General features: G+C 45.7%; 2 protein-coding genes and 1 non-coding gene across 18 annotated transcripts; 1 reads left to right on the top strand and 2 right to left on the bottom strand.

Moving 5' to 3' along the window:
• Positions 1 to 35714: 35714 nt before the first annotated feature.
• On the bottom strand, positions 35715 to 60717 carry LOC142557148 (uncharacterized). 15 transcript variants are annotated; one of them, XM_075668813.1, is made up of 5 exons: positions 60601 to 60717; positions 56707 to 56815; positions 52667 to 52776; positions 50691 to 50837; positions 35717 to 38557 (listed from the first exon to the last, which is right to left on the bottom strand). In XM_075668813.1, the coding sequence occupies exons 1-5, from the start codon at positions 60628 to 60630 to the stop codon at positions 38555 to 38557; spliced, it is 399 nt and encodes a 132-aa protein (XP_075524928.1). In that variant the 5' UTR covers positions 60631 to 60717; the 3' UTR covers positions 35717 to 38554. The 15 variants fall into 15 exon arrangements, 2 of the variants coding, with proteins under 2 accessions (XP_075524928.1, XP_075524919.1); XR_012822734.1 differs by lacking the exons at positions 35717 to 38557; positions 60601 to 60717 and adding exons at positions 44440 to 45675; positions 59863 to 60184 and having other exon boundaries at positions 51122 to 52776; XR_012822740.1 differs by lacking the exons at positions 35717 to 38557; positions 60601 to 60717 and adding exons at positions 44443 to 45675; positions 59863 to 60184 and having other exon boundaries at positions 50691 to 51261.
• Positions 60718 to 64413: 3696 nt separating this feature from the next.
• On the top strand, positions 64414 to 140407 carry LOC142557136 (uncharacterized). 2 transcript variants are annotated; one of them, XM_075668784.1, is made up of 3 exons: positions 64414 to 66962; positions 113224 to 113322; positions 139135 to 140407. In XM_075668784.1, the coding sequence occupies exons 1-3, from the start codon at positions 66474 to 66476 to the stop codon at positions 139966 to 139968; spliced, it is 1422 nt and encodes a 473-aa protein (XP_075524899.1). In that variant the 5' UTR covers positions 64414 to 66473; the 3' UTR covers positions 139969 to 140407. The 2 variants fall into 2 exon arrangements, with proteins under 2 accessions (XP_075524899.1, XP_075524908.1); XM_075668793.1 differs by lacking the exon at positions 113224 to 113322 and having other exon boundaries at positions 64416 to 66962.
• TRNAT-CGU (transfer RNA threonine (anticodon CGU)) lies at positions 114413 to 114484 on the bottom strand. The gene has a single exon. It is a non-coding gene; the product is annotated as a tRNA-Thr (tRNA).
• Positions 140408 to 144179: the final 3772 nt, after the last annotated feature.

Raw genomic sequence — 144179 nt, 5'->3', positions numbered from 1 at the left:
TTTCCCGGAATGTAAAGGTCCATGGGACGGCTCAGTTGCCAGATACTCTTATTATAGTATTGCGAGAGAAGTTATATGCACACTTCAGGCGGATTCCTGCAGTCACCGTCGCCCTCCTGTTCCGTATAAAGTCCAAGGGCGATAACATCGTGACAGCGCGCCGCATGCAGTGTGTGCGAGTGAAAGCGTAAGGGCGGGGGGGGGGGGGGCGTGGTATGGGTGAGCCGACGATGGTAGCTCAGTCTTGTGTGCGCAAGGGAGAAAAGCAAGGAGGAAGCGCGCCGCCTCCTGTCGCGCGCGATACGTCTGGGAGAGGGGAGGGAGGGGTGTTAGGATCTGTGAATGTGTGGTTGCACAACATGTTTATTTGCTTTGTTTGTTGCATTATATATGGTGACTTTTTCTTAGACTCGTATATTTATTGGAGACTTATACGTATATTTAAATATCTTGTTGCGAGCTTTTGTGTATATGTGCAGTGAAGTTTCTTTCCAGTGACACTTCTTTTTTATTTATTTTATTTACATCATACTGCAGGCCATGTGGCTCAAGCAGGAGGGGCGAGGTAATACATAAAAAATACGCTTACAAAAGGCAGAATTGCGAGGTATAAAACTTAGGAAATGAAACTATATAGCAAGAACCAGCAATGTTGCTTAGGAAATACTAATGAGTCTGAATTGATTCAGGGCAGTTCAGATGATCGAAAGGGATGAGGTTCCGTTCTTCTATAGTTCGAGAAAAGAATAAAATGTAAAGAGGTTTGTCCTGGGAACGTCCTCTTTATCACTTTATCAAGCTGTATCTTCACGTTTGTACATTCCATTGTATCTTCGCATTATAATGTCCGAGGGCGAGTCAAATGAAAGTCAGCCAACCCACCTCGCGCAATAATGGTTCGGTTCATTATGTGCGAGGCATGCGCGTAGCACACGGGCATCTCTCATTTACAAAAGTGACACACAGGTTTGAGGATAAAGGCTGGTTAATGCTCTCATACACTGTGTTTAACACGGTTGCGTGACATAATGGACACTCCAAAAGTTGAACAGCGTGGTGTCGTGTAGTTTTTGACAGCTGAAGTTGTTTCCCAAAAAGAAATTAGTTGTCGTATGGCTGCCATTTACGTTGTACATTGCATTTCATTGGCCACTGTGGAACGTTGGAGCAAACGATTCAAAGAAGGACGTGAAAGTTGCAAAGACGATCCAAGATCGAGCCAAAGCCACCGTGCAATCACTCCCAACGCAATCGAAAAGGTTGTTGAGCTGATTAAACAAGAACCGATAATAAACATCGGTGAATTGGCAGGGCGTGTGAACACCAGTGACAGTCCGGTCCGGGCCACACCATAATTTATGAACATCTTGGTTATCGGCTCTTGTGTGCGCAATGGATGCCCAAGATATTCAACCACTTCCAGAATATGGGGAGGTTAGGCGCTGCCTTGACTCGTCTAATCCTGTATCACAATGAGGGTGACGACTTCTCGTCTGCAATTGTGACCGAGCACGAATCACGCTGCTAATACTACGAGTCGGAAACACGACGGCTATGCTTACAGCTGAAACATTCTAATTCACCACCCTCAAAGAAAGCAGAGGCCGTCATTTCTGCCGCAAAGGTGTCGTTGACCTTTTTTCGATTGTCAGGGGCGATTACTGGTCAAATTTGCTAAACCTGGAGAGAGGAGAGACTATCAATCGTTTCCGATATTGTGAAACGCCGTATAGGCTGCGTGTCACAATCAAGAAGAAACAACGTGGAAAATTGAGTAATGGAGTCATCTTGCTCCACGACAATTCCCGTGCCCATCTCGCTGATCTGGTTACTACAAGACTGGCAAAGTTCAAGTGGGAAACGCTGCAACATCCGCCATGCAGCTCAGATCTGTTGCCTTGCGACTTCCACATTTTGGGGCAACGGAAAATACAGCTCGAGGGAACCAGATTCATGTGGGAAGATGACGTGAAAGAGTCAGTTGTAGACTTTTTGAAGCAGCAACCCAAGGAGTTTTATGAGACGGGAATCACGCGACTGGTTAGTCAATGGGACAAACGTCTAAATGCTCATGGAGACTACTTTTAAATAAAGTACCCCATTTCTCATATATTCGCATTGGCTCAGTTTCATTTGACTTGGCCTCGTATATTTTGCAGAACTCCTGCTTTTTATACGTGCTCTCTGTTGCGACTATTATTTCGGTGCAATTACTCACGATACACGACCGGTGACAGCTGCTCCTGCGTAACACATTGGAACAAATGACAGCGTCATGGAGATTTTTCGTTAGCCATTGCATATGTTCAAGAATGTAAACACGGTTCTTGTATGACAAAGTTTCATTAACATATTTGTCCTCAACTTGTTCATTTTAGGGCCTTTACATTTTCCATATCAACGGCATGCACTGATTTGCTGGTTTCGAACTGATATAGTTGTAAAGTTCGTGTGATGTTTTCTTTATTTATTAAATAGGCAAAAAACATGGAAGAATTAATATCAGTTATTTCGGACAAATTTTTTGGCACATGCGAGTATATTCTGTTTTGAAAAAATACATATTTTACTTGTTTGGACAGTGCGTAGCGCTCAAGAATTCGTTTGCAGCATCTTTGGCAATGGCAATTCAATTATTATTCATGTATTTGATCCCTCGACAAATTGTTTAAGAGGAAGCTTTAGCTCTGGCCCAACTCTAACGCGGCCTATTCAAATACATGTAAAACGCAGAAACGCTTCTCTGGGATAACCCCTGGATCAGGGGCGTAGCCGGGGGGGGGGGCTTCTGGGGCTTCAGCCCCCCGCCCCCCCCCCCCCCGAAATTTCTCCATGGTTTCATTCACCGCCGTCCAAAACAACCCGCGGCGCCGAAAATCATGCGGGATTTTGTTCAGAATGTCGTTTTCACGCTTAAAAAGACATTTCAGCGCGAACATAGCGAAATCGGGCTGGATTTCGCGGCAACGCACATGCACCGGGAGTCACATAACGCACGGAGCCCCATCCGAGCAAAACTTCAAGGAGGTTTGGATGGCGAGCCGGCTCGTCGCGGCACCTCGCGGAGGCCGGTAATCTCAGGAGCGCATTAATTTCAATTCCAAATCTTCAGGGGTATAAAGTTCTCATAAACTTTTGATGCGAAGGTGCATTGACGTTTACAAAGTCGTGCTTTATTTAGATTTTAAATTCCGGAACATTGGGGATTTCATGTTATAACATCTGACGCCAAAGGTGGATTGACTTTTTTAAAGTCGTACATCGGACCATACAAACTAGACAAGCCATACGAACACAGTATCAGACAAGTTGGCAAAGCACGCACCGATGTCCGATGAGACGAAGCATTGTGGTGGTTAATTTTTGCCGTCATGTCGCAGAAAAGAATATCAATTTTTTTTCTCACCTGCGCCAAGGCTTCTATGTCACGACACTAAAGCCAGGAAAGGTAACTACGTTCTTATTCATTTTTCTACTTTGGCTTTTATTCGCGAGGACCACATTGAGCCTCTTCAATTTTTTTGTTCTCGCTACCCGCGGGCTGCCAGAGCTAGCCAGAGCGCATGCGTTTTTCTGGTGTTCACCGACCACCGCGCGGCGCACCGTGCACGTTAGTTGTTCTCTGGCCTGGCAGTGTTTTGGACGCTTTCTGTCTAGCAGACGAGTAAAAGAAACAATGTTCCCTCGCCACCATCGCAGTGGGGACTCGACGGATTGCAACGCGTTCGCTTCAGCGCAACCTCTCCATAAAATTTTGTCTCGCCGGTGTAGGATACCCAGCAGTATGCGTATGAATCTCTGTGCACCAAGCGTCTCACGTTTTCTTCTATATTCCTTCGGTAGCCACATTAGGTGCCCAAAGAAGGCATTCTATTGTGACCAACATGCTTTCTTTCGCGCTTATTTCCGTGCCCCCGCCCCCGCAAAAGAAAAAAAAAACATTGTTGTGGTGCCGCAAATTGTCGCATGATGAAAGTTCGATTTTGTTACTTCGTCTTTTGCGGAAAGTAATGGGCCACGAGACGCTTGAGTTGCCGGATACTCTTACTATATTATTGCGGGTAGCAATTATATGGACACTCCAGGCGCATTCCTGCCATCGCCGTCGCCCTCATGCTCCGTATAAAGTCCAAGGGCGATAACATCGTGACCGCGCGCCGCATGCTGTATGTGCGAATGAAAGCTACGGGAGGGGGGTGGCCTGGAGTGAGCTGACGATGGTCGCTCAGTCTTGTGTGCGCAAGGCAAAAAAGCGGGGAGGAAGCGCGCCGCCTCCTGTCGCATGCGATACATCAAGGGGAGTGGAGGGAGGGGTTGCTGTGATCTTTGTATCTCTGATTTCGCAACATGTCTACTTGCCCTGTTTGACGCATTATATACAGTGACTTTTTCTTAGAAACATAGATTAATTGGAGACTTATACGTATATATAAATATCTTGTTGCGAGGATTTCTGTATACGTGAACTCTGTTTCCAGTGACACTCTTTTGCCCTTTATCAAGCTGTATCTTCACATTTGTATATTCCATTGTATCTTCTCATTTCTAATGTACGAGGACGAGTCAGATGAAAATGAGCTAACCCACCCCACGTAATAATGGTTTGGTTCTTTATGTGCGAGGCATGCGCGAATCGCAGGGGCATCTCTCGTTTACAAAAGTGACACGCAGGAGCGACTATAAAAGTTTTGAGTGCTCTCATTCACTGGGTTGAACATGGTTGCGTGACATTCCAAAAGTTGAACACCGTGGTGTCGTGAGGCTTTTGACAACTGAAGTTGCTTCCCAAAAAGAAATTAGTCGCCTTATGGTTGCCGTGTACGTTGAACATTGCATTTCATTGGCCACTGTGAAGCGTTGGAGCAAACGGTTCAAAGAAGGGCCTGAAAGTTGCAAAGACGATCGAAGACTGGGCCAAAGCCACCGTGCAATCGCCCCCAACACAGTTGGCAAGGTTGATGAGCTGATTAGACAATAGCGGACGATAAGCATAGATGAACCGGCAGAGCGTGTGAATATCAGTCACGGTTCGGTTCACACCATAATTCATTAACACCTTGGTTATTGGCTCTTGTGCACGCAATGGATGCTTAGCATTTTGAACCATCGCCAGAAGACGGAGAAGTTCGGCGCTGCTTTGACTCATCTAATCCGGTGTCACAATGAGGGTGACGACTTCTTGTCTGCCATCGTGACCGGGAACGAATTATGATGCCACTACTACGAACCTGAAACACGACCGCAAAGCTTACAGTGGAAACATTCCAATTCACCGCCCCCAAAGAAAGCAAATTTGCTTTCTTCAGAAATGACGGCCTTAAGACCGTCATTACCGCCGGAAAAGTGCTGACTTTTTTTTTCGATCGTCCGCGGCCATTACTGCTCGAATTTTCTAAACCTGGAGAGACTATCAATAGTTTCCGATATTTTGAAACGCCGGATGGGCTGCGGGTCGCAATCAAGAACAAACTATACGTGGAAAATTCAGGAATGGGGTCATCTTGCTCCACGACAATGCCCGTCGCCATGTCGCTGATGTGGTCAACATAAACTGGCAAAGTTCAAGAGTGAAACCCTGCAACATCCGCTATACAGCCCAGACCTGTCTCCTTGGGACTTCCACATATTGGGGCTTTTGAAAAAACACCTCAAGGGAACCAGATTCGTGTCGGACGATGACATGAAAGAGACAGTTACAGAATTTCTAAAGCAGCAACCCACGGAGTTTTATGACACGGGAAGCACGTGACTCGTTAGTCAGTGGGACAAAAGTCTAAATGCGCATGGAGACTACTCTTTAATATAGCACTGGCCGTTTGTCATATATTCGCACTGGCTCGCTTTGATTTGACTCGCCCTCGTATATCTTGCAGAACTCCTGCTGTGCTCTCTGTTGCGACCATAATTGCGGTACAATTACTTACAATACACGACCGGTGACAGCTGCTCCTGCGCAATACATTGGAACAAAGGACAGCGCCATTGAGATTTTTCCCTGGCCGTGTCATATGTACAAAAATGTAAACGTTCTTGAAGGACAAAGTTTCATTAGAATATTTATCCTCAACTTGTTCATTTCATAGCCTTTACATTTTTCATATCAGCGGCAGGCATTGCTTTGCTGGTTTCAAACTGATATAGTTCTAAAGTCCGTGTGATATTATCTTTACTTATTAAATAGACAGAAAATATGGAAGCATTGATATCAGTTATTTCGGGCACAATTTTTGAGACATACGAGTATATTATTTTGTGAAAAAATACGTATTTTACTTGTTTTGACAGTGCACAGCGTTCAAGAATTCGTTTGCAGCATCTTTGGCAATGGCAATGCAGTTATTACTCACGTATTTAATCCCTCGACAAATTCTATAAAGAGGAGGCCGACCTGCAACGTCAGCCCCCCCCCCCCCCGAACAAAATTTCTGGCTACGCCAGTGCCTTGGATCGCTTTTAATGAAATTCGTTGCATTTGAGACGGAAAGTAAAATTCTAGTCAGTTGGAAGCGGAATAACGATTTAGGACCTGAATTTTGTTTAAAATATTTCGAAAAATTCCAAAGCTTGAAAAAAATAGAAGCCCGACATTTACAACTATCTAATAGCTCTGTATCAAGAACAGATATCGCGATTCTGTAACCGGCATCTATTATAACAGTCAAAGCGGACAAATTTGGTATGTCAATTTGTACCTTACGTGAACTGGTTACGTTGTGTACAAGGGTTCAGCAGAAGCCGTATTTCCATAATACTATATTTTTTTTAGATTCATGTGTAACACACCAGTTTTGTACGTTATAGATGTACTATTAGATGCAACTCACAGAATTATGATATCATTTTACATTGTTGAGTTACAGAGTTCTAAACTTGATAGTTTCATTTTCTGAAAGCTTGCGATTTTGGCCAATTTTTTATAAAAATTGAAAGCGTAAATGAACAATTCAAAGCCAGCAGTGATTATAATGTAAGTTTTTCTTTTAAATGCAACAAATATCGTCAAATTTGCTGCAGCGGTTGCCGAGAAAAACGAATTCTCCTGCTACATGTATTTAGATGTGAGCCCCCCCCCCCCCCCGCCCCCCGAACGAAATTTCTGGCTACGCCACTGCTATACACGTCTACACTGATCAAGAAATAAAAGTTATTTCTTGGTAAAGAACACAGACGGCGAGCTTACACACTTCTCGGGGCCAAGTTTATAGATGCGATAGGCTTCAATCAACTCTTTCCTGCTGAGTCTTAGCCTTCCCGAAGATTGAAACGTCACTGAAGAGGGGATTACAACCGCACTCCTTACAATGTAGCCGAAGATTACCTCCTGTGCCTGTGGGTACTAGATTCGCATGCACACGCATCCGATCATTCACACAGCGACCGGTTTGTCCTATGTAATCTCTACCACATTTCAAAAGAATACTGCACACTACACATGTGTCGCACGTGCGGTACTTCGCGACATGCTTGGTATTGCACGTACTGTTTCACGTACATTGCTGCGAGACCCTCATGCAAAGTTTTTCAAGCTTACAACGCTATGGTGATGTGCTTTCCGCATTTTTTCACTGTGAAAGCACAAAAGCCTGACTTCCCTATGAGAACCATAGTGACAGAAGAAGGCTCGTGGCAGAAGCCTGTTGGAAGGTTCTTGCAACGTTGCTTGAATGCTCCTGCTACTGAGGACCCTTTCGGCATTGACAGTTCAAACGTAGCGATCGACGCCTTGAGATCTGGAGTGCTAACGGCGAACAGGGCCTTTTCTGTGGACATTGAATAACTGTATTATTCTATTCCACATGAAGAACTTTTTGTGGCAGTGCGGGAACCTATTGAATGCCAAGGGGAGACTTCTTTTCAAGGTAGTTGCGGCCTCTCGACTGAGAGTTTTATGGAACTTTTATGTTTTTACCTATCGGCAACTTATGTTAAATTCGATTCCAAGGTGTTTTTACAGAAGAACGGTATATATGTATAAGGTCAAGTGTTGCGCCGGTACTGTGCGGTATTTTCGTAGCGAAATTTGACAAGTCTCTTTCTGACGCCATTACCGATTGCCGTGTTGCCCGTGTTTATAGGTATGTCGATAATTTCCTTGTTCTCCTAAATATCGGACGAAGTGATTGTCTCACTGAAATCATTTGCAGTATCTTAACAGTTTTTCAGCATTGGGGGGCTCTCGACATCTTAGTTTCACCCACGAAGCACCACAACAAAATTACATTAGGTTTTTAGATTTGACTTTAACCTTTCATACTCACGGTCACATTTGCTGGGCTTATAATCCAAGAACTAAAAAGACGTTGCTACCGTGCCAATCCGCTCACTCGAAACTGGTCAAGCGTGGCATAGCTTTTTGCGTGCGTGCGTGCGTGCGTGCGTGCGTGCGTGCGTGTGCGTGCGTGCGTGCGTGCGTGCGTGTGTGTGTGTGTGTGTGTGTGTGTGCGCGTGCGTGCGTGCGTGCGTGCGTGCGTGCGTGCGTGCGTGCGTGCGTGCGCGCGCGTGTGCGCTGGTCGAATGCGGTGGAAAAGAGCTGTACGCATCTAATGCAAGACAGTGCCGCCCAGAAAGAAAGGAGACTGTTAGCGACAGGCTATCCAATGACTTTGATCACTGCAGTGGCTGAATCTGTGTACAAGCGATTGAAAATGAAAAACAGAGGGGATCGCGCAGTGCGAGGCAAAATAAAAAAAGAATTTGGTGGTTACGCCGTATGTACATGGCATTTCCCAGAGATTTAAAAAGGTTGCGGAAAGAAATGACATCAGAATGGTTTGTTCTGCACCTTGTAAGCTTGAAAAACTTTGCATGAGGGTCGCGCAGCAATGTACGCGAAAGAGTACGTGCAATACCAAGCATGTCGCGAAGTACCGCACGTGCGACACATGTGTAGTGTACAGTGTTTGAATCCCACCGATGGCAACGGTTGTTGTGGTCGCACCGATGGTACGACCTGTTGGGAACTCGGCGCTGACGCCCGTTGTTGCACCTGGGTCGCAAGCCCCAAGGGTAGCGTTGGCCTGGCGGCCTGGGGTACAACTGGAAGCATCCGAAGGTCCCGGCAAAGCATGAGTCGACTGGTAACAACAAAACAACTTGTTTATTTTAACATCGCAAAGAGTTGGCGGTCAGGTTGACCGAAGTAGAGAGACGGGAGAGCACTTTACTCAACAGAAGAAATCGGAGCCCTCTTTTTGGCGTCCGGGGGCAGCTGTTTTTATACTCTCGCAGTTGAGGGCAATAAGGAACCCCTCAATAGACGAGCACGTGATTGTACAATGGGATAAGGTGACGCATACTGTCGTAGCGCCGCTGGTCGGGCACAAAGACTGGGAGGAGAAGGTAACTCCTACTCTCGTAGCGCCTTCGGTCGGGCACAATGGCTGGGAGGAGAAGGAGACTTCTACTCTCGTAGCGCCTTCGGTCGGGCACAATGGCTGGGAGGAGAAGGTGACTTCTACTCTCGTAGCGCCTTCGGTCGGGCACAATGGCACATACACTCACACACGCACATGAAGACACGTGGCATCGGAACATGCCTGGACGCGCTTGGCGGGGAGCGTAGCGGCGACGCCGAACGGGCCAAAAATGTCTGCCGCTTTGTTGCAGTCGCGCCGGCTAAACCGCGCGTCGTAGGCGAAACGTAACAACAGTATTCCTTTGAAATGTGGTAGAGATTACATAGGACAAACCGGTCGCTGTGAATGATCGGATGCGTGTGCATGCGAATCTAATACCCACAGGCACAGGAGGTAATCTTCCGCTACCATTGTAAGGAGTGCGGTTGTAATCCCATCTTCAGTGGCGTTTCAATCTTGGGGAAGGCTAAGACTCAGCAGGAAAGAGAGTTGATTGAAGCCTATTGCATCTATAAACATGGCCCCGAAAAGTGTGTAAGCAAGCCATCTGTGTTGCTTACCAAGAAAGAGCTTCTATTTCTTTACTAGTGTAGACGTGTATATGTAAGGTATTGACCGTGTTTTGTTATGTTGTGCCATGCGCATGTTCAGTACGGACTTGGGGGACGTCGTTTTCATGAAGTTCAGTTGTTAGTCCAGCCACCTTCCTGTCGCTTTGGCTATGTCTGCTCCTCGATTTTTTCTACTTTCAAGTTTGCTGGCATTCTCCTGGAATAAAATCAGGATGGAATAGTTTTAGGTAATACGGCCCCTTGGCCTAGACACAACAGACTCTGTTTTTCTTCCGTTTGGGGTGTCGACTCTGGGATTCAGCCACAAAGTTTGCTTCACCGCCCAAGTATTATTTATTGAGTCCAGCCGACTACGCCGTTAAATTTGCATATTTCCTCTTTTATTTTTCTCTTACTTTTCAAATAATTATATTCGATTTTTACTGTTGTTCTTATTCTCGTTTGAACATGTTTTGCGTCTTTCCGAGTCCTTTATACTCAATCATTCCTGAAAATTTATGTCCAATTACTGGGGCGTAGCCAGGGGCGGGGGGGGGCTTATGGGGCTTCAGTCCCCCCCCCTCCGAATTTTTTCCTGCTGTCATGTACCGCCGACCAAAACAACTCATGCGCCGGAAATCATTCTGTTTTTCGACTAGAATGTCTTTGTTGTGCTCGAAAAGACATTTCGGCGCGAACATTGCGAACTCGGGCTGGATTTCGCGGCAACTGCCATGCACCTGGAGTCACATAACGCAAGGAGCCCTAATCGAGCCCAAACTTTCAAATGCGTTTTGATGGCGAGCGGGCTCATCGCGGCATCTCGCGGAGGCCGCGGAATCTACGGAGCTCATGGATTTTACTTCCGGCACCTTATGGGCGTACAGCTCTCATAAACTTTTGATACGAAAGATGCACTGACATTTCCAAAGTCGGGATTTCGATTTTCAATTCCGGAACTTTGAGGATTTAATGTTCTTTTACACATTTGATAACAAAGGTGCATTGACTTCTTTAAAGTCATACATCGCACCATACAACGAGGCAAGCCAAATCAACACACTATCATACAAGTTGGCAAAGCGCGCAGCGAGGTCCTATGAGACAAAGCGTTGTGGTGGTTCATTTGCGCCGGCATGTCGCAGAAAAGAATATTAACATATTTTTCACCTGCGCCAAAGCAACGATGTATAAACAGTAAAGCCAGCAAAGATAACTACGTTCTTATTTATTTTTTCTGCTTTGACTTATATTCGCGAGGACACACATTCAGCCTCTTCAGTTTTCTTGTTCACGCTACTCGCGGGCTGCCAGAGCCAGCCAGAGCACATGCGTTTTTCTCGTGTTGCCCCGACCACCGCGCGGCGCACTTTGGTGCGCGTTCGCTTTTCACTGGCCGAGTGGATTTTGGCCTGCGATAGCTTTGGACGCTTCCTGGCTAGCAGACTAGAAAAAGAAACAATGGTCGCTTGCCGCCCTCACTGAGGGGACTCGATGGACTGCAACGCCTCTGCTTGAGGTCATCACTTTGATGTTATTGAAACCCGTCCGGAAAGTCTTGTCTCGCCGGTGTAGGATACCGAGCAGTATGCGTATGGTTCTCGGTGGACCAAGCGTCTCACGTTTTCTTCGATATTCCTTCGTTATCCCCATTAGGTGCCCAAAGTAGGCGCACGATTTAGGCCCACACGCTTTCCTTGGCGTTTTTTTTTCACTTCGGTGCCCCGCCCCACAAAGAAAGAAAGACGTTGCGGCGCAGCGAATTGTCGCATGGTGAAAGTTCGATTTTGTTAGTTCTTTTTATTTTTTGCGGAAAGTGATGCGCCACGGGACTCTGATACTCTTATTGCACTACTGCGATAGCCAATTATATGGAAACTTCAGGCGCATTCCTGCCGTCGCCGTCATGTTCCGTGTAAACTCCAAGAGCTGAAATCGAAAGTTTGACGGCAGCACGCCTGGCCCGAGAAATACATGCTGAATAAACGCGAAAAGACGGCGTGATTTCAAGGGCTGAACGACTACTACTACAAGCAAGAATATCGGAGCGCAAGGTTAAGGTCCGTATGCTGGGATATGATACCTTCTATGCCCGTCACCGACTAGAGTTCCTGTGCCCTGCCGAATTCGCTTCAATACAGCTACACGCTAACTTTCAAGCAAGCGTCAGAACACGAAATAACGACGTCATGCACCATACCAAGCTGCAAAGGCTGCGACCATCCTGAAACGGTACGTCTCGAAGTTTACGAAGATAGACTGTATGCAATCTCTCTTCCTATAAGCCTGACAAAGCGGAACTCTCGGCCCCGAGCCTCGTTCCAAACTTTAGCGCAGGGCCCACATGAGATACGAAGTAGCTTATTTGTGCTGTTGAAAAGGCTGTAAGCCAAGTCGACGCCACTAGACGTGGCGAAGCTCGCACACGCGTTATTAATGTGCTTTCTAAGTTCCAAAACCCTTCTTCAAACTCCGCGCTGTAGCTGGAGGAGCATGAGGTTATCGACCGGCTTCGACGCAATCCAGACATTGTCCTTCTTCCGGCTGACAAAGGAAACGCAACTGTTTTGCTTGATAGTGGTGACTACACCAAAAAGACGCTGGCACCGGTTAGTGACGCGAATACCTATACTCGCGTGACGCGTGATCCCACAGGAAAACTGCAGAGACTTCCAAAAGCTTCTAGCTGACGACTTCCATTTGGTCCCGCCCCAGCACAAGTCGCTCCATTACCGACTACTTTGTCACAACGAATCAGCTCCTGCTCTTTATGGCCTACCAAAGATACACGCAAGCTGTTCCTACGCGGCCCATTGTCGACTACACTGCCTCACGTACCTCTGTACAAGCTTTCCGGTTTCTTACGGCGGATCATTTCGCCGCTTGTTGGAAAAAAGCGGTGCTCATTTACGCAATTCAGGCAACTTTATTGAAGAGATACGACACGTCATAGTTTCATTTGATGTTAAGTCACAATTCACAAGCGTTCCAGTAAAACTGGCTGTAGAGGTTTGCACCGCTGCCCTCGAAGCTGACGGGTCGCGGCCCGATAGGTCTCCGATTGACGTTTCAGACCTGTGCCATTTCCTTAGGTTCTACTTGTCGAATACATACTTCGTCTTCCAACAGAATTTTTACCTGCAAACGCATGCTACGGCTATGAGTGCATCTATATCAGTTTCTGCTGCGAATCTGGTCATAGAGGCCGTCGAACGTCGGACGTTTGCATCTTTTACCCCTTTTCCAAAGGTTTTCCTGGGATATTTAAATGATTGCTTCTGCATAATTCACAAGGATGATCTCGCTGCCTTCACTGCTCGTCTCAACACCGTGGAACAGGCGATTCAGCTTACTGTAGAGCAAGAAGCATACGCTTGTCTACCGTTTCTTGATGTTACTGCCAAGCGCGATGACTCTGGCCTTTCTTTGAACGTATACAGGAAGCCCACACATACAGGCCGGGATCTGCATTTCAAGTCAGTACATCCGCTTTCGCACAAAATGTATGTTCTCGCAACACTGTTCCAGCGAGCAAAAAACCGTTGGCGCAAGACAGGAGGACTGAACGCGTCATATTAGGAGCATCTGTGAAGATTTAAGAACATGTGGCTACCTTCCGTCCTTTTTGTCCTCAGTAAGGAAAGAAGTCTCACTCTCAGAAAGACAGCGTTCTATGCCGTCTCTGAAAAAAGTGAGCTGCCTTTAGGATTCTGTGGTCTGTGAATCTGTGATTTCGCAACATGTTTGTTTGCCTTGTTTGATGCATTATAGACAGTGACTTTTGTTTATATACGTAGATTTATTGGAGACTTATACGTATATTTAAATATATTGTTGCGAGTTTCTGTGTATACATGCAGTGAACATTGTTTCCAGTAACACTTTCTTGCCCTTTTTCAGGCTCTATCTTCGCATTTGTATATTCCATTTTATCTTCGCATTTCTAATGTATATTTTGCAGAACTGCTTTTTATAAGTTCTCTCTGTTGCGACGATAATTTGGTGCAATTACTCACAATACACGACCGTTGACAGCTGCTCCTGCGCAATACGTTGGAACGAATGACAGCGTCATTGAGATTTTTCCCTCGCCGGTGCATATGTACAAAAATGTAAAGGAGGTTCTTGAATTACAAAGTTTCATTAAAGTATTTGTCCTCAACTTGTTCATTTCATGGCCTTCGCGTTTTTCATATCAGCGGCATGCACTCCTTGCTGGACTTGAACTGATATAGTTCTAAAGCTCGTGTGATATTTTCTTTTAAATCTACAAAAAAGGTGGGAGCACAGATATCAGTTATTTCCGGCACAATTTTTTTGGACATACGAATATATTCTTTTATGGAAAAATACATATTTTACATGTCTTGACAGTGCGCAGCGCTCAAGAATTCGTTTGCAGCATCTTTGGCAATGGCAATGCAGTTATCATTGCTGTATTTGATCCCTCCACAAATTCTATAAGGAGCAGGCCCAGCTAGAACGTGAGCCCCCCCCCCCCCTCCCCCCGAACGAAATTTCTGGCTACGCCCCTGTGCGATTATCAGTTGCATTAATCCATCCAATTCTACGATTCCAAAGTGGGCATGAGAAATATTGTTACTCAATAACACTTTACCCTGCACGCGTCACCGTTGTGAAATTCCACCATCCCGTGCTTCCTAATTGGCACCGCGGGAGGTCGCGTCAATTCAGATTAGCTCAGAGGTTAAAACAGCATAATTCGACAGCGGAGAAATGTTTGACAAAGAAACGAAGCCTAGCGACGAGCAAGCCCGCGCACAGCAACCACCAGGCCGTACGTTCTCATACCCTGCACTCAGATGGCACTTAACAGCTTACACTCGGCCTATTTATTTTGTGTTTATTTACTTCTACTATGAGCAGAGCTTTTTATGGCGGCACTTTCATGCCTTGTCAGCGAAGGGAATGAAGAATAATTAGCCGCGCTTTCTACACATGATAACGGCGCTGTGCCATTAAAGGCGCAGCATCGATGGATCCGGATCGAGTTTGTGTCGACAGTTATTACGCTTGGCTAGCCTGCCTACGCCCGCACCGCCTCTTCGGCGTCCCAGCAGAGTCAGGTGTCTATAGCACTTTCGATTCGCGTTCATGCTGACGTCGAAAGCGTTGCCGTCGAATACAATGCGACAGAAAGCAAGTCACAAAAAAATCCACGCCTGCGGACTGTGGAACGTTGAGCGCCCGCCAACATGGGGCTAACCGTTTTTCGCCTGTACTTCAGCGTAATTAAGCAGGAGCTCCAACGCACAGCATCTGTGCATTAGCGGTTACTCTGGAAAAGAAGCAAGCGCGCTTCATTCCCGCAGGCACTAAATGGCTGCAATCAATTTAACCGGCGCACGTCAGCCATTTCGGAACGAAAATGCCGGCGCAATTAACCGAACGGTCACTTCTCCGGATAAAATTCCGTCCATCAACGTATACTGCTCCGCGCAGGGCACCAGATGGCAGCTCACAGATCCGCTGCGTCGTGCTTCGCTTAAAACTGTTGTGCGCAGCGAGAGCTTCCGGAGAGGTAATCGTGTTACCACCGACAGCAGACATCGCGGGCGGCCGGGCGAGCTCTCACCCTTCGTATACCTCCGAGCCAGGAACGCGCCAAATTAAGTGACGGCCTTCCAGGGCCCATATTGCGCCGAGCTGCTGGGCGCCGCTGCAGCGCGCACGGCAGCGGAACCTCGCTCGAGGCAGGCCACGTCAGCACACACCAAACTGCATCCCCCGTGGAGCATCTTTGGAGCTGGTGAATGCAGGGTTTGCTGCAAGATGATCCCTAAAGCAAGTATCTAAAAGTTCGCAAGTGAATCTACCTAACGAGTCAAGCAGTGATCATTACGCAGTCTCCGATGCTCGAAGGCAGGAATAACGTGTATCGACAAACCATTTGATTTCTATTTCAGTCTTTAAGAATAGTTCTACGTCCTTCGATGCAGCACTCGGTATATACCACTATATATATTCGTTGAACTTAAAGGAGCCCTGCAACATCTTTTAGGGTGTAGAATGTACCTCGTATTAAAGGGCATCTCCTCACAAGAATCTTGTGCAACATTTTTTTTTTATGTCTTACATGCGCAGAGTCATCGACATTCAGACGCTTCCGTTGCCGCGTCCTAGCTAGCGGCTTTCCTCTCCTTTCCGTCATTGCTACCGCACTCAGAGCTGTGCCAATGCGGAATATGACCACCACGCTACACCTATCATCAAGGCTGAGCTTAGACATAGGCGTGGCCTTCAAGGCCCGTCCGCAACGACTAATCATGAAACAGTCACAGCAAAGCGGCATTAATTGCTTTTATTGTTTCATAATTGCTATCCGCTATGTACGGATGACATCACCACCTCACTTTGAGAATTCTCTCATTTTTTGCCCTTGCTTAGTAGCGTTGCTTAGTCATGCCGTCTATTGAAATCTGGTGAATAGCAATTGTGGATTTCTTGCTTACGAAGAAACAAGACAAATGGCCAAGACATTTGAAAGTGTAAGGAAAGATTAGGGTGGTCCTTCGAGTGAAATTGTAAACTTCCACCTATGTGTACAGGAACAATATTTGGCTCAGATATTCACGACATCACTTTCTAGCAGCTAAGCAGGTTTATTTGGCACGTTCAGAAATTATTGCAGAGTCCATTTAAGTGAAGCACTACACGTGGCCTTCCTCACACGTTTCAAGATAGACAACTAATACTGGTAATGGTTCCCCGATACCAACAAGGTACCAAGACACAAGTTGACACTACCCTCCTTTGCTCTCTTCTGGCAGGACACCACCTGCCTCGACAGCACTTTGAGTACAACCACTGCCATATTGATTGTCTCGATTTAGACAATTGGGAAAGCCTGCCAGTGAAATTTCGTAATCAGTCTGTTGGTAAACATAAGATTGAAATGTTTGCTCAAAGCCGTATGTATTCGAATATAGGTCGACCTTTCTTGTTTTGTTTTCGAAAATGTTACGCAAGATGACCTGTCGACCTACATTCGTGACCGAAGAACCTCGATCTATGCTAGTGAAGAAAGCTAGCAAAAGTACCGAGCTAACTGAGTTCCTCCGTCGCGCACCCGCCGTAGATCCAGCCTGCAGATTAAACAGACTGGATTTCAGAAATGCTGCGCATCCAAAGCACCCGACGGCACCGAGGACGACATCGTTTATGTTGCCGAGGACGCCTGCGAAGTATCCGACGTGTACGACTACTCTGGCTGTTGCGACGTACATATATATTTTCTGGCATCGCCTAGCGAGGTTTAGTAGCCGGGCTTACGGCGTGTGTCATCTGTCACGTTCAAATTTGTTTATCATTTTTCTAAAAAGATACAAGTCGGCCAACTTCCGGATTTCATTATTTTTATTCGTCGGCGAGTTCAATATACACCTAGGCTATAGCATAAATGATTCGTTCGTCTTTAAAAGGCTATATTTTCGAAAGTATTACACGTACACACATGAAAGATATGTGAAAAGAACCACGAACTCACCAAGTTTGTACACCCTCTACAAATGTTCAATGTGTGCCCCTTTCGTGACACGACACACGTCCAGACGATAATCGAGCTCGTTCCATACATTTTCCATACACAGCATAACCCTGTCAATTGTCTGCACTGTAGCACTGATGCGTTCTTTGAGCTCGACTAAGGATTGCGGTAGTGGGGGTACGCAAAGAAGGTCCTTAACGTATACCCCCACTACCGCAATCCTTAGTCGAGCTCAAAGGAAGCACCAGTGCTGCAGTGCAGACAACTGACACGACTATGCTACAAAATGTGTGGAATGAGCTCGGTTATCGTCGGGACGTGTGCCGTGTCACGAAAGGGGCACACATTGAACATTTGTAGAGGGCGTACAAACTTGGTGAGTTCGTGGTTCTTTTCACATATCTTTCATGTGTACGTGTAATGCTTTTGAAAATATAGCCTTTTCAAAACGAAAAAAAATCATTTATGCTAGCCCTGTATAGGGGTCCAATATACCTGCATATTTTTCGAATAAGTAAGGTAGGCGTTGTAATATAGAAGAACACACTGCCGCACTGAATAGCAACTCAATGTAACTACAACTTGCTTCCATTATTTGTATCTATGAGCGCTTGTACATTATGTGTTATGAGTCATATCTCAGTGCGTGCATTATTTCATCAGTGTGCATTCCTCATCCGTTTAAATACGCATCGCAGATTGAAACGCGCGTGCGTGCGTGTGAGTGCGTGTGAGTGCGTGCGTGCGTGCGTGCGTGCGTGTGTGTGTGTGTGTGTGTGTGTGTGTGTGTGTGTGTGTGTGTGTGTGTGTGTGTGTGTGTGTGTGTGTGTGTGTGTGTGTGTGTGTGTGTGTGTGTGTGTGTGTGTGCGCGCGTGTGTGTGTGTGTGCGTGTGTGTGTGAGTGTGTGTGTGAGTGTGTGTGTGTGTGTGTGTGTGTTTATGTGCGTGTGTGTATGTGTGTGTGTGTGCGTGTGTGTGTTTCGGGATATCTTTATGCTCGTGTGGGATTGTGTGCTATGGATTTTGGACGTAGTTTCGTTTCTTACTACACACATATTTCTTTTTTATATTGTTGTTGCTGCTACGCGAAAAATAGTCGTCACCATCATATGGTGACTACATCTCTTTCTTTTATTATCACTTTAATAAAAAAGAAAGAAGAGCACAATTATGTGCGATATCAGTGTTTCTTTTTCAAGCGGGGTATACCAAAATAAAAAGTTACAAAATGTGACGCATGCAAGTCAAAACACCTTTTTGTCTTTACTGTGCAACTACAAAGTCACTTTGAACATGTTGTAAACAGAATAATAGGATCACACTGCACAGAGAATCAAATACATGCATGCAAACACGTATGTGGTGATGCGACAGCCACTGCATGCAAACTATGTTTACTGTAGAAAAGCTCTTATCTACAGGCTCAATATTAAATGTTTTCAGCCCACACTTTAAGTTTCCGAATGCATGCGAACCTCGACATAACCAACAAAGATATAACGAATTATCGGGTCTAACAAAGTAAATATAAAATTTGGGTGACCATGCTTTATTTCAAGGAGTATTCTCATGCTATAAAAGAAATCGAACATGCAGAGTCCGACACGGTGCAGTTATAGCGTAGCATTTTTTTGCAAGTACCTAAAGATATATCATCTGCATGTTAGCAATAATATCAAATACAGTCGCTGACCGATTTTTCAGACGCCTTACTTTGCGGACCTGCGTGATTATTCGGACGTCCTGTGGCACCGCCACCAGAGGCGTTTCGTCCTGTAGGTGAAACAGGCGGCCGCGTTTAGGGCGGCACTTCGGGAACGGCGCACCGTGCCTCATTGCGCTTCACCCCAGTTCGCCAACACATTTCACCAGGAGGCTGACAAGTGCGGCATGCTCGGCTGGTTGTTAAGAGGAAGCTTTAACTAGGGCCCAACGCCGATGCGGCCTATTCAAATACATTTAAAACGCAAAAACGCTTTTCTGAAACAACCCCTGGACCGATTCTAATGAAATTTGTTGCATTTGAGAGCGAAAGTTAAATTCTAGTGACTGTTGGAAGCGGAATCTTGATTTGGGGCCTGAATTTCGTTAAAATAATTTTAAAGAATTTGCATGTTCGAAAAAATAAAAGCACAAAGTTTATAAATTAATAGCTCTGCATTACCAACAGATATCGCGGTTCTGTAAACGGCATCCATTAGATCATTCAAGCCGGACCAATTAGACGTGTCAATTTATATCTTACGTCAATTTGTTACGTTGTGTACAAGCGTTTTTCAAAAGCCGTATTTCCATATTACTGAATTTGTTTTATATTCATGTGTAACATATCAATTTTTTCCGTTTTATATGTACTATCAGAAGCGATTCACATAATTGTTATATAATTTTTCCTTGCTGAGTTAGAGTTGTAAACTTGATAGTTCCGTTTCCCGAAAAATTGCCATTTATGCCAATTTTTCTTAAAACATTGGCGATATAAATAAGGAATTCGAAACAACAGTCACTAGATTTTAAGTTTTCTTTTAAATGCAACAAACCTAGTAAAATTTGGTACAGTGGTTGCCGAGAAAAACGAATTATCCTTTTACATATATTTAGATAGGAGCACCCGAGCTAAAGCTTCCTCTTAAAGTAGCGTAGTGACGGATAAACAGCGCAATAAAGACGCGGACTAAGCAAGAAGCCACAGACAGCAACGCATACGTTGCCTGAATATGTTAACATTACACCGCCGCTCCAGACATCGCAGGAAGCTCATTTTGCATGGCAAGCTGACATGTCTCAGTGGTCGCCTGGCTTATTGCCCTGCTCAGGGGAGCGAAAAATCATCTCGCTTATAGTCAACCAGAGAGTACCCAGCCTGGAACTCGAAGTTCTACATTCACAAGTTAGGCAAATATACCTTTAATGAGGCAGCATTGTACGGAACATTGGTCCGCTTCAGTGTTATTAAGATGTTGAGCGATTCCGTAGCGAAGAGGCTGCGCCTATAGAAAAAAGAAGGAGCAGAGACAGTGGATACGATCTGGTCGGCGCATATTGGTTTAGAAAGCCGTATTCGGCTAGCAGAGCAGTCAGCGGCGATTTCAGCACTAGTAACTCTAGACATTTAAGAAACACTTAAATGCTGGAGTTTTACGCGCCAAAACACCCCCTCCCCAATTATTGGACACGTTGTAGCGTAGGACTCCGGAACAATTATGATCACCTCGGGTTCCTTATAGTTGCCCTAAACCGCAGTGCACGAGCGTTTGCTGCATTTCGCTCCCCATCGAAATGCGGACGCCGCGGCCGTGATCGAAACCGCGACCTCGAGCTCAGCAGCACAACGCCACAGTCACTGAGCTGTCGCAGCGGCTGAACACGAACTTGTGATTTGTAGACTATAGTAAATAGGAGTGGGCGAATACTCAAAGTTTCGAAAACGAACCGAATACTACGCAATAACTGTCCACATTCGTATTCGAAAACTATTCGGTATTTTAGCATATTCGGAAGTAACCAAATATTTCGGAACAACCGAACGGTCAAGTGCGGGTACTGCTATCCGTCTGCTAAAACAAAGTATCGCAAATTATGAGCAGCGAGACCAATCTTTTCGTAGCAATGCAGAAGCACAATGAGTATTGCAAAGTATTGTTTTCGCGGCGATTCGCCGGCGTACAGCACACCGCCGATGGCGGTGCTGAGCTCGAGGTCTCGGGTTCGATGCCGGCGGCGGCGGCCGCATTCAGCTGGCGGTAGAATGCAAAAAGGCACGTGCACGTGCACGCTCCTGGTTAACGCACAATGGGTGCACCTTAAACAACTCCAGGTGACCAAAATTAATCCGTGGCTCCGCACTACGGCGAGTCTCATAACCAGATCGTGGTTTTGGCATCTAAGAGTCCACAATGTATTGTGTTTCGCGGTGGAAGCCTACCTGGCAACCGGTGACTTTTGCTTCTAGTCTGTCATTTAGTATATTCGCGGTCATGTAGCAGTTCCATCTTTTCTACGCCACAAGCTGTGATGTTTTCCTCGCAACGGGCCCTTCTACATGTGTCGACGTGCAAGACCGTTAGGAGCTTACTTTCTTTTTTTTCACTACAACTGATCTTTTTTTTTCGGCAACATTTATTTAGTGTTTTGAAAGCTATTCTACCGCACCCTTTCTTTCTTCGAAAGCTTGCTTGCAACGAAACTCTGACATGTTCCAAAGCCTATTCATGAGGCTTTGTCAACTGCAGTTAGTCAACTTGAGTTTAAAACTGATCATTTGTGCTTGATAGTTAGCTATCTTTATTGCACTAGTCAGTACAAGCCTTGTACTTCATTAAAAGAAATGAATATTGCTGCTGTGAATATATGCACCTGCGTTCGCCTATTCCATTCGATATTCGATACTTACTATTCGTATTCGATTCGTATTCGAAAATTTTTATATTCGTCCATCTCTACTGGTAACCTATGCTGTTCTGGACTGTAGAGTGTCCTGCACTTATTTCGCTTTATTCAATTTTAACGCGATAGCGCTAAGGGCTCCGTATCAAAAAAAATCCGTTGTCGGCGCCCTGCGTCCGGCGTTAGACGTCGTTTGAACAAGAATAATTTCACACCACGCATTCCCAGACCCTCCATGTGGCGCAAGGAAGTTATTGAACTAATTGAATTTTTCAAGCTAAAATACACAGAAAAATCGTAAAGTACGACTTACACACAACCTGCAGACATGAAAGCGTCGGATTGCAGTTTAAATATGCGAGAAAACATAATGCTGTTATGCGAAAACTCAAACCCCGTTTCCAGCGTTTTAACCATCCATAGACCGGTCACGGCGTCCATTTGCGCGCGCCGGCGCGCGCAAATCTTGGAGGCCACGAAGCGGCAGGCCCGGTTCCTTGCAACACCTAAAGATGGCACTCGCCTCCGCCGCATCGCGGCCCACGCAAGAGGCCGCACTTCTACCAGAAAGCTCGCCTTCGTGCATAGCCTTCGCCGCCAGCGTTTCCCGGTAAACGTCATCATCATCGTCGTCGTCGTCGTCGTCATCATCATCATTTATTGACCCTTAAAGGCCCCTGTTGGGGTATTACATAAGGGGGGAGCATCCATAAGAAAAAGAAACGTACAAACAGTCATGACTGAAGTAAGAAACAATAATAATAAACATTCAGAAGGGCAAAGAAGGTGCAATCAAATGAATGTCAAACACAAAAAGTAATGAACAGTGTACTCAAAAAAGTGTGATGTAGTAAAAAGTAAAATCCATTAAGCATGAATACTCAGAAAGTTCGTTAGTATTTTTCGAAACTTGGTAGAGTTACGATCGATTACTACGCGGTCCGGTAAACTATTCCATTCTGCAATAGCTACCGGCAAGAAAGAGCTGTTGAAGGATTTAGTAGAGCCGTGAAGACGTTGAATACTGAGGTTGTTTGAGAGACGGCGTGAAGTACGGTTGGGTGGCAAGAGAAGTGTCTCGCGTAAATGCGGGAAATTATAATAGAGCTTTTGAAAGAGGCATAAGCGTGAGATTTTTCGGCGATGTGCTAATGATTGGATGTGGAGGGATGATTTGATGTTTCTAACACTTAGCCGATAGTCGTATTGGGATGTAATAAACCGGGCTGCGCGATTTTGGACGGCTTCCAGTAGCTCAACAAGGTACGCTTGATGGTGATTCCATATTGCCGACGCGAATTCCAGTTTAGTACGGATAAATGTTTCATACGCTAGTTGACGGATCACAGGGGGTAATGATGATAGTGACCGCCTTATGAATCCCAGGGATCGATTAGTGGCAGTAACCAGATTTTGGATATGTTCTGACCATGTAAGCTTGCTAGTGAAGGTGATACCAAGGTACCTGTATGATTGAACCAGCTCAATAGGAAGGGAATGCAAAGAGTAAGAGTATGACATGAGAGAGTGTTTCCGCGATAGGCGCATGAACTTACATTTTTTGGCGTTTAGCTGCATGAGCCACTCTGTGCACCATTTTTCAATTGTAGTGAGGTCACGCTGTCAAAGCAACTGATCATTGTATGAGTTTATACGGCGGTACAGCACGCAGTCATCGGCAAAGAGCTGGTTACATACGCTGCAGTTGCCGCGATGCGTGAGAAGCAGTCGGGGACCTTTGAATGCTATCGCGTTCCACTCTTAAAGACGAAGCTTAAGCGTCCTCCAAATTTTTTAGTTATAATTCTGCGTCCATCTTTTTCTAGGTAGCGTTTTTCTCTTCGTCCCATTCCCTGCACAGCCACATGCAGGCGAATATACGCACGCGAAGCATTCTTCTTTTCAACGGAATGCTTTCCCTCTCTCTCTTCTGCCACTGGACAAGAACAATCGTCGCCTCTCGTCTCGCCGACGCGTGATTAGACGGCTACCGCAGGGATCAGATCCCGCCAGAATTCGTCAATGGGCAAGATGCATCATTCGGACACATTAGTCCATCAAATCATTTAATCGTGGAATGAACGCATCCCTGCTCTCCACACTGTCCAGCGAAGAAGCAAGAAGAAAAGGTAAGCTAAAGTTTAGTACGAGGTAACCTCCTAATATGCCTATGAACTGACTAGAGCCGTTCCACAGGGTTTAGTTCTTTATATACCATTGTTGAATATCTTACAGCAACGCTGCTAGCCTCTCAGTGTTCGCCATTTTTCGTGTCCGCCCGTGAGCAGAAATTATCATTATCAGCAATGGCCCATACCCCCCAAGCAAAAATGCAATCGCTCATCCCCCTCGTTATGCAGAGGCTACAAGCACTCAGCAAAGTGAAGCAAACAGCGCGTACATTCATTGGAATCACGCACACAACATCCTACGTTTCAATAAAGAACAAACTTAAAACAAGCATCTATCATCATCAGCTTTCTTTATGGAGGACTACGGTGGCTGTGGAGCCGCTATAGATACCATTCAGTATTTTTACATACGGCTCGTCTACACTCCGATTCCGTAATGCCTCCATGACTGCTGAGGTTTCGACTGAATCAAACGCTGTCTCGTAATCAGTGAAAGCTATATATAAGGGTTGGTTATTTTCCGCATATTTCTCTATCATCTGATTGATAGTGTGAATATGGTCTACTGTTTGTTGAGTAGCCTTTACGAAACCCTGCCTGGTCCTTTGGTTGACAGAAGTCTAAGGTGTTCCTGATTCTATTTGCCACTACCTTAGTAAATACTTTGTAAGCAACGGACAGTGAGCTGATCGGTCTATAATTTTCCAAGTCTTTGGCGTCTCCTTTCTTATGCATTAAGATTACGTTGGCGTTCTTCCAAGATTCCGGTACGCTCGAGGTCATGATGCATTGCGTATACAGGGTGGCCAGTTTTTCTAGAACAATCTGCCCACCATCCTTCAACAAATCTGCTGCTACCTGGTCCTCCCTAGCTGCCTTCCCCCTTTGCATAGCTCCCAAGGCTTTCTTTACTTCTTCCGGCGTTACTTGTGGGATTTCAAATTCCTCTAGACTATTCTCACTCACATTATCGTCGTGGGCGCTACTGGTACTGTATAAATCTCTACAGAACTCCTCAGCCACTTGAACTATCTCATCCATATTAGTAATGATATTGCCGGCTTTGTCTCTTAACGCACACATCTGATTCTTGCCTATTCCTAGTTTCTTCTTCACTGCTTTTAGGCTTCCTCCGTTCCTGAGAGCATGTTCAATTCTATCCATATTATAGTTCCTTATGTCAGCTGTCTTACGCTTGTTGATTAACTTCGAACGTTCTGCCAGTTCTATTCTAGCTGTAAGGTTGGAGGCTTTCATATATTGGCGTTTCTTGATCAGATCTTTCGTCTCCTGCGATAGCTTACTGGTATCCTGTCTAACGGAGCTACCACCGACTTCTATTGCACACTCCTTAATGATGCCCATAAGATTGTCGTTCATTGCTTCAACACTAAGGCCCTCTTCCTGAGTTAAAGCCGAATACCTGTTCTGGTATTGGGCGCGAATGCCTTAATTAAGGTCGTGTGTACGAGTGCCTTAATTACCTATATCCTAACAGTGCTTTAAATAAGTTTACCTTAACTACACAGGTCGTGAGAGTTCTACTGGTTCAAGTGTCGTAATTAACTTCGCCTTAACACCAAAGGTCGAGGGTTCGACTGCCACCAGAGGTCGCGGGTTCGACTCTCGACCTTCCCAATGTCAACAGGAATCCAACTAGGAGATATGGCCGGTTCGCCCATATCCCCAAGTGGATTCGACTCCCTCCAAAAGTCATGGGTTCGACTCGACGTTTGCGACGGCAATTGGAACCCAACTTGGAGATATGACCGGTTCGTCTTTATCTCCACGTACGTTCGACTCCCAGCAAAGGCGGTGGGTTCCAGTGCCTTAACTCTTATCTTTATCAACTGTGCCTTAACACAACAGGTCGTGCTGACGCTTCTTCACCTCGGCTTCACGCTTTCTTTTAGCTAAATTGCTGGCCTAATTCGCCCAAATTAAGAGCAAAAGCCGTGTGTTCGACTCCCAATAAAGGTCGTGGGTCTTAATTCGCCTTAATTAACACCTCGGTTAGTGGGTTCCACTCCCACCAAAAGTCGGTGGTCGGACTCCCAATTAATTTTGGTGCCATAACGCCGGACATGGGATTTTTCGTCCCATGAGCCGTCTAAGGCTTTCGCCTTAATAGAAAACAAGCTTAAAACAAGCATCCGAACCATCAGTAAAGCATGCGTACTCCCTTCAGCAGTTGTAGTGGTGGTTTTGCAACTGCTTCGCTGGACATCCACTTTCACAGGGCCGGAATGGCGTCAACATTTTATTTCGATAGCAATAATATAGACACTCCAGGCGCATTTCTGCCGTCGCCGTGAAGTTCCGTATGAGTGAAAGCGTGTGAGGGCGAGCCGGAGAAGGTGGTTCAATCTCGCGTACACTAAAGCCAAGCTCGCGTGCACTAGGCTTTAGCGTGCACGAGCGACGAACGCGGCCCGGATGCGCACCCTCTCCTGTGGCGCGCGAGGCAGGGGGGTGAGGCGAGGGAGGAGGGGGCGTTCTTCTCCGGCGGCTGCTACGGTACCTCGATGTCCTCCTCGCCCGCCGCTACATACGGAGCGGACACAACCGCGGCGTCTACTACGGCGTTGGCCACGCGAATCGCGGACGCCGTAGGCACACTGTCGGCGCTCGTGTGTCTTGAAAGCGGTCTGCGACGTGGCTAAAGTGCGCGCCCTCGCGGGCCTCATCTTCAAAGCGATCGGCGATGTTTGCAGAGTGCGCGTAGTGCCGGTAGCTACGTATGCACTGTGCTTTTGAGGTTTCGTACGCGTTGAAGTGACAGATACACAGAGGTCACTTGACTCGCGGCTGCTCCCGCGATTCCTAACTCCAGCGTTTTCATAGACAGTTTCCTCTGTCATCGAGCGATGTGTGTTTATGTTTACCTGTGCCCACGTGCCACCATGCTGGTTAACTCGGTTAAAACACGCTGGCGGGCTAGTTGGTTTGAATCCATGATAGACTGTGTAAGCGCGACTGAACAAGGACGTTGAAATAGCAGACACACAAAGACAGCGCTGTCTCCGTGTGTCTGTTTCTTTCTACGTCCTCGTTGAGTCACGCTTATATATTCTATCATTGCTAATTTAATTAGTAAGCGAATATTTAGAAGTTTATAAGGCCGATAAAGCTACGATCCTTACTTCGCACAGTTATCTACTAATTTGCTATCGCAATCGGTGCTTCGCCTTTCCCGCAGAACTGCGAACTCGTGAAGATGTTTAACTGAATTTTTATGGCGATAAACATTACTTGTTCACCTAATCACGGGTCATGAGACTGTACCAAACTTATTAATTATATTTCTGTCTCTATATTTGTCTCTCTAAATTCGAAGTCCTGATCTGACGGATTATATTTCTCCCTTAGCATTATCAAATGCTCGCTACTTGTTTTCCCATTGCCTGTTATTTCTCATTATTGGCATGAACTGATGCCTCAATTCAATATCGCTGAAATACCCGCCGCGGTAGCTCGGTGGTCATGATGCGCTCCTGAACTCAACGTCGTGGATTCGATCCCGGCAGGGACGCAGAAACGCTCTTGTACCGTGCATTGTATGCACGTTAAATAACCCTGCGCGGTCAAAATCATTCCGGAGTCCCCCACTATAGCACGCCTCATAATCAGACCGTGGTTTTGGCTCGTAAAACACCAGAATTTATTCAATTTTTAACGTCACTGGTTATACTGAAAACTTTATGATCATCCCATAAGGCCGAATTCAGCTGCGCTTTCTTCAATGTGTGCAGCCTACAAGCTACGCTCTCTAACAGGGCTGCAAAGGCAGTCAACTGCGCCTGTGCTTGGTCTGCCGAGCTTCATGGTTAATATGCTTCATCTGGAGACTCCAGTTATTTTGCTAGATTCACGAGTTAAACAGCTCACTGTAAAGACTTTTATTACGATATCAATTATACACTCCAGGCGTATTTTTGCTGTCGCCATGTTGTTCTGTATAAATCCAAGGTCAATAAGACAGTCACCGCGTGCCGTATGCGCGAGTGAAAGCGCGCGAGGGTGAGCCGATGATGGCGGCCCCATCTCGCGCGCGCAAGGGAGGAAAGCGGGGAGAAAGCGCGCAGTCTTCCGTCACGCGCAAGACACCGGGTGGAAGGGATGGATGGAGAGGGGGCGTTCTACTCCGGCGGCAGCTGCGCATAGCGCGGCCGCGCAGGCCATATCTTGAAAGCGATCTGCGATGGGGAGAGTCTAGGTGCGACGAGGGATGATAGCTTCGTGTGCGCTGCGTTCTCGCCGCTTCGCGTTAAAGCGAGAAGCAGCACGGAGGTCAAATTGCTCGCTGCTGCTGCCACGCTGCCTCACTACAGCGTTTTGACAGCAGTTCCCGCGGTCATCGTGTGCGATGTGTTGATTTGCTTGTGCAAGCGTGACACCATTCTTGTTAATCTAGTTAGCAAGCGAATGTTTACAAGTTGATACGGCCGATAAATCTACTATCCTTAATTCATATAGCTTTCGACTAATTTGCTATCATAATCGATGCTTCGCCTTTCAGCCGAGACTGATAACTTTTTTCTGAAGCTTATACGATTCATCTTCCGTTCCCAAACCGTTTCCATGACTTCTGCGGGTTCTTTTTTTACATCACAGTGACGTCTAATCGATGGTCTGAGAATATTTTATTGCGATAGCAATTACACGGACACTCCAGGTGAACTTCACCCGTCGTCAGCGTCGCTGTGAGGTTCCGTAAAAGTCCAAGTGCGATAACAGCGCGGCCGCGCACCGTATGCTGTAGGTGTGAAAAAAGCTTGCGAGTGAGTCGAGAAGGATGGCGGCTTGATGCAGCGGAGTCTTCTCGCGCGCGCAAGGCGGGGCGGGTACGCAGTCTTCTCACACGCGAAAGGGGGCGCGGCGCGGGGATGTGTAATAGGACGTGGGGGGGGGCGGGGGGCAGGTTACCGCGCATGCGCATCTCCTTATCTACTCCGGCTGCAGTGCCTCCCGTGCCCTATCTTGGAGGCAACTGTTATCGGTTTGAAGGCTACGCGGCCCAAGATAATCGATGGCTTTGTGTGCGCTCTGTTCGCATTGAAGCGAGAGGCAGCACGAAGGGCAATTCGCTCGCCGCTGCTGCCGCTTATCACGCCAGCGTTCTGTCAGCGAGTGTTCGCGGTTATCCTTGAGATGCGTTCATGTTTGCTTGTGCGCGTTAATTTACTCTAGTTAGTAAGCAAATGTTTACAGCAGTTTATGCATCTGATAAAACCACTAACCTCACTTCGTACAACTAATAATTTGCTATCGCAATCAATGCTTCGCCTTTCGGGCGAAACTCTTTTCTTTCCAGTTGCCGATTTCAAAAGATCGAGTTAGCGTGCCGTGTTTAATTTCTGAAAGCTGAAAGACGATTCAGATTTACTTAATTATTTTGTGGCATGTTTTCTGCCACACAATATGTCTGCGCGCGTTCTTACAAACCACGTGCCTCAATTCTCTTGTCAATGTTATTCCCACGAACGCAGCTCAAAGTTTAGTGAAGACCCGAGTTGGTATCTTCTCTAGACAACGGGTGTTTTGCTCTCCGTCTGCCCGATTACACCTCGATCGTTCTCGTAAAATTCCTAGCAATCATGTTTGCCATTAAACGTTTGGGTCCTCAGCAATTTGAACTGAAAGTTATCGCAGATGCTCTATCGGCCCTTAATCAATGAACGTCGACTAAGCGGCCGCTTCTGTTGCGCTATTTCGGCACTTCCGCCGAACAATGTAAAATATTCATAAGCCCTTCCACTTTGTGAAGGACGAGCAGTGAAGTTGTAGCGTGTTTTACCTCAGTCGACGCATATACGTATATATAGGTATTATTATATATTAATTATTATTATTATAGGACACAGACAACTAATATATTTTTGACGGATTTATTGTTATTCTTCTATGAAGTAGTGAGGTGTGCAAGTAGCGCCGCAAGGCAGACGGGAATTCCACAATTATAACAACTTCACAGTGAACCACGTAATTAGGAAAAGTAGACGAAACTCGGCGTAATGTTAGAGTCGTCTTAGCGGCTAATTGTCATATAATTTATTCCGGTGTAGTTTCGCTAAAACAAGCGATTCAGCCGTTTTCTGTACCCGTACTCCCTCTGTAGACGGCCATGCATCGACAGCAGACGGGAATTCTGTAACGTTTACAACTTCACTGTGAACTAATTATGACAATTAAAAGTCTGCGTAATAATAAAGCAGTCTTAGCGGCCAATTTCAGTAAGATTTTTCCAAGATACCTACATTAGATTTAGAGCTACAGACATTCGCGAGAAACTGGAGACAAATTTTTTACGTGTCGACGCGATGCGTAGACGGACGGACATCGACCACGGCCGGAGAGCAGCTATAGACAGCTTCGCTGTGAAAACCCGCCTAATTTTCTTTTGGTGTCGGTCTACGCGAACACACTTATGAGAACCACTGTTTCTATCGCATTGCCGTTACGCAATGGTCGGGTTCCAATAGTCTTACTAATGTCCTTCTAAAACAGGCAAGCGCTTTTTATTTCTCAGGTGCAGTCAACTGTCATCCCCGATTTCCGCCGATGATTTCAGACTCATACAGTTCTTGTGAAACACGATTAGATGCCTTTCACGTTGATTAGACCAAGCATCTGCTAAAGATTTTTATCTTCACAGTTCAGGTCTTTCTAGTACTAATGTCTGCAATTTGTTCAGTAAAGCCTAAAACCACTGACCTTTCTTTTTCCGTTCTGGCCAGCACTCTTCCTCCGCAGAACGTTCCTCGCATTTCCTACCAGTGGCGGAGCCAGGTATTCTTTTCGGTGGAGTGGAGAGGGCGCGATAATTTGGCTCTCCTTGGGGCGGCAAAATAATTTGCAACGCCTCTGGCTGTCACCTACTACAACCAATGTACAACGACAATCACCAAAATGTATGTTGCCGCACGGTGTTTTGGACATAAACCGCGCGCGCGATGCCAAAAATACGGCGACCATGAGAAAAGTTACCGGAGTGCATGTCGATGGCACGAGACAGCAACTTCGGTTGCCGACTCCCGACGAAGCGGCTCTGGTGAGGTCTAACTGTCTAGCAGTGCGTACCGGCGGAGTGGCTGTCGCTGCCAATATGCTCGCGCGCACTCGTAGACCTCTTCTGCGATCGAGGGTATCATATCGAGAGTCACGGGCGCTAGACTGATGGCCATAGTAGCACAGTTAGATCCACGTGTGGTCCCCTCCATGTTCAGAAAGTCTGTCGGCGGCGTGGACGTTCTGGCCAGCGGCTTGGCTCGGTTGGGCAGCAGTCGGGCAGCCAACGTGCCGACCCGCGCAGCAACACAGATCGCACGGTTCCGTATTCGCGGCAGTCCAGAGCACGTGTATGTAATTTGCTGCTGTTCTCGTGCCTCGTATCGCACGGCAACTTGTCAGACATTCATCAGAATTTGCAGCAGACCCTTCACTGATCCATCGGAGGCACTCCGCTTGCGTTTCGTTCGCATAGACCTGATGGCGATTTTTTTTTTTTTTTTTTACAGCGAAAGGTGTACATGACGAACCTTCCGTAGTTTTTTCGGCGTCCGGCAACACAAACGTACTTCGGGATTTATAAAAAAAACCGATGCACAATGGATTTCATCGTTTGTTTTGTGTGTGACCACGTACGGGTGCAGTGCGGTGGCACAGATCCCAAAATGCGGAGCAGATTAGGACGCTCCCCGTGAAAAATAGCGTGACGTCAAGCTTACCGCAGTAAATAAGCAGGAGAGGTGTCGGCGCTAAAAACAGCTGCGTTATCGATGGGGCAGACACGTATAGTTAGTGCCCCCGAAGAACAACATGCGTACGAGGAGAGCCGGAGGGAACAGCAACGAGAATGTAAACGGCGCCGTCGCGAAACGACCACCGACGAAGAACGTTCCCGCGATGCTGAACGAACAAATGACAACCATTCCACTCTGTGAAAATGGAATGGGAGCAAAAGCATTCTGCTTTTCGTTTGAGAGCTTTGACTATCGTCAGCTTTCGCTGCCATTCCATCTTCACAGAGTGGAATGGTTGTCATTTTTTCGCTAATATCTATATGTATGCATGCTTATAACAAATATCAGATATAACGAAGATATTCGAGGTTCGACTTATTTACGGGCACCATCCAGATTTCACAAACTGTAAGGACAGCATGTGTTGCTACAATATATTTTTATTGCAGACCATATGGAAAATTTTGATAAGTAAATTAAAGGTAATTTGCGTTTAACGAATCTTAATTACATGAGATGTGAATAAATGTGAAAAGAAAATATTGTGTACAGAAGCACCACTGAACTCTCAGAACGAGGCTAACGCTTTGTTATTTAAACACAAGCTTAGATTACTGATTCCAGGACTTCAAAAACATTACATTGTATTCATACTCCCTTCAAGTTAACAGATGCCGGCAAAACAATATTGATTCGGCAAATCAGTTCTGCGGAAGCCCGCAAGGTGGAGAAAAGTACATGAAAGCGAAAACCTGGCATCCACCCGAATTGTAGCACGAAGCTACAAAGGAAACCCATACAGGTTTCTCAGAAAGAAAACCTCGCAGTTGAAGAAAAATTCGTCCTGGTCCGGGTGTTAAAACTCGGGACCAACGCCTTTCCGGGGCAGTCGCTCTACCATTTCAGATAACCAGGAGGCTAGCCGATTGAAAAGCGTGGGCAAATCAATCGACAACTCGAGACACTGGGTCACTCAAATGGCAAATCAATGTTGCAGAAGCCTGCAAGTTGGAGGAAAGTACATAAAAGGGGAAAAATTTTTTTTTCACTTTCCCAATATTGTTTCTTGAACATCTCATTGCAATGTAGCACTTATTTTTAACCGCTTCACAGCCACAAATAATTTTACATACTTAATACAAGTGCATGTTTTTTTTACCTGCATTTATTTTGCCATATGTACATATAGGAATGCCTATAGCCATTCTTTCTACTGCTATTATTTAAAAAATAGCAGAGGTCATTGTGTATTATTTATTTATGTGTCAAAATTACAAGGTAGTGCAACTTTTGTCATGACGAGTTAACTCGTCCTCGGGAGTTTACACGTACATATCTTTAATTAATTTACGTACATTATTAGCTACATAAGGGTTAAAAGAGTACAGAAATTTCATCAGAAGTTCCAGCCAGTTCTTTATGAGCTAGGGTTAGCTATATATTTACATGCTTCACCGGTTGAGGACAACATGACTATAAGACTACAAAAACAACTTATGTTTCAGTGTTTTGTTTGCAGTGTAAACAGCAGTCATCACTAACAGCCAGCAGTAACCATAACTGCAGCCTTCAGTCAATGTCTCTCTTAAACCAAGATATCTCAGACTACTCTGTACAACTACCATTTTATATTCACTAAACTGTTGCACAGAGACGCTACATGAAGTACTACCTAGAAATGCAACAGCACTGCTTAAACTAGCACCAGTAATGACAAGCATCAAACTTCCGAAAGTTCTAAGACAGAATCTAGATCTCAAGTTTCTTAAGAACTTTGAGGAATTTTCAGAACCATAATATAAATAATAATGCCATAAACAAGGCAGAAAATGCAGTGGTGCTGAAAAATCCACACAATCAAATGAAATATTAGAGAGAGAACAATGCCTAATAGAAGTGAGCAGATCATAGTATTGCAGTTGTTAAATTTCTTAATAAAGGGGAGCTACTTGATTTCCTGAGAATATCAAGTACCGCTGAGAAAACGAAAAGTTTATTCCAGTGAGATATCATACTTCTTGCACTCATGAAACAAAGCACTATTAAAAAAGTTTATCACTTAGACATGTAAAAATGTAAAATTTCCAACACAAGTAATATACAAGTAGCTAAAAAACATGGGTTTTCAACATTGAAAGAAATACCAAATTGTTTTCTTTATTCATTTCTGAAATGTATCAAAATAAAGGTGGCAAAGAAGAAAAAAAATACTATTCACAAGTACATTTAACTGGGCAGCTTATAATTCGGCAAACATTAATGGTCTCTCCAACACATTTCCCCATGACAATGGCAACAACAGAAAAAAAGATGGATCATGCGATTAGATTCACGATGAACATCATATTTATTAGATCTACAATTAGGTCTAATAATACATCTAATACAGATCTATTACATCTAAGTAAGTGATTATCATTTAGAAGAAATACCAGGTGTTTCAGTGAATACCTGGCATCTTAAAGAGAAAGCAGTGGGATGCATATAGATTTTCTTTACCTTACTTCGAAATGTCAAAAATGTGATTATCACTTATTCACTCTTTAGCTCCACATAGCCCAACATATCATTTCTTATGCACTCACTTTGACACCTCCGAACTCCAATTTAAGCGTGGGAAAGTTAATGCAAATCTTATAGCAGCATTTTTTTATATAGTAAATGCTGGAGCAAGTTTTCAGATGCAGGTAGTTCAAGAAACAAATCATTATTTGTTACTACACTAATTCATCTTTGCTATAACGTCACTTCCTTTTGTATGAATGCACTCTCCATGGCCAGAAATTAAGGCGAACAAGTTCATCCATGTTTCTTTGTGTGGAATGGGGTTCAGGCTTTATGATATGGGTTAACTTATTTCACTAATTAACCGTTACATAAATATTGAAGAGAACATGCTGCAATTGCTGAAATGAACCAATATTCATGGCACTGAAGCATGCCAGCATAGTATGTAACCAAAGACTAGCACCATTTTCAATGTATGTCCACAAACTTGCAAAGAAATAGCATTGGCATTACGTTTGTCTTTTCCCAAATGCCTTCGCAATTTCTCTGAAGAATAAAGTATGAGGAACTCGAACCAATGTTGTGTGTGGTAGCTTTCCAAAGATGAATACCTCAAAATTGTGCTATTCTCAAGATTCCTATTAAGCATAGATGTCTGTAAATTGTAAAGAGAGTATATAAATGTTCCCTGAGCATGTTACTAAAACAACTTGCCAACCAGCACATTGCCACATACAGGGCGTTTCACGTAACTTGAACTAAGGATTTATAAAAAAGTGGTAAGCCGCAGCTGAACGACACCAACGGCATATTGTTTGTCGTCATGTGGCACTCCTTAGAGTATTCTTTATATTCCGCTTAATTCGTTCAATAACTAATATGATCTATGCACAATTTTTAATATTCACTTTAGGGCCAAGTGCATTACATTGCGTTGTAGAGGGGATTCACAAACAACCGATCCAATTTTTGTGGCAACGTACATGCTGCATGTCAATTTCTTTTGTCGTTTAAAGAAAGCCTGCGAAATATGAAATAAAACCACACGACTGCGCTCGTGCGCTATCGTATTGCAGTGTTCTCAACTGTGCGTCGAGCCTATCGCTTATCAGGGACGATGGTGCTTCCTTTCCATGTGCCACCGCCAAAGACGCTGACGCACTGTTAAGCTGATGCCAATAGCCGCAGCCACTCACTCCGTCACAGTCCACGTACACGGTACTTTCGTACAAAGCGTGGCTGAGAGCACTGCAATACGACAGCATGTGAGCGCAGTCACGTGGTTTTATTTTATATTTCGCAGGCTTTCTTTAAACGCCGAAAAAAATCACCACGCAGCATGTACGTTGGCACAAGAAATTGGATTGTTCGTTTTTGAATACCCTCTACAACGCAACATGATGCACTTGGCCCTAAAGTGAATATTAAAAATTTTGCATAATTCATCTTAGTTATTGAATTAATTAAGCAGAATATAAAAAATACTCTAAGTAGCGCCACACGATGGTAAACCATATGCCGTTGGTTTCATTCAGCTGTGGCTAACCATTTTCTTTAAATCCATGGTTCAAGTTACGTGAAACACCCTGTGTATCGGGTATCACTTACCTAGATAATGTCTTCCAAACAAGCCACAGGTTTATTTTCATGCTCTATTTTACACCATTGTCAGCCAAGTGCCATGATTAATCTGTGTAGTCAAGAATGTTTCTAGTAATAGAAAAAACAATCCAAATGCTAGCACTATCCTCAATCTTAATGTTCACTGTTCAGTTTCCGGACATTTGGAACTCAACATTAGGAAGTGCAGCTGCAACCCTGTTTTAAGTGGACATGCTTTAAAAACCAACTGGCTTCTATTCTGCAATAATCTGTCACTGAAAAATAAGCTCTTTATCTATACAGCACTGTTTTTGAGAATTACTGAAGCATTTACTGAAACCCCTAGTAAGTCAACTCCCCGTACAACGGATACACATACAACATAATTTCCGATACAACAGAGCATTCTTTTCACTTAGTTTGGTCTAACTATATTATTCCTGCCCCAAATCCCAACTGAAACAGAGGAATCTTTGAGCAATTTTTGTCTAAATAATGCATATGCAGCGTACTTGGATGCGGCAATGTGTGCATGAAGCAATGCGCTACAAGCAACTTTTTCTGGCAACTTGCGGAAAACACAGCTTTTAAGAAACGAGCACACTGATGGCAAGCTTCATTTTGCCTTCTAATCACATCAATTCGCACAAAACAGAACAGAGACTGCTATTTGTGGCGCCCAGACTGCAAAGCACGTGCAGCCAGATGGCAGCTCCGAATTGAACATGCCTCGCATAGCAACTTTCATTCGTGCTAGAGCTTTGACAATGGCTGTTGCTTGTGACAAAATACACAATTAGTAAATCAATTTGTTCAAACACCATTATTTTGCGTGATAACAAAGCGCAGCCTATGTTTTTGTCATCAGCCTAAATGAGGCACTTGGGCTGGTCATCACGGCAGTAAGCTGGCCGCAAAGGCAGAAATATTTCTTGAACCCATTCTTTCGCCCACAGGATAACCACTTGCCATTGTGCAAGGAAACCATGGAAAAGTGGCATTTGTTGGCAGCCAGCTTCTGGAAAAGGGCAGACAGCAAGTTACTGTGTAGCTATTGTGTTCACACCGTTACTGTAGGCTCTTCTCCCTTTCCATTTTCTTATCTTTTTATTTTCGATCTTTGTGATCGCCTACCTCCAGGTTCCAATATTCAAACACCAGACAGTGATATATGTGGAGTTCTGTAATTTTACAATATACCACAGCTTAGACGAGAATTGAGATGTAACCTTTCTTGTTGTATTATTACAGTTCATTATAACGAGCATTAACTGCCACACATCAGGTTATAGTAACACAAGCATGGTGATGTCCACGAACAGGTAAAAACTTCGCATGAGTGAAGACAATAAACCTGGAGGTTACTGAAAATTGCAGCATCATCCCTGCAAGTTATCATGCAATAAAAAGAAAAAAATAAATAACTAACAGAGATTGCTTCATAATCTCACTCTGCCTACAGGTACTACTGCTGTGTAGTAGCAATACCAGCTGCAGTGATAATCTGCCACTGGAGTAGGTTGGCTCACCAGCAGTCACTCGAGTATTGAACTGATATGCACAGGCAGTCAAGTCTTTCACAATCTTAGTTATCCAAAAATTGTTTCCCTGGCTATAAAGGTTTACTCTTGTTTGTTTGCTACCTGATGTAAGAACCCTTTGCAAAAGCCTTACAAGTAATGTCCCTACAGATCAAAAACTCCGGATGCATAGTGCAGGACGACATCTTGTAACATGTGGTCAGGTCAACCGCTACCCATCCACCAAGCATTAGAAAAAATTGTTGCCCTCAGCATGAAAATTGAGGTGAGGTGTTTCCAGCAGCCAAACACTCTATCTAGTCCTGCATGCACTTTCTGCTTCCAAGACAATCTGTGCAGTAACGAAGAAGCATTTTTGCTCTGCAGGCGAGTTGACTCAGACATTTTGCAGAGGATTATCTTTAAAAATGTGCGATGAGTAATAATCAGTAACGTTTGCAGTAACTTGATTTTATTCAATACTTTACATGACAAAACAAAAAATGAAGCTTACACTACAAATGATCTGAAACAATTCATCAGCAGGGAAGCTACATACTCTGCAAAACTTTTGCTTCATGGCAGATATTGGCAAACAAGCCTAAGACATTTGCAATGTTCTGAAAAATCCCTAGTTGTGAAGTTTTTCCCTTCCAGAGCTACCATGTCCCCCAATCACACATGGTGCATTTTCTTGAGTTATGACTTGCAGCATGTGTGCCGATATATTTTTAATAAGTAACCATCTTGCAGTAGCCAATCGCTATGCAATATACATCAGTGGATATTTTCATTGCTTATAAAAGACAGAGGCCATGAGAACAGGACACAAGTGACATTAGTGTATCGCGTAGTCGTTTTTGTCGAGATGGCACATACCTACTCAAAGAGATTCGTCAAGAATTGCGCAGAAAAATACAAATGATTAGAGCTCATTTAAATCAAAAAGAAGTGTAGCACAAGTTTAATAACATCTGGCTAGCAGCAACACAGATGGAACTGAAGATTACAGGTTGATGGAAAAAAGAAAAAAAAGAAGAAAAGAGTACTGATGTTGGCAAGGAAATCCGATGTCCTGAACAGCTGAAAAAAACATTGCCATCACTGTGTCCAAGGACTGAGGCACCCAAGGACAGCATAACATGAACAGTTAAATCAAGTCCTAAATGATGATGCAGTATGTTCGAGGTTCTTTTTAAAATATTTGGAAATTTTCAGCAGGAATGAAATATGTGATGAATGGCTTCATCGTCACTGCAAAAACAACAGAGAAGAAAGGGCATGATATCAACTAAGTGTAAGCAAAAATTAAAGAACCTGCAGTAGCAACATACCCTAGCCACAGCGACTTAGTCCCTGTGTTTAGCAGAGTTTACTACTCCAGGGACACATTAAGTGCTGAAAATTCTGGGAATATGTTAGCGATGAGTCAAAGAGTTCATGCATCATCATTTGCATCTGAAATGTAGCTGCCATGAAAAATGCTGACAGAGAAAGAAACGGAATAACTGGACCAATCAGCGATGTCTTCACCAATGAATCTGGCACTTCGTTAAGCAATAAGCCCTTAAAGCCTGGCACCCACACTAACGACAGAACTAATTGGACAAAATTTAACTTGGAAGGCACTAATAACCAGAACTTTCACAAATCCAGTTAGTCGCTAAAGCAGTGGAAGCAGCAATACAGAAAATCAGGACAACCACTGCGGAATATGCTAATGTCATTAGTTTTCATAGGGCTAGAATTACTGCCACAATTTTCTACAAGGAAGGTGGATGCAAGTTGGGAGGAAAATTACCAGTCAAGAAGAGGGAATGATATACCTATGCAAATACTTGGGAACAGCGCGCATATGTACCAATGTACCAACATGTATATGTAGATATGTACAGTCTTGGTCAAAAAACTTAAGGCCACTATGAACAGCCGGGGAGCGGCTGCGCTCCGCTATCGTGGCACTGCCATTGTTGGCATGTGCCGCTGCTCACTTGCACCAAGGATAAAGAGGGCCAGGGAAGCACGTCTCTTACTCTCGAGCATCCTTTGATAACAGCGCTCGTGAAAAACTAGTGCAACGTTCGTTCTGCCAGCTGCGAGCTCGTCTTGTGGCCGCCATGGTACGGCACTTCGTGCGAGTAAATGCGCTGCCTGGAAGAAACTGCCCGGCTTCCATGCAGCGCATTATAGTATAAAAATTGTCCTAATCATTGAAATTTCCTATTACAATTTTATCACACACATTCAAAGGCAAGAGCCTTCGCATTATGCTTTTAGATATACATTTTGAATGTCTGAGTGCAATAAAGGTTTGAAGGTTTGAAGGTTTGAAGGTTTATTTCCGCAACTGGTGTTGCGAGGACAGCCAGGGAAAAAGCTGTATAGACAGCTTGAGAGGTCCTGGCTTCCTCTTACAGTGCAGCATTGACGGCGGCGGAGTACAACAACAAACAAAACGTGAGGAGAAAAACAAAAAAAACAAAAAAAAACAAAAACACGTACGTTCGGTACAGAGAATGAGACATGCACGTTCAGTACGCAGTACATTGTACTTGTACAGTACAAAACTACACGAACATTTGGGGCAATTCTTTCAGAGAAATATTAGATAAATCAATATTCTCGTAGCAGTACAAATGGTTCAGAAGTGTCGGTAAGGTATGCTGCAACATTTGTTTGCCATAGTTTGTGCGGCATTTCTTAACATTCCAAGGTTCTGCTGTGCGGGTATCATACAAAGTTCTGCTCTGCTCTAACCCAGCAAGTCTAAGCAAGGAGTCATCATTTTTCATCATGGCGAGTTTATATTTATAGCACAGTCTGTAGTTATACATGGACTTCATCTGTATAATGTTGTGTTGATGGAAAAGGCCTGCAGTGTGGAAGAAATACGGCACTTTACATGCAATGCGTATAATACGTTTTTGTAAGACAGTGAGTTTGTTAATGTTTCCAGCTGTTGTTGTTGCCCACACCATACATCCGTAGTTGGCTATGGAAGAGAACAAAGAGTGGTAAAGTAACAAGTTAACTGATGTAGGAAAATTAAAGCAATTGCGGCGCATGATACCAACTGTTCTGGAAAGTTTCTGAACTACGTAATTAATATGATCATTCCACGACATATCTGCTGCAAAGTAAACGCCCAGAGTTTTCACAGACTGCACAAATTCTATTCTGGTATTGTTTAATTCAATTAGAGGAGGTTCAAAGTGTTTGTGACGTGGGTGAAACATGACTGCTGCAGTTTTGCTAACGTTAATTCTTAAGTGATTATCAACCGCCCAAGTATTTATTTCTTTTAAGGTTTTATTAGCTCGATTTGCGAGATCAGCAGTTGAAGTACCCGAAAAAAACAAGCTGGTGTCATCTGCGTAAATTATGTACTTAGCAGTGCTGTCGATGTGGACAATATCATTGACATAAAGAACAAAAAGAAACGGACCCAAAATGCTCCCTTGCGGAACGCCGGAAGCTACCGCTTTCAACTGGGAGCATTCACCGGCAATACTAACAAACTGAGACCTATGTCGCAAGTATGAGGCAATCAGCATATGGGCTATGCCTCTAATACCGTAATGATCCAATTTTTTAAGCAGCACAGAGTGATTAACAAGGTCGAACGCCTTTGAAAAATCTAGAAATAATCCTAGTACCATGTTTTTTTATTCAAAATTTTTTAGTATGAATTCTTTTTGAGCAAGGAGAGCTAACTTAGTAGATCTGTTTTTACGAAAGCCATATTGAGCTGTAGTGCTAATGTTATATCTTTCACTAAAACAAGATAGCCGTTTAAGAACAACTTTTTCGAGGCCTTTTGAAAACACAGGTAAGATGGATATCGGGCGATAGTTTCCCACTACATTTTTGTTCCCTTTTTTATATATTACTATAACTTTTGCCCTTTGCATAAGACGCGGGAAAACGCCGGAAACTAAAGATAAGTTGAAGATATGGGCAAGGCAAGGTGCAAGAATGTCGATAGTAAATTTTATGGGCTGTATCTGGAAACCTGACGCATCTGTAGCTTTACTATTATTGAGTGATAAAAATTCTGTAATTACTTCATTTACTGTAACCGGCATTAGAAATATTGTTTCGCTATTTCGGGCATTCATATTAGACAGATTTACATCGCTGTTTGATGTGTCCGCAAAAGAAAGAAAGTAGTCATTAAAGGCATCTGCTAGGTCAGCACCTTTTAATTCAATCCCTTCATGAATAATTTTTGTGGTCGGTTCGGAAGAATTACCAAAGATAGATTTTAAAACCTTCCAAACTTTTTCGGACTGTCCACCAGTTGAATTGAATCGGTTATAAATATATTGCTTTTTAGCGATGCGAAGTTGCTTTGTAACGAAGTTCCTAAATTTTTTGAACGTTTTCAGCGCTTCAAGACACCTACTTTTTAAAAACAGTCTGTAAAGTTTATCTCGTTTTCTTATCAATTGCAACATATCTTTGTCGACCCATGGTTTTCTACTTTTCTTTGATTGGGAGAATTTCTTCAGTCGAAAGGAAGCATTATAAATGTCAGTAAATATCTCTAAAAATTTTTCGTATGCTTCATCAGGGTCGGTTTCCTCAAAAACATGTTCCCAGTTAAGAATAGATAAGCATTCCTTGAACTCGCATAACGTCTGATCATTTATAACTCGATAAAATGACGTTTGGTCCGGTTGTCGTTGGGAATTCGGAGTGAGATTGAGAGATATGAAAATTGGCATGTGATCAAGAAAAGATAAAATATAAACCTGAAATCTCTCAGTGCTATATAGCATTGTACCAGGTTGCATAGTAAGATACGGGCAATTCACTCATCATTCGTTTAAAAAGGACCAAAAGTAGTAATATCGACTACAATGGCTCTCTTTGGAAAGGGCCCATAACCATCGTTACGATATTTCAAATACGTAGACCACACTTCTCCACTAAGGAACGACCACACGATTGTGTTCGACGTTGAAGTTCTTTAAATAAACCCACAGTGAGATTATGAAAATTTTTCGGAACTAGAAGACGTTTGCCCTGCCCGAGTAGGCGATTGAGTTAGACCCGTTCCCTCGGCATTTTGGAACGTGCCCCTTACCTGGCCTTTTTTGATGTCTTTGTGCATACTGCCTCATTGTCATTAAGGCCCACTTTTAAGCACAAATGAGGCCAGTGTAGGTTCATCCTGTTTCCATTGGGCACCATGCGTTTGAATCGCATGGTCTACCACAGTCACGACATTGTAACATTCTCGCACAGTGAAGGCGTCACGCCGGCAGTGCTGTCACTGTCACGGGTTCACTAGAACAGGTATTTCAGGTATACTGTACTGAGGCGTCCTTCGTCTCTATGAGAAAGGGCTTCACAGGTAATTTTTTAAAAATGGGTTATACATAGAGTCTTTTCAACCAAAGTAGAGAGAGACCTTGGCTACTTTACAGTCAAACACAAGGGCAAGCTGCAATTGTTCCAGGCGACCACAAACCAAACCACACTTAATCCCTTGAAGGCATGCTCTTCTCTGTGATTTCGTCAAGAGATGCAGGTGACACATTTGCTACTTGCCACATTCATGATGACAAATACGAGCTGCCATTGTGGCCCATTATTTCATATAGCGTTCAGCTGCTGAAGTTAGACCTTAGCTGTGATCCTCGCAAAGTGTTCATGTTCGAGCATGGGCAGGACTATTCATAGCGTTCTCCCTTTAATTTGGTCCCGAAAAAAGTTAGCTGATGATTACAATACTCGTAATTGCGAAATTTGAGCGTATCGCATTTGACAGCGGCCGCCAGAAACCTCCGCCCGCTCATCCAGCATACACAACAGTCAGGCCTCGCTACCTGGCTGTTCCGTGGGACCTAACAGTGCCAGTGTCTCGAGGAAGTCATTGCACAAACAAACTGTCTGTTTTTTTTTCTTTTTACTTAGTCGCTCTGTTATAGTTCTTTTTTACTCCATACTAACCTCTCCCCCTACTCTTTTACCCCCGCCCTTGCTGCTGACCGCTGTTCAGGTGTCAGCAGACTGCGCTATATATAGCTACTGCAGTCAGTAACAATTTCCTTCCCTTCTTTTATCTATCTGTTTATAGGCACAAAGCTATGCTTATCATTTCCAGCCTAAAACTTTTGTTTAGCGGGCTTGTACTCTGGAGAATACTGAAAAAAATGTAGACGCTAGGAAGAAAAAGGAACAAAAATAATTGGTGATCAACATCACTCAAGGTTCCGTCCATTTCAGTCTCAATTTCTCTGTACTATTACAGCTAGTGTAGTGTTCCGCCGGGGCAGTGAGCACTGCGTCAGCAGGCCATCTACCAATACGGTTTTCGAAGCAGTGGCCCGCACTCACAGGACAGCCATGTCAAAAAGTGGCAGTGACGAACCATTTACCACACCTATAGCCACCATCAATCAGCAGCACCGACCATTTTACATATAGAAAGCTTCAACCGAGCCACTGTTGAAAGCATCAGCAGTGAGAAGGCCACCATGGGCAGCAACAAAATGACAATGCTGCCTGTCACAACTCGTCCTGAAAAGAAGGGAGGCGAGGGGCATTTTTCTCAACTACAGCAAATCACCTGTTGCAGTGTCGCAACAGGGACAAACTGGAGTATGCTGCGACGGCTAAGAGCATATTTTTTTCCCTTTTCCGAAACCTGACTGAGTGCCATCGCCTGGTGGGAGAATCTGAACTACACGCAAGATGGCGGCAGTGATACCTACACTATAGTGTACTAAAAGGCTTTGGCGCCCAGAGGAGGGCGCGCCCTGGTGTGTTCTATCTTGCCGCCGAGAGGGGATGTAGAAAGAGGTCCCTCCTGAAGCTTCAGTGTAGCAGCTCTGGGACACGGCAGCTGCCTAGCGGGCAGAGTTACTTTTACCATTTAACTTCGAAGTAGACTGCCAGGTTCTGCGCTGCCGATTATTTGTAGAGTACCCCGACACTTTGGCAGGAATAAAAAGGTGTGATTCTCTGGACCACTGCAGACGGCTCAGGGCAGATCGCACGTCGTTCCCGCGATGATGTTGAATGTCTGCCCAGTTTGTTCTTACAATCATTATACTTCCATGGGAAGTTTAATTTGCCTATGTCACTGCCACTGCCTAATCATACGCAAAGGGTTGACGTGTTACTTTCGTCATGCTGTTTGCTCTAACCGCATCGAGTTTGATTGTTAAACTGCCATGGTACATTACACGGCTGCAGGAAAGTAAACTTGCCATGTGCTCACATAGGCTCGGAGACCAATTTTTTCAGTAATTATGGATATGCAATCTGAAATGGTTTGTCTATGGCACTTGTGCATGCTCGCCTTTACAAGACCATTTCCTTACATTACAAAGCATGAGTAAATTCGCCGAAACAAAGAAGCATTTTTCAGAACATGTATAAATACTTTATTTAAAGTAATAAATACAACAGATTTGTCGCGCACATCTTGCACAAACATTGCTTAACAGCTTGCAGAAGCCAAACAGCATCCCAAATGCCCATTGCCCCCCCCCCCCTCCCATGTTGCAAATTTAGCTTAGGCGCACCTACTCATCTTTCGGAGTTTCACTGTCTCCTTGTTGCCTCGCTTCTCTGCATTCTCCTTTCACAAAGAAGTGCAGCCGAGTAGTCAGGTAGAAAATGACCACCTTCGTTGTTAGTTCAGCCGCGCGTTCGCTGAAACTAATTGTGTTCGTGCAGTTGGCCTTTGCCAAGCTCAGTACATCCAAGATGCTTTCAGAGTGTAGCTTGTGTTTGATAAAGCATTCCGTGAACAAGTGCTCAAGTGTTTTAACAAAGCAGAACAGTGCCCCACATGGACACAATAGCACTCCCTTATCCCTGAGCCGCGTGAAGTCTGTGACTTCTGAGCCCTCCTCACTGGCTCGCATTGTCAAAGTTTGCTTGCAAGCTTCACACTTAGTCTTTAACACACATTTTCGTGCGACATAACCAGCAACGTAATATGTTAACCGCGAGTCGCTCTTCTTTATGTGCTGGTTGTGGTCATGGGAAGAGGTCAGGCAGGTTTGGGAGAATCGTGGGGATGGCATCTTCCGATAGCAGGGGCCTTCCACGAAGAATACGTGTTTCCTTGCCATCAATTACATGCACATAGTCTCTGATTATGTATCGGGACTTGAAATGTAGCTCGCAGACCTTACATGTGGTCTCACCCAATACTTTATCTGATTGGTGCACATTCCGTTCTCACCGTTCTTCGTCTCGTGGAACATTGAGCAAGGACGGCTTCGGTGTGCCTTTACGCGGCTGTACCCTGTACAGCAGCCAGGCACGAAACAATAGTTGCAGCGACGGTTAGGCATTTTTGTCTACCTGGGACACACGTCTGTAACATGGCCGACACGCAGAGACAGGCGCTGCATAAAAAAGAAGCCAGCAGCAAGCAACAAAGTCACAGACATTTGACCGCCACTCCAGCATACCACAAAGAACCACACTCACACGAGACAGAAACTGCCGGGCGGTCTGTTCGTCTAAGGACTGCTCGTGTAAGGCACCGTTACCTATCGCTGCTGCGAGAGTCTCAGAGCCAGGAGACTAACTCTCGCGCCTGGAGAAAACAGTCGACCTCCTTACAGTGCACTGGAGAAGCTGATGACAGGTGGCAACACTGGCAACCAACTTCGGCACAGCTATTCGCCTTCACAGTCTCGCAGCGCACCTAGAGACTCGCTGCAGCAATTGTGCTGGTACCACTGTCGCTTTCGCAAACAACCAAGTCGCTGCACCTAGCCCTGTTCGTGGGCGGGAAACGCACCGGCCAGTCGCTAACAGTGCCATGCGACATCAGCCTTCGTGCAAGCTGCTTATTCTTCGTAGCCAACTGCATCACCGGCACCCATCTTTTCGTCGATACCAATGCCAAGTTGTCTATCATTCCCGCCATGGCCACTGATCACCAATGCGGCAAGTCCACGCCCACGCTCCACGCAGTGAACAACACTACCGCAACGTTGTATGGGCTCCGGTCAATAACGCTAGACATTAGACTCCGACACTTGCACAGATGAGTGTTTGTAATCGCCGACATCCACTTTGCCATACTGGGAGTGGACTTCCTCAGCCATTTCAACCTACCATATTTACTCGCATAATGATCGCACTTCTCTGTAAAAAAAATTGATGCAAATTCAAGGGCACGATCATTACGCGGTTTAAATTTCCCGCAAGAAGAAAAAAATGTTTTTTTCATCCCGTGTTTGCTGTGGAATGACAGGTCAACAAACAGGTGGCTGCCGCTGTAATAGTGCGGGACACCTAAACAAATATGGCAGCCGGCAGAGCAAGCCGAATCCGCCAAACACAATTTTTCTCTTCGTGAGTACATTACATGCATTGAAACAGTTTCTTCCGTATCAGTAATGAATAATATGGTTAATATCAGCAAGTTTGTAGCGATAATGTAGCCATGTCTACTTTTAGGGGACAGAAACAGAGATGGGCATGCCTAGCTGCCAGTGACATAGAAATACATGGCAGGCGTGCTGCAGAAACTGCGGTATTTGTCTTCACTACTATCCTAATATGGCACGTTTCCACTAAGGGTGGGTAAATAGCTTAGCTTTGTCGCAAGCGTCGGCGTACAAATAGGGTACACTTCTAACATATCAGTGTAAACATGGCTACTATTGTTGCCGTTCACGATTTGTTGCATGCCCAGGAGTGCAGACGAGAAGAATCGAAACACACCTTTTTTGTTGTTGTTTTTGACCACGAGCATTATAAGGCCTACAAATAATAAAGCCAAGGCAAGTTTGGTTGCAGCTTTTCTTTTTCATAGAAGTGCAGAAAGTGATGAAAGAAATGAAATAGGGCATCTGCTTAAGAATGTTTGGTGCATGCAGACCGCTTTGTATGTCTTGAAGAGTCGTTTGCGTAGCATTCAACAGCCTTCGACAGAGGGTAAGCGCAATTATCATTAGCTAGACTTGGCACATGACATATCGCTGCGGCAAGTTCAGGGTGCGATCACTACACGGAAAAGAAAAGAAAATGAATTTGGATGACAAAATTTAGGGGTGCAATCATTACGTGAGTGCAATCATTATGCAAGTAAATATTGTTGATATGAGTGTTCGCGATTGGAGCCTAAAGGATAACATCATATCCCTCGATGTACTTGGCCTGCAGTCCAACCTCACCTCATTTGGCATCCATACGCTTTGGCCCATCTCAACGTACGACAAGATAGATGCCGAGTGCCCGCAACTCACGAAGCCCTGAAACGATGCGCTGCCCGTGAAATACAAGGTGATGCATCATATCACCACCACGGTCCCCCTGTTGCTGCCCAGCCACGGAGGCTAGCTGGACAGAGGTTGGAATCGCCCGCCGTGAGTTCGAAGGCATGCTTCAGCTTGGCATTATTCATTATTCGTCCTTCCTCCAGCAATTGGTCTTCGCCTCTCCGTCTGGTTCCAACGCAGGACAGTGCAGATTGGCAGCCTTGTGATGATTACCGAGCTTTGAATGCAATCACTACTCCGGATCAATAACCCCTTCCCCACATACATGGCTTCGGTGCTCGTCTCGCAGGAACCAAAATATACAGCAATATCAATTTGATGAGCGCGTACAACCAAATTCTTGCCGAACCCAGCGACACTCCAAAGATGGCAATCACTACTCCATTTGGCCTATTTTAGTTTGTCTGTGTGCTTTACAGTTTAAAGAATGCGGCGCAAACTTTTTAAAGGTTCATGGACAAGGTTATGCGCGGGCTCCCATTCATTTTCGTCTACCTTAACGACATTCTCGTTGCAAGTCGCACAGACGAAGAGCACAATGAGCACCTTCACCTTCTGTTTGAGCAAATCGATGAACACGGCCTGGTCCTAAAGACCCAGAAATGCATTTTCAGAGTTGAAGCACTGGATTTTCTCGGCCACTGCATTTCATCCCAAGGCATCAAACTACTGGAATCACGGGTGCGGGCAATTGAGGCCTTTCCCTCTGCAACCTCCTTCAGAAAGATGCACGCGAGTTTCTGGGGGCTTATAAAGTTTCACAGGAACTTCATACCATCCTGTGCGCAAGTTCTTCAGTCGCTTACCGGCTTGCTGCATCACGACTCCAAAAACACTCCTTCCAGGAAGCCGAACCCCGGTTGGCGACTGCAGTGTTGCTGATTCATCCATTGCTCGACACGTCAACTCGCCTTATTGCAGACACGTCGACCACGGCAGTAGGTGCAGTACTGCAGCAGCACAATGGCACAGACTGGAGGCCGCTAGGCTTCCTCTCAGAGTCGCTCAAAACTACAGAAGCCCGCTACAGCCCCTTCAGGAGGGAGATGCTGGCTATCTACTGTGCTGTCAAGCATTTCTGCTCTTTATTTTTTTAAGGCTGTAGCTTTTACATTTTGACCGACCACAAGCCGTCGACCTTGGTTTTCAAGAACAATAGTTCCTTGTACTCAGAACGTGAGCTTCAGCAACTTTCCTTTATCTCCAAATTTTCTGCAGACATCTGCCATATCTCTGAGACCGAAAATCAGGCAGCTGATGCACTGTAGCGGATCGGGGCAGTGCCTGCTGGCCCTGTGGATCTACAAGGTGTATCCTCTGCCCAGCAAAACGACCCCGAGCTGCACCAATTAGAGGGGAAAAGGCATCTCCGCTTCAGCTTGTGGAGGTGCCGCTTCCCTACACAACATTGGTCACATGTGACACATCACGGGCAGCTCCTCACCCATTCATGTCCTATCAGTTTCGGTCGCCAATATTTGATTCACTGCACACGGTAAGCTATGCCGGCATCAGAGCGACATAGAGGCTTATCACCGCTTCGTCTGGCCAGGGATCAACAAAGATATTCGAAGCTGGGCAAGAAGTTGCCAAGCCTGTCAAGCCGTGAAAGGGACCCACCACACGCGTTTAGCGGTGCAGTCGTTTCGACCACCAGAGAGCCATTCGATCACGTGTATTTAAACTTGGTGGGGCCTCTTCCGCCTTGCCAAGGTTTCAGGTACCTCCTCACATGTCTCGACCGGTACTCACGGTGGCCTGAAGCAATGCCTCTACAAGACATCACGGCCAAAACAGTGGCAGAAGCATTTGTTGCCACGTGGGTGTCATGGTACGGTTGCCGTTTGCGCATAACTACTGACCAAGGCCGACAATTTCAAAGCTCGCATTTTTCTGCCCTGGCGAGACAGCTTGGCATGCACCTTCATAGCACCATGGCTTACCACCCACAGAGCAACGACATGGTCGAGCATCTCCACTGACAACTGAAGGCGTCATTGACCACCATGCTCGACAGACAACACTGGGTGGAAAGGCTACCCCAAGTACTACTGGAGCTGCGAACAACAATCAAGGATGACCTCGGAGTCAGCGCAGCAGAGATGCTCTATGGGTCAGCAATCCACATTCCAGGGCAGTTTTTCGGCACCCAGCAGGGCACTCCACCAGCGGCTATGCAGCACTTAGACAGGCTACATTCCTGGCTCGACCAGCTTTGACCTACAACCCCACGTATTGCCTGCAGGCAGCCTGTGTTTAGTTTCCCGACAATGGACACAACCACGCACGTCCTTCTGCGGTGCAACTCTATCAAGCCACCAATGACTCCTTCCTATGAAGGCCCCTTTCATGTGGTTTTGTGTTCAGAAAAAACCTTGAAGATTGACGCTTACGGCAAAGAAGAGACAGGGTCATGCGACTGTGAAACCAGCTTATCTTGAACATGAACTTTTCATTCCTTCCACCATTCACACCTAAACCTCCGGCATTCTATGGGGGGGGGAGGGGGGGAGGATGCCCTTGTAGCAACCGTCTGTCAATTCCTTGTCCGCGCCGTGGGGGTCATTGTGCCTTGCTCCGGAAATCAAGTATGCCTCTCTGTGGAGGTCATTGTTCCCTGCTCTATCCTGGAACCAATGAGCGGCTGCCCGACTAGGGCGTCGCCACTGCCACTTGAAAACTTGCTTTTACTTTTGAGTAAAGCCACCTGACTCTTCATTCTCAAGCTGTCAAAACATGTATTCCTTGCCTTCGCCAAATCTAGCTCCCAACAATTTGTTCGATTATGATGCCTACCCTACTTGTACCTTCAGTCCGCAGTGTGTACTAAATACAAAATTCACTGGCAATTATGATAATCCTTAACGTAAGATTTGAGCTCAGCTCTATACATGTTTTCATTGCTTTATATATTGGCTGGTGCAGACAATCTGTCTCGTGAAGCACGTTGCATATGGAGCGAAGTGTGGCATGACTGTCTCGCTAATCGAGATCACGAGAGCCAGCGCATGGGTGACACATGGGCGCAATGCACAGCAGCCACTGTCGACAGAGCTCCCAGACAATGCACGCTACTCTGGCGCCATCTCATAGCCATCGTCACCGCATTATGCTTTTGTTCTCACCCTTTCGCCATATCCTCCTCCTCTGCTTTTCTCCTTGTCTTTCATCCCGCGCTGCACTCCGCATTTGCTTTTCCATGTTTCGCTGTGCTCGTTTGCCTGGTTATGCTGCCGACACCAACGCTCACTGCAGGAACAGGCGCCTATGAGCTGCACTCCAAAATAAAATAAAAAGACATATTGTATACAAAGTGGCATGATTATAACCTTTGGCAAACATGGCAGTGCTATGCACTGCATGGAAGCCACAAATTCAAAAAATAATCTCGTGCTCCTCTCAGGGATATTCCAGATCCTTTGCATGTCATGATGCCAGCAGGGCCATGCACATTGCATCACTAGGGTAAAAGCTGTCGGTTGGTCCATCAACAAAGGACGAGAGCACGAATGCTACAAGAACTGGCTGTGTGTTTCGAGAAGAGAAGGGGGCTTGCCCATTGTGCACCACTGATCCTTTCATACAGCTTCCATTCAGTCAGCGTCCTGCAGAGGTCTAGCAGAGGCAAACAATGGAGGACCCCTCTTTCTGGTTTCTCTCTTCTGCTTGCTCACACAATCCACAGCTTTTGCTGCACTGCACAGAGTTTCTGAGATGGAGTATAGAGAGGCATGCAGCAAAGAGAAGAGACACACGTGGAGAAGGCAGCGAAGGTGAGCGAGAAACTACGGCAACTTTGTAGTTGTGCAGGAAATGCTTGTAACACTGCTAGTACGCCATCATTTCGAGAAAATTCCTGTGGCTGTAGGTTCATTGTAAATGCATTCATTCATTAATTTTATTTCTGCACTCTGTACAAGCAAGATGCAGGGAAAATGAACAAGAAGCCTGTCGTATGACAACTGGTGCACAGCTGTCATAGTAACAGCCGATACACAGCTGCCACTAAGTAACAACTTTTCCAGCTCAAAGTGGTTTACAGGCCCTTTAACAGAGAGGTACATATGTAGGTATATTGGCACAGAGTGTGAATGTCACTTGCCAATGAGAAAAATGCTGTGTCGTCTATATAATCTTAAGTGTGCACGTCCTGATTACGCAGAATGGAGCTGAGCAAGACATTACAATACTGGAGAAAGGTCTGCCCCTTGAGGAATGCCTCTTGATTGTATCTAACAATGAAATGCAATATTGAGGCAATAAAATTCTCTAGAACTCAAGAATACTGCAATCCATGCTAGAGTAGCTGGGGAAATCAACGTTTCGCAGCCAATTGACTAATATTACGTGTTCAGCACTATCATAATCTTTTAGTGCGTGAAGAGTCACTGACACACCATACACCCTTCGGTGCCGTGTGGGTTGTATACAATTTTCAAGGTCAATATGAGCCTGCTATATTGAATACCTAAGCATGAAACCAATTTGACTAGACTCAGGAGTACTATCTCATAAGTAAAATTTATGGCACAGACATGTAGAAAACCCTTTGTATTAACTTTTCCAAATTCGACGTTAAGACAATCGGCCTGATATCGTCTAAGACACACCTGTGTCCCCCAGTTTCTTTAAGCAATGGTATGATCTCAGCAATTCCCATTCCAACAGAAGCTCTGAACTTCTAACGGAACAGTCGATGATGGCTAGTAGATCATTTTGGACTATGTAAAAACTTTTAAAATGGTTGAAGTGGATGTGTTCAGCACCTAGGGCTGCCGTTGAAAGCCTTAGGCCAATTTTTAACAGCTAAAAAGCACTAGGACACTGATTGTGGCTACACAGCGTGGTAAAAATATAATGGTTATAGTTTGCTTGAAGGACAAAAATATTGTGGAGGGGCATTTGAGGAGAGCAGGTCGGACAACGTGGTCTCAGAAAATAACTGATGTTCCAGCCTTCTAGTATTAACTTTCAATGGCTCTATCACTTCTTGGGCTTCAAAATTTACAAGCAGCAGAATTATTCTCTTGGAGTGAAGAAAAGCAAACAGCATGCATTTATTTCTTATGAAACAAAATAGAAATGCTTACATGATACTCACCCTTTTCTTTAAACAGAGTGCATCAAAACGCAGCAGCAATGACTTTATAGTTAATCCAGTTTGTCGAGGTTTCATTATACAGCAATTTTTCCAAAGCAGCTTTTCTCTGTCTGTAGTCATGCAAGCAGATGTTATACAAAGAAGAGGAGGAATCACTTATAAATTGTTGTACGAAGCATTTAGCTTTCTTTACAGGCATCATTAAAGATTGAACAAATGCTCATTGCTTAGAGTTTCCATCATACAGGGAAGCCAATGACGAACGCAAATAGCATATTTACTCAATCTTAATGCACACCTATATTTTAAAAAAAATTATCCAAACAATTGTCTGCGCATCAGGACTAGATAAAAAAACCAAAATAATGTTTGCAGTGTTGGCAACAGCCTCCCATCACAGCCAATGTCATTGCCACTGTCATGGCAAGTTAACAGAACACCTTTCAATGTTTCCCTGTATATAAGTAAACAACAGTGATGCACTACTTCATTATCAAAGCTCATAAAGGAAAAGTTATTGCACACATTGAAACAAAACTGCATCAGATGTTTTTGGAGTTCCAGGCACACATGCATTGCTGGATGAACTGGCACAGTAGTCATTTGAGGCATGGGTCAGAATCATGCTCATTATGGTCGTGAAATGGATAGCACAGAGAACATTAATGAATAATTGTAGTGTTTTACATGCCAAAACTACAACCTAATTATGAGGCACGCATAGTGCCGGAAATCAGGGTTACCTGGGGTTCTTTAATGTGCACCTAAATCTAAGTAGATGGGTGTTTTTCGCATTTCTCCCCCATTGAAATGCAGCCGCCATTCACAGAGAACATGTTGTGTTTCACTGACAGTGGCAAAAAGCTGGCTGACAGTAATGACGATGCATGTACATTGAGTGAACATATAATGGTTTCCTGCAAGTACGGACGCTAGCACAAGTAGAAACAGACAGGACAATGCTGGACATTGGACAATCTGGACAATCTGTACATTGAGTATGAATACATTTTTGCTCTCTTAAAATATAATTCTGCGCATTCATTCTTTTCTGATTGCAAGAATCAGGGAGACACTATTTTTTTTTTTCTGATTAAAAGAATGGGGTGTATGTTAGATTTGGGTACACTTAACATCTTTGTCTCAAAATCCTAATACGTTAGATTTTAGACACATGCAAACTGCGTATATAAGGTAATTTAGAACTCCACTGTGGCATACACAAGTGCCCACTTGATTACCCAATGAAGCTACTAAGCATAATAACCTAGAAACACTCAAACATTGTCTGTGCTGGTGGCATAGTCAAAAAGGACATGCAGAGTGTGGGCCTGCAAACACCAGATCCAAACCAAAAGCAGCCTGACCTCTAACAATCGTAGGAAGCTATGAATCTAGACAATTCTTAAGCACCATGCCCAGCGATAGGAAATTAATATCTCCAGCAAGTAACACACAATTTTTGCAAGTAAAAATAACACTGTCCAGGAGACGTGAATCCTGAATACATTAAAGAAAACAGGCATTTATGATTAAGAATGGATAACAAGCTGTCACAGATGTCACAGAGCTATCACAAGAATCTCGGACTGCACTAACATAAGCTCCAACTTTATCTTTGCCTAATGGCAAACTTCAGTTGCTAAAAGTGCAAGTACACCACGTCTGAAAACCATATAAACGAAAAAAGCAAACGTTCTTGAAACAAAAATTTCTTTTAGGAGCAAGCTAAGTTACATCTAAATGATTATATCATGAATCAGCTGAACAGAAAGACAAGATAAATCTGTAGAAACTTGAAAATAAGGAATGACAGTTGCAGTGCACCACTTTTCAAGACTGTAAAGCAAAGAGAGAATTGCAGTAGAAACTACCTTTTCCATAATACAATCCTTGAATATTTTACTCGACTGAAACATTTTAGACTTCAAATGAGATGACAAAGACAATGCACTGTTCAAGGGAGACTGACCACATTTTCGTCTTGAGTTCATGCATCGTGTTCTACACTTCTCGAGTCCTGCATGTCTTATGTGTGGAGATGGTCTGGACCTGATAAAAAATTAGCTATCATATCTGTCATCAGATGAAGGCACATTGACTTTACTGTCATTGCTTATTTTCACATTATCCAGGATCTTTGAAATTTATGTTCTCAAGTTGCCTGCAGCAGGAGAGCCATTGGTAAGCAGACTGGGATATAGACATACAGAGACGCTGACGATTCAGTGCTGTATAGCTTTTGCCATTGCCTTTTGAACAGTGGGTGCAGGTGAAATGGTCGCACCTGCGAAAAGCTTTGCACAGAGACCAGCCTATCCATGATACCTCTTTTCAGCAGTCACAACAGCGCCTCTCCTGAGGCACCATTGCTTATTTCTAACACCTGGATTTGCTGCACATGAACTGGATACTCTGCGTGAACAGCTGGGTGCAATCCTTGACAGAGACAACACTTCTCATTTTGAGCAATACAACCACTAGTAGAGTGTCCTTCACCACAGGTACAACAGATCAAACTGGATTTGCAACCAGCAGCACTGTGACAAAACTGCCAGCTATTCAACACAGTAGGGGGCACAAAGCAAGTGACTGAACCCTGAAAACAAAGTGCCATGCTTTAACTTTAGATGGACAAGATTAAAGGTAAGCAAATGTTCGAAGCTTCAAATACAAAGTGAATATTACACACTAACTATGAATTTGTATTTTAAGAGGAACTATTCAGTATTTTCGCATATTCGAAACTAACCAAATATTTTGCAACAACCGAATGTTAAAGTTTGGTTACTGTTCTCCATCTGCTAAACAAAGTACTGCAAATTATCAAAAACGAGACAACGACAATGTTTTCAAAGTAATGCCAAAACAAAACGGGTAAGCCAAGCTTTGTTTTCAGTTTTGCAGTGGAAGTTTATGTGACAACCCGTGGTTTTCACTTGTAGTCTGTCATTTAGTCTTTTTGACGGTCTAGTCATGTAGCAGTTATATGTTTCACGCTACCTGTGATGTTTTCCTTGGAACAAGTCCTTTTATAAGTGTCTTCGGTACACAAGTCTTTCAGCAGTTCCTTTTTTTTTTTTGGAAAACTGGTCATACAGCAGCCATTTTAGCTTGGAAAGATTGTTTGCAACCAGGCTCTAAAGCTGGGGAGAGTCTATTTGTGCCATTTTTTATGTGACAATTAGTGATTGTGTGTTTAAATCTGACCTGTTGTCCCGGATAGCAATGTTTTCTTTTTTCTTTTCTTCTTTATGCTAGCCAGTAGGCACATAGTATCTAATTATACCTAAATAAGTATTCCTGTTGTGAATACATGCGTCAGCTTTTGACTATTCGATTACATATTCTATACTTACTACTCGTATTTGCATTCAAAGAAGTCAATATTTGCCCACCTCTAGACAAGATGCATCCGAAAATGTCAAAATAACCGATTCTGTAGGGGCCTGCACCTCACAATGTCTGCAATTCGACTACAGCGGCATGATGCTGCTGTCACAGAGAGCTCCTCCAGTGTCTGAGATGGGCTTAACTAGGGGTCAACATCGAGAACAAGGCCTTTGGTGCATGAAAGGTGTGGTGAAATATAAGTACTCATTGGGACTGAAGGCAAGGAATGAACACTCTACAAGGTCCATGGCACAAGTGTGGTCTGGCGACCTGAATGAACATTATACTACATCTCAACCAAACTGCCAGACATTAGCAATACCCTGCAAGCGAGGTGTCATGGCATGGAGTTGCTCGTAAAAGGCCTGGAGCTTATTCATTTGGATGAAGCCATCAGCTGAGGGCACCAGCATACTGGGAAAGCTAATTGTGTCACAGCAGAGAAAAAATTTCAGAGGTAAGCAATCGTGCAAGGTAGAAGGTTTCCAAGAGGCATGCCCTGTTTCGGTATTCTTCTGAAGGTCAGAACAGCCTCACTAATCTGAACAAAATATCTAAAATAAGAAAATGAGAAGTAGACGACTCAACTCCAAAGGGAAAAAATAAGCAAAAGGAATCAATAAAATGTGACCAAATACTTAACCAACCCAATGCATAGCACAAGTCAGCAGAAGCACACACTTCAGCCAGCTTTGTCGAGTGTCTTTTCCTTCTTCCTGGCCTCCTGTCCTGTTTCATTCTTCTTTCTGATATGAGCTGGAAAGATTCAATAACATCAAGTTTCCAATTAACCCAACTTTCTCACACTAACTACTGCTGTTTGTGCTGTCAGGAGCTGCTGAAAGTTATTGGAGCATAAAGTTGCAGATAATGCAGAAGAGATTTTGTCAAACAGAATATGTTGTCACCACATCAGCATATATTGAGAGACGTTTACAATTTGTGTCTATCACTTTTAAGCATTTATGGTTGTTAGAGATACCCAGCCAAGTGGATGCGTTACAGTTAGATTTTTCCAAGGTTTTTGACCAGGTGCGTAACAGAAATGATTAGTGGAACCAGAAAGCATCACACTACCATAAGGAAAATGATTAGCATTTACCTCAAACATAGAATTAAGCGTGTTGAAGTAAGGGGTTGTACATCCCGTGTACTCGTACTTACTTCTGCAGTTCTCCAAATGACTGTTACAGTCCCTTCTTTTTATTATTTAAGTTTACTAGCTAATTGACAGGGCACTGCTGGGGCACTGTCATGGAGCTATGCACATGAGTACATAGCTTCTTGACAGGCACCAAAAGATTTCCTGACAAGAATATTTGCCCATAATTATGTTGTTTCCAATGAACATAACTTATAAAGCGACCCATGCTTTAGTATTATAAAAATAAAAGACTGATTAACAATTGATGAATGGTGTGAAAACCATAGCACAAGCTCAATAAAGAGAAAACTATTTCTCCATATAAAGAGGGAAGTTATGGCTAGTATCTATTTTCTACACAGTAACTCAGTTCAATAAGTTAAAACATATTTATAAGTATCTTTTTGAGTCGCTCATATAAGTGTCCTAAAGTCGCAATCATAAATACTTTCACATGGCCAACAAACATTTCTAGCATCTAATATGCAAATTAGTTGTGCATATTAAAATTAAACAGCAATGTTATACCAGTGTCATGCTGCCACTTTCAATCGCAATTGGCTCTCTCCCTCAGCTTGCGCAAAGGAGTTAATCGCAACCAAGAAATTAAATCCTGATCATGCATAATCACAACCAATAGTGCGCTGTGTGACACCCGCAAGTGGGGAATGATACGAAGGTCGTGGGATCGTTCCCCACTGGCAGCAAGTTGTTTTTTCATCCACTTTCAGTCCCATTAACTTATTGTTTGCTTATTTCGTTTATTAAGCACAAGTAATTTCCCCTATGTTGCCCTTGGTGTCAATGTTGGTTGGCTTCTTATGATATGACTAATAAAGATTGGACCCCTCGGTTAACCCCCTTTCTTATAGTTCATAGGTCTAGACAGTTACACAAGATGTGCACAAATTGAAAAGGGAGAAGGGAATACCCACATCATCTTCAAGGCACACAAATTTAACCAGTATACGTTTTACAACTATACCACACCTCTGCTCCTAAGTTATTACAGGGAATAACCAATACACTGTACAGAGAGTCAAAGCAACTGCAGAATATGATGTTGAAATACCAGGAATCAATTTCACAGCTGAGCCCTACAAGAAGAACTGCTGGCTGTGGTCCAGGATCTGCCTCAACAACATGAACTGTGAGCCAAAAAGCACTTTGTCCATCATAGTCACTGTCACGCGTGGGGATTCTAATGTGAATACGAAAATTTTTTAAAGCATTCCCAATATGCCAAGCCAGCAGCCAGAAATAATCAAAACATACTGCACTGAAGTGTAGTAATAAATATGAATGTCACCACAGTACAGCAGTTATGTTAATTTACATTTCTGTACATTTTCATAGTTTGCTCTTTTCTCCTCCTGTCACATACGTTCTGTTAAATAACATCACAATTAATTGCTCATGCTGCAACAACCACGCATCTCCTGTGGCCTGTATGCACAAACACACACACATGCACACACACAATTCTAAAGAGTCAAAATTCTGATAAACCGAACACTTGGGCATTGGAATACAGTTCACTTGCCTCTCACGCATGTGACCAAGGTTGCAGTCACTTTCGTTCCCATACCATTCCATCAATTCAGTCCATTCCTTTCAATTCTATAGAGTTGAAAGCCTGAGACAACTCGATAATTTTAGCAATGGCCACACATTGTCATTACATTCCTTTGATTCCTGTCAAGTGCCACAAGGTGACAATATGTTTTCCTATTCTAGACAGCATGGCAGAACTGCCTGTAAACACAACTGCGTGAATGTGATGCTGCCAGGGGAAAAGTAGAGGAACTTCTATGGAAACAAGGTCACTTCACATCCCAATTATTATAAACTCAATTCCGCTCCTACTGAAACGGTCACTATTCCAATCTGGGCTTCTAAAAACAGGAATGATTTCGGAATCGATATAATTCCGGTATGACAACTACGCAATCCTACCCGTGACTATGGGAAACCTTGGTCCCCGTATTGTTGCCCTGCTTTCCCTTCACCCAAATTTCAATGCCACTATTCAGAATATTTAAAGCGTATGTGTACATATTTACTTCAACTACTACATTAATATCCTACTACTGGCTCTAAGAAATGAAACAGAGCACTGACAGAGACAAGCATATGAAGCAAACAGTACATCGATCTTATCACGCGAGATCGGCAAAACTTCCTTGGTGATGCATCTTTAGTTGAGAAACAACTCAGTTATGATATATGTTGGAATGTTCATTTCGTGTTGCGGCTATATAAGCACACAGACATACTTAACATTCAGGTACGTCAGTGGATATCGAGGAACAAATTCAGGCACCGAGTGCAGCCCCAACGAATATGCTGCACTTGTAATGTAAGAATAAGAAAAAGGCGTCGCGAAATATCGCCCACGCGTTTAGCGTGACATGAACATTTAGCAGATCCTGTCAGAGTACGTATTCGCATCCCTTGAGAGCTCCCTGCAGATGGCCGTGTACATGTTGACACTAAACGGGCGCTCGCACTTGGCATTTTTACCGCTGAAGCAAAAACTTTCGTCTAAAATTAAAAAAAAGAAGACAATCTGGAGGACGGCCCCCCCATGCATGCATATATAGGGTCTTCCGTATTTGGCCGGTGGACCTTAAAAAATTCCTGTCCCCAAACTACTCGCCTCATCGAGAGCAAACATCGCTCACAGGGTAGCATATTGTAGTTCAAGTTGTTTGAGATGAATTTAAACATCGGTACTTGCCAGCATTTCGTAGAATGCAGCAGAAATTGCTTTCGGCTACGAGCACAGATTTTGCAGACGAGAGCCAAGCGGCTGATCTGACAGGTTGCGCCATCTGGCGGACGGTGAGGTAAGCAACTTCGCGGCTCGGGGGAATAGGAGAGAAGCGCGCTTGCTTCGAAGATTCAGTTCGTGTGCTCGTCAAAATGAGAGCAGATGGCGCAAGCTGTCGGATCAGCAGCTTGGCTCCCGTCTGCAAAATCTGTGCTTGTAGCCGAAAGCAGCTTCTCCTTCATTCTACAAAATGCAGCCAAGTACCGATGTTTAAATACATCTCAAACAACTTAGACTACAATATGCTACCCTGTGAGCGATGTTTGCTCTCGATTAGACGACTAGTTTGTGGACAGGAATTTTTTAAAGTCCATTGGCCAAATACGGAAGACCCTGTATATCCACGAACATTATTGTTACATTCGCTATGCCTGGTCCGTTTCCAATACATTCATGCACTAGATGTATAATCTGTTCAGCCTGCGTGTTTCGAATGCCGAAATTCATTAGGAATGTACGGTATGTACTTAGCACAGTATGTACTTGGTAGAATTTCTTGTCTTCTTTTAGGGCATAATAATGATGCTAGAATATATTTTTCAGGCGTCCTTTCGTGCTGCTCACCGGCCTTGTCATCCGGAAAACAATGAACATTTAACAGGAATAAAATAAAGCGGCATAAGCGGATACGCCAGCGTATACTTATCGTGATCTCTCTAGTCCTACCGCTGTTTAGACATGGCGTTGAGGCTGATTTAACCACCTTCAGTACACTGCTGCATGCTCCTGACATAAAAAAAAAGAAGGAAAGAAAGAAAAAAACGCTCGAAAAATGTATGCAACTCTGAAAAAAAATGCACAATTGTCACTGTTCGCGGCTTTCCTCCAATGTAATTACAATTTGCCAATTTCACTAACTTAATTCGTCTTCGGACGGTTGAGAAAGACTAGTTAGAGCGTGCACACCTGTCACATGGCTCCGTTCTTCTCCTCCTCGCGCACGCACCGTTCGAGCTCGAAGGCGCGCCAGAACGACGCTCTTCGTCGCTTGCGCTTGCTGTTCCAGTGGACAAGGCGCGTTCGAGCGGAAGGCTAGAAGGGCGTGTCGCAGCAACCCGAGAGTCGGCGTAGGGAGGACTACGCGCGTTGGGGCGGCTTCTTGGGTGATCGCGTAATCGTGGAACGCGAACGGTGCGGCTGCGTAGTTGACACAGGTGAGCAGAGCCGGCTCCGTTCCGCAGTGTTCTCAGATTTTCTATACCTCTATGGTATAGGCATGCCAGCAGTCTCGCAGAATTGCAGGAAACCTGTCTGGTACACGGGAGCGCGTTCAAGGCGTCATGCGCTGGAGACCGCCCACCTTTCATGCTTTTCGGCCGAGAGAGAAGTGCCTGCCAAAAGTTAAGTGTATAAGTTTCGAATACTTTTCGTTCAGATCAAGGAGTCAGTCGGACGGCGCAGATTATTTCCAGTCAACCGGAGATCTGTCGGTACAGTACTAAGTCTGCCCGAGATAAATGTCTACTTGTAGCCATTAACGGAGACTCATTAGACACAACAATCGGCCGATCGCCCGGGAGCTGCCGCCTGCGGAACAGCTGCGGAATGCCGCGTCCACCGATTGCCAGCAGTTGAACAGTGTTCCTCACAACTGGCATGCATGGCCAGTGTGACGTCCCTTCAGTGAGGTTGTGCGCTCTGCGTGGCACGCCAGAACGCATGGGTTCGTATGGCCCACAGCATGGCAGCCATAACTTTTGTTGGCCCTCGCTTGCGGTTGTGCAGTGTGCGTGGTGTTAGAGCGTGCCACTGAAATTATGCGCAGTTTACATACCATGTGTGTGTCTTTATTCCCAATTGCAATATTTGTCGAGGTTTTCAATTTTTAATTCGAGTTTCAGGAGACTGTCGATAACTTACAAACATGCCGCTTCCTTACTTAGATTGAGTGATTGTTGGTGGTTCTTTAGTTCGCAATACGCGTCATTGACGACGTAGCACCGCGTTCAAGTGTAACTACGCCTTGTAAACAGCAGTAGCAAAGTCACCCCTAAAAGAAATATTACTTTCAGCTGGAATCTTTATTTAAATATTTTTATTATTCATTTACTGATTGATTTGAAATACCTGCAGCGCCCGAAGGCATTAGCATTATTGCAGGGTTATTGTTATAAGCAGCGCCTTAATAAAACCCGATACGATAACTATAATTACCGCAAGCATTAGAAAGAATGTAGCATTAACCGTGGCACTTCGCCAATTTCTCAGCGAAATATGCAGGCGCTAGCATCCATGGTCGACTGAGCAGTGATGAAGCGGGACGCGATGCAAGGATTAAGAAAGAAGGAAGTAAAAAAAATACACGATCATGCATTCTGCGCGCACTTTTTTCTTCGTGGACTTCGGGTTGTGCTCAATTAAAGATTGCCGCCAGTGCCTGTCATTGGCGTGGCCTCCTGTGTTCTAAATATTGTACGCACAACAGCACATGTGAACCAGCCCTGGTTTCACTGTAGCGCTGAGCCAGAACTTACTGATTATTTGGGCTAGAATTCTCGTAGTATCCGAACGCTGCCCGTCCCTCGGGTTTTCCCGAGACCGAACTGAACGGAGACAAACCCGGCGCAGCGCGCGCGAAACCCTTTCATGCCCTTTCCTTCCCTGGCGGAAGCGAAACGGCTCCGATTGGTTGCGCGCGTGGCGTGAGCGCGCGCCTATGCAGCTGTAATCCTTGCTTATGACTCACGCTCCGACGCTGGCGCAGCTGTCAACTCATCAAACCGTCCTTTCCCACAGCTGCTCTGCTCTGGGAGCAACTAGATTTTTTATGTGACCACGACAGCGCCACTTGTGAGTCAAAACAAGCTTCGCTTGAAAAAGAAAACATTAAGTTTACTGGCCTACTGTAAAGGAATCGAAGTATGTTCGTTAAACCCGGAAATCCAAGTTCGAGATGTAGCTTTAGTGCTTAGCTCGCCTCGGGACTAAAGCAGCTCTCCGACTGATTTTGTTAAAAATCAGCTGTCTGTTTTCGTATCTTCAGGGGCGGTATTCTCGGACGGTCACTTTCGGAGATACTTTCACTTTCGCGTGATTTCGCGTGACCAGCGCTGGACGCGTCGGCGTCTATCAGCGACAACGTACCATGGCACTGTGCCAACAATGCTGCCGCTCGTGGACGCCAATGTGTCCGGCGCTAGTCACTAGAAATGACCCGAAAGTGAAAGTATTTCCGAAAGCGACCATCCAAGAATACAGCCCCAGCTTCATCACTGCGTGCCACGAACCACGGTGTCTGATAAAGCTGACTGTATGTTATGCAAACTAAAAAAGGAAAGATTACTTTTGAATGAAGCTATGCGTAACGCAAACAGACAGTTATGAGAAATTGATTCACTAAAACAAATTTTTCCATTACATCAAGAAAAAAAATTCAATGTCTTACTGTCGAGGAGTCCGAATTTATTCGCTAAATCGATAAATTCTCAAAACGGAGTTCTGGTGGCAGCTGCGAGACCTTAGCAGCGCTGGTAGCCCAGGGGCAGTGGTTGGTTCAGTGTGCATTCACGAAATGACCCAGTGCCCCAGGGTAAAAAAAAAATTATCAGGTTGTACCATCAGGTGCTCTCGTTTCTGCGTTTCACTGAACGGCACGTTACGCAACGTCGTCTTATGACGGTTACCAGTCACAAAAATTGGCTACATAAATCATATAGACGCCTACTTTTACACTGTACATACGAGTGGAATTCGTTATACGGTTGAAACCAGACATTGCTAAGTCTACGGACGGTCTAAATTACTTCGTTGAATGAAGAGTTTTGGTACTTCGGGAAAAATGAGTTTTTACTGACCGACCGTGGCGGAGAAATAAGCTAGCTAAATTAGGAAATTAGTTAGACTGGGTATCACTTGCTGCTGCAGCAGTTTAGCTTTGTGCTAAACCATTGCTATCGTTTATGCGGGACTCAGTGGTCACAAGAAAATGGACACCTGAAAGAACAGCGCCATCAGCGCCAAGGGGCTTGCCTTCATCATAGTCACGTTGGCTCCGGGCTGAGGCTTGTGTTGCTCGTTCATTGTTAATTTGTGTCCATTTCCTTGTGACCGCTTTGTCGTGCATGAATCTTAGGAGTGACTAACAGTGGTCGAACAACGAATGTCGGTGCAGCCAACGTTTCGACAAATCTTCGTCAGAGATGCTGACTCCAGCGGCATTCCTTGATCGACCACGGTTGTTCACTTCAAGCCTCCATGTTCCTGTCGACATCTGTCTTGTATGAACCTTACAGTGACGTAGCCAGAAGTGTTTTTCGGTGAGGGGCGCACGCACCTGACCGTGGACGGCGAGGGGCGGGGCAGGGGGTCTGGGCTGGCCCCATATTAACACAGAAATTTTGGGGGAGGGTGCGTGGCCCGGTGGGGGCTACCCCCTGGCTACGAAACTGGAACCTTAGGAGTGTTATAGCCCAAAGCAATAGCGGAAGCTGTTACCAAAGCGGTACCTAAGCTATAAGCAACGTTTTCGCCATAGTTGCTTCGTCCGAGTCAAGTTGCCTTCGGGCTGATACTTCTGTTGTTTGCCTACATTTCATCACTCCTAATATACCCGCAGTCTTGCCTCGGTGGCTATGAACTTTTGGGCTCATTTTATTTTTCAGACCTGACAAACGGGATACACTTTTCGCTTACCTTACCACAGATAACCCGCCACGGCGGCTCAGTGGCTATGGCGTTGTTCTGTTGAGCACGAGGTCATGGGTTCGATTCCCGGTCGCGGCGGCGGCATATCTATGGAGGCGAAATGCAAAGACGCTCGTCTTCTTGGGCTTAGGTGGCCAAAATTAATCCGCAGCCCTCCAACACAGTGTCTGTCATAGCCCCATGGTTGCTTTGGAACGTTAACGCCTATGAATGAATAAATGAACGAATGAATGAGTCAGTAAGTCGCTATCTTGAGAAGTAGTTTCCTAGGCGCTTGTCTAGGAAAGTAACTGGGCCCTGATACCACTACGCGGCTATGCAGCAGAAGCAGTGCGCGTCCTAAACCCATAGAAGGGGCAGCGGGATGTTAGTCGTCATATTTTCCCGGACATTCGCTCTCGGGACTAGAATAACTATGCGGGAGTGATTAATGAAACAGCCGTAAAATGTATGTCGATGCTAATGTGCGTCGATCTTGGCACTTCAGAGGAATATTTAGCTCGGGAGCGCCTATATCTGACTATATGAGAACGGAGAAATCGTTTATCTGGGCGACCACTGCACCGATTTTAATCAGGTTACTTGCACTTAAAATAAAAGGTTAAAATCTAGTGTCTTAAGAAGTAGCTTTTGATATCTGGACCATCAGTGTTTAGAATATTTTTAAATCTCACAAGTTTAAGATATTCAATAATCAAGTTTACAATTCTATAACTCAGCACTGAAAAGCGATATCAGTATTGTAAACTGCACTTAATAATTCATCTTAAAGCGGACAAAATTCATGTATTATACACCACTCCGAAATATGCCAGTAGTTTGTTAGTATGACCTTTGCGAAAACCTCGAAAACATTGTAATAATTTCACGTAAGTTGTAAATTCATACATCAAGTTTGTCCGCTTTAGGTGCTCTAACGGATCTAGTTTTATAGAACTGCGATATCTGTTTTTGGTGTAGTCACAGATTTGTGAACTTCGTGTTTCATTTTATTTTTAACTTGCCACTTTCCGCGAACTTTGGTAAAAAATTCCAGGTCCTAAATCAAAATTATGCTTCCTAGAGTCAGTATAGTTCGGATTTTCTCTCAAATGCAACACACTTTATTCAAATCGGTCCAGCGGTTGTCTCACAGTAGCATTTCTGCGTTTTACCTGTACTTTAATAGGGAAATCGGAGTTGGCCAAGCACTTCAGCGTCTTTCCGTTAGAAAGCACCGGCACATATAACAGGCCGTTAACCTAGCCTGCTTACAGACACGGCTTTGTCACCAAATAATTCCTGCTTGCACGGCAGGATCGGAAAGGCCTTGGAAGCGTGTTCACGTCAAGTGGGACAATGAACACCGCACTGATGTTCCCTCCACGCCGACGACAACCAGCCTCAGACATCCACGGTGCCACCAGTGCCAGAGCGAACTGAACATGAAATATGCGGAATAAAGTGGAAACACAGCGTAGAGCGCCCAACAGAAGATATCAAACCAAGTGCGGTACCGGCGAAGATGCTTTAGGGTCCTTGGCTGTGTCTGGGTCTCTCTCTTTCTTTTTTATAGAAACAATGAAACGCAGACATGCTTGTTATGGTTGCCCACCTGTTTCTCCGATTCCTCTAAATGAAGCTCGGACACACAGGTAATTAATGCACCCGCATGGGGCGCTGCAAAGCTCGCGGATTCCAGCGCTCGCGCCTATAGCTGTCCATAGGGGAGAGCTCGCGCCGAGCCACGTCCGTAGCCTATATTAGGCAGGCAATTCCACCGAGACGCGTTCGTGTTGCTCTACTCTTAAGCCATGCATTCTACGGAGGTTCCGAAGAAGGCGCAGCCCTCTTCTGCCTCAAAGGAGCAGCCGCTGCTCACGCTACGATTTCCCAAGAAATTGTGGAAGATCGTCAACGAATGTAAGTCGGGCGCCATTGGCTGGTCCACGGACGGCACCGCCATAGTGATCGACTACTCAAAGTTCCAGTCGGACTATCTTGACAATCGCCTCGACATCTTCAAGACTAACAACATCACCAGTTTCATAAGGCAGCTCAATTTGTACGGATTCCGGAAGGTCAGCCCTCACTACAGAGTCTCTGCGAGCAGCACTGAAGGCCCGGACGTGCACGTCTTTCGCAACGGCTCCTTTGTTCGAGATCGACCAGACCTGCTGCAGGAGGTGACGCGCAAGACTGGAGCCTTGCGGTCCAGTGCACTCCACAAGCACAGCGGCTGTTCGCACAAGGCGCACTTTCAGCACGTCCACGAGAGCGGTCACATAGAGATGCACTGCCAGGTGAGTGCTGCCGTGTTGGCTTCGTCTCCTCATCGGCAGCTCGCGTCGGGAGCGTGGACATGTTACACGTGTATCGCATGTGATACACGTGTATCACATGTGACATGTCCACGCCGCTGCTGTGTCGCAAGCAATCGCGATGCGCCGCCAACTAAGCTTTGCGAGAGGGAGATACTTTTTTTTTTTTACATTTTTCTTCGCGCGAGTAAGTGGTATTGGAAACTTAATGCGAAGTGCCCGTCGTGAGCACGTTGGAGGCACCGGCCAATACTCGTTCATCATGGACGTAAGTAAAGCTCGGCGCTATAACTTGGGGCTCAGATTGCTGGACCAATGCTGCACTTTTGAGGTGGAAAATAGTGAGGCGAAAAAAACAAAGCCATTCCACTCTGTGAAGATGGTTGACCAGCGAAGCTGTTTAGCATACGACACGGTGATGACACATAATTTTGAACAAAGGTACGAACTCATTTTCTTGATGGGTGGTCATCGTGACGAAAGGTATGCACTCATTTGTCTTGCACGGTGGTCATTATTTCACTCGCAACTGCAATCGCGCTCTTTGATAATGTCAAATCGATGCACGTGTGCCACTGGGTGGTCGGTTGGGCCGGATCGGTGTGGCATCGCAAGGGATGTGTCTGCAACACGGGACGCGTAAACCGCTCCCTTTTCGGTACCGAGACATCCACATCGAAATCGCCGACAACACGGGTAGCCATGTACCTTACTGGACTACGAGTCATTGCATTTGTTGCTTGCTTACGGGGGTATAAGCCACTGCCCACGAGGGTATGAGCCATTGCTCACGAGGGTATGAGCCATTGATGATGAGTTTTCTGTATGTTGTATGCGTGATTAGAGATAATTTAAACACTGTTCGCCTCTGCCTTACGGGGCTATGAGCCATTGTATTTTTTGCTTGCTTACGGGAGTATGAATGCCTACGGGGATATGAGCCATTTATGGTGATAGTTTTTCTTCACAGAAAACAAAAATGCACGGAATCCTAGCCATATACAGCTTCGCTGTAAAAAAAAAAAAAGGAAAGAGTGCAAAGGAAGAAAGGCTATATATGATAGTTTGTGTTCGCTACCTCTATGCTTGTCCTCCAGCCTATAGTTTCCTACGAAACTTTGATCCAGACCTCTATTCCTTGTGATTATTTAGGGTTAAGAAGAACGGACAGTCGTGCGAGTTAGTACGAGTTCATTCTGGAAGAAGAAAAATAAAGGGGGAGGGCGTCACAGGTGATCGTGTATTATCGCGTTTTCTTCTTTCGCGCCTTTTACAGCGAAGCTGTTAGCCTTTAGTTGGTCAGGATTTTCGTGGCGTGCTCACCCAAAAACCGGCAGCTGGAAAAGGGGTTTGTGTGAGTTTCCGCGTAACAGAAGTATGTTTTCTCGAATATTCGAATTACAATCCGATGCTATCGTGTCAGCAGGTTGTGTGTAAGTCTTACTTTACGAATTTTCTGACATATTTTGAGAAATTTGCTTAGTGGATATGTTTTCTCGAATATGCGAATTACAATCCGATGCTATCATGTCAGCAGGTTCTGTGTGAGTCGTACTTTACGAATTCTCCGACACATTTTAATTTGAGAAAATGCTTGGATGATATAGCTACTAAGCAAATTTCTCAAATTAAAATGTCAGAAAATTCGTAAAGTACAACTTACACACAACCTGCCGGCATGATAGCATCGGATTGTTATTCGAATGTACAAAACATAACTATGTTACCCGGAAACGGAAAGACAAACCCCTTTTCCAGCTGACGTTTTTTTAGTAAGCACGCCACGAAAAATCTCGACCAACTAGATGCTAACAGCTTAGCTATATGGTGTTGGGCTGCTAAACACGAGGTCGCGGGATCGAATCCCCGCCACGGTAAAGTACAACTTAAAATTCGTAAAGTACAACTTACGCACAACCTGCCGGCATGATAGCATCGGATTGTTATTCGAATGTACAAAACATAACTATGTTACCCGGAAACGGAAAGACAAACCCCTTTTCCAGCTGCCGTTTTTTTAGTAAGCACGCCACGAAAAATCTCGACCAACTAGAGGCTAACAGCTTAGCTATATGGTGTTGGGCTGCTAAACACGAGGTCGCGGGATCGAATCCCCGCCACGGTGGCCGTATTTGGATGGTGGTGAAATGCGAAAACACCCATGATGCTTAAATTTGGATGCACGTTAACGAGAACCCCAGGGGGTCCAAATTATTCCGAAGTCCCCCATTACTGCGTGCCTCATAATCATATCGTGGTTTTGGCGCGTAAAACCCCGTAATTTAATTAACTTCGATTAGTTTCGATAACGCATTTGCGCTATGCGGAGGGCCTACTAGTATGAGGCTGTATTCTGTACCAGGGCCGCTAAATAAAAGTTTTTTTTTCTTTAATCCAGCGGCTGTGTCACAGCATACATCCTCATTCTAGTAGGCCCTCCGCATAGCGCAAATGCGTTACTAAACTAATCGAAGTTAATTACATTAGGGGGCTTTACGTGCCAAAACCATGATATGATTTTTTTTTTAATCTAGCGGCCGTGGCTGTGCTAACGGTACCGCCACCTAGCAGCCGCGGCCACTCGGACAGACTTTAAACGGCAGCTGGAAATGGGCTTTGGCTTTCCGTTTCGGGGTAACATATATATGTTTTGTATATTCGAATATGTCAGAAGCTATCATGCCTGCAGCTTGTGTGTAAGTCGTACTTTACGGATTTTCTGACGCAATTTACTTCTAAACAATAATTTAATTCAATAAGGCACTTGGGCTTGGCGGACGGCTTGGAAGAATAAGCAAGTGTGCTGCACTTCTGCATGCGCGCGTGACGCATGTCGCTTGTGGTAGTGGTTTTGTAACGTCGTCTAACGTCTGCACCAGCTTCGCTTTACTGTGTTGCTTAGTGTGTTTCGCCAGTTGGTCATCTTAGGCACTATACGTGTTCCTGGTTGTTCGTTTACTGCTTCGTTGTATTGTTAATTTGTTTTATTGTTTTTGACTCTGGTTTTGTTGCGTTTATCTGACATTGGTATTGCTGACATATTCATCATTTGGTTTATGTGAGATGCCTTGGAAGATAGGAGCATGCGGCCTTTGGAATTATTTTTTCCTTGACGGTTGGTTGTGATAATGCCGATTGTGCGTTGGTCATGTGACAGAGTGCCCTTTATATATTAGAGCCCCGTTCTGTCGAATAAACAGTTGGTAGTACAACCTCTCTCCTATCTTGTATGTTACCTGTGTGGGTCATTCTTTTTTTTTTTTTTTTTGCTGGATTTTTTTAACGCTATACTCCACTTGCACAGCGTGGAATGGGGGCAGATCTTTTTCGATGATTTATTTCGGGTTTCGCTTCGCAAATTAATAATTCCACGAACTCCGTTTCTTTTTTCATTTCTTCATTATTTTTTTAACTTTTTTTCGGCCTTGTGGCGGACGTTGGTGCACATATGGTGCGACATTGTAGAGCAAATGCCGTGGGACGCGAGGGAGCGTGTGTTTCACTGCCGGTAAGGGCACCATGAAGAGGCTGCGGATTTGGCCTTCGCATAAAATGCTTTCGATACGATCACCGTGGGCGAGATCTTCGACTTCGTGCCTCTCGCTATCGAGGAGGGTGACGTGGGTGAGACGCTGCGATGTTTCCTGTTTGCGTCTCGCTGTTGGTAGGGAACGCTCTGCGGTTCGCGATCGTGTTTCATTATGGAAAACGATACCGCGGACTCGAAAGCCCTCACAAGTCTCGTTGTCGCGGAAAGTGCTGTATACGCTATACGCATGACGCGGCAGGCGCACTGCGCCTTCGCGTCTCGCTGTCAAGAACGGTGACGTGGAGGTTGCGGGCTTCGCCATCGTTGGGAACATCGTCGAGGAGATGTGCCCTGTGCGAGACGCTGCGGGCGTTCGACGATTTTGCGGCTCGCTCGGGGTCGCCAGGTTTGGCGACTTCTCGTCAAATTGGCTACTTTTAGAGACTCCTGGCAATCTAAAAGCATGGTTTGGCTACTTTCTGGCTACTTTTGACGGTGGAAATTTGTATGTAACTAATGTCTAAATCTCACTCCGATGAGTCCGTCGAAGCAACAGCTGGAAACGCCAGATCTTGAAGGCCATGCTTTTGTGTCTTGCGAGCTCCGAAAGCAAATCCAGGAGCTGAAAACATATAATAGCCGCCATATGGCCAGTGGGCCTCTTCTACTTGTGCTCCCGGGCTGTTCAGGATTGCTCGAGATGCTTCATTCGCAAAGCTGATTGGCTGAGATCAACACCTCGGGCCGTCTGGAAGTGTCGTGGACGGATAATTGAACAGGCCCATTGCAGTTTCTCCATAGGCGGCGTACAATAGCTCTCTCTGAGTGACAGGAATTAACCAATCTTAAAGGCTATGCTTTTGCGCCCTTTGTTAGACGGAAGCAATAGGTGGCTTGTCCTAATATTAACCCCAGCAACGGTTACCTTTATAGCGAATCTCGAAGACCATGCTTCTTTGCGCCAGAAGGGTCTGCAACAAGGGGAAACGCGTCACGGCAGCCATGACATTACAGGTACCAGTGTCTATGTGCGTTTCTTAAAGGAAGTGACGACTGACTAGGATGTGTTGTGAGAGGTTGATGTAAAGAAATGACCATGATTTATAGTGATAAAATTCAGCACGTCGTTTGCGATTTAAGTAGGAATTATCATTTTTAACTGGCAAAGAAAGTCTCGAAAACCAGTAAGTAGCGAGACCTGGCGGTGAAATCTTGGTATTTCGGATGAATTCTATGAGATTACTGTACGTAAGTCAACTGCTATTAAGTACAGCATAATTATTGCTTAAAATTGCCGCTGGTATATTATTAGATATTCGCGCATTATTCTATGCATCGGAAATAAAAACGCATGTGTGGCTGCGGCCGTTGGCTATGGCAAAACGCTGAACTTCGTATATATCACGTGTAAATGTGTCGTTTTGTTTTTGATCCGATTGGTTTCGTTTTGACTGGTTAAGTAACAAAGCAATTGTGCAGAAAACTACAAAAACACGTAGTTATCATCGCAGAAATAATTTAACGATTCTGAAAACATGAATCGCAGGAACATCGATGTCATAAACAAAATCATACTTCAGTTGTTACAGCTACGGTCACACTTGTCTGCCTCCCAATAATGCCGGCGTACAATCGCTATCGAGCTCACCTATCGCCGTTTTTAGCATGCTACCAGTGAATGACTACACCTTCACTGCAGATCAAAAAAATTATGATAAAAAAATGTTCCACCGCGTTTTTCGCGTTAGCACTTCATGATTAGACACCCTGACCGCTAAGTTTTCCATTGCACTAAAAAAAGTAGGTTCCACGAAAATTGGTTGTCAGTCCTTTTGAAGGCGCTTGCGACTGCATAGCACGGATAGTAAAGCGTGTGACGTCATACAGTTCGCACAGGAACGTTTTAACAGAAGTCACAGTGGTGCAAGGATGTTTTTTGTTTTATGTTGGGGATTGATTTTAAGAGTACTAGAGGTACAAACGTGTGCGAACGGAGCTTTTTTTTTTTTCTTTGTTGACGGGTTACGGAGCTCAGGCATGGGTAAGCTTATGCACGGGTGCTATTCTCGGTGCTCGTTCAGATTTGTTTTCCTGATCGCGTCAACGTCAACAGATGTATGAAGCTATGGAGTGCGTATGCTGTGTTCTGTTGTATATCGTGCTAGAAACGTAACACGTGTTATTGCTGTAGTACTGAGAGTGCGCGGCTTTGTCAGTCCATGCTTTTGTTATGCGCTGAAAATATATTTTACGAGTACAAGCTGTTCACTACCAGTGCAAATGATTTTTTGTAAGTAGGCTTCTTCCGCTTCGCCGTTTCGGCAGGATAAATTGGTGCACGAGTTTTTTGGCTCATATTGACTTAATTGGAACTGCGCTAATGGGGAAAGTGCTCATTGATGGCAACCATTCCTATGTGTAACTTTCGTCCTTGCATACCCTTTGTTCACAAATCAAACACAGGTTCCACTCTGATGTTTGCGCTTGAGAGCCAACGGCACCAGTTTGTCATAAAAGCGTAGGACCGGTTTCACTGCATAACGAGATGCCAGCGTCATGACGAAACAACGAGAATAGCTGAGATACTCCGCGTCGATCGCGCACGTTTCTACATGACGCTCGCGTTATTCAGGCGAATATGTCACCCGCCGTGCGTTCGGTCGTCACGGTACTAAGATGATTAAATTATGAAGTTGCACAAGCTGGACACACGGCGGTCGATTGGGTACACGCAAGTACACACGTACGCACTTCGAGCACCTCAAACGCATCCGAGTTGTTGAACCGGCAGCTACATAATGCTGGGGACAAACGCAAGCACATCGCCTTTGGCGTGTACCGGCGGAACCTTAATCGCAGCCCTTTCACGCCGGGCAAGTGTCTTTAGAAATCCACATAAAGAATTTGATCAATGCAGTAGAAATAACTCGCGAAGCGGGTTGGTCTGTGCAAGCCGCGACAGTGTTTTTGCCTACGAGTACAATGCATGGCTGTGGACGACATAACGCTCAAACAACGCTCTGGCATGTATATAAACATCGTGTACATTACGTATACATTATTGGCGAGATAAAGGATTCTGACTTTTGTGCTAATACTCGACACTAAAAGAACTTTGTTCACCAAATTAGCCTCAAAAGCCTTCTTCTAACTGGAAGCAGGCAGCCAACACGAAGCCGCAAAACACGCGCGCAGTTACGCGCCGAAAATGCGCAAAAAATATCTCCTTCAGCCAGTTTCATAGCGTTCCATCACCGCTACTAGCATAGCACAGCATAATCAAGCCTTAAATACGGCAAAAATTCATGCGCAAGCACCCAACAACAATTTTTAATGTCTCACCTCGTGTAACTAACTCTTTGGGCGGCTTCCGAGCGAACGACCAAACTGCGAGGGGTGAGCTAGAGAGAAGGAGCGAGCTGCGAGAAGGCCGGGAGAAGGAGAAGCCGGGCGAGGAGGAATGTCGCTACCTTTTAGTTTTATTTCGGGACCTTAATGGAACTAACCGCGCACTTTGAGGTGTGATCACGTGTTGAGCTACCAGGTTTGGTTTCAATCACGTTGCGGTAAGTCCCTTGATAATTTGAAAGTACCGCCACTCTGCCGCCGCCAGCGCAACCTCCTCGCCTCCTCGTCGCCTCTTGCGCGTAACCCCCCCCCCCCCCATCCTCCTCTGCGGGAAGCCGTCTTGCGCCCGTTTTTCTGCACGAAGATTGGTCTCCCTGCTGTTGCCCTTGGAAACGTGCGGATCTTGCGTTTTGCTTCTGTTTTTCTATTTCGTTTGCACCATCTTTCTCCTCAGTTCGGCTGGCTCGGCGCTTTAGCTCGTCGTAGCGAACGTCGTGCGCTCTGTTTCCTCCTCTCTGTGCTAGCGCAATGCCATGCTGTCGCGCATATAACTGCAGCAAGAAGCCTGAAGATGGTTATGTACTATTTATGATGCCACAAGGAAAGCGTGACGGCTTGCGCAGGAAGCAATGGCTGCATAACATTGGTCGAAAGAACTTAGTTCCGACAAAGAGCAGTGTTGTTTGCGAGGTGAGGCGTCTTTGTTATTGCTTGTATTCAAAGCATCTCCTAATGCTGCATTTTTTTTTCATTCTTCCGACCTGCTCACCAGCGCTTTTGCTGCGACAATTTGTACGTTGCATAAATATACTATATAATAACTATAATATAATATAATAAAAATCTATGGGCACTTTTCTGAGCTAAACTGCGATAGGCGAAAGCCTATCTTTGACTGCCTCTGTTGCTGTTGTGTGAACTGTTCTGCGAATGTACGCCTCCGTGGCCGCGAGCATTGGATGCAATCACAGCCATATGTCTGCAAGGTTTGTCGCTGATGTGCGCGCACCCCCACGCGCCCACTCGCACAGCGCTACTGGCATGGCGCCTCCTCTCCTTGCTCCCCTCGCCGGTGATCACCGCTTTCCTGCGTCCACCACGGACTGCGCCCGGACACTCATGAGCCACTAAAGGCTTACGCCTTAATATTATATATAGCTACATAAATAGTATGCTTAATATTCTGCTAGGACTCCATCACCTCGCACGTCGCCAACTGTTGTTATTCAGTCGGAAATGAAGCACTAGAGGTTGTTTTCCACTGCGAACAATTATGCGCGATGATACAGCCTCTCGATCGCACTTTTCGTTATCGTTAGGATCGTTGCCCGTTTTTCTGAAAATCGAAATAGCGGCTTGTAGAGGAGCTATTATTTTCAACTTACGTCGATGTGTGCGTCAGTCTTACAATGAATGAAGGCCCTGAAAAAATTAGTAGCAAGTATACCCGTGGTATTTCAAGTTATGAGCGGTAGCTAGTCCACATTGTGTTTTATTTTTTAAGTTTTAAGGTGAAAGCCTCCAGATCTGTTTCAAGGTCGCGTTATGAACAGAAAATATCACGTGACCCAGGAAGGCCAGAAGCCACCCAAAGCATGTCCAGCCGTGTATAAAAGATTAATGATTCGCCAAGTTAATGATTCATTAGTGATCGGATTAAGGTGGATTAGGGAGGATTGAGGTTGATTAGGATGTATTACCGTGTATTAGGGTGTATTAGGGATGATTAAGATGCATGAACAAGGATTAAGGTGGATGAAGGAAAATTAGCGTGGATTAAGGTGAATTATGGTTCATGAGGGAGTATTAAGACCGACTAGGGTGGTTAAAGAGCATTAGGTTGGATTAAGGGAATTAGTGTGGATTAAGGTGTATAAAGGAGGATTAGGGTGCATGAACAAGTATTAAGGAGGATTAGGGTTGATTAAGGTGGATGAAGGAGGATTAAGATCGGTTAGGGTGGATTGAATTAGGGTTGATGAAATAGGATTAAGAACGATCAGGGTTGATTAATCAGGATTAGGATGGATTAAGGTTGATGGCGGTGAATTAAGGTTGATTACAGTAGGCTTTACAAGGCTTTCGCATTCGCGTCTCTTAAGTGATAACCAAGAAAACCTTGGATTTTTGAAATTTGCTTTGAACTGCACTACGACGCAGGCATGAGTGGGCGACGATTATTATTTGGTTTACTAACGGATACAGGCAATGTGCAGGGGGTGTTCCCATGATCGCGCACGCTTGCTGTTGATATCGACATCTAGGCGGTAGCCTGAAATGATCTCTTTAATAGCAAATGTTTTAAAGCCACCTTCCTGCGGTTTTGTTCTGTGGGGAACTTTTTCTATTGGTTTAACACGAGCCGAAATCATTGCATCAATGCGCCTTGATTACGACGGTTGAGCAATAAATGACGATTGTGCTCATGATTTAGTAATGCAGAGAATATTCTGCAGGCAATAATGTTTAGCACTGCAACGTATTTCATCCTAATCCACCTTCATCCTCCTTCATTTACCTTAATTCTCCTTAATACACCATAATCCTCTTTAATGCACCTTAATCCATCTTGATCCACCCTAATCGACCTTCATAGACCTTAATCCACCTTAATTTTCCTTAATACACCTGAATCCTCTTTAATACACCTTAATCCATATTAAAAGTCACAAATCAACCATTAATTAACTTTGCTAATCAGTAATCATCTCTCATACACGGCTGGACACGCTTTGGTTTGCTTCCGTCCTTCCTGGGGACACGTGATATTTCCTATACCTCACAACGCGACGTTGAAACAGAGATCTAAGGCTTTCGCTTAATAAACTATACGCAGAGGCATGTGCGACAAGCAATACTAGATATGTAGTATTTATATTAGATATAGTAGATATCTAGTATATCAGACGCACAAAGTAAAGAATTTCATTATGTGGCAGAAAAATTGTCTGGAGTATAGAACTCGCCTCAAGCTCCTTTTACATCAGTGTAACCCGTTCATATGGCTTTAAGAAAAAAAAACCAACCTCCCCATAAACGTTGCCTTCAGAATTATCGATGCTGTTATCAGCATTTCTGAAAATTTTCAACACCACTGCCACAACACCACGCGCGCAACTGGCCCAAAATAACGCGCCTCCATAGAATGCTGCGGCACGTCCGCGGGAGCCCAGGAGAAAAAGCGCTGTGATCGACCTGCCAAATGTGAGGAACATTCAGGCGTACGTTCCCATGACAAGATTATTTGCCTTGTCCCAGAAGAGGCTGTTACGATAAGCCTGGACACCGACCTGTCAAGTTTAAGAAAGGAGGTCGTCGACGGCAGAGCCTGACGAAAGCACTAATACTTCCACAGGCTCCCCAAGAAGACATCGACGACCACAATACCGGAAGGGGTAATTAAGGCCGTCTTGGCCCTCGTATGATCGACCTGTCAAGTGTGAGAAACGTTCAAGCGGGCGTCCCCATGTCGACATAATTATCCTCTTCTCCGAAACAGCGTCACCCCTTCTATTCCCCGAGCTGACACAAAGGGAAGGACGAAAAGAAGAAAATCCGAAGGGCAGGAGGGCGTCGACGGCAGAACGTGGCGAAAGCACTATTTCTTCCACAGGCTCCCCAAGAAGACAGCGACGACCGCTCGAGACTCGGATAAGAGGCACAACCATGTACCAATGAAGTGAATACAATCTTTTCAACTATTTTTCATCATTACGATGCCCGGCTTCGTCGTCGTTTCCTGATTCTTGCGGTGAAGGCCCACCTCACCCGGTCGAGATCATATTAACTGGTTCGCAGCAATGGGATAATCTACCCTTCGTCCTTGCTTCAGCAGAATGGTGAGCGCTTGATTTTGAGAATTTGCCAAGTTATAGCTCGTGTGTTTCTAAAACTGCAAATTAGTTTCTGTACGTGCAGGCTCCCGTTGAAAGCTTCTTCACGTCACAGCAAAGTAAGAAAGTCCTCGTTCGGGATTGACCATGGATTTAAGCAAACGAAAAAAAAAACAGAATTGTTATTACTATGTGAAGAGCTGGGTATAGAGGTCAGGAAAAGTCAGAGAAGGCCGCAGCTTGTTGAGGCGATTCAGAAGTGCGGGGCTCTTGAGGACGAAATTTCAGAAGCATGAAAACAGATACAAAAACGAGCTGAGAAAGCTGAACAAAACGCCGCAGAAGAAAGGCAAAGAGCTGCAGAGGAAAGGCAAAAAGCTGATCAAAGGGTCAGCAAAAAGTGATGGAGTACATGAAAGTACATGAAGTACAAAAGTACATGAAGTGATCAGCAAAAAGCTAAAAGCTGATCACTTCATGTACCAATGAAGTGAATACAACATTTTATACTTTAATTTCATCATCACGATGCCCGGCTTCGTCGTCGTCTCCTGGTTCTTGCGGTGAAGACCTACCTCACCCGGTCGAGATTGTATCAGCGTGCCGTGCGCAGCGCTCGCAGCCGGCGGGCGAGGAAAATCGAGGAGGAGAGTGTCGCTACTTTCAAATTATCAAGGGTCTTTATATGCGGTATGCTGCATAGGTTTTCTGTGATACCGCCTCCTATCTTTTTCCTTCCTCCAATGTTGAGGCCTTCGCCATATTGTGTCGCGTTGGGAACGACGTCGCGGAGATGTGCGCGAGATGCTGCAGGTGCTCGACGATTTTGCGTATCGCTGTCGAGAACGGCGACATGTGCTAACGTTGCGGGCTTCACCGTCGTGTATCGCTGTTGGGTCTACTGTTAGGATAGACTACGCGGAGATGTGACGTGAGCGAGATGCTGCGGGGGCTTCACGCCTTCGTGTCTCGTTGTTGAAAACGCCGACGTGGAAAAATTTAATGCGGTCTTCGCGGTCGTGTATCTCATTTGGGAACGACGTCGTGCACGCGATGTGGATTCCGCCTTCACTACTGCGTGCCCCAGAAAGGGCCGCGTTCAAGACATTGGGCGCTGCGTCACAGAGCACCTTCGCGTTTTGCTCGGTATCGCGCTGTCGCGAAAAGCATTGTTGGTGCCTGGGCAATAGGCTGCGGTGTTCGGGTATAGCCAGGTCCACATGGTGCGATTTTACTCGTGAGTTTTTGGCAGCCACGATTTCCGCAAATGCGAAATTCCTATTGCCGTATCACATGCGCCCAGCGCGGTAGCTGCAGTTTTTGGTATTTTCGAGCACCTAGCGGAGGACTAAATTATTCTTGGCGTCAGTTTGCTTCGGTAAGAACAAAGTAAACCAACTTAGAGACTGTTTTAGTGAAAGTTCTTTGTGTTTGAGTGCGTTACTTTAGCAAAGCAAAAATTAGGTAGTAAGGCCACAGTGACGTGTCTACCATCCACGTTGTGATTGGTTCCCCGTCCTTGCCACATGTGCGTTTTCGCAGAGAAGTTTAGCACTGCGAACATCGAAAAATCGCATGCACGAAGGGTCCGATGGCCCATTTGCCGCATCTGCGAATTCACAAGTGCGAAAACGCAGTCAAATTTGCACCATGTGAAACAGGCTTATGCCGTTCCAACGCGAGTCAGGAACGTTGTAGTGGACATGACTCAGCGCGCTTCGCCTTCATCACACCAAGAAGGGTGCCGTGACTAGACGTTGCGGACCTTCCATGCACCTCCCGCACTCGCTATGAGTTTATGTCGTTGTGGTTGAAACGCTGCGTAGTTTTTACTTTTGCGTTCAGCAGTCACCGTAAGTCAAGTAGGGTTCTTAGCTCGGCGAGTTGGTGTATAGTAAAGGTATGATGGTTCCAGCAAGGTGAAAAGTTGCGAGCACAAGTAGGAGAGATAGAGATTCTTGTTTGGGGAAGGAAAAATTGGGGTAAAGTGCAGTGCAGTAACTGTCTCTCAGCAGAGGAGGGAGAAATGAGGGAGGGGGAAATGAAAGAGGGGTGAGAGAGATATGCTTCGGCGGCGGCCAGAGCGGCGTGCGTGGGCAAGTTGGTAGCCTTGGCGTATGTGGCGCGATGTCGCGCCTATTCGTGATGGAGCAGTGCTTCCTGCGCGGCGAGAGCCGCGTCACACATCTGGCGTACGTTGCCGTCGATGGTTGGGCATTGGACCAGCAGGGCACGGAGTGCAGCAGCGAGAGCGGCTATCAGCGCATCTTTGGGGTCGCTGCTTGGAGCGGTTGAAGGGCCGAGTGACGGCTCAGCTGCGGCTGCCTGGGTGCTGCGGCCGCGCGGGGCGTCACTGTAAGATCGGTCCTGCGGGGTGCGAACAGACGTAGACGGAGCGGCTGTATGCGGCTCGGTCGATGCAGCGCCGGCCAGCTCAAGCACTTTTTTGCGCGAAAGGGGCCGCTCAGACGACGACAACAACACGGCCGCCTTTCTCTCGCGCTGCCACTCGGGACAGCTCGCCTCAGTTGACGGGTGACGGCCACCGCAATTAACGCAACGTGGCTTCTCTGCGGGGCAGTCTCCTGTGGCATGCGACTCACCACAGCGGAGGCAGCGGGCGTCGCGGAAGCAGGTGGCGCCGGCGTGGCCGAAGACGCCGCAGCGGTCGCATTGAAGTGGTCGGGGCAGACGAGCACGTACGGTGCGCAGCTGTTTGAAGAACCGCACGTTTGTAGGCACGACGCTCCCGACGAAGGTGACGGTGACGCTTGCGCCACTCCGTGAGCATGAAAGCACCGCGACGGGGGCTTCAAGGTTTTTTCGAACTGTGCGGGCGTCGAAAGAAGGGTGGACGCCATGGATGACGCCCACACAAGAGTTGCTGTGTAGCGCCTTGAGGCGCACCGCCACGACACCGATGTCGCACACTTCGAGAAGGGGCGCCAAGTCGGCACCGCGCGTCACATCAGCAGCCACCACATTTCGACGGAAGTTCACGCGAACGCGTCTCACGCCTGACACAGAGGAGAGCTGGGCAGCGATACCGTCCCACGAGAGTGCGAGGAAAGTGGCTTTGCGCCCGATGGGACGGTATAGAACCGTGACGGTGGGATCATGAACGACACCGCCGTCAACGGGTGGGGTTTGCGGCTCGAAGTCAACAAGCCATCGGAAACGGCGTCTCCTTCTTGCGGCATTTTTTGGCTGTACCGCTGCAGGCAGGCAGGCTTGGGCGTCCTCGGCGGCCGCGAGCGGCAGCGGAGAGTTGCTCAGGATGTGGTGCCCTGTTCCCCCAGCAACTGGGGCAGGGCTAGGCGCTCTCGGCCGGTTGTCGTTGGACGAGGAGCCGTCGGCTGGATCGTCGTCATCGGCGGGAGCAGCCGGCGCCGCCGAGCGCGAGCCCTCCTCCGCCGCAGGTGCGGTGGGCTCGGCGTTGTTGTACGGGGGCGACGATGAGGCCGCCGGCGACGAGAGCGATGGAGAATCCGGCCGGACAAGGCTTGTCGCGGGCGAGTTGGTCCCGTCCATGCCGGAGAGTGTGGTGTCGGCATCGATCATGCTCGCGGTTGTCAAGAAGAAAGTGCCGGCACTCTCGTTGGTGTCAGCGATCGACGGCGAGCTGGCACAGTCGTCAGTAGAGGCAGCCGAAGTGGGGGGCCTCCTCAGTGGTGTCCGTTGAAGCGGACGGTGCGGCGTGGTGGCTGCTGGCAGTCGTTTTCGGCGCATCGAAAGGAAATGCGCGGAATGGGGTGTCCAGGACAGGTGGGGAGCGTGCGGATGGCGTCGCACTCAGTTGCGTGGGCGGGCATGACGGAGCGGCGCTCGACGAGTCAGCCGACAGAGCACGTAGCGAGCGTGCTTGCAGTACGCGCTTCCATCGCAAGGCAGGAGGCGATCTGCGGGTGCGTGGTTGCCGTCCACGTGGGTGGTGCTGAAGGGCTCGTCTGGACTGCGGGTCGTCGGTGAAGACAGGAACTGGCTTCTTCGGCCTCTTCCTCTGCTGCCTCTTCGGAGGGTCTCCTATGAGAGATGGGGCCTCCGTGTGGTAGCGTGGCTCAGTAGGTCTTGCCAGCTGCCGTGCGAGCCCTGAAAAGGGCTGCGCTCATGAGCGCGGTCGAAGGCGGAGACGTGCGCGCGCGAGAAGTGGCGGGCGAGCCGTAGTCGTCGGAGCGAGGGGCGACGCGACCACTCGCTACGAGTGTCCGGGAACGTCTCACAAGTAGGAGGAGGAGCGTTCGTTGTGTGGTCTGTGAAGTGCTACAACCACCGTTCGTCGTGTGTCTTACTTGCGCTCGCGTCTTTTCACCCTGCTGGAACCATCATATACCTTCAAGAACGCCACCGTGGGGATACGCTAATGGTTTCACAGTCAAGTTTGCACAACTAAATTTCTCTTTTTTTTCATAGCTATATTGGTATGTAGTTTGTATTTGAATAACTTAGGAGTAATAACAGAATATTTGGGCTGGTATTCTTGTAGGATAACTTTTGCAGATTCACTTTCGCAAAATTTCGTGTGACTGGCGCCGGACGCGTCGTCGTCTACGGGCGACAGCGTTCCTTCCTGCCACTGGCGAGACTGTTGTGCCAGGAACGCTGTCGTCCATTGACGCCGGTGCGTTATGCGCTAGTCATGTGAAATCTCGCGAAAGTGAAAGTTTCTCTGAAATTGATCGCCCAAACATGGCACCTGTGGTTTCGTATTTGTACCGCAGATGCGATTTCTCTCACGGGCTCCCGCATACTTCCGAATGCAACTGAAATTACGTCATCGCCTGACATGGCGGCACCAGCTTCATCCAGGCCTATATCGACAGGAATGTACGCTCTGCGGCGCGTCTAGAGCCGACTTCCATCACATAATGTTCATGTGCCCTGAGCGCCAGTCACAATCTGAGTGGCAACTCACTGAAGTCGATGGATTGGAGACCGCGGTGTCTGTTCCAATACAGCCGACCAAACGCGTCTGGTGGACTGGGCTTTGAGTGTCGCCGAGGGCCACAAACTCTTGTCCCACCCTACGCGCTCCTGAGCCCCCTCACAAGTGGTATTGTAATATAAGGCTCAATCACAATAAATGTTTACCGCAACCACCACCTGGCCTGCCTAGGCCTTCCTGCTTCAGGCCGAACGGGTAGGCGTTCCTAACCAGTTTGCTGCCTCCCCAGGAAATGAATGGTGCCGTAGTCTGTCGCTGCACTTTATCTCAACTCGGATGTCGCAAAGAAAGTTCAGGCGTTATCTCGGCGCACTATTCTTGAGATTGGTTTTTGATATCCAAGGATGAAGTGACATAGCCAACTATCGATGTCACTGCAGTGGAATGATGGTGCCATCTGTCACTGCTACGGCGAAACACGGTGAAACAAGTCGCGCGATTAAAGATGGCGCCAACGTTCCGTTTCAGAAAAATTGAACTCTTTTGAGCCGTGTTGTCTGACGACAAACGCTTGTCATTGCCTTGGATAGGCGTTGTTTCAGGCAGCACATGCAAAGATACCTGACCCGGTCGTGCATCAAGTCTCAGCAGCGTCAAATCGGTTTTATAAATAATTCATGACTTGTTAGCACATCCTACATGAGTAAGCTTGTCGTGGCTAATCTTTCTATGCTTCAGTGACGTATGCGGCAACCCTGCATACCTTCATCGGGAGCGACGGCTGCGTCGATGGCATAGTTCAAGGAAGTGCTCTATAGGCGGCACGGCCAGAGAAAGCGTATGGACAATCCAGTAGTAACTCCCCAACAAACAAGGAATGTTGGAATACGGTGGCTAGAACTTGACAGTGGCTAGAGCCACCGTATTTGGGACAGGACTAGTGACTCAAGCTAGACACGTCGGTGACCACGTGGTAATGCATATTTCAATGCTTTCTACTTGCACACTTGTTTTAAACTAGTGTCAGTGTTCCTATACATGTACTCAGCAGCCGCAGCTTTTACGGTAACCTAATTTGGTTCAGAAATCAAATTGTCCTATATTATTGTTTTCTGACTCGGGATGATCGAAATTGGTCTTGCGTAGCGCAAAGCACCATGGCAATTTCTGAATACGCTCTATATTATTATTATTATTATTATTATTATTATTATTATTATTATTATTATTATTATTATTATTATTATTATTATTATTATTATTAGCGGCTTCAGTTTTCCAAACACCGGAGGCGCAGTGGACCTTTCCAGTGAAATCGATTACACCGCAGCACGTATTCTCAGTGCTCTCTGGAACAGCGGTGCGTCCCATGCGCGTCACTGCATGCCTAATCATTTCGCCTGTAGACATTTCCGGCCTAATAGTACCAGTGCCACACCTGCCGCGGTTGCTTAGTGGCTATGGTGTTGGGCTGCTAAGCACGAGGTCACAGGATCGAATCCCGGCCGCGGCGGCCGCATTTCGTTGGGGGCGAAAATACCCGTGTATTTAGGTGCACGTTAAAGAAGACCCCAGGTGGTCCGAATTTCCGGAGTCTCCTATATACTACGGCGTGCCTCATAATCAGGTCGTGGTTTTGGCACGTAAAACCCCATAATTAAATTTTTACTAGCACTACCCAGGCAAAGGAAGGCATTGTTTTTCACAGCAGTGATGCTGAGGCGGAAATTTTCATCGCAAGAACGTGGTGATGAAAACGTGACCAGGATGAGCGTCGATGCTCGCTTGCCGGTGCCGCTTTGATCGCACGCGTCAGTTCTTGGCCTGAAAGTCAGTGGTGCCTGCTCTACGACATAAGTTCACGTGCGTTGTGAATATAATCGTTAAAGGGGATCTGAAGCTCAGTGTGACGTAATAGGCCTAAAACGAGAATAGCATACACCAGCAACGTCTGGCCTACAATCTTGTGGTTAGTCCAGGGTTCGATGGAACGCTGCCTGGCGAGGTGTATACATTGTATTCCTGACAGCAAACACTCGCCAAACTTTTTTTATTCAACCTTGTTTTTTATTCAATCTTGTAGTTAGGCGCACACAACGTGGTCATAGTTTCGCTGCTTGCGTATAGGCAGCTAGAAGGGCCCTGAAACACTATGCTCAGTAGCTGCTCTTTATCTGGGATGCTTCCTCTCCCCCACTGTCAGTCACTGCAAGCGCACTGACTTGTGCAGGGTCCGGTTCAATTATTGGTTTAATATACATGCAGCTTCCGCGATGTTTTGCCAGGCATGCATAACCATGGTGGAAGGAAAGAAACTAGGAGAGAGCACCACTTTGTAAAGCTTGAGGCAATAAAAGTTCGCCCAGCACATCATCATCCCGGTAGCTTTCGCCGCAACGCTCTGCGCGCGCACTTCAAGAACAGGCTTGGCAGCAACGTTCGACCCGACAGCCGTGCTTGCACGCTGCAACAAAGTAGATAAACGTATAAGGAACAGCCGAACTAGCGTGTATATATATATATATATATATATATATATATATATATATATATATATATAGGGGTTTTCTTCAAAGTTCAGCACGCAGGACCCGACGTAAAATACGCAGGAAAGAGACGACGAACTTTTTGGGAGACTTCTTTTTCTTACTTAACGTTTTCGGCTGGTGGACCAGCCTTCGTCAGAGTACAGTATACAGTCAGAGTACTCTGTACAGTACAGTCAGAGTACTCTGACGAAGGCTGGTCCACCAGCCGAAAACGTTAAGTAAGAAAAAGAAGTCTCCCAAAAAGTTCGTCGTCTCTTTCCTGCGTATATATATATATATATATATATATATATATATATATAATATGCATACCGGGAGAAAATGTCAACAGAACGGTTGGCAAAGCACCCAGACAAGTGCGGATTAAAATATACCGAGAACCAAACATTCTTAACCGTACGCCGAGTCTTAAGGGTCACGTGATGGGCCCCCTATATAGGCAACCTTCAATGGTCAGGCGGCGCAGCGATGGATGGATGGATGGATGTTATGAGCGTCCCCTTTGGCACGGGGCAGTGGGTTGCGCCACCAAGCTCTTGTTACTTTATTGCCAAATGTCCTGTACATACGTTAAAGAAGAAAAAAAGAAAAGAAAACAATTATGCGCATCCCACGCATTGTGGGAATCGATGTAAGCGAAGCATTCCATGCTGGATGCTTTGATTAACGTGTTCCTAGAGGTGGGTAGCGCAACCCGGACGAAAGACAAAAGGAAGTACACGATACGAGCGCAGACTAATATCTGGTTTATTTTTTTCAAACAAGTGATTAAATATACAGAGAATGTAACCACGTGTGAAATGACGCTTACAATTGCTGAAAGGGTGTCCGCTTATCTTGCCATTCAAAAACTCAGTTTCTTTATCATGCAGAGCGATAGAAGTCCGGCTGACGCATGCGCCTCAGTTGACATGCCTGAAGTAGGCTTCCACAATTCTACAATCTCGCGGTTGATTTGATTTACATCTTTATACAATATTTCGGTTTGTTCAAACACAGGTTTGCATAAGTAATTTCTACAACGCGCAGCCAGATTCGAGCCTGTTGCACTCCTGATCGCACCTTGGTGCTCCCTAAGGCGGATGTTAATGCAGCGTCCCGTCTGCCCAAACTACTTTTTGCCGCACGAAAAGTAAAAAACAGTACGGCTCTGCGGTTCTGGACGCGCTGCAGAGCGTACATTCCTGTCTATATAGGCCTGCATGAACCAAGGCGAGAAAAGCTGGAGAGAGGAAGGTTTGTGCCCGAAGATGGTGCCAGGTAGTTTGCTGGAATTTCGTTAAGGATTCGTGTGGGGGAGGAAATCTCAACCGCATTTCGCGGTTGTGGACGGTGATATGCTACCAATCGGTCTCTAGCGAAGGAAGAGGGAAAAGAAAGCTTCGCTTTAAAAACCCACGATTAATTCCGATAACCAAAGTTTCTGAATCTCTATTGTGAACTTACATATACAGCTACGTCTACCGTACAAGGAAAGTTTCGTGTCGTCGTTGCCGTGGTAAGCAAAGAACTCCCCATACGTGGGCCGATCCCGGAGATAGTGCAACACCGGGCCGAGCCGCGGTGGAGGTGAAGCAGGCGCTAAGCACTCCCCATGCGTGGGCCGATCCCGAAGATAGTGCAATGCCGGGCCGACCCGCGACGGAGCTGAAGCAGGCGTTAAGCCCTTACCATACGTGGGCCGCAGGGGTGTAGTCAGGGGGGGGGGGGGGGCTTATGAGGCTTCAGCCCCCGCCCTCCCAGCAATTTTTTCGGGCTGTTCATGCAACGCTGACCAAAACAACCCCCGGCGCCGGAAATCATTCTGCATTTTGTCTAGAATGTCTTTTTCACGCTCGAAAAGACATCTCAGCGCGTACATTGCGAACTTGGGCTGGATTTTGCGGCAACGCCCATGCACCGGGAGTCACATAACGCAAGGAGCCCCACCCGAGCACAGAGTTTCAAGGAGGTTTTGATGGCGAGCGGGCTCGTCACGGCATCTCACGGAGGCCACGGAATCTACGTAGCGCACGGATTTCAGTTCCGAAACATTATGGGTATAAAGTTCTCAGAAACTTTTGATGTTCAAGTTTATTCATCACCGATGTCAGTTTTACAAAGAATTGTATGCAAAATTAGCACTACACAGGGAGTCCCAAAGTTAGAAATTGTAAGGGGGACTCCCATACATGAACAAAGTGAAAAAAAAAAAAACGAGATACAGTTCAAGCATTGGTTACGGTGGCTTTACGGACAATTTGGTAAAATAAGGAACAGCGCGAAAACACAACAAAATATAAAGCTGTTTAGTAAGACAGAAATTGCGAACATAACTTCTGTAGTGAACAAGCAATGCAAACTTACAATACAATAAAAAGAGGAGTAATATAACATGTAGTATAATAGCTAAGTCAATTATGATTACATTCACAAAAGTCAGTTGTTAGGATGAAGAGAGTTGCTGCATAAAGTATTTCTTAACTTTATTCTTGAATATATGCTCTGTGGGGGATGATTTAATGGCATGTGGAATAGAATTCCATAGTTTTATTCCCGCAAATGTGGTAGTGGAACTTACCATAGTTTGTGCGCACTTCAGGTAAAAGACGATTATCGAGTTCAGAGGACCTAGTAGTGTTAGTATTTACAAAATTTTCAATAACAAAGCCATCTATGTGTGCAATATTACTAAATAACTTATAGATCATGATTGTTAACTTTAACTGAAAGAGCTGATGAAGAGGATGAATGTTTAAACTGGCAATAAAGTGGCGTTGCATTCGATAGGAAATGGCTGAAAATCATGAGGCGAATCGCCTGATTCTGCAGTCGTTGACGTTGGCTGAGGTGAGCGAGGTATTTGTTTCCCCCGGCTGATATGCAGTAAGATAAATGGCTGTGAATGTGTGTATGATAAAGGGAATGGATAATGTGTGGCTGAAAATATGAGCGAGTTTTGTTGATGGCGCGTATTCCAAACGATATCTTACGGACAAGTGACTGCGCATGAAGATTGAATTTCAGATGCCTGTCTAAAACTACGCCGAGAAACTTTGTGCTATCAGATATTGGTATTAATGGTATTAATATTAATACCAATGGTATTGGTATTAAGATATTGGTATTAATTAAGGTGAAAGGTGCGTTGACATTTCTATTAGATTTTCAATTCCGGAACTTTGTGGCTTTAATGTTATAAGCATTTGACGCCAAAGGTGCATTGACTTTTCTAAAGTCGTACATCGGAACATACGAGACAGGCAAAATCAACACACTATCAGACAAGTTGACAAAGCACGCAGCGAGGTCCGATGAGATGAAGCGTTGTGGTGGTTCATTTCTGCCGTCATGTTACAGAAAAAAATATCAACATTCTTTTCACCTGCGCCAAAGCATCCATGTCAACACACTAAAGCGAGCAAAAGTAACAACGTTCTTTTTTTTCTACTTTGATTTTTATCGCGAGGACACATTGAGCCTCTTATTTTCTTGTTCTCGCTACCCGCGGGCTGCGAGAGCCACCCAGAGCGCATGCGTTTTTCTCGTGTTGCCCCGACCACCACTCGACGCACTTCAGTGCGCGTTCGTTTTTCTCTGGATGCGTGGATATTCGCCTGGCAGAGTTTTGGACACCTTCTGGCTAGCAGACGAGAGAAAAAAACAATGGTCGCTCGCCACCATTACCGGGGGGGCTAGACGTATTGCAAGGCGTTCGCTTGAGCGCAACCTCTCCGGAGTCTTGTCTCGCCGGTGTTAGATACCGAGCAGTATGTGTATGGTTCTTTGTGGGCCAAACATCTCGCGTTTTCTTCGATATGTGCCCAAAGTAGGCATTCGATTGTGGCCAACATGCTTTCCTTCGCGCTTTTTTTTTTTTTTGTTCATTTCGGTGCCTCCTCCCCCTCACACACACAAACACAAAAGACATTGTTGCGCCGCAGCGAATTGTCGCATGGTGAAAGTTCGATTTTTTTACTTTTGCGGAAAGTAATGAGCCGCGGGTCGCTTCACTTGCCGGATATTCTTATTACATTATTGCGATAGCAATTATATGGACACTCCAGGCGTATTTCTGCCGTCGCCCTCATGTTCCCTATAAAGTCCAACGGCGATAACATCGTCGCCGCGCGTCGCATGCTGTATGTGCGAGTGAAAATCCCTTGATAATTTGAAAGTAGCGACACACTTTGAACTGTGCCGCCGCCGCGCGACCTCCTCGCCTCCTCCTCGCCCCTTGTGCGTTCCCCCGGCGGCAACCAGTTTTGACCCCGTTTTTCTGCACGACGATTGGTCTCCTTGCCGTTGCCCTTGCAAACGTGCGGATCTTGTGTTTTTCTTTTTCGTTCGCGCCATTTTCCTCCTGAGCACGGCTGGCTCGGCGCTTTAGCTCGGCGCAGCGAACGTCGTACGCTGTGTTTCCTGCTCTATGTGCTAGCGCTATGCCGAGCTGAACTGCAGCAGGTGCAGTGCAGCAGGTGCAACTATTGCAGGTGACGAGCCTGAAGATGGTTATGCCGTTTTTATGATACCACAAGGAAAGCGTGACGGCTTGCGCAGGAAGCAGTGGCTGCATGACATCGGCCGAAAGAACTTTGTTCCGACAAAGAACAGCGTTGTTCGCGAGCTGAGGCGTCTTTCTTATAGCTCGTAGCAAAGCATCCCGTAATGCAGCATTTTTTTTTTCATTCTTCTGGCCTGCTCACCAGCGTTTTGTTGCGGTTGTCCTCAGTATGCTTAATATTCTGGGGCGGCTCCATCACCTCGCACGTCGCTATCTGTAATTCAGTCGGAAGTGCAGCATTATAGATTCTGCTTTGCGCCCTGAAAAAATTAGTGGCAAGTATACCCGTGGTATTGCAGGTGATGAGCGTTAGCTAGTCAACATTGAGTTCTTTTTTAAGGTTTTAAGGCGAAAGCCTTTAGATCTGTTTCAAGGTCGCGTTGTAGAATGGAAGTATCACGTGACCCAAGGAAGGCCAGAGGTGACCCAAAGCATGTCCACCCCTGTATAAGATAATGATTACCCAAGTTAATGAATCATTAGTGATTGACATAAGGTGGATTATGGAGGATTAAGGTTGACTAGAGTGTATTAAAGAAGATTAAGGTGGATTAGAGTGTAATAAGAAGGATTAAGATGCATGAATAAAGATTAAGGTGGGTGGAGGTGTATTAAGGCGGATTATGGTGGATTAAGGTGAAGGGTTGATGAAAGGGTATTAAGACCGATAGGGTGGATTAGGGTGCATGAACAAGGATTAGGGAGGATTAAGGTGGATAAAGGAAGATTAAGGTCGATTGATGTGGAGTACGGTGAATTAGGGTTGATAAAGGATGATTAAGACCGATTAGGGTGGATTAGGGACCATGGAGCTGGATTAGCTTTGATAGAGGTGGATTAGGGTGTACTAAGCTAGATTGAGACTATTAAGCAGGATTAAGTTGGATTAAGGCGCATGAATAAGGATTAATGCGGATTATGATGCTTAGGTTTAAGACCGTATAGGGTAGGCTAAGGTGCATTAGGGGCGATGTAGGTTGATTAGGTTGTAATAAGGTAGATTGGGAGTATTAAGCTTGATTAAGGTGGATGAAGGAGCATTAAGGTGGATTAGGGTTCATTGAGTATTAAAACAGATTCGTCTATCATAATCCTCCTAATGCACATTAACCCACCGATTCCACATTCATCGACCTTAATCCTCCTTCATTCACTTTATTCCGCCATAATCCACGAAAGTCCTCCTTAATGCACCTTAATCCACCTTCATCGACCTTAATCTACTCTAACCCTCTTTAATGCACTTTAATCCTCCTTAATCAACCCTAACACTTCCTCATTCACTTTAACCCACTCTAATTCACCATAATTCACCACCAACTTCCCTGCCATCAATTGGCTCAATATAGCTGAAACAACGTCAAAAAACAATGTCGAAAATGATTTTCTTAATACGTGCCTTACGTTTGGCTTAACACAAATTGTCAGTAACCCCACGCGGCACAATGATAAGTCTTCTAACATATTAGACCTCATCCTTACTTCTCACTCCGATAATGTTTCACCACTGACGCACTTACCTGGCCTTAGCGATCATTCAGTGCTACATACCTCGTTCCAAAGTGACATCCCTGCCTTCACTAAAACTAGAAAGACTATTACGCTTTACGACAAAGGCAACTATACTGATATGAATATTAAACTAGCGGAATTTGCCAGCTCGTTCTTTACCGGTTTCTTAGAACGTTCTGTTGAAATTAACTGGCTTCTTTTCAAAAATAAAATGCATGAGCTGATAAAAACTTACATACCTACTATCACTGTAACTGAAAAGCACTCATCACCCTGGTTTAATACGACACTAAAGCGTCTCAACAATAAAAAGAAAAGGCTTTACCGCGCTGCTAGGCATTCCAACTCTGAGTGCGCATGGCAGAAATACTACACCGCTGAAAAAACGTACCTATCCCTTGCTAGTCAAGCAAAACGCTCCTTTTCTTCGACTATCCTACCAAACATCCTGCGAAATAACTCCAAAAAATTCTGGAATATTATAAATCCAAAGCGTTCGCAACCACTTGCTCTGTGCGACGAGAAAAATAAGCCTATTCCTGATCAGGAAATCGCCGAAGCGCTTAATCATGCATTCTCTTCCGTGTTTACGAATGAGCCTAAAGGTGAACTTCCTGAATTCCCACTTTTCAGTTACCATACCATGCCCGCAATCACCTTCAGTTCTGATGGAATCAGGAAATGCATTGATTCCTTAAAGCTGTCGTCTTCACCTGGCATCGATGGTATTAATTCTAAAGTCTTAAAAAATACTAAATATGTAACAAGCGAGATATTATGTCACATTTTTCAGCAATGCTTATCATCAGGAGTGGTGCCGGATGACTGGAAAGTGGGTAAGGTTATTCCAGTCCCAAAGAAAGGTCCTTCATCATCATGTAGTAGCTACCGCCCAATTTCTCTAACTAGCGTCTGTTCGAAATTGATGGAACATGTGCTTTACTCCCACATTGCTTCATTCCTAACATCTGTCAGTTTCTTCCACCCTAACCAGTATGGCTTCCGTAAAGGTTTATCTTGTGATAGCCAATTAGCACTCTTTATAAATGACATAAGCTCTAACCTTGATCAAAACATTCCAGTTGATGCCCTCTTTTTAGATTTCGAAAAGGCGTTTGACAAAGTTCCGCATCAACGACTACTCCTAAAACTTTCTCGCTTGCACCTTAATCCCCTTGTTTTGAACTGGATACGAAATTTCTTAACAGACAACAGTTTGTGTATGCTAACAACCACTCCTCCTCTAAAAGCCCTGTTCTCTCCGGTGTACCCCAAGGCACAGTTCTCGGGCCCCTCCTATTCCTTATATATATTAATGATTTACCGGCTAATCTCACATCTAACATTCGCCTTTTTGCTGACGATTGTGTCATTTATCGCCCAATCCTAGCTGATACCGACCACCACGCATTGCAAGATGATCTAGACAAAGTTACCTTGTGGTGCAGCATGTGGCTAATGTCACTGAACACTACAAAGACTTTACTAATACCTTTTCATCGACGGAAGATTCACCATACTCCTAAGTACGTTCTCTGCAACTCGGAAATATCATCAGTGGAGTCATGCAAGTACCTAGGCCTTACACTCTCAAATAACCTTTCTTGGTCCCCTCATATTACGAACATCACTAACGAAGCCAATCGCACGCTTGGTTACTTCCGCCGCAACTTGCGCTTCGTACCACCATCCCTAAAGATACTAACTTATCTAACTTTTGTCAGACCTAAGCTAGAATACGCATGCTCTGTTTGGGACCCACACCAAACCACCCTTTCTAACACTCTAGAAGCAGTTCAGAATCGTGCAGCTCGCTATATTTATTCTGATTATTCTTACCACACTAGTGTCTCTCAGTTAAAATTAAAAGCAGGAATTTCCAATCTAGATATAAGGCGTCATGTTTTCAGACTGTGCCTTTATCACAAATTTTATCATTCTGCTCCTAGTACTCCAGCCATCATTCCAGCACACCGCCAGTCTTGCCGATTATGTCATGAAAAATCTGTGTATCCTCCGCCTGCCCGGACCACTGCGCACCTACATTCTTTCTTTGTGAAGACTGCCCGGGACTGGAATGACCTTCCCGCCGACGCCGTGCACCACTCCAATCCACATCATTTCAAGGCTGCCATTGAGTCCATATTCCACTGAAGTGGTCACCCATCCCTCATGTAATACCCCACACTGGGGCCTTTGAGGTAATAATAAATAAATAATAAATAATAAATAAATTGTCCTTAATTCACCTTAATCCACCCGAATCCACATTCATCTACCTTAGTCTACCATAATCCTCCTAATGCCCATTAATCCACCGATTCCACATTCATCGACCTTAATCCTCCTTCATTCACTTTATTCCGCCATAATGCACGAAAGTCCTCCCTAATGCACCCTAATCCACCTTCATCGACCTTAATCTACTCTAACCCTCTTTAATGCACTTTAATCCTCCTTAATCAACCCTAATGCTTCCTCATTCACTTTAATCCACCATAATTGTCCTTAATTCACCTTAATCCACCCGAATCCACATTCATCTACCTTAGTCCGCCGTAATCCTCCTTAATCCACCCTAATTCTCGTTCGTTCACTTTAATTACCCTAACCCACCATAATCCTTCTTAATGACCTTAATCCTTCTTAATCCACCCTTATCCTTCTTCATGCACATTAATCCACCCTAATCCACTATAATCGTCCTTAATTCACCTCAACGCACCTTCATCGACTTTAATCCACCTTAACCCTCCTTATTACACCCGAATTCATCTTAATCCAATCACTAATCAATCATTACTTTGCTAATCATTAATCATCTCTTATACGCGGCTGCACATGCTTTGGTTCGCTTCCCACCTTCCTTCGGTTACGTGCAATTTTCTGTAGCTCCCAACGGGACCTTGAAACAGAGGTCTAAGGCTTTCGCTTAATAAGCCACACACAAAGGGATATGTCACAAGCAAGACTAGATCAGACGCACGAAGTAAAGCATCTGATCATGTGGCAGAAAAATTGTCTGGAGTATAGAACTCGCCTCAAAGCTCCCTTTACATCGGTATACCCCATTCTTACTGCTTTAAGAAAAAAGCAACCTCCTCATAAACGTTGTGGGAACTTTGTGGGTCTAATGCTGTTATAAACATTTGATGCCAGAGGTGCATTGACTTTTCTAAAGTCTTGCATTGGAAAATACAACGGGACAAGCCAAATCAACACACTATTAGACAAGTTGACAAAGCACGCAGCGAGGTCCGCTGAGACGAAGCGTTGTGGTGGTTCATTTGTGCCGTCATGTGACATAAAAAAATATCAAAATTTCTTTCCACCTACGCCAAAGCAACCATGTTATTACACTAAAGCCAGCCAAGGCCAGCTTCTTATTGATTTTTCCTACTTTGACTTTTATTCGCGTGGACATTTTGAGCGTCTTCAATATTTTTTGGTCTTGCTACCCTACCCGCGGGCTGCCAGAGCCAACCAGAGCGCATACGTTTTTCTCGGGTTGCCCTGACCACCGCGAGGCGCACTTCGGTGCGCGTTCGGTTTGCTCTGGCCGAGTGGATTTTCGCCTAGCAGTGTTTTAGATGCTTTCTCGCTAGCAGACGAGAAAAAGAAACAATGGTCGCTCGCCGCCATCACTGTGGGGACTGTTAGGGTTGGCGTCTGGCACCACGTGCAGAAAGGAATTTCATCCGACCATCTTCGTCGAAATGAGGCGTGACTTCTCCGATGGTTGGCGTCCCGCACTACGTGCAGAGAGGACTTTTCTCTCACGCGACCTCGTTCGTCGAAATGAGGCGTGACTTCTCCTGCGATGGTTGGCGTCCCGCACCACGTGCAGAAAGAACTTTCTCTCACCCGACCTTCTTCCACCAGGCCTCGTCGAAATGAAGCGTGACTTCCTAATTCGGCATGACCATTTGGAGTGTCTGCCGGTCTGGCGGGAGCCCCACAGTGTACAGGCCTCTTGTGTGTGTGTGTGTGTGTGTGTGTGTGTGTGTGTGTGTGTGTGTGTGTGTGTGTGTGTGTGTGTGTGTGTGTGTGTGTGTGTGTGCCCTTTACATGTAAAACGCAAAAACGCAAACGTTTTTGCGTTTTACATGTAATTGAATAGGCCGCGTCGGAGTTGGGCCCGAGCCAAAGCTTCCTTTTAAGTGAACTCCTCTCCGCCAGCCGCCTGGCAGTCGACCCCAAGCAAGACCTATCGATGCCAGCGTGCGTTGCGAGCATATCTGTCGCAGCGCCGAGCGTGCCCGGTATTCCGGTAACCAAAGGCCAGATGGGCGCTTTTTGGTTGGGTGGAGGCATAAACTCAAGCTGATGAAGGAGCTTTAGCGTAGACGTACGTGTGCGGCCTGATGGGTCTGCATGGTTCAGCCACCTGGTGGCGCAAAGCTTAACCAGCCAAACAGAGAGCTAATATTGCTCTAACCAAGTGTAAAACATTTTAAATATTTACAAAAACAACGTGTTAATGATTACGCTCCTGCACTCTAAGAACAGTTTACACCAGCAGCAAAGTAGAATAGACTTCATTGCAGCTGCTGTGCTTGGTTGAGCTCTTGCCACCAGATGGCTACACCTTGCAGGCAATTCTGGCCATTCACGTTTGCGCCTCTGCTCATCTCGTGAACAGTGTTGCCAGGCTTGGCCATATTGGGGGCGAGCTCCACCACTGGAAAAGCTGGCGCCACCGTCGGCGTGACGTGGCATGAGGGATCACGTGGACACAGCGGCCGCGTCGGCTGCTTCGGAAGCGGCGAAGCGAGCTGAAAACGAAAGTTTAAAGTCCCACCTGCGCCGCGGTTCCGATTAAGTGGTGAGGCTTTACCGCCTTGGGTGTCTGCTTGACAACATTTGAAAGTACTATAATGGGTAGTGGCTGCTTTTGGAGGCGTGCAGCATGGGAAGCTACTGCTCGGTGCCGCAGTGCCGCACGTACGCAACGGAGCCCTTTGTCAGCCCTATTCACACGTAGCCGCAGGGCAAGGAGCTGCGTGAAGCTTGGCTGGCGAAACTTAGAACCGGCGGACAGCCATCGGCTACAACTCGGGTATGCAGCAAGCACAGACGTGAGGAAGATTTCTGCTACGGCGCCGGGACTGCGCGATGTTCGGTGAGTAGCAGAAAATGCGCACTGAGACGCGCGCCCGGCTGCCCGGCTAATGTCATGACGCTTTGCTCTGTGAACTTGTTGATGCTAGATACTGGCAAGTTCACTGGAACGGAAAGGGAGCGGTAAGACGCACATTAAAAAAAGGCATGACATATGGTCGTGTTTGTGTTATGAATTAATGCACTGGATTACGAAAAAAAAGCAGAGGGAAATCGCACGCTGAGAAGACCGATAAACATATATACGGTGAGACACAACTTAAGAAATAATATTGATATGCCCAAGGATTTGGAATACAGAAAAAGATTGAATCGTCGCCACGGGACATCAAATGTCGCTGTAGGCGTCGAAGTCTCTATAACGAAATTATTTTTGAACAGTTGTGATAGCATCCACGCAGCAATGGTTGCTAGTGTACTGTCAAAAGCTCACATGCTGCGGCCTAAAGCTCACGGCACGGTGCAAAAACGCGCTCACAGCGAAAGCAAAACTTTGTGCGCGGACATGTATGCAGACGCGCAGTCAGTCGCCGCGAACCCGTGTGATCGCTGCATTGAGGCTTCATTCTGTTATGCCCCATTTGGTTATACAGACAGTCCACTATAAGAACATATTTCACATAGTTTACTCTCAGCGTTTGCCTACCTTTCACGCAAGAAGCCGGTTCGGGAGACTCCATCGTGTCGACCGCGCGCAGTGGCTTTCACTGTACGTATTCGGTAAATAGCGTCTGTAAACGATTCTGTGCTTTCAGTTTGCACAAGATTATTATATCGGCAGTCAAGAACTTCCCTCGTTTTGAGAGTACCTACATGAATGTCCAGGAGGGCTGCCGCGTGGTGTTTTTATTGAGCGCCGTAAGAGAAACGTATGAGGAGCGGGCCGCGTGATCCCTCATACTACTCAAGGGAGGCGCTTCCGACAGATGGCGACTCCGTAACTCCTATCCCCGCCCCCAATATAGCCAAATTGGGCTACAGAAAAAAGAATTTGGGCGTCGACTTGGGCGAGTTGGCTGTGTGGCTATATTTGGGCTACTGAATATCAGCGATATATTTACGACTTGGCTTTGTTTGGGCTATAAGTGGGGCCGTAATCCACGCTCGAGAGTTGGCGCTCATCGAGTATAAAAAACAATCTCGAAGGCTATGTTTCAGCTGGCTGAGCCGACAGCGCGGCTGTGCGTGTGTGCGTGCTCGAAATAGCTCCCCTTCCCTCAGTGCGCCGTTGTCTGAGCCAACGGCTTTGATCTTTGATGCACTTATAGTTATACCGCGCTTCACCGTGCGAACATTTGCGCCAGCAACATCGTCTCATCTTTGTCTTATCGGTTTCAGTCATTAGACACCCGATCACCGGGAATCGGGATGAGCCTGGGAGTAGAGGGTGTTTCACAGTACACTGTACTAACATGGCTATGCTCAGAAAGGGTGAGCAATAAAACAGGGTTGGACGATCGTGGCGCTGGCATGAAAGAAGGGAAGCACGGGTAGATGACACTACAGTGTGTTCATGGCCATGGCTTCTGGGTGAGGTATCGCGCCGGGTACAGCTTTCGACCTACTCCACGTTTCTTAAGGTAAGCTTTACTGCTATTTTATTTTATCTGCGAGATGAATTTTAACGAGATCCGGTGTTGATGCCCGCTATCGGCGCCTTGATCTATATGAGAAAAATGGTCCCGAACCACGCAGGTCCTCCGCCTGGCGAATCGGTGTTATTGAACTGATTTTCTCGAAGTAAAATGTGCCAGAAAATTCGTAAAGTGCGACTTACACACAACCTACAGACATGAAAGGGAAAAATTGGCATCCACCCGAATCGTAGCACGAAGCTACAAAGGAAACCCACACGGGTTTCTCAGAAAGCCTCGCTGTAGAAAAATTCATCCTGGTCCGGGACTCGAACCCGGGACCAACGTCTTTCTGGGGCGGTCGCTGTGCCATCTGAGCTAACCACGAGGCTAGCCGGCGCAGAGCAGGGGCGAGTTAATCGACAACTCGAGGCACTGGGACAATGAATATGGCAAATCCGTTCTGCGGAAGCCATTTGCAGCTTCGTGCTACAGTTCGGGTGGATGCCAATTTTTCCCTTTCATGTACTTTCCTCCTCCTTGGGGGCTTCCGCAGAATTGATTTGCCATAACCTGCAGACGTGATAGCGTCGGATTGTAATTTGAATATAAAAACATATTTCTGTTACGTGAAAACTCACACATACCCCTTTTCCAGCTGCCGTTTGAGGTCTGTTCTTGTAACACCATCAAGATCGCGCTCGCATCCGCGGCAGCGGAGGCGCCCGCCGTTCGGAGGAAAGAAAAGAAAGAACCGGAAAGCTCGCCTTCGTTTGTAACGTTCGCCGCCAGCGTTTGCAGGTAAACGTTATGGTTACATAAGCTGCAGTTGCCGGGAAGCGTCAGAAACAGTCGGGTATCTTTGACTGCTGTGGCGTTCCACTCTTAAAGGCGAAGCTTAAGCGACCTCCAAGTTTTTTGTTCGTGCTTACATTCGATATTCATCTTGATAGGTTTGCTCTCTGCAGCAATTCACTGGAAGTTGAGTTTCCGGGGCCAACCAAAAAATGTCCAGTGTGCAAGCATAATGTCCCTGTTGTTGATGTCAAGGGTCGGCCGTCATGGCGTCACGGACATTTTGTTACGATGGGTTGTGCAAAAAGCGATTGCCGTAGTCTATTGTGAAAATGTATATACAAATAAAACTGCAAGAAAATGGTTATAATCGGCTACAATTTTCTTGTTCGTTCTTTTTTTTTTGTTAGGCTGCATTTGGGCTACAATTCCTCTAGCTTTGGGCTACGCCGCCTTGTCCGACCTGGCAATAGTGCCCTTTAAACGGCACGGTCAAACGGCCAGGTCCAGTCTGCTTGCGCTTGCGTTTACCCGAATACCGGACACGCGAAACATCATTGCGGTAGTAATCCTCCGGCGTATAGCGACGGCCGCAAACGCGCAAATCCTGGCGCCGATCGGATATCGACGGTCCGACGCGCTGCAGCCGCTCCGCTCGTCTGCTGCCTTGCAGAGGGACGCGATGTCGCAGCTTGAAATATTGCCAGTCGCTACGTTTGCGGCCCACAACGTAACAAGGGTGAACCATGGTGCTTGCGAAAATAAAGATTGAAATCAACACTGACCACGGAGCGCTTTGTAACACGAGCAGACGACACCTGCTATGTGCCGGAAGTGCTTAAAAATTGTCTTTATTCTCTTTCTGTTACTTTCTTTTTATAAAAACAAATGAACTAACATTCCAACTATTACGATCAACATTTCTTCACCATAAAGTTAGAAAAACTATCGATGACGCGCCCTGGGCAGCCAATCGGATAGTTCGCCCTACTGGCGTCATTAGAGCAACTTGCGTCAAATGGTCAGGGGCGGGTGAAAATTCAGCCCAGTGACGTGCTGCGATCGCTAGCGATGTACGTTTTTAAAGCGTTATATTCAATTACAGGTTTTATCCGGTGCACTAAGATGCGTCAACGATCAGAAGGACCTACCCTAACGACTCGGTACGTTTGTACAAAAGCCTCAAATCGTTTCAGGGTCCCTTTAAACGTCAATCGTAACAGCATCTCCGGAGGGGGGGGGGGGGGATTGAGGGAAGGAAGATCTCGACGCGGAGGGGCAAGCAGCCACTGGGCAAGTGGTCGGTGTTCCAGCAGCGGACTCTATAGTCACTCTATACGCAGCTGGAATATGCCTCTATTATTTGGAATCCGCATCAGGCTTAACGCAGTCACTGAAATCATTACAGAATCATGCGATTCGTTTTGTAATAAGCAACTACACACACAACAGTATTGAGCGCCTTCGAAACACATTGAACCTTCAAACACTTCAGCAACGAAGACGCATTTCTTTACTTCATTACTTCTTCATACCTACCACAGCACTTGTATACTTTCCGAATAGAACATATTCGCCCTGCTCCATACATCTCCAAACGCACTGAATCATTCATTCAAAGTATACCTACCGCATTGCAGAACTAGTTCAAATTCTTCTCTTTGCTTTTAGCTATTAAACTTTGGAATGAACTGCCGAAAGACGTTATGTCTATCGAAAATTCTGATGCATTTTGCGCTGCTACATCTTCTGTATAAACCTGCGCCTTTTTTTTCTTGTTTTTTGTATTATCTGTGAGTGTGCAATAATTCTCCCCCCCTTATGTAATATCCCTGTGGGGTCTCTAAGGGTCCTGTAAATAAATAAAATAAAATAATAAAAGTAATTAATGAAACCGTAACTAGGCTGGCTTCAGAAGTAGCACTTGAAGTGGGAGGCAATGCACCAAGGCTACCAGTAGGTAAGCAGTAGGTAAAGGACCATATAAAGAAACGACAAAGGATGAAAGTGTCCAACTCAAGAGATAAGATGGAATTCACGGGACTGTCAACACTGATCAACAAGGCGTAAATAAAGGATGTTCGAAATTATAACGTAAGAAAGACTGAGGAAGCAGTAATAAATGGACGCAGCATGAAATCACTGAGAAGAAAACGTGGCATAGGACAAGCCAAGGTGCATGCACTGAAAGATAAGCAGGGTAATATCATCAGCAATTTCGAAAATATAGTAAAAGCAGCAGAAGAATTCTATAATGACCTGTACAATACCCAGAGCAGCCAGGACACCTCCTTTGAAAGTAGTAATGAACAGGTTACAGAAGCTCCTTCTACATCTTGCGATGAAGTTAGAAGGGCCTTAGAAGACATGAAACGAGGAAAGGCGGCAGGTAAAGATGGAATAATAGTCGATATAATGAAAGGTGCAGGAGACATCATGCTTGAAAAGCTTGCGGCCCTTTATACGAAATGTCTCACGACTTCAAAGGTGCCAGAGAACTGGAAGAATGCCAACATTAAACTAATCCACAAAATGGGAGACGTTAAAGAATTGAAAAATTGTAGGCCCATTAGCTTACTTCCAGTATTGTATAAGATATTCACGAAGATAATTTCTAATAGAAAAGGTGAACACTTAACTTAAGTCAACCAAGGGAAGAGCCTGGCTTCAGGAAGGGGTACTGTACAATGGATCAGATCCATGTAATCAATCGGGTAATCGAGAAATCTGCAGATTAGAATCAGCTTCTCTACATGGCTTTCATAGATTACGAAAAGGCATTTGATTCAGTAGAGATACTAGCAGCCATAGAGGCACTAAGTAATCAAGGAGTAGAGGAGGTTTACGTAAATATCTTGGAAAATATCTACAAAAATTCCACAGTTACCCTAATTCTCCACTAGTAGGTAGATACCTATAAAGAAAGGGGTCATACAAGGAAACACAATCTCTCCAATGTTATTCACTGCGTGCTTGGAAGAAGTATTCAAGCTATTAAATGGGGACGCTTAGGGGTAAGGATCAACGGTGAATATCTCGGCAGCCTTCGGTTTGTAGATGACATTACCCTATTCAACAACACTGGGGACGAGTTACAACAAATGATTGAGAACCTTAACAGAGATAGTGTAAGAGTGGGGTTTAAGATTAACACGCAGAAAACAATGATAATGATCAATAGCTTGGCAAAGGAACAAGAGTTCAGGATCGCCGATCAGCCTCTAGAGTATGCGGAGGAGTGCGTGTACACAGGACTCACAGGGAGACCCTGATCATGAAAAGGAAATTTACAGAATAAAACTGGCTTGGAGCGCATACGGCCGACATACTCAGATCCTTACTGGAAACTTACCATTATCACTAAAAAGAAAGGTACGCAATCAATGCATTCTGCCGGTGCTAACATATAGGGCAGAAACTTGGAGACTGACAAAGAAGCTCGAAAACAAGTTAAGGACCGCACAAAGATCGTTGGAACTAAGAATCAGAATCAGTTTTTTTTATTTTCCTCAAGGAAAAATGGACGCCAGACAAAAAGCTACTCATTGAGCAGCTTGACGGGGCCTGGGGCCCTACAGGCAGTGGCAACAGCGGCAAAACAGCAGTGTATGTCATACACCAATGATAGGCCTAACGTTAAGAGACAGGAAGAGAGGGGTGTGGATCAGAGCAAACGGGCATTGCCGATATTTTGATCGACATTAAGAGAAAGAAATGGAGCTGGGCAGGTCATGTAATGCGCAGGTTAGATAACCGGTGGACCGTTCGGTTTACAGAATGGGTGCCAAGAGAAGGGAAACGCAGTCGAGGACGGCAAAAGACTAGGTGGGGTGATGAAATCAAGAAATTCGCAGGCACAATGTGTAATCTGTTGTCGCAGCACAGGGGTAAGTGGAGATTGGAGTGAGGGGCCTTCGTCCTGCAGTGGACTTAATATAGGTTAATGATGATGATGATGATGAGATTACGCATGCGAGCGATATGTAACATTATCAATGTACTTTGCGAACAAAGAATTTATGCCGTTGCCCTGAGGACCCATGAACTCAACCGATATCAAATGTAGCGGTAATTGAATGGGGTGGTGGCTGGGAGGGAAAGAGGATACCATGGCAAATCAAGCCAGCAACGAACTAGCCCATCCAAGTCTCTTAATTACGGTAAATACCATGGCGAGGTAACTTATGTGTTGAATTAATGGCTTCTTAAAAATCCTCAAGAAGGGCTCCATAGCATTACATGCGGGCAAGTTTTCGAACGGAACAATCATATATATATATATATATATATATATATATATATATATATATATATATATATATATATATATATATATACGGGCATCTTTTTAAAGTATGCGATATAATTACGAGAAACTGAACCTTTTATTGCAGCTGTTCGAAAGAGACAGCTTCGCTGGAAATCGGGGTGTAATTCTCCAAGGTCGCACACATCTGCCGTCTTTGTTTGTTGTAAATATTGCAAGTAAATTATGTTGCTAGAACTTCGTTGCGTATAATCTCTGAAACAATATTACCTAAACTAGCGAGGCATTTATGCTGCAGACTTAAACACCAAGTACAATTCTTAAATTATTAAATGACGCAAATCTGCATTTCTTATGTGTGCTGTACTGCTACTACTGGGCGGGACCCGGGACCTCTGTGAGGCCCTTATTGCTATTTGTTCCTGCATCTTCTTGAGATTTTATATATTTGCAAGAAATAAATGCAAACTCAAACCATTTTTCGGAACCCCGTGGTTCACCACGTGTCATTGATAAATAGGTCTCTGTCTGTTAAATATAAATATAACTAACAGGAGCATTTCCAGGCTCTTTCACTTATTATTCTGATATCAATTATGTGGACACTCCAGGTGCATTTTTGCTGTCGTCGTCGCCGTCGCCGTGGTGTTCCATATAACGTCCAAGGGCGATAACACCGTTGCCGCGTTCCGTATGCTGTATGTGCTAGTGAATGTGTGCGAGGCTGAACCGATGATCGTGGCTCAATCTCGCATGCGCAAAAGTGGAAAGCGGGGAGAAAGTGCGCCATCTTCCGTCGAACGCAAGGAAATAGGGGGAAGGGAATCTAGGGGGGAGGAGCGTTGTACTTCAGCAGCAACTGCGTATGGCGCGGCCACGGGCGTTTGCGCAAGCTTTGTCTTGAAAGCAATCTGCTTTGGGAGCAGAGTCTAGGTGGGCCGACGGCTCGTAGCTTTGCGTGTGCTGTGTTCTCGCCGCTCAGTTTACGTTGAAGCTATAGACACCATGAGGGTCACTTCGCTCGCTACTGCTGCCGCGCTTCCTCACGCTAGCGTTTTCACAGCGAGTGTCCGCGGTCATCGAGTGTGATGTGTGCATGTTTACCTGTGCGCGTTGACACCATGCTTGTTAATTTAGTTAGTAAGCGAATGTTTACAACTTTATACGGCGGATAAAACTGCTGTCCTTACTTATTATGGCTGTTCACGAATTTGCAATCTGCTCTCGCAATCGCCTCTCGGGCGAAGCTGCGACATTTTGTAATAGTAATTCGTTATATATATATATATATATATATATATATATATATATATATATATATATATATATATATGTGTGTGTGTGTGTGTGTGTGTGTATGTGTGTGTGTGTGTGTGTGTGTGTGTGTGAGACAGAGAGAGAGAGAGGTCAGATTGTTTGCGGTTTGCCCCCCCCCCTCACTCGAGAAAGAGTAGGTACGCCACTGGGCAAAGACATTCCGATTCTCCCTCGTACATACATACATATTCATCATCATCATCATCAGCCTAGTTACGCCCACTGCAGGGCAAAGGCCTCTCCCATACTTCTCCAACTACCCCGGTCATGTACTAATTGTGGCCATGTTGTCCCTGCAAACGTCTTAATTTCATCCGCCCACCTAACTTTCTGCCGCCCCCTGCTACGCTTCCCTTCCCTTGGAATCCAGTCCGTAACCCTTAATGACCATCGGTTATCTTCCCTCCTCATTACATGTCCTGCCCATGCCCATTTCTTTTTCTTGATTTCAACTAAGATGTCGTTTACCCGCGTTTGTTGCCTCACCCAATCTGCTCTTTTCTTATCCCTTAACGTTACACCCATCATTCTTCTTTCCATAGCTCGTTGCGTCGTCCTCAATTTCAGCAGAACCCTTTTCGTAAGCCTCCAGGTTTCTGCCCCATATGTGAGTACTGGTAACACACAGCTGTTATACACTTTCCTTTTGAGGGATAGTGGTAACCTGCTGTTCATGATTTGAGAATGCCTGCCAAACGCACCCCAGCCCATTCTTATTCTTCTGGTTATTTCAGTCTCATGATCCGGATCCGTGGTCACTACCTGCCCTAAGTAGATGTATTCCCTTACCACTTCCAGTGCTTCGCTACCTATCGTAAACTGCTGTTCTCTTCCGAGACTGTTAAACAATACTTTAGTTTTCTGCAAATTAATTTTCAGACCCACCCTTCTGCTTTGCCTCTCCAGGTCAGTGAGCATGCATTGCAATTGGTCTCCTGAGTTACTAAGCAAGGCAATATCATCAGCGAATCGCAAGTTGCTAAGGTATTCTCCATCAACTTTTATCCCCAATTCTTCCCACTCCAGGCCTCTGAATACCTCCTGTAAACATGCTGTGAATAGCATTGGAGATATCGTATCTCCCTGTCTGACGCCTTTCTTTATAGGGATTTTGTTACTTTCTTTGTGGAGGACTACGGTGGCTGTGGAGCCGCTATAGATATCTTCCAGTATTTTTACATATGGCTCATCTACACCCTGATTCCGTAATGCCTCCATGACTGCTGAGGTTTTGACTGAATCAAACGCTTTCTCGTAATCAATGAAAGCTATATATAAGGGTTGGTTATATTCTGCACATTTCTCTATCACTTGATTGACAGTGTGAATATGGTCTATTGTTGAGTAGCCTTTACGGAATGCTGCCTGGTCCTTTGGTTGACAGAAGTCTAAGGTGTTCCTGATTCTATTTGCGATTACCTTAGTAAATACTTTGTAGGCAACGGACAGTAAGCTGATCGGTCTATAATTTTTCAAGTCTTTGGCGTCCCCTTTCTTATGGATTAGGATTATGTTAGCGTTCTTCCAAGATTCCGGTACGCTCGAGGTTATGAGGCATTGCGTATACAGGGTGGCCAGTTTCTCTAGAACAATCTGACCACCATCCTTCAACAAATCTGCTGTTACCTGATCCTCCCCAGCTGCCTTCCCCCTTTGCATAGCTCCTAAGGCTTTCTTTACTTCTTCTGGCGTTACCTGTGGGATTTCGAATTCCTCTAGGTTATTCTCTCTTCCACTATCGTCGTGGGTACCACTGGTACTGTATAAATCTCTATAGAACTCCTCAGCCCCTTGAAATATCTCATCCATATTAGTAACGATATTTCCGGCTTTGTCTCTTAACGCAGACGTCTGATTCTTGCCTATTCCTAGTTTCTTCTTCACTGTTTTTAGGCTTCCTCCGTTCCTGAGAGCCTGTTCAATTCTATCCATATTATAGTTTCTGATGTCCGCTGTCTTACGCTTGTTGATTAGCTTAGAAAGTTCTGCCAGTTCTATTCTAGCTGTAGGGTTAGAGGCTTTCATACATTGGCGTTTCTTGATCAGATCTTTCGTCTCCTGCGATAGCTTACTGGTTTCCTGTATAACGGCGTTACCACCGACTTCTATTGCGCACTCCTTAATGATGCCCATGAGATTGTCGTTCATTGCTGCAACACTAAGGTCCTCTTCCTGAGTTAAAGCCGAGTACCTGTTCTGTAGCTTGATCCGGAATTCCTCTAGTTTCCCTCTTACCGCTAACTCATTGATTGGCTTCTTGTGTACCAATTTCTTCCGTTCCCTCCTCAAGTCTAGCCTAATTCGAGTTCTTACCATTCTATGGTCACTGCAGCGTACCTTGCCGAGCACGTCTACATCTTGTATGATGCCAGGGTTCGCGCAGAGTATGAAGTCGATTTCATTTCTAGTCTCACCATTCGGGCTCCTCCACGTCCACTTTCGACTAACCCGCTTGCGGAAAAAGGTGTTCATTATCCGCATATTATTCTGTTCTGCAAACTCTACTAATAATTCTCCTCTGCTATTCCTAGAGCCTATGCCATATTCCCCCACTGACTTGTCTCCAGCCTGCTTCTTGCCTACCCTGGCATTGAAGTCGCCCATCAGTATAGTGTATTTTGTTTTGACTTTACCCATCGCCGATTCCACGTCTTCATAAAAGCTTTCGACTTCCTGGTCATCATGACTGCATGTAGGGGCATAGACTTGTACCACCTTCAATTTGTACCTCTTATTAAGCTTCACAACAAGACCTGACACCCTCTCGTTAATGCTATAGAATTTCTGTATGTTACCAGCTATTTCCTTATTAATCAGGAATCCGACTCCTGGTTCTCGTCTCTCGGCTAAGCCCCGGTAACACAGTACATGCCCGCTTTTTAGCACTGTATATGCTTCTTTTGTCCTCCTAACCTCACTGAGCCCTATTATATCCCATTTACTACCCTCTAATTCCTCCATTAACACTGCTAGACTCGCCTCGCTAGATAGCGTTCTAACGTTAAACGTTGCCAGGTTCAGATTCCAATGGCGGCCTGTCCGGCAGTACATATTATACATATTATAATCGCTAACTACGTGACCGGCATCCCACACTTCGCATACCTTCTTTTTTTCACTTTGACACTCCTAATGCTATTGTATTAAAGCGAAGGGAATGGCTTCAAGGAATGTTGGCTTTTGTAGGCTGACTGCCTGACGTCATGTCTCAGTGTACGTAACCATGCCGCGCCTTATGATGGACGTGTTCTGCTGTGTCCTGTAAGAAAAGTGCATCCTGTGATGACATTTGGTGAGGACGAAAGAAAGAACGTGTAAGGGTCTCCCGATTTGCGACAAACTTCCAGGCGAAGTCTCAAGATAACTCGAAAGTTCCTATCAACATGTAAAAGCACGCTTCAGACGACTGCATATATTATCACAGCAAAAAATATTGCTCCCTTAAGGGTGCATGTTGGTCCCATGGATGTCTGGACCTTACTTATAAGGCTGTAAAAAACGTTTGCGCACCCATATATCTAACACAAGGGTTGGGCAGTTCGACATGCTATCAAATTTTATTTTATGGAGTTTTCATATTTCCTGTAGCATGCTCACTTGCCACAAAAAGTCGCCAATAGCGAAAACTTAATTTGTCCTCATCGATTTTACCCCGTAATGGTGAGCGTATTAGCAATGTGACAAACCAAGCACCCTTAATATGGTGCAAAACATTTTTATTTAATTTTTATTATTATTTTATTTACATCATACTGCAGGCCGTGTGGCCCAAGCAGGAGGGGCATGGTAACAAATAAAAGTACACGTATAAAAGGCAGAATTGCAAAAATATGAAATTCAAGAAATGAAACAACATAGCACGAAACAGCAATGTTAGTTAGGAAATACTAATAATATGAGTTAATGATGGAAAGGGATGAGGTTCCATTCTTCTATAGTTCGAGGAAAGAATGAAAATTTAAAGAGGTTTGTCCTGGCAACGTAAGGGGAGAGAGCGAGGGGGTGGGAATGACGGGTTTTCCTGGATGCAGAAAGTGTTATGTATGGACTAGGATCTAAAGAAAATTTACGGTTTATCAAGGAATACAGGAACTGCAGGCGTATTATTTTTCGCCTCGTTTGAAGGGTGTGAAAACCATTTGTCCGCAGTAATTCAGTTACAGACTCTTCTCGGCCGTATTTGGAAAAAATAAAACGTATGGCTCTTCTCTGTATCCTTTCAACGGCGTTAATGTTGATTTTGGTAAACGGGTCCCAAATAACGCACGAGTATTCCAATTTGGGTCGAATTAATGTGGTATAGGCTTAGTATTTTACTTCATGGGATGCATGTTTAAGCTTATGGCGAAGTAGACATAGCTTTCTGAAAGCAGCAGAGGCGGTAGCAGCAATATGGCTATTCCAATTTAGGTTGTTAGTAATTGTAATTCCAAGATCCTTGTACTCGCTCACTTCGGCCAAGGGATCTTGGCCAATAGAATAAGAAAATCTCAGGGGTCGTTTTTTTGTTTGTTATACGTAGAAGCGCAGATTTATCTGAGTTATGTTTCATTCCCCACTTGTTGCTGCACTCAAGAATGTTGTTTAAGGCTAAATGAAGAGATAGTTGATCATGAACTGTATTAATATCGTTAAAATGATACAGTCGTCTGCGAACAGACGAATATTGACAGGGGCCTCTATTACATCAACTATGTCGTTACAATAAATAAGAAATAGTAGTGGGCCAAGGACGCTGCCTTGAGGCACGCCAGAGGTTACTGAAAGAGAATCGGACTGCTGCCCATCAATCACTACGTACTGTTTGCGACGCGTCAAGTAAGCTGAAACCCAGAACAGAATAAAGGCAGGAAGACTAAGGAATTCTAATTTACAAATTAATTTGTCATGAGGAACTACATCAAATGCTTTTTGAAAATCCAAAAATATCACATCCACTTGGCCAGCCTTGTCAAGGACAGAAGCAAATGAGTGAATAACTGTGCTTAATTGGGTGACTGTCGAGAGCCCCTTCCTAAAGCCATGTTGGAAAGGAGATAAAATGTTACGCTTGTTTAAGAAATCATTCATGTAGTCAGCAACAATGTGTTCAATTAATTTACAAGAAGAGGATAATGTGGAAGCATTGTTTAACTGCGCGAACAAACGAACCACAAAGACAGCGAGGGACAAGGACGGGCCCGTCCTTGTCCCTCGCTGTCTTTGTGGTTCGTTTGTTCGCGCAGGTAAACAATGCTCGCTAATATCTACCAACTCGCCCAACAACAAGTTCTTCTAAACGATAATATGGAAATCGGACGGTAATTTAGGACTGAGCTTGGGTCACCTTTTTTTAATATAGGGACAACGCGTGCTACTTTCCAATCGAGCGGAAGTATCGCGGAATGTAGAGAGGCCTGAAAGATTACTAGAAGGAAATTACTTAAATGTTCCGCATAACGCCGAAGGAAGGTGTTGGGAATGCCGTCTGGACCAACAGATGATTTTACTTTTAACCGGAGGAGCACGTTAAGTACACCTTCATGAGAAATGTTAACGGCAGAAGAGCAGGACAGTGAAGTTTGGAAAGAGGGTTCAGTTGGTGGTGAGAAGACACTGTGGAAGTGGTCATTTAAAAGGTTAGCAACAGCCTTGGGATCAGTTATTAGAATGCTATCGTGGATAATGTTCGTTATGGATTTATTCCGTTCCTTAATAATGTTCCAGAACTTCTGGGGATCGTCCTTAATAAAATTTGGTAAAGTTATTGTGTAACTTTTAAAGTTATTTAAAGTTATTTAAAGTAAAGTTACTGTGTAAAGTTATTGTATAATAAGGGTTATTGTGTGCATGGCTCTCAGAGTCAGTTTAATAAGTTTTGTAGTGAAGACTATAGCATTTAGTTATGTATCCTAAGCTAGAGCACTTTTGTATGTTTACCATATGTTACATAGAGAGCTACATAGATACACATACTGATATAGTGACAGGGAAGGTACCATTAAGTACTAACAAATTATGGATTATTTCAGCTGGCGACAAAGTATCAACTAGAAGGCCATAGTTAACCTATAGCAAGTCCCTATTGCAGAATTTCACCAACGAGTGCGATTTTCGCAACAGTCCGAGGCGGAAGCCCTCGGACTGTTGCCCTCCTTTATGTATTAACGCGCCGAAAAGCTGGTGTTTTAGAGCGTAGGCGCCTGTTTCTGCGGCGAGCAGCGTCGGCGGCGGCCTAAGCGAGCGAACCAGCAGTACAACGAAAGATGAAACAGCGAACGCGCAGCGGGATATGAAAGAAGCGAGCCGCGAACGGTCGAGACCAATGAGAGCGGTCCCATCAGTGACGCGCACGCGGGAAACTGGTGTCATGCGGACCCGCCCAACCGCTCTATGCACACTCGTAACTGGTCTCAGCCGGACCGCTCGTTTCGTACTATCGTCTGCTCGCGTCGGCTCGCTCGCGCTTGTTTGGTTCGCTTGGTTTGGTGTGGTTCGCGCTTGTTTCTGTTGTTATGGTTTGAGATTTTTTTGTAATCTGATTGTATGCGCGACGCATTTGTGTTGTACTTTCTGGAAGCCACGCCCCACCAGAGATTATAGTGGAACCTTCGACGAGTCATGTATAAAAGCCCACGCGCATGACCCGCAGATCAGATTTTCGACTATCGCCGACTCTGCTACATGTCTCTCTCAAATTCTTTGCCTCAATATATCGCGAAATGAAAACACGTGTAGAGCTGCGCTCAAATTTCGCATAAGGGAGTATCGTAATCGTCGGCGAAATTTTTAAGTCGGCCTTCTGATGAATCACTGTCTCTGGCGCCTCGAGGTATGCTGTCGTTCGTTGTTCGCCTGTATGCATCACACCTGTGCCGGATTACGTGTGTGTGTGTGTGTGTGAGAGAGAGAGAGAGAGAGAGAGAGAGTGAAAAGTTGATTAACTATAATATTGGCTGATTAATATTTTCACGAATGTAATACAGAGTGTGCCGGGCTAGCCAGATGATGCAATGCAGTTTCCGTAGCAGGCTCCTCACGAATTTTTTTGCAAGTAACTATGAAGATCGTGTAGAAAGTAACCTTAGATTACCGTGCATCGCTTGTGTGGTTTGCGATAGAGAAGAAGCGCATTTAATACTTCGCATATACAGCTCTACAAACGGCCTCGGTTATTTATTTATTGTTTATTATTATTTCTTCAAATACTTTGCAATGGTTTCCAGGAATCGAACACGAGCGCCGAACTGCATTTCCCGCCGAACGCGCGAGCCCGCGCTCCGACGCAAGTGTTCGCTCTCCCTGTTCTGCGCGTGGGCGTCCTCCTTCTGTGCACGTTCATCCGGTCTCGGGTGGCAGGTTCTTCGCTCCTGCTCGACCGCTGGAAAACCCTGTTCCAGCCTTCACCTAGCAGGGCATATATAACAGGACGTACCGGCACTCACTGTTACAAACCCTCGTGCTCCGCCGCCGTACATCAGCACCAGCCGTCCTATTCCGGGTCTGTACGTCTGTCGGCCACGGTCGCTGACAGCCCTGGTCCAACGAGAAACATGTGGATGCATGCTGTCGGCCGCGGCGCGGTGACTGCCAGCGCTGCTGGCCGGCCCTTCCCACGGTCGAGCCGTTTACGACAGGGTGCGCTGACGTTTCCTTTTCTTTATTCTTCGATACGTTTCACGCGAGAGATAACGGCCGGAGAGCGCGTGTGAATTTTGAAACGGAAGTGCAAGCTCCTGGCATGACGGTGGCGGCTCACGTTGCACGGAGGACGCGTTCTCTCATCTTGGCTTGCTTCGTGCCATGGCGCTTGGCACGGGTCTGCTACACATCGCAGTAACTCTCCGCACTCGGTGACGGCGCGAGGCGTAGAGTTTTAACCATGATGCTTGTAAACCATATAATGTATCTGCCACAAGCTGCTTTAAATAAATTGCTTCAAGGATTCTCATATGTCCTCTTGCAGGCTTGGACATGTTGAGTGGACAAGCGCAGCTCGTAGAGCGTCCGGTCACGTGATCACCTCGGCCAAATATTTTGCTGAACGCGTCGTTTAGAGCCTACAGGATGTAAGAAGAAACACCGCACGTGCTCTCCGCAGGCGACATCGAACGGAGGCTGTCGATACGCCGGTGGAGACGGAACGCCGAAACAGAGCACCGCCCCGGAGTGCATACTCTTCCATTACTTGCACATCTCCGAATGCCGGGGGAATATGCGATAACAAAGGCGTGGGGGAGAGCAGTGTATTACTGAATTTTCAAGCACCGAGTTACGGGCTCTCAAGTAATGGGTGAGCAAATTATATGAGCATTCGGCCTAATTGGGAGCGTGCGGCGAAGGCCGGGCGGAGCAGCCCACGGCGAGCCGAGTCGTCACAATTGATGAACCTGGACCAAGTGGCGGGCGTTATTGGTCCGGAAATCGGGGGACGGCGGGTGGCGGAAGGCTGGCTGTTGTCACGCAGTACATCCGAGCTCTCCTCCCTTCAGCGCCCGCCAACAGTCCAGCTGGTGGTTATAGCCTCCGCCGTCTTAAGCGTAGGCATGCACCGCCAGTTGTGGCGTAGTTTCTCGAAGCCAATGGCTGCGAGCTTCCGCTATGATATCGCGGCACCAAAGATGGCGTCAACGGTCGATCAAGAGCGCAGGCTTTGAAACACGTGGTTACCCGCATTGCACTTACTGAGCAGTAATATTCGTCCACTATGACGTGGTGGTCGGCGCTTCGCCCTTAATTGTTCAGAGTGTCCAGACTTATTGTTCACGAAGCCTTTAAAACAAACACTGCGTGAAGGGGCACCATATTTTGAAGAGGAACAGAACGCATGATATGCATCGGTGAATATAAGCGATGCATGCTTGAATTTTACCGGCACTACTAGAGCGTATGTTCTTTAAGAAAACACGCCCTTTCCTTGTTGATAACGCTGGTCGACTGCCTAATTGTTTGTACTGGCGCCTCTTGTGATGTCATGCGTCCTTCTTAATGCAGCCCCTTTCGGCAGCCTTCAAGGAACACCCTCCACGTTCCGGACGCGGGTGCTACAACATAAGCAACGTCACCAACGGGAGTTGCATCGGATTTTCTAAAGTGACGTAATTTTCGTTTCATAGCTTAGCACTCGGATAAGATCGCTTGTAGCGAAACCATAGTGATTAAACAATGGTGCATAGAAAAAACAAAACGAATATATGGTTATTTTCCTTAGTAACTACTGAGGTAAATTACTGAACCGATTGTTCCGCCCTTTCTTAAGTCTTTTTCTACACTCGGAACCAAGTGGGCATCCAATGATGTCCAAATGGAACCAATTGGGCCCGGAAGCAACGTTCAAAACAGCGCAACATAGGTGCTCCGCTGAGTATACATAGTTATGAAACGAGCGGGAATACAGGCAAATGTGACCACTTGAAGAGAAATGATTTCTTCAATACGCTTCCTTGAAGGAGCTGCCATATTATGCAAGTGCCACAGGCGCGGGATACCAGACATAAAACGGCGTGCGAAAACAACCGCCTCCCCCCTTTCTCCTCCGGCTAGTACACTGTGCCTCGGTAGCCACCCTAACCTCAGTCGGGTGCGAGACCGCCCACAAAAATATTCCTGTCTACGCCACGGTTGCAAACCGCACTATGCCAACATATGCTAGGTGCGATGACCCCCGCGAGGCCTGTACGTCTCAATAAACTAATCGCTATCGGCTAACTCTTAAAATGTAGCTCTACCAAACTGAACTGTCAGGCCGACTAAGGGGCCATGTGTTGTGACCCAAAGTTAACCTTGATATTGTTGGGCTGCCTCTGAGGGAAGAGAGACGAATCGCTGGTTCCTTTCGATGCCAAACCACAGATAGGCCACAGCGCTCCCACCGTGCGCCAGAGCCGGCAAACTTGAATTGCGCAGTTGCTCACAGAGGGCGCATGCCGGCTGGATCGTTGGTGACGCAACCCGCCACCTCATTCCAAAGGGGACGTTAATCCATTAATTGAAGTGGAATTTTTTGACAGCGGCTTGCCTTCACTACTCAGAAAAGGTGCTTTTTATGCTTTAGCCGTGCAAGATATATATAAAGCCAACAAACAATGACACCAAGGACAACATAGGGGAAGTTACTTGTACTTACTAATTGAATTAAAGAAACGATAAATTAATGGAGATGAAAGTGGATGAAAAAACAACTTGCCGCAGGTGGGGAACGATCCCACGTCTTCGCATTACGCGTGCGATGCTCTACCAATTGAGCTACCGCGGCGCCGCTTTTCCATCCACTTTTTTGGGTATTTGTTTTACTACTAGAAGAACCGGAAGTGTTGGCCAGCGCCACCGCTGCTCAAACCATATATAGAAGTACTGCACCGTCAGAGACGAGCACTTGCCGAGAAGGTGGCCGAACCAAAAACTTCTTTCATTGCCTGAATGCTGGCTCGCGCTCGCCGCACTTGGTGTCTTGGTGCCATTTTGCCCCTTTCAAAAAGAAAAAAAAAAGACATCGTCCCGATACTCGTGCAAGTGGACGCAGGTAAAGAGAAAAGGGGGAACGAACAGACAGTATGTACTGGGGGAAGGATAGAAAGAAAGTAAGAAAGTTGAGACGTTGTCACACTAGCGCGTGAAATAATGCTTGATTCGTACAACGCGGACAATCTCAGAGTGGTGCTTTCGACGCTGGGGGCGATATGGCACTATCCGAGAGAACCTCATAGTTCACGTCACTAACGCGGCACAGGACTTGTAGGGTCCAAAGTAGCGACTGGGCAGCTTCTCTGACAACCCTTGGCGGCGAACCGGCGTCCGCACACGAACTTGATCACTCGGGTGGTATTCTACTTGGCGATGGCAAAGATAGTAGCGGCGTGCATACTCTGCTGTTTCGTGATGTGTAGATGTGCCAATTGGCGAGCTTCTTCGGCGCACTGCGTAAACTGCTCAGCGTCAGGGGTGACCGACGCGTCGTAATAATGTTGAAGCATTGTATCCAGCATGGTCTGAACTTCACGTCCGTAGACAAGACGGAACGGCATGAATTGCGTTGTTTCTTGGATGGCTATGTTGTACGCAAATGTTACGTGCGGTAGGACCTGATCCCTCGTCTTCTGCTGTACGTCTGCGTACATGGCTAACATGTCGGCGATGGTTTTGTTCAACCGTTCGGTCAACCCGTTGGTTTGCAGATGATATGCAGTGGTCTTGCGATGGCTTGTGTAGCTTAGCCTGAATACGTCGTCAATCAGCTGCGCCGTGAAAGCTGTGCCCCTGTCAGTGATCACGCACGACGTGGCGCCATGTCGAAGAACGGTCTGGTCTATAAAAAACTGGGCAACATCAGCAGCCGTGACGCTTTGTAGAGCCCTTGTCTCGGCTTATCTCGTTAAGTAGTGTGTGGCTACTACGGTCCACTTGTTCCCGGCGGATGACAATGGAAAAGGCCCGAGTAAGTCCATTCCTATAGTTGATCGAATGGTGTTCTAGGTGGTGCGATCGGTTGTAGCAGCCCCGCGTGCTTCAGTGGCGGAGATTTGCGGCGTGGACATTCACAACTTCTTTACGTAGCGCTTTACAGATGTAGAAAGTTTGGGACAGTAGTACGCCTGTCTAACTCTGGCGAGAGTGCATGAGGAACCCAAGTGACCAGATGTGTGATGGTGGTGGCAGGCAAGGAGAATGTCGTCGCGCATATCAGTACTTAGGACGAGAACTTAGTTAAAACACGTTGGCGGGCTAGTTGGTTAGAATCCATGGTGGTGTGTATAAGCGCGACTGGACGAGGACGAAGAAAGAAACAGATTCACAGACACAGCGCTTGTCTGTGTATCTGTTTCTTTCTTCGTCCTCGTCCAGTCGCGCTTATACACACAACCATAGGACGAGAAGGTAGGCTGTTCGAGTTTTTTTTTTCTTATACAAGACACCAATTTGGCGGCAGAAGGACAAGAGAATGCGAGAAAGGCATTGTGGTTTGGGAGAGTGGCGTCTTTCGAGATTTTCGCTGATTGCGCGGATTTCGGCGTCCTCGCGCTGTCGTGCGACTAAGTACGTTGCGGTGAGGGCCCCAAGGAATATGCTGCCCGTCCTCGGCGTCGGGTTCACAAACTTCAATGGATGCACGTGACAACGAATCAGCATCTTCGTGCTTGCGGCCTGATTTGTATAGGATGCTAAGATCGAATTCTTGCAGACGAAGGCTCCATCGTGCGAGTCGCCCAGAGGCATGTCTGTCAACCAACACAATGAGTGATGGTAGGTCACTACTTTGAAGGGGTGACCGTGGAGGTAAGGCCGAAACTTCATGGTGGCCCATACTACAGCGAGGCACTCTTTCTCCGCGGTGGAGTAGTTTACCTCTGCGCGTGAAAGAGTACGGCTGGCGTAAGCTATCACGCGCTCAGTGCCCTCTTGGTGTTGGACCAGGATGGCGCCAAGACCCACGTTGCTGACATCGGTATGCACTTCAGTATCAGCGTCCTCGTCAAAGCGAGCAAGAAATGGTGCTGTCTGCAAATGCTTCCGTAGCTCTTTGAAAGCCGCGTCCTGCTCTTCATTCCAGACAAATGGTATATCTTCTCCTGTGATGCGAGTTAGAGGTTCGGCAATCCTAGAAAAATTGGCGATGAAGCGGTGATAGTACGCGTAGAGCACCAGAAAGCGACGGGCTGCTTTCTTGTCACGGAGAACAGGAAACTAGGCTACGGCAGTGGTTTTGTCAGGGTCAGGCCGAACGCCATCCGCGCTCACAACACTACCGAGAAAATTCAGTTTATAACCGAAGTGGCATTTTTCTGGCTTCAGTGTGAGATGAGCGGCGCGCAGTGCTTCCAGCACAGTCTTTATACGATGCAAGTGTTCGTCAAAGGTAGTCCCCCGCTGGGGCGTCTGCGTCAGCAGCCGTTTGGCGTGTTGCGACACCACGTACGCGAGCACACGAGGATTGGAGCCTCCCGCGTGTAGCCGTGCGCGGCTTCGCCGTGTCTGGGGAAAGGGGGATCCTGGGGGTTGAGCCAATGCCGGGTGTTCGGACCGTTAAGGCCCCCCGGCAGAGGCAATACACCTCTTGGGCCTCTGCTTCACGTAGACGGCACCTCCAGACTGGCCCATCTGGAGGAAATCGGCAATCGTCTTTTATATATATATATATATATATATATATATATATATATATATATATATATATATATATATATAATTGCATTTGAAGACACTTCGTGTGACCTCGTAGAATTGGGCGCTGAAGTGACGCCGTTATATGAGTTTATACAAGACCTCATAGTAGGAGACAGTTCCATTTCACAGCCTGAGTCCTCTCGGTGGTGTAATCTTCCTTCGCGTACTTGTCACATACATGGCTATCATTAATACTGCTTCGCCTTTCCGGCGAAATTGCAGTCTCTCTCTCTCTCTCTTTTTTTTCTGTGAGTCCGAGTATAACTGCTGCTGCGCATGACTGCTGTTGATTCAGATTACGAGTGAATCCGGCTTGGCCTCATTTCAGTTATTGAATGAATATACAGTGTTCCCCAACTATCACGCACCAAGACTTAAAAAATAGTAACTGAGTTACTCGAAGAAACCCAAGTAAATATTGTTTCCAGTGCAGTGGAGTAGCCGCCAATAGTTTTTTCGTTACTGTGATTTAATTCGGTAACTGTAAGTTATCTAACTCGAGAAGTACTGTCCTAGTTTTCAAAATGTCAATGAGGCATTTGTAGGCACCCAGAATGACATCTAACAGCGGTGTTTTCAGCGACGTAGTAATTGCGTACAATTTTTTCAGACTGGCAAAGAAACCTCACGAAGTATGCAAAATACCATGTGAGTGCGCTCCCACCCGCATCCTAAAGCAGCGCCCTCAAACAAGCTGATTGAAAGCAACTGCATTGCCTGTCGCAAACCCGAAGAGACAGCGCTTCACCTTGATAATGGTACGGTAAGAGCACCAACAGCAGGTTTCGCGGCTTCGTAGCTATTCCTTCGTCTCATTTCTACACCACACTTATTATCCGTCTCTCAAGGCCGACTGATCACATTGATAACAAAAGCCCCTTGATAACGGGGCCGAATTTACAGGCGCGTGCCTTCCAATCTATTGCGCATGAAAAGTCGCATCCAGCCAGTTTCATGCTCGGCTGCTGCTGTGTGCGGGTGCACAACAGCAGGAGTGGAAGGCGTGACAGCTGAGAAACTCATCCACCACTTCTTCAAGGATTTCGTTCACGTAACGCTGTCCAATCAGTGTGTGATCGAAGATGGGACCGATTATAGCACTGGCGTAAATTCCTAACCACACATTGAGCGACCACTGGTACTGGTGACGATTGCGCTTTACCCAGTGTGGATTGGAGTCCCTCTGATAGTGTGCATTATGCAAATTTACCTAAGCGCTTCTGCGAAAATTGGCTTCATCTGTGCACATGATGTTGCTCAAAAAGTCCTGTGACTCATCGGCTTTTGTGAGGGCCCAATTCGAGAAATCTAGACGATTCTACAGGTCCCTATCTTCTAAGAATTGGTGCTGGTTAAATTGGTACGGGCGAAAGGCCATCATTTAGAATACTCCAAACTGATGACTTGGAAATTGGTACCTGGGCGGCCACGTCCCGTACGCTAGCATGAGGGTTTGAGGCCACAGATGCTAGAACATCCTTGCGTAGACTAGGACTCAAAAGTGGAGTCCTCCGCCGCTGTTTCTTGAAGCTGCCGGTTTGTCTCAGGTTTTCATAATTTCTGATAATAGTCAATGCGTTTGGTCTACCGCCACACTTCCACGAGTTCCACTTCCATTTGAGGCCTTCCTCTTGTTGCCATGTGCAGCTCCTAAGGCAAGGATCATGTTTTCCTTCTGCTCATGAGAGAAAGACATTGCGACTCGGACGAAACTAATGCACCTTTAAATCTTTGCGCTCACGTTATCAATTCGCTATTGGGGTGATAGTTTTCGCAACAAAAAAAAAAAAAGAACCATCTGCGCACTTCATCTACGCTGAGACAACAGATATCACAGCTTGTTTCCATGCAACACCAAACGCGACGTGTTACTTCGGCCGGGGCCACGGAGTAAGAAATTTAGGAGGTGAAACTCCCGTCAGCGCGAGCGAGCGCGGGCGACCAGATAAGGTCACAATTGTTGTATGGGCCGACGGGACCGTATACAGTGGCGGCGCCATGCGGCGCGTCCTAGGACACACATTTGGCACTCATAATTTTCTACTTACTGGAAATGAACCTCCAACATGTGATAGACGTGGTGAGAGGCTGACCGACCTTCACGTTCTCCTGGAGTGTCGGGAGACCGAATCTGAGAGAAAGAAACATTTTTCTTTTGCATACCGCTATTGTGTCCCTCTTCATGCGGCTGTTTCTTGGCCAAGAACCGCTCTTTACCACTAAAGCAGTCCTCGGTCTTTTGAATGATGTTATCCTACATGTTGTAAGTCCATTCGTAGCGCATCCTCATCCCAGAGGATGCCGCTGTGATAATTATTTTATATAGCACATGCCTCCAGGCTGTTCTGTTTCAAGGGTTCTAACGAAGCAGTAGTGCTCTAGCCAATTTAAGCATCTGACATATTTTGTATATTGTATCATTCTTTCGCAATGGATTTTAATGCTCATAGTACACGTCATTTGTCATCGACATAATCTTGTTAGACGTAGATTTTACGCACTTTAGAGCGACTATCTTTAAGGCCCCTTTACAGCCACGTCACATCAACTTCATAGCACTCATAACTACACTGCGAACTCATTACCATGGACATGGCGCTCTTTGTCCATACCTGGCCCTTGCGCCAATAAACACCACACATTCATTCAAAGGTCGCCGAAAATACGACGACGTCATCAAGATAAACCAAGCAAATAAGCCACTTCAGACCGGACCGGTGAGAACAGCGTCCATCATTGTCTGGAATGTTGCAAGCACAGAGCACTGGGCGAAGGGGAGCACTATGAATTCATACAGGCCTTCCGGTGTAACAAAGGCAGCTTTTTCACGATTCCCTTCATCATCAATCTGCCGGTACCCGCTTTTCAAATATATAGATAAAAAATACTTGGCCTGTCGCAGTCTGTCGAGTGAATCATCGATGCGGGGCACGGGATAGACGCCTTTTTCAGTCACGCTGTTTAGCGTCCTGTAGTCAATGCGGAAACGTAGCGTCCCATCCGTCTTCTTTACGAGGACGACTGGCGATGACCCGGGACTTTTGGAAATCTGTATAACATCTTCGGGAAACGTCTCTTCGACTTGCGTATGTATCGCGTCAGGGCTCTCTGGCCGAAACTCGGTAAGGCTGGTGTTTTATGTGTGAGACGTCGGTATGAGTAATGAATCGGTGTTTCTTGATGGGCACCTGATGCACCTTAGAGGACGAGGCGAAACGTTCTTTAATTGAAGCAGCAATTCATGCTGCACTATACTCGTTGTTGCTCCGGGAGTGTCGAATTAATGTGTACCTTGTGGATTGATGCAGTCGCGGCCCTCGGGGTCGATAGCAGTGCGACGAAAAAGGTGGCGGTACTCATTGCTAAAATTCTTCACAAGGAGTGTAGAATGTCCGTCACGAAGCGCGACGAGGCTGCGAGCCGCGCAAATGCCTAGTGTGAGCAAGAGCGACACGTTGCCTTAATCGATTGCCTCACTGTCACGTAACTTGTCGCACACGACATCAACGAGGACGCTCGAACGCGGGGGTAACGCGATGCTATCGGCATAAATGCGAAACCTGCTGAGAAGGCTGTCGTCGGTTTTGTCTGCTGCGCTCTTTGTCGAGAAGCTCATGGTGCGCTCCCGAAGGTCGATAATAGCACCATATTTCCGTACAAAGTCGATTCCCAGGATAAGGCCTCTGGCACATTCGCGAAATAGAAGGCAACTGCAGAGAAACGTACGTCCGCGGATGTCAACTCTGAGTGTGCACATACCAAGTGGGGTGCCTACATATCCGCCAGCAGTACGAATTTGCGTTCCGTATCAAGACATAACTACTTTCTTCAGATGCGTCACTATCTTTCGCCTCATGATCGAGTAATCAGCTCCTGTGTCCAATAACGCACTGACTCCATGGTGACCGTCAAGCACCACAGCTACATCTAAAGAAGGGCGGCGTCCGAGTTGCTGTCGTCGTCGAATTGCTGCTGGTACGTGCGCGCATCGATGAGAGGTCTTGCTCGCGTCGATTGTCAGCGGCCTCGCTCACGAAGGTCGCTGTCTTTAGTTTTCCCCTCTAGGGCTTGGCGAACGCCCATGCGGCGCAACTGGGGAGCTCCGGGAATTTGAGTAAGATCGTCTAGAAGACGGTGACTGTGACTGCCGCTGCAAGGGCAGTGGCGTGCGCTGCTGAGACAGGTATTCTTCGATCGCTCTTGGTCTTTCGCCAAATCTTGGTCTTGGCGAGTCGACGGCAAAACCCAAAAGTCCAAGGCAACGATACGCGCATTCACGGTATAAATGTCCGGCTTCGCCACAGTGATAGCACAGCGGTCGCCTGACCAGTGCGCGCCAGACGTCCGAATTCCCTTGAAGCGGCTGCCGATTCTCCAAGTGCTGCATCGGTTGCATTGGTGGAAGTGTATCGTGAGGCGTGGGGCGCACGAAGCTTGGTGGAACATGAATATAACGACTAGCAGCTTCCGCGTACGATGCGCGCCGGAGCTCCGTCGGCACAGGTGGTGTGACGTCACTGGGAAGTGGGACTTGCAGAGCATGCTGCACCTATTTCCTGATGAGGCCGGATATGGATCCCGCAGTAGGTTGAGGCGGGCAGTGAATCCTGTGTAGCTCGTCGCGCAACACTGATCGGATGTGGTCGCAGCGAGAGTCGATGCTGGTGCTACTTCCCGCAGCTCCGATCTGACCCACCGTTGACGCGACGCTGATTTGCCGGTTGTACACAGCTGACCGCTGCTGAATCACTTTTTCCATTGTCGAGACTTCCATTAAAAACTCAGCCACAGTCTTCGGGGGACTCGGAACGAGGCCATCGACAAGCTGCTCGTTAAACCCTCGCATTAAGTGGTGGAGCTTCCTATCTTCTGCCATGTCCGGGTCAGCTCGACGAAAGAGGCGAATCGTGTCTTGAACGTATACATCATTACGCTTTCATTCGGCATTTGGATGCGCGACTGAATGGCCCACGCGGCTCGTTCGCAGCGATCAGCATTGGCATAACTTGCCCGCAGGTGACGGCAAAACTCGCTCCACGACGAGAAGGGTTCACGGTTTTCGTACCAGTCACGAGCTCCATCCTCAGGCTAAAGTACACATTTTTCAGCTTGGTCGCATCGGTCCACCCATTGAAATCAGCGACGCCTTCGAACTGAGCCAACCAGTCTTCGCGGTCCTCGAGGAGGGAACCATGGAAGACTTGTGGCACTTTCTGCAGCGTGTAGTGAGCAGCAGTAGTAGTGCCTTCCATACCGCTTTGGTGTGGCGCGTATGTCGTCTCGAGAAGAGGTCCAAGCTCAGGCGGAATTCCTCGGATTCTTCGGCTGGCGCGGTGAATAGGTACAACACTGCAGGTACAGGACTACCGGGAGGCGTGTAGAACATTGGCTGAGACTACCCAGCAACTCCACCAGTTTGTCACGTGCTACAGAACGTCTGGATGACGAGAAGTACTGAACTGGCAGAGACGAGCACTAGCCAAGATGGCCGATCCAAGAACTTCTCGCTTCCTTGCCTGAATGCTGGCTCGCGCTCGCCGCACCTGGTGACCTGGTGGATATATATATATATATATATATATATATATATATATATATATATATATATATATATATATAATCAGATGAAGGTTATTCAAATTTACGTGTAATGCAGCTGGTTCGACAGAACATTGGCGTTTAGTTGTCCTGCACCTAAATGGTCAGATACCTTTTGCTTGCACAAAACAGCTCCGGCATCCACCCTAAAAGCAGAAAGGCAATCTGTTTAATGTATCTTACTTGTTCGATAAGTTACACTGGCGGCGGTAGAGTATGTGTCGATCTGTTCAACCTCGAAAGTGCTTGTCCGCGTCTGCTGTCCAGCGTGTGACATTGTCCAGCTTCGCCATCGACAATGTCATAGTGAATACGCCTGTTCTAATCATATCAGCGAAGCCAAGCAGCATTTTGCTCGGCCAATATTTCGTAGGGCATTACCTGGAAAACCGAGCGCTGATGTATGGCTTTGTTCCTTTCTGCCGCGGAATGCTAAGGCGTCCACGCGTCCACCTCGAGCGAGCTGTCCGCTGGCGTCCCGTCGCTACCATAAGGAGCAACCTCTGCCAGCCTAGGTTATCTCATATTTGGTTATAGTGGCAACGTACAGCTGGCGTTTGCAGGCCATGTTTTTGCAGGCCCTGCAGCGTCCCCTTATTGGACTCCATTGTGGGTGGCTGGTGTTGCTGTCGAAAACTGCACGTCTACACATGGCTACTTCCTTCCCTCCACTACCTGATCGCCCTCAGAAAAGAGGGCGCACCGAAGATGGCAGTTTTTCAGGCGCCGAGTCTACAACTTCCCTCGTTGTCATGTAGCACACTCAGAAAAACCAGGCAAACCAGTGCGAACCGTCTCGCCATTCCTTGTTTCAAAGTCGTTAACTGAAGTTTTTGGTCCAGGATATAAGGCGTCGAGGATGGCAAACGGTGATCTCCTCTTGGAGCTCCGCGATCAGAAGCAGTATGAGAAATTGCCAAAACTAGTGTCATTTGGGGAAACCCAAGTAATCGTAACCCCGCACCGTACTATGAATACCACCCGTGGCGTAGTTTCAGATGATGATCTTTTGGAGTTAACTGAAGCGGAACTCTTGGAGGGCTTCAGTGAACAGAATGTGATCAATGTTAAAAGAATTAAGATGAGGCGAGATGGCAAAGAAATCCAAACCAAGCACTTGATAATTACCTTCGGTTCAAGTATCCTGCCCGAGTCAATCGAGGCAGGGTACATCATGCTCCGTGTTAGGCCATACGTGCGAAATCCCCTCAGATGTTTCAAATGCCAACGTTTCGGTCACAGTTCGCAGAGCTGCCGAGGCCGCCCAACCTGTGCGAAATGCAGTGCCCATGAACACACCTCTGAAGCTTGTGAGAACTCTCTCTACTGTGTAAACTGTGATGGGGAGCACGCCGCGTACTCGCGGTTGTGCCCATCCTGGAAAAAAGAAAAGGAATGTTGTCACAATCAAAATCAAAGAAATTATGTCTTTCAAGGATACCCGTAGGCGGGTTTCATACCTGCCCAAGAACACCTTTGCCGATGTGACCCGTCAGGAGGCAGCGACACAACGGCTTCTGGTGGCTGTCCGACACACGAACAGTGAGCCGGCAGTTACGCCATCTGCCCCCGCGGCGGTTGCAGCTAGCGCTGCTCCGCCACCCCAGCAGAAGGGGCCATCCACCTCCGGACAGGTGGCCTCAAAGGTCTCGTCCAACGTGCCGAGGCCTTCTCGCCAAACACAGCGCTCGGAAGAGCGCGTGTCCAGCGCCTCGCGAGAGGCGATGGACACAACCACCAGCAAGACGGCGCCACCAGCGCCTAAGGAGCGGCGAGCATGTTTCGACCACTCCAAAAAGACAAAACTCGCGGCACGGCGCCTCCAAAGGGCCCGTGAGCTAATCCTAATCTCTTAAACACACAGCACCCAACACACCATAATGGAGACACATACTACAATGGAATGTTAGGGGTCTTCTCCATAACTCTGACGATATTAGAGAACTCCTACACAAACATAATCCAAGGTTGCTGTGTGTTCAAGAGACACATCTGAAACCTACGCTCACAAATTTTCTTCGTCACTACACAATCTATCATAAAGACCGCAACGAGGCGAACGCCTCGTCTGGCGGTGAAGCAATAGTTGTTGACAAGTCAGTAGCTTGTCATCATGTCGCCCTTCAGACGCCCCTTGAGGCAGTGTCAGTTCGGGCAATTCTTTTTAATAAATTAATCACAGTATGGGGGGCGGGGTGTTGCATATACATACCCCCAAATTATCATCTCCGAAAAAGCGATTTTTATAACCTAATTGATCAGCTCCCGGACCCCTACCTACTCGTAGGTGATTTTAATGCCCACAACACCATGTGGGGAGACACGCGATGCGACGCGAGAGGTCGTTTTATTGAAAATTTTCTTGGTAACTCCAGTGCATGCCTCTTCAGCAAGAAAGAGCCAGCGTATTTCAATATAATTCATATTCGTCAGTAGACCTGTCGATTGGCTCTGCTTCAATTTTCCCTGATTTGCAATGGCGTGTAACCAAAAATTCCTATGGAAGTGACCGCTTTCCTGTAACGTTAAATTTAATACGTCAACATGAATGCGCTCCACATAACCTCCCCCCCCCCCCGGTGCAAGCTAGCCTCCGCGGAATTGAATCATTTTAAGGAATCAACTTACTTATCACGACATGTTATCACCGCTTATAGCATAGAAGAAGCAGTAGCGTATTTTACTTGTTTTATACTCGACGCAGCAGAAAAATTAATTCCACAAACCCAAGGACTCTCATGTTTTATAAAAGACGGGTTCCCTAGTGGAATGAATGAACAGTGCAAACTGGCACGAAAGAAACAAAACAAAGCGTGAGGTTGCTGCGTCGCTCCCCGACTGCAGAAAACCTCATAGAAATCAAACTGGCAAAATCGCAAGGAAGGCGCACGCGGAGACAGGCAAGGAGGGCTAGCTGGGAGAGGTTTCTCACGGGCATCACTTCCTACACCCAAGCGTTCAAAGCATGGAATGGCGTAAGAAAGCTAAAGGGGCAACAAATCCACCCTTTGCCCTTAGTGGACGACCAAGGGACTACCTTGGAGGACCAGGCCAACGCTCTGGGCGAACACTTCGAACATGTATCAAGCTCCACACACTACACAAAATTATTCCTCAAATATAAACAATTAGCTGAACCTAAGGCACTGAATCATAAATGCCGTCCGGATGAACCATACAACCGTCCTTTTGGTATTACCGAGTTTAAAGCTGCATTGAGCACATGTAGAAGCTCTGCACCGGGACCTGATAGAATCATGTATGACATGATTAAAAACTTACATAAAGACACACAAATGACACTTCTGGCACTTTTCAACTCAATTTGGGCTGCCGGATACCTCCCATCCTCGTGGAAGGAAGCTATTGTTATTCCCGTCTTGAAGCTGGGCAAGACCCTACCTTGGCGGAAAGTTATCGCCCGTAGCTCTTACAAGTTGTCTCTGTAAGCTATTTGAAAAAATAATTAATCGTAGACTAATACATTTCCTTGAACTGAACAATATGCTTTATCCCTATCAGTGTGGCTTCAGAGAAGAGCGGTCCGCGACTGATCATCTTGTGCGCATTAAAGGAAATATCCGAGATGCATTTGTACATAAACAGTTCTTCTTATCGATATTCCTCGATATGGAGAAGGCGTATGACACAACGTGGCGATATGGGGTCTTGCGAGATTTGTCGGGAATTGGAATTCGTGGAAATATGCTAAACATACTAGAAAGTTGTTTGTCCAAACGTAGCTTCCGCGTGAAAGTCGGTAATGTATTGTATCGGCCTTTTATGCAAGAAACTGGTGTACCCCAAAGAGGTGTGCTTAGCTGCACGCTCTTTATTGTGAAGATGAGCACGCTTCGTGCTTCATTGCCGCCAGCCATTTTTTATTCTGTTTACATAGATGACATACAAATAGGTTTCAAATCCTGCAACCTTGCCGTGTGTGAGAGGCAAGTACAACGGGGCTTGAACAAAGTGTCCAAATGGGCAGACGAAAATGGATTTAAAGTGAACCCAACAAAAGTTCTTGTGTGCTTTTCACAAGAAACAAAGGGCTCATGGCAGATCCCAATATCGAAATGTATGGTCAGTAAATCCCTGTGAACAAAGAGCGCAAGTTCTTAGGCATCATACTTGACTCTAAACTAACTTTTATTCTACACATAAAGGATCTCAAGGTGAAATGCTTAAAAAACAATGAACTTACTGAAAATTGTATCCCACACAACATGGGGCAGCGATAGGAATTGTTTAATGAATCTTTACAAGAGCCTGATTCGATCACGATTGGACTATGGTGCAGTGATCTACCATTCTGCTGCCCCGAGCACGCTAAAAATGCTAGATCCGGTCCACCAACTAGGGATCCGACTGGCCACTGGCGCTTTCAGAACAAGTTCCATTGAAAGTTTATATGTACACCCGTGAGTAAAAGTATGCGGACCACGGGAGCGCGTGCCAAACTACATTGACACGCCGTCTACCGACGCGGTGCCTGCTGTCGAGAGGCCCGCAAGAGCAGCGGTGCGCATGCGCGTCCCATCATATCTCCTGGCCTGACCTGTAGCTTTGCCTGACATCGCTGTGGTGCTCGTAGACTAAACGTCCACTGGGCGTCGTTTTCGCTGCTCCGTCGCATCAGGGCCATTGTTTTACGCAGCGGCTGCGGCTAGGCTGGCACGCGTGTCCTCCGCGCTTCGCTTTCATTCTTTCTTTGGAGGAATTATCGCGCGCCGCACTGCCTTCTCTGACGCCTTTAAATGACACGCACAAAGTGGTCTTCTGCGGCTTTGTGTTATCTCGAACTGTTCCAATGCTTGCTGCCGCAGGTAGAAGGAAGGTTTTGCAATCGGTGTCCGCCGTCGCGTTAAGAAGTAGAACTGAGCTGCAGGGGCTACCAAGGTCGATTCAAATAGGTCGCGAAGCTTCGGGCGAAAAGCGGTTCAGTACAGATTGTCACCGACATCAGCATGGGGGGGTTATGGGAGCAGCGATTGAAGCGCGACTATGTTTGGAGGGAACAAACATTGGGAAAGAAAAACGCGTTTTTTAATTCAAACGAGACACAGTTAGAGTCAATCAATGAAAATAAAATTCCTAGTCATTTTTATATATTCGTGACGAGTTAAGAAAACACAAGTTTAATTTTGTTATTACTAATAAATGCATTTCTTTTCAGCGCCCATCGCTACAGGGGGCGTTGACGCCACTATCACTCGCAATGCAATGCCCGTCTTGAAATGGGCAGAAAGGCGCACTCGTAAAGTTCACCTGTTGAAATACGCCCCCCTCAGAGCTTGTGTTTTCTTGCTTGTCGAAGTTTGTCTAAATTCGGTGACGCGGGTAGCTTCATCGCTTCTTAATCTGTTCAGTTAAAAGGAGTGGGTTACGACTGCCAGATAATTGTGTAGTTGTTTTCGGGAGACAGCGCTGGCCAACGGGCTTGGGATCCGACAATAGGATCAGCACTCTAAACCTAAAGCTCTCGTCGGCCTCCAAAGAAAGTATGCTCTGTGCAGGGATACGATTTCGACAACCGTACGGCTGGCCTTTTCCTGCATCCCTTTCCACGCTGAAAGCTTGAAACGCCCATCAAGTCGAATGGCGGGGCATTTGAATATATAGCTCCAAAAGAAGGACAACAAAACAAATGTCGCGCCTTCGAAAACAAACTGACGTCACTTCTGCTTTTAGCGGACATGGCGTCACATTATTTTGTCTTCCGCCGGAAGTGTTCCCACCACATACAGATGGCGCTAAGCCCCATGAACCGCCGATGGACCGCCATGTTTTGAACGTATGGGCTGCTATGGAAGCTTCGCTACCAGGTATATTTACCTTGGGGCTACTATGCAGCCCTCGGTCCATCCTTCTCGGAATCCGATGTACTTGTACTACATCCGGAAACAAGTATCTTTACGACTGAGGCCTACGCACTATTGTCGGCTGTGAAGCATACAAGGAAAACAAAACTAAAAAAAATCAGTTATGTATACGGACTAAGTGTTGTAAAGGCCTTGATGCCATTCTGTAAGCACAAAAATCCAGTAATTAATGAACTCTATTCCGTCCTGTGTCAAGCGTATATATCTAAACAGCTTGTCATCATGTGCTGGATGTCGAGTCATAGGGGCATCGAAGGTAACGTTCTAGTGGACCAGATGGCCACGTCAATTGCATCGCATTCTGTTACTCCTACCGCTGCAGTCCCTGTCACAGATCTAAGGCCCTTATTGCATAGGAAACTGCGAAACTACTGGCAACGCTTGTGGGACGTGGAAACAAATAATAAGCTGCAAGTGTACAATAAGTGCACAAGAAGGCCAGAAGCCGCAATTAGGTTTCTGGCCTTCTGCAACAAAATCACGCCGAACAGATGTCCTATTTTGTCGTCTTAGGATAGGGCACACATTTGGCACCCATAACTTTTTACTTACTGGAAATGAACATCCAACCTGTGGTAGCTAAGGGGAGAGGCTGACCGTCCTCCACGTCCTCCTGGAGTGTCGGGAAGTCGAATATTTTTCCCTAGCACACCGGCAGCACATCCCACTTCATCCTGTAATGTTCCTCGGCCCAGAACCGCTCTTTGACACCAACACAGTCCTAGGTTTCCTGAAAGATGTGTTACATGTTATTAGCCCCGTACGTTCGTAGCGCTTCCTCTTTTCAGAGGATGCCGCTGTGATAGTTGTTTCGTATAGCACATGCCTCTAGGCCCTTCTGTTTCAAGGGCTACGGCGCGGCAGTAGTGCTCTAGCCAATTTTAACGCCTCACATATTTTGTGTATAGTATCGTTTATTCGCAATGCATTTTAGTGTTCATAGTACACGTCATTAGTGATTGCTATAATCTTATTACCCGTAGAGTTTATATAATTTTCATCAACTCTACGGGTAGATGAACTCTTTTAGGCCCCTTTACAGCCACGTTACATTAACTTTACAGAATTAATCAGTCCACTGCAAACCCATTAACACTAGCATGACGCTCTTTTGCCATACCTGGCCCTCGCGCCATTAAACATCAAACATTCATACATTCAAGGAGGCCAGTGGTGCCTAAATCGACCGCTGGGTAGACGTCTTCACATTCTAATAAAACATGCTCCATACTTTCCCTAGCTTTACTGCAGCAAGCAATGCTTCTTCTTCCTTCTTATATCTCGCTTTATGGGTGCGTGTTCTTGGGCATCCCGACCTCGCTTCGAAAAGTAATGAGCTTCCCTTTGAGTTATCATAAATTGTTTCTTTCCTTATTTCGTTTTTTCCTCTTAAGTAGTTCCTCATGGCAGGTTTCTTTTCCATTGCCGCCACCCATGAGATTATTTCAGCCTCTCTGATATTCCGCTTGACGCTCTTTGTTGCTGTGTTGCCCACCCTACAGGCTGCATACTTGCTGGTAAGCTTCCTAGTTCTTTTCCTCCACTGTGAATCAATGTTTTTCCTGAACAGATACCTCAACTCTCCCAGCCCATTTACTTTCTTCCGTATTCCTCAGTCGTACTTCAAAACTATTCCAGCCCATATCGCCCTGCACAGCTTCATTTGTAGTATTCCCGTGAGCGCCCAATGCGAGGCGACTCACTGACCTTTGGTTCCCATCGAGTCCTGATTGTACTCCTGGCTTAAAGCAAACAACCGCATTTCCAAAAGTAAGTCCTGGAACCATTACACCTTTCCACATACCTCGGAGCACCTTGTACCTATTGTATCCCCATAGCGCTCTGTGCTTCATTATGGCTGCATTTCTCTTCCCCTTCACTGTTATTGCTTTTTCCTGTGTTTCCATACATATATTGCCTTCGTTTATCCATATACCAAGGTATTTATATTCTACTACCCGAGGTATTTCCTGGCCCTGTATTGCCACTCTCCGTTCACTGTTTTCATTCAATACTATAACACCTGATTTTCTAACACTAAATTTCAAACCTAAGTTGTTGCCTCCCTGTCCACAGATATTAGCCAGACGTTGCAAATCACTTTGCTTGTTAGCTAGCAACACGATGTCGTCCACATAAAATAAACCTAAAAGCTGCTGCTATACTACTGTACCCGCCTGTTTGTATGAGAGATTAAACCTGATATTACTTCCTTTAGCGCCCTCTCTATCCTCACCATGTACATCATAAACAGCAGTGGGGATAAAGGGCACCCCTGCCTCAGTCCCTGATTGATATGTGCTTTCTCCTCGCTCCTCATCTTTTCCCATTCAACGCAAACGGTATTTTCTAGGTAAATATCTCTCAAGAACTGCAGACAATCGTCACCTAGGCCTTCCCCTTCCAAAATATCCCACAAAATTTTGCGGTCTACGTTGTCATACGCTCCCGTAATGTCTAAAAGGGCCACATATAAGAGCTGTTAAACCTTGATGGTTCATTTAGCAGGTCGTGCGCCGAAGACGATGACGCTGGCCATGATGATGAATATATACAGATGAAGATGAAGGATTAATATAATGCTCACAATATATATATATATATATATATATATATATATATATATATATAAAATAAAGTGAAATCAACAATGACTCTCACAACATGTGTACGACAGTCAAAGAACTGGAAAATCGTTTTCATCGATTTTTAAAAGCAGTGAAACAGCGAAATGCATACACATAAAATATAAACTAAACCTGCTTTAGCTAGTTGAGACTAGTTACACATGCTGGTTTTCATAGAGAGCACTTTCGAATTCGCTTATCGGGAGTGAACCAAGGCAGCCAGGTAAGGAATTACATATTTCTATAGTGCGGGGAAAGAAGCTGTGCTTGAAAGTATTTGTACGGGCACAGGAAGGGTTAAGATTAAGCTCCTGGAAGTTACGCGTGCAAGAAGGCTTGGTGATACATGTGGAAGCTGTGTTTGAAGTATGATAGGACTTGTTCATTATGTTGTGAAAAAATTTTAATGATTCCACATCACGACGTATTGAAAGTAATGTTAGTTTCAGTGTAGGGAGGGCAGACGAGGGCGAAAAATAGCGGTAATACCGGTGAAAAATGAAACGGACGGCTTTTTTCTGAACTGCTTCTAGTTTATGTTGTTTTGGTTATGGGGTGACCAGACTATTGCGGCGTAATCGATAACGGGCCCAACAAGAGTTTTATACATTAAGAGTTTAGTTACCTTCGGAGCCTTTTGCATACTACGGCGTAGGTATCCTAGTTGTTTTAGGGCCTTTGAATATGTTTGGTCAATGTGTGTAGGCCATGAGAGATTGTGAGTAAATGTTACGCCAAGGTATTTGTATTGTCGAACTCTGGTTAAAGGTGATCCATTCAAAGAATATGTCGCAATTACAGGTGCTGCTCTTTTCGTGAAGGACAAAACATTTCTTTTAATTAATGTTCATTTTCTGTTTTTCACACCAATCACCGAATGAGACAAATGAATCGTGCAGTCGCTTATAACTAGTCGCAGAGTCAATCACATCGTATAAGACGCTATCGTCAGCACAAAGGCGAATGCTGGTAGAAACATTTTTTGGGAGGTCATTGACATAAATACAATAAAGAACCCAGGACGGATCCTTGAGGAACCCCAGAGCCTACTTCAAGTATGGATTACCTTGCAGAACTAAAATCGACGTATTTGGATCGGTTAGAAAGGAAACTAGCAATTCAATCGACCAGACGGGAATTTTTTTAGTATCGCATTTAATTTTTACAAGAGGTGAGAATGAAGTAATGAATCTAAAGCTTTAGAAAAATCAATGAATATAACGTCAATCTGTTTACTGAGATCTAATTGATAAGCAATGTCATGGGTGAAGTCGGTTAACTGCGTCATAGTACTGAAACCACGTCTAAAGCCATGCTGAACATTAGTTAGAATGTTGTTCAACTCAAGAAAATCTTTTGTGTGTTTGTAAATAATATGTTCCAGCATTTTTCATGATTGGGAAGTTAAAGAAATTGGTCTGTAACTTGTTACGTCTGTCTTGTTTCCTATTTTATACAAGGGTATAACTATTGCAAGTTTCCATGATGAAGGAACGATTCCTGTTTCTAGAGATTTATTGAATACAATTTCAAGATAGCGTGATGTCCATTCTGAATAGCGAAGTAAAAACGAATTCGGAGTACCATCACAGCCACTAGGTTTTTTTGTGTCTAAATTTAAAATCAAATTAAGGACGCCATTAACATTAACTGCAATGTCGGAAATAGAAAAATCTGAATCATTATCAAAAGCAGGGTATACATGAGAATCGTTTGTGAACACAGAATGGAAATATTCATTGAACGCATTGGAGATGCGTGCAGGATCGTTTACAATTTCATCAGTGATAGTAAGTGAAGATGAAGAATCAGTAGTAGGCATGACAGAAAGTCAGAACTTCCGAGGATTACTTAGCAATCCTGACAGCTCGACATGAAAGAAAATATCTTTGGCCATATTCATTTTCAAATTTAGTTCCTCTTTGGCAGATGTGAATCTAGCAATTGTATCTGGGTCATTACTGCGTTTTGAGCGTCTGTCTTCTAACGCGGTGCGATAATTGAAAAATTTCTCTAGTCATCCAAGGAATGGCACGATTTTTTTTTTACTTTTGAACGGAACAAAGCGTTGAATGCACAGCTTTGTAATGTTTTAAAATTGGCGAACTAGTGTATTCACGTCGCAATATTTACTGAGAGTGCATACTGATTTGAAACGTTCTGATAAAACTTCAAGAATAGATGTGTCGTCAGAGTGATTTAAGTCGAAAAAACAGACTTTTGCAGTTTAGCGATATAAACACTGCGTTGCGATCTGAAATTCCGTCAGAAATTTCACACTCAGACAGCTTATCAACAAGGTCTGAACTAATGAACACCGGGTCAAGAAGTGCCTTTTGTCTTGTTGCGCCATCAACTACTTCTGTAAGCCCAAAAGATAAATAAAAGTGAATTAGTTGGCTACCTAAAGAACTGCGATGCGATAGTGAGGGCCAGTGAATATCTGGTGTGCTAAAGGCTCCCATTAGAATTAAACTAGATGCATCAAAACTGTGCGTGTTGATATAATCAGCGAGAAGGGAAAAAGGTTATCGGGTGAGGAGGCAGGTGGATGGTAGAAAACAGAGACTATTATTGTTTGTTTTTGTGTTAGTCTGTTTTTTGCCTAGGTACAATTTACACCAAAGAGACTCAAGATCTGCTGGAGGATAGATAACGGAAAACATTAAGTCAGCTTTGAAAAAAAAGGGCGACACCGCCTCCCCTGCCAGTTTTGCGGTTTGATCGGACAGCTCCATAGCCGGGTGAGGTGATTTCAGAGTCATATATGTGATCGTGAAGTCAGGTTTCATTGACACCAATGAAATGAGGGGAATAGGAGGCTACCAGGGAAAGAAACAGTGGGAACTTAATTACTAGACTTCTTGCATTCAAGAAAGTAAGCATGTAAAAGTCGCGGATATGTCAATGTGAAGACGACGTAGCCGGGAGAGTGTTTGGCAAGCCTTCAGAACGACTGGAATTATTCACAACGGTGTTTGCAGCGAGACCTGAATCGTCAACTAGGGCGCTAACTGCAGCATTCCACCTGTAGCGGACACCATTTATAAAAACGTGGTCATAACGCAACTTCACCACAGAGGCATGGTCACGAAGAGGTTGCTGCCTATAGCTTTTTGCGAATGACACGTACATTAGCCGAGAAATCTTCAGTAATATAAAATTTTGTTCCTTTAAGCTTTGAGACAATTTTCATTATTTCTACTTTGTTCCTGAAGTCTAGTACTCTTAATATAACTGGGCGCGATCTACCGTCACGTTTGGTAATTCTATGACAGTGTTCGATGGGTGGGCATTCAATTTGATGTTTCTCTGTGAAAAACTGGTGTACATCAGACAAAAACGTGTGCGTGTTTTCAGCATTATGTTCACCAAGTCCATGCAAAATTATATTGTTGCGTCTGGAGCGATTTTCAGGGTCATCATTCTTTTTTATTAGTTCCGAAACTGCCTGAGATAAAGAGTGTACAGTCTGTTTCACACTTAGGGGAAAACACGGAGCGCCTTGCATCGCGATGCGGCGAGCGCTTGAGTCAGGTGGCGGTAGCAGCTCGCGCAGGCGCAGACGCTCTAGGGGCGGGGTTTGAACGGCGTCGTCTGCTACGGCGGTGGGCGCTGGCCGCATTGTCGGGAAGCGTGCGCGGACTTCATCCTTACTGCGTGATATGAGCCGGTATTCGTTAATAAGCGTTGTGCGACACATACTGATGCGCCTCGAAGGTAAGTTCATCGCTGAAAGGTGCAGGGCAATCGTAGACGACGTACTGATTCCATACGTTCTTGACGGCCCGTTCCCAGAAGGCGACTATATATTTCAACACGATAGGTCGTCGATCCACACTGCTTGTGTTGCGCAAGAAGTGCTCGAAGAGCGCGCCGTCACTCTCCTGGACTGGCCGCCCCAATCCCCGGGCGTCAACATCATTTAAGGTGTCTGGGGCTCATCGAAAGTATCACTGGCTCACTATCCTCTCTATCAGTCGCCCGATGATAGGCTTTGGTCCGCCATCGTCAGCGAGTGAGACATGCTGCGAATGAACGTCACTGACTAAGTCACTCGACACTTCACTGCCTTCCAGGATGAGCGCTTTCATCGCTGCCGCTGGGGACATAATAATAATAATAATATTTGGGGCTTTACGTGCCAAAACCACTTTCTGATTATGAGGCACGCCGTAGTGGAGGACTCCGGAAATTTTGACCACCTGGGGTTCTTTAACGTGCACCTAAATCTAAGCACACGGGTGTTTTCGCATTTCGCCCCCATCGAAATGCGGCCGCCGTGGCCGGGATTCGATCCCGCGACCTCGTGCTCAGCAGCCCAACACCATAGCCACTGAGCAACCACGGCGGGTCGCTGGGGACATGACGAGATAAGTGAAGTTCGGAGCGCGACGCGCCCAATTCCCCGCTGGCGGGCAGGGTCTGCCTGGTGTAGCGAATGATTTTCGAGAAGAATCACTTCCGGCGCATTGTCTTAACCTATAACATTGCTTTATTCGTGTCTGTTTGTTTCATCGTGTTTGAACCCCATAGTTATCATTGTTAAGTGTTTTGTTTTCCTTTCGAGTCAAATAAAGACGTTGCGCGCACATGTTGGTGCGTCTTGTCGCTGCGTGTTACAATAGCACACACAGTGAAGAAATATACGTGCACGCACTCGGTACCCCGGCCTTTCGAAAGAACAGACGAAGCATGCTGCCAAAAGAATATCTATAGACCAGTATATAGTAGACCAGCTCATAAACTAGAATTGAGCTATCTGCCACAGGCAACCTTTAAACATTTTTAAAAGCGTTCGCTGGAACAACCTGTGTAATATATATAAACATCTTTAAAAGCGTTCGCTGGAACCAACCTGTGTAATATATATATATATATATATATATATATATATATATATATATATATATATATATATATATATATATATATATTACGATCATGTAAGCACGATCTTTCACGTAACCCCAAAGAAAGAAATCGAGTGGAGACAAGTCAGGTGACCTAGCCTGCCAATTTACAGGCCCGTGCCTTCCAATCTATTGCACATGAAAAGTCGCATCCAGCCAGTTTCGTGCTCGGCTGCTGCTGTGTGCGGGTGCCCCATCTTGCTGATACCGCAGAAGTTGAAGGCGTGACAGCGGGACTTCGCTGAAAAACTCGTCCACCATTCGTTCAAGGATATCGTCCACGTAACGCTGTCCAGTCAGTGTGGGATCGAAGAATATGGGACCGATTATAGCACTGGCGTAAATTCCGAACCACACATTGAGCGACCACTGGTACTGGTGCCGCTTGCGCTTAACCCAGTGTAAATTGGAGACCCTCCAATAACTTGCATTATGCAAATTTACCTGGGCGTTTCTGCGACAATTGGCTTCACCTGTGCGCATGATGTTACTCAAAAAGCCCGGTGACTCATCGGCATTTGTTAGGACCCAATTCGAGAAATCTAGACGATTCTACAGGTCCCTATCTTCTAAGAATTGGAGCTGGTTAAATTGGTACGGACGAAAGGCCATCATTTAGAATACTCCAAACTGATGACTTGGAAATAGGTACCTGGGCGGCCACGTCCTGTACGCTAGCATGAGGGATTGAGGCCATAGATGCTAGAACATCCTTGCGTAGACTAGGACTCAAAAATGGAATCCTCCACCGCTGTTTCTTGAAGCTGCCGGTTTGTCTCAGGTTTTCATAATTGCTGATGATAGTCGGTGCGTTTGATCTACCGCCACACTTACATGACTGATATATATACTTGCGGCCTTCCTCTTGTTGCCGTTTGCAGCTCCCAAGGCTCATGTTTACCTTCTGCCCACAGAGAAACACATGGCGACTGGGACGAAACAAAACGCACCTCTAACATTTGCACTGACTTTGTCAATTCGCTTTTGTGGTGATAGGTTTTGTGGCAAATATATATATATATATATATATATATATATATATATATATATATATATATATATATATATATCCTTGCACTTTATTTTCGCCAAGGCAGCAGCTATCACAGCTTGTTTCCAACTAACACCAAACAAGACGTGTTACTTCGGCCGAGGCGCGACAAATAAGGCACCAGCTCGATCACGATGTTTTTCTTTATTTCCTTTGTTTCGTTCTGGGTAACTTAGAGGGAGCCTGTTTGAGGGCGCTGCTTTATGACCCGGGTGAAAGCACAGTCACGTTTATATTCTCCATATTTCGCGGGGTTTATTTATCAGTCGGAAAATTAGTACGCAATTAGTACGTCGCTGAAAATACCGCAGTTAGATGTCCCTTGGGTGTGCCTTCAAATGCCTCATTGATACTTTGATAATTAGGATAGTACGTCTCGAGTTACATAATTAAATACAATTATCTAATTAAATCTCAGTAACGAGAAAATTACTGGCAGCTACTCCACTGTCCTGTAAACAATATGCACTAGGTTGTCTTCGAGTAACGCATTGCTTTTTTTTAATCTTGGTGCATGATAGTGAAGTGGGACACCCTGTATATATTTATAACCTCTGCATGCAAGTGACGATGTTTCCATCCCTAATAAATGTTGCAAATGATTAGAAATGTTTCTTTTTCATGAGTTGTTAGCATTTCTTAATGGAAAGAGAAGCAATACTGAGACACACAACATTCTTGTGCATTTCACACACCATTGATAAAAGACTGCTGGAGGGGTCAATGAAGTCTATAGGTTTCTTCATGGTAAAAAAAAATCACGCAAAGCAATTTGAAGCGTGGTGAACATACAGCAACATATTCATTCTCTAGGCATAGGCTATCCATACCTTTAGAAACAAATTTTAATTGGCTACCTCGATCTCTTTCAGAAATAATAAATTTGGCCCCATGTGTATATTTAAATATATTGTGTGTGCACATCTTGTTTACAGCGGAAATTTAAAACAATGTTGAAGTGAGAAAATACGAATGAGGCAGCCGCCGCTAGTGCTTCTAATACGTGTGACCTCCTATTGTCAGAATTTGCAGAGATAAAGCGAAAGTATGAATCAAAAGCCGTGCACGTCCGCGCCAACAATTATGCAGTAAGTTATTAGCCCCAGTAAAATTTCAATGAGAAGGTCCAGGAAAGTCAAAAGAAACCTGAAATGATCTGAGTTGCACAGCTCTGGTAATGGAACTTTACATGTGTGGCAGGAGGGGGGGAAGCTTTGGTATCGCCCGGGGGGTGCTCAGCCCCTCCCCCCCCCTGAAAACTGCGGAGAGGACTCGGGCCCCGGAGCCCCCCCCCCCCCCCCCCCCCCGTAGTCGGCGCCTATGGTTCCTATCACGAGAGGGCTCCGCATTGCCGCTGCAAACCGAGTTGGAGCACGGTATGAACCAGTCGAATGTACCATTAGTCCTTTCTGGAACACCGCTGTGTAACTCAAGTGAGTTATCTGAATATAGCTGCATGCAGGGCTTAACTCAGCAAATTAAATTATACGTTCGATAAAAACTTTTTGGACCAATGAGGACACTGGTATAAAACCACCGGATCATGTATTTGTAGACTTTACGTGTGTGAATGACCCTAGGTAACAGTTAGAAAAGCTCAAGCAGTGCAGCGTGTATAATCATCGTCAAACCCTCTGCCCTCAATTACGTCGCAACGTCCGTATTCTACGCAGGGACGGCCACCATCTCGCCACAAGGCGTCGCGTCGCAAGCAACGCAATGAGATGGCCCGCTTGGAGAGGTCATCACACGTTCACGGGGCTTCGGTGATCAAGTGGCAGTACAGTGCTATCTACTTGGATGACACTTCCTTGCACTCGAATGGCTCTACCAGCGACACGGCCACCAGCGACGACGACTACATAGCCAACAACGCACAGCAGCATTGTTACGATAATCAGTATCACGAATATGCCCCGCCTCGGCCACTGCCACCGCCGCCACCACCACCACCACCGCCGACCCCTGTGTCGACTCCGCCACCAGCTGGCTCACAAGCGGCGGCGACCATCTGGGCGCGGGAGTACTTGCCACCTCTGCGACCGACACATTGCGCGCAGTCTGTCATCCACGCCGAGGCCTCCATGACACTCAACGGTGACATGAAGGCTCTGCTCGACCCCAACGAGTCACCCAAGGTGGTACTACTGCACCCGGGCCGTGATGCTGAGCGTGTTCGCACACCGCCGCTCGAAGATTCATTCATGTTGAACGGCCACGCCCGCGAGGCTGAAACGCCGAGCGACAGCAACCTTTTCTGCGTTTTCATGACCGAGGACAACGCTTCCGTTGACGTGCCTGAGCCAACCGCCAGCTTCATCACCAGCCCTTCTGAAGCGGCAGTTGCTGCGGCCGCCGCCGCTGCTGCTGCTGCGGCAGCCGCTGCAGCCCGGTTTCAGAATTCGGTGTTAGCCACATGGGAGGAGGTGGCTACCGCCTCCCCAGCAGTCTTCAAAACGAGTACTAACGGCATGCCCTGTCCCAGTGGTGCCTACTACTGCGTTTAGCCTTGCCATCTAATTTCCCTGGCATCAGTGCTTCGTAAAAACTTGTCATTCTGAAGCCAACCTGTCTTGCCATAAATCTGGCTATTTACCTATGCTTAATCCTTTTTTCTCGCTGCTATGCTTGCGCACACTTTCTGACATCCTGCTTACCATCGTTCTGTGCGTTAGTACACGGTGTTCTTGTATTTAGCTTAGGCAGCAAGTAACTGCTCTTAGTTCAGGCCTTTTATAACCATTAACTTTTGACTTCATGGTTCATTTCCTGTGACTTCTATGCTAACTCCTTTGACTTATGCACTGGCTTTCGGTAGTTTATTGATGTGCAGTGATTTCTTGTTAAATGTATTGCTCATTTTATTTTTTCATCTCAGTACAAGTGGAAATGTGTTTTCAAGCATGTGTAATATTTGCAAGCAATAAAGGTGTTGACTCCAAGCTATCGAAGTCTTGTTTGGTCGGTCACAACACTGGAGGCACCGCACCGGTGCACTCGTAGACGTGGTGTCCACTACTACGGAGAAGCTGAAGGCTCGTGCTCCTGTCTGCACTTGCACGGGCATGTCACCTCATAGGCTTGACTGTTCAGCGTAAATGAATGCAAGCAGTGCCTTGAAGATCCTTTCAGCATTTACTCGGCATCACGGACCGGGCGGACCTGTGCACACTATGCCACTAGTGGTTTGAAACGAACAACAGAGTCGATTTAAGTACTTCACGAAATTAGCACTTAAAGAAAACCGCAAGTAGTTGCGTAGATCTTGTAAGGCAATGAAAAACCCGTATATATTGAAATTGGGAAAAGCATAGTTGGTACGGTAGCTAGCCGTAGCGCAATAAATGCAGTCTCGATGAGACCACAGAATTTGGCAAAATGTGCTGAGAATCGTCAATGTGGCCGATAGTAACCTCGAAAATGTTTAAAATTATACTGGTTGCAAATATTATATTCGTCATCCCTTCTCAATAGGGCTGCGGAACTGCCATCCCAGAATTGGAATGATTCTGGAATATTCCAGTTTTCTTAAAGCCTAATGGAACTTGAATGGAATCAAGCCTATCTTAATCGCATAAGTGTTGCTCGATGTTGCTTTTGCTAACAATTTAACACAGGTAGTACAGGAAAGCACTCCAAAAACGGGAACAGTACAGTCCATATTGGACTTAGTATTTCTTGATGGACGGTTTGAAAATTATCAGATAGCAGTTGAAGCTGGCATATCAGACCATCATCTTGTATTTGTACAAATCAAAACCAAGGTTCCGGCAACAAATCCTAAAGAATGCACTACGCACGTTCCCAATTTTGATAAAGCTGGTTGATTATTTGTCGTTTCATCTAGGCAGTCTGAGCTCTGACGATGACGTCAATGTGTTGTGGGCAATATTCAAAACCATTATCTTGCACTGCGTAAACTCATTCGTACCAATGAGAAAAAAGAGAAGAAATAAAAGAAACCCCTGGATAACGCGAGAGATTGTTCGCCTGAAGCGAAAAATAGGAAGACAAAGGAAAGTAAGAGATCGTGGAAAGATATCTAACCTATCAGCACAACTGCGAATAAAGCTTAGGCAAGCAAAAAAGAAATACTACGAGGAAACACTTCCTAACTTCATGGTATCTTCTCCGCAAAAGTTTTGGCATCACTTGTCGTAAACCACTCAAAGCCAATACAGCATTGTTAACAACGAAATCATCACTGACTGTTCAAAAATTGCGTCTTACCATAACCAGTTCTTCCAGTTTGTCTTTTCAAATGTTTCTAATTCTACTGCTCCAACTACAGTAACGTCATTTTCACACGTGTCAGATATGCCAGAAGTACGAATTAGCTATGAAGGACTACTATCGCTGCTGCTAAACATCAGAGAACATAAATCTGTAGGTCCGGATGGAATTCCAAATGCCTTTTTGCGAAGATACGCTGAATGGGTTGCTAGATACCTAGAAGTTTAATGCATCTTTGTGCTACAAAAACGGGTCCCAGACGACTGGCTTGTTGCAAAAGTTATCCCGATACACAAAACCGGTGACAAGCAGAAAATTGAAAATTATCGACCAATTTCTTGAACGTGCGTCTACTGCAAACTCCTCGAACATATAATATCGAAAGCACTACATAAGTACCTAGAAGATAAGAAAGCACTACATTCGAACCAACATGGCTTCCGGCAAAAACTGTCAACTGTCACACAGCTGGTTGAAACCATCCACGACTTTTCAAAAGCAATAGATAACGGAAAACAGGTTGATGCAATATGCCTTGATTTCTCAAAAGCTTTTGATAGGATCCCTCATAATGAATTAATTATGAAATTGAAACAGCTTTGAATAAATAACAATATAGTGGAATGGGTCAGGTCATATCTATCAGGTAGGACGCAGTACGTGGACGTAAACGGCTACCAGTCCGATCGTTTATTTGTAACTTCAGGCGTTCCTCAAGGGTCTGTCCTTGGACCGGTATTATTTCTCGCTTATATTAACGATATTTGTTCAGATATTAATGAAAACGTAACTGTGCGACTGTTCGCCGACGACTGTTTAATTTACCGAGAAATATATAACCACAAGGATCAAAAAATGCTCAGCAAGGCACTGGCATCTGTTGAAGAATGGTGTGAAACATGGAAAATGCAAGTAAATAAAGAAAAAAACTGTTGTTTTACGTGTTACAAACAAGGTTAAGCACGTCCTAAATTTTGATTATCAACTAAGTTCCACTGTGCTAACTACCGTTAACAAATGTAAATACTTAGGAGTTACAATATCTGAAGACCTCAACTGGACTCAAAATATCACTAATATTTGCTCTACTGCTGAAAAAAGTTATGGTTCTTACGTCGCAAATTAAAACTAGCTCCAGCCCCCGTAAAGTTAACAGCGTATTTAACAATAGTAAGGCCTACACTGGAATATGCAAGCATCATATGGGACCCTTACCAAAAAGGATTAATTCATAAAATTGAGCGAGTGCAAAGAAAGGCGGCTAGATTTATTCTTTCAAGGTACTCCCGTACTGATTCTGTGACAGAGATGTTTCAAGAACTAAATTTACCCCCCCCCCCTCATGGAACGCCGTCGCATAGCCAGACTAAAATTCTTGTTTTTGCTTTCTCAAAATTTATTTAACTTTGATGCAGCGCAGTACCTAATTCCGCGACAAGTCCGGAGCCTAAGAAGTGACCACCACCGCAACTTTCTAGTATGTCAATCTCGTGTGAACACATACGCATACTCTTTTTTCCCTAAAACCATAAGAGACTGGAATGATTTACCGAACGCCATATGTGATTCTCAAACTATAGAACATTTTGAAACCGAAGTTACAAAATATTTTCTAAATGAATCCTCATGATCTAACATTTCTCGTGTAAGTTGTAGAATGTAGTGTTGTTATATGTATAATGTTGCGATGTATGTGATGTAATATGTATCATGTAAGTTGTATGTAGCACGTGATGCATTTTTCGATTACACATTGCTGCTTTATGTTTCACATAACGGTTGTTAATTCAGATTTTGTATTATATTTATGTATAATGGCACGCTGTATTAGCTATACAGTGCTGTTTTATATAAGCCATGATGCGTTTTGTGCCATATTTGTACCCCACCCCTGTAACGGCCCTATCGGCCAACAGTACCTGCAAATAAAAAATGAAAATAAAAAAATCGGAATGGAATGGGTTTGTTTCCTCACAGTTTTATTGTACCTTTGGATCATCAAATGCACGCAGATGCATTCAAACATTTCTGCCATGCTGTCTAGATCAGGAAAACTCCACGTTGTCAAGGCGGCTCCTGGTGCTGACTTAAACAGGCAGAAAAATGTATGCTGTTGCGATTACACACAGGCCTTTCCTTCTAGCTGAGAAGCCTAGGAGCTCAACGCTTATCACTGAACTCAGAGCAGGATGATGTTTAAGAGCATCAGGCCAATATCAGCCACCAGCAAGGAAGTGAGCCTGAAGAAGTGAGCCTACCACTATGAAGTTGCATGCTGAAACCAACGTACGCCTTTGAAGTTTTTGGAAAACGAATTCACCTCGCTTTCCACTTCTGCCGCACATTGCGAAGGATGTGTTGGCTGTGAACACTACAATGGAGGAGGTGGAATGCATATTCTTTATGCATATATGCGGAAAGTTTGCATTGTTGGGGGAATCAGCTTTCCGAACCTCACCCATATATATATATATATATATATATA

This window comes from Dermacentor variabilis, chromosome 1 (genome assembly GCF_050947875.1).
Source record: "Dermacentor variabilis isolate Ectoservices chromosome 1, ASM5094787v1, whole genome shotgun sequence".
Lineage (NCBI taxonomy): Eukaryota > Metazoa > Arthropoda > Arachnida > Ixodida > Ixodidae > Dermacentor > Dermacentor variabilis.
Note: the sequence above shows the minus strand (reverse complement) of the source record. Positions and strands in the feature narration are given on the sequence as shown.

Coding starts and splice junctions, on each gene's coding strand:
- LOC142557148 (XM_075668804.1), bottom strand. CDS start 60,630: ATGTTCATTGTTTTCCGGATGACAAGGCCG. Junction 56,816..60,600: donor TTTTCCGGATGACAAGGCCG/GTGAGCAGCACG, acceptor GAATCTTTCCAG/CTCATATCAGAAAGAAGAAT. Junction 50,838..52,666: donor CACTCTGTTTAAAGAAAAGG/GTGAGTATCATG, acceptor TTTGGAGTGCAG/CTCATAGGCGCCTGTTCCTG.
- LOC142557136 (XM_075668784.1), top strand. CDS start 66,474: ATGCATTCTACGGAGGTTCCGAAGAAGGCGCAGCCCTCTTCTGCCTCA. Junction 66,963..113,223: donor ACATAGAGATGCACTGCCAG/GTGAGTGCTGCC, acceptor TTCTTAATGCAG/CCCCTTTCGGCAGCCTTCAA. Junction 113,323..139,134: donor GTTGCATCGGATTTTCTAAA/GTGACGTAATTT, acceptor TATTCTACGCAG/GGACGGCCACCATCTCGCCA.